The sequence below is a fragment of the Notamacropus eugenii genome, chromosome 2, assembly GCF_028372415.1.
Source record: "Notamacropus eugenii isolate mMacEug1 chromosome 2, mMacEug1.pri_v2, whole genome shotgun sequence".
Classification (NCBI taxonomy): domain Eukaryota; kingdom Metazoa; phylum Chordata; class Mammalia; order Diprotodontia; family Macropodidae; genus Notamacropus; species Notamacropus eugenii.
In genome coordinates, this window is record NC_092873.1 from 435,057,219 (window position 1) to 435,179,114 (window position 121,896).

The following is a 121,896-nucleotide window of genomic DNA, read 5'->3' on the forward strand; positions in this document are numbered from 1 at the left end:
TCTGAAGTCTTCATATTTGTCAATTCTCGTGGTATAATAATGTTCTGTTACATTCATATACACTTTGCTTGGCTGTTCCCAAATAGATAGGCACCTACTGTGTTTCTGTTTTTTGGCTCCTTCAAAAAACATTGTATGAATATTTTGGTAAAAATGGGATTTTTCCCTTTCCCTTCAGCCTCTGTAGGGCATATGACCAACAGCTGTGTCACTGTGGATATGCCATTTGGTTACTCTTCTAGTATAGTTTTAGATTGTTTTCCAGAATAGTTGGACCAATGCACAGCTCTCTGTATATGTGCCTGTCTTTCCCTAGCCCCACATACAGTTAACATTTTTATCTTCGGTCATTTAAAGACTGGGAAGTGAAACTTGGAGCCCTTTTCATTCTCATTTCTCTTATTAGTGATTTGGAGCATTTTTTTCATAGAGCTTTTAATAGTTTGTGGTCCTTCTTAATACTTTCTAGTTAGAGCCTTTGACAATTTATCTATGGGGAAATAGCCTTATAAGTGTGTGTGTGTGTGTGTGTGTGTGTGTGTGTGTATAAAGTATATATCAGTGTTCTTATATATTTGTATTGCTGAAGTCTTCCCAAACACTGAGATTATCCAAATTAATCAAATGTCTCCAAAAATACAGTTGCCTTCTTAGTGAGCTGTTTATAAATGGCAGGGGGCCCAGAAATCTTGTGGAGGCATATGCGCAAATTGTTAAGCCCACTGAACAAATGAAGGCTATCTTTTCCTTATCCTCTGTTGTCCTGGGATCTGGTAGTGCGTGCTTTTCAGACCACTGATTGTCCAAAAACCATTCAGGGCATATTGAATTTGTTGCACGGTTGATTGGTCTGCCTTACTGCTCTTACCCAAGACTATTGTTCATATGCCTCCTAATCTTTCCAGAATTCTTCTGTCATAACACTATACCATACAGACATTGAGTCTCCATGATGATGCTGTTAACTAAGTTTTTTGGGATGGTTTCTTAGGTTATTTATTAATGAATGAAAAGCACTTAATCCGTATTCACCATGTGCCAATCCCTGTGTTAAGAGAATATAAATACCAAATTGAGATAATCCCTGCAACCATAATCAAATCAGTATTACCACTGCTTCGGGAAAGAGAATGTTGATCAATCCCCATGCAGCTCCGCTCACCATCCCTACAATTTGCCAGACCAAAACACCCTTCTCAGGCTACAGCTCCTTTATATGCATTGTCTGCTCTTGACAGAATGTCAATCTGTTACAGACAGGGATGGTTTCAATTTTCTATTTGTGTTCTCAGTTCTTAGCAGAGTGAACTCTCACCAAGTGTTCTTTATTTTGGAAGTGGTTACAGACTGCAATGGGTCTGAAAATATTTTACTCACTACAATGAACTCTTTGGGAAATAGGATGCAAGATATTGGGTAAGGTATTTAGGAAGGAGGATAATGTAACTGATATCCTCATCTGTGAACTAACACAAATTCACATGACCCATTATAATAATAAGAGGAGACAACACATACAGGGGAGTGGTAGCCAGAGAAAGGTGTTTTGGTCTGGGAAGTTATAGGGAAGGTGAGTGGAACTGCAGGGGCATTGATCAACATTCCCTTTCCAGAAGCAATGCTAGTACTGATTTGATTATGGTTGCTAGAGTAAAATTTGTTCTTAGGAAAATTAGAGGGTAGGGATCATATACATGGGTGACATGATGGAGGGAAAGAAGATGGTCCATTGGGACAGTTAGATAGTCTGTGAAACATAGTCTGGTAAAAGTCCATATTTGCCAATGTGTATCAGCCATGTTATCTACTCATTCTTAACATATAACTACAGTGCTTTCTGTTTCATGCCAACCCTTGGTGCCTTGTGTACTTTGGGTCCTTAAAATGTAACCCATGGCTTGGAACTACAACTATCCCTACCCAGAGTGTCCCATTTAATCCTGGAGATTTCTCAGTAACAAATAAATTATGACTTAGCCCTGGGAACATCTGAATTGTCTTGTGTCTTTCTCTTTCTTCATTCCACATCTACCACCTCCATCCTCCAGGCTTCTATAAGCACTCTAGACTAACAAAAGCATTTAAACATTTGATCAATTTTTTGAAAAGCCCTTAGAAAACAAAGGACTCACATCTAAGCCTGGTTAGAAATAGGTATAGTGTATAGGCTGGTGAATGCCTTTTCCTTTCTTCCTCCTTTGCCTAGAGAGGTTCAGTCATCCAGTTCCCCCAAAACTCATGGCACTAACTAGTCAAGTGTCTGCTTCATATTTACCCTTCTCATGGGTAAGGGTCCTACCCATGGGTAAGGGTCTTGGGGCAAGTAGAGTATCAGCTGCCTTTCTCTCTGTGGTCTGCACTCTCATGCTCACCAGCTTTTCTCTTAGAATGTTTGTTTCCTCCCTCCAGTTTTCACTTTCTTTATCCTGGCTTCTAGCCATTGCTACTGCTTCCATCTCAGCATGATCTTACAATAATTGTCCTGGCTCCTGTAGCAATAGAGCTTGTCCCAGGAATTTATCTGGGGCTTGCCTGTAAACCATTTCCACTGGTCCTACCACTTCTGCTGCTGGCTGATGTTCCTTGTGGCTGCACAAATTAGATGCCCCTTCTTTTCCCTCCTACATCATATGAGCCTCCAGCTCCATTCAAGACTTTTAGGGTACGCTGTGGGTTCACTTCCCTAGAATGATCCCTACCAAGAGTTTACTATTAATAATCAGCCACAGGCTCAATCTGCTCACTGAGATGGTAGTGGCTACAAAACATTTCCCCCATAAACTTGGGGTACATTCTCCTACAAATATATGGGGAAGAGAAGCCCCATATGCAGACTACATTGGTGGTAAAGAATACACATAGGGAACATAAGTGTCCAAGGCACTTCAAACATAATGGGTCTTGGTGTCCCTTCTCTTCTTATCATCTTCTCATGTTGTTTCTCCCCTAGTTGCAGGATTTTCACTGGGTAGATTACTCCTGTGGTTCTAATCCTCATCTCCGGCCAATTTCCAAAGGCCAGGAATAATCCTCTCTTTACTCCACAGCTGACTCTCTTCTGCTTTGCCATAGTTCACATGACTTAACTATCTTTCTCTAGCTGGGTACAGTGTCTCCTATTGGTAAAGTAGTGCTATAGCCATTGGGATGAGGGAAAATAGAGAAATCTCCCACCCCATGTTATTCTCTGGTAGAAGCACAAGGAGAAATGGAAAGAGTTATGCCCTCTCAGTCACTTTCCTCATTACTGGCTCTCTTCTTTGCTGCCAAAGATCCCATTAAGCAAAGCTCTGTCTTGATTCCCAATGTCTCCCTAACGAATCTGTTCTACATTTTTAAGGTTGGGGGAGTGGCTTATTCTCAGCTGGCTAAGAGCTAGCTGTTCTTTTATTTCATCAAGGAGAACTTCTTTGCACTTTCTAAAGGGGCAGCAGAGTACAAACACATCTTTGCACTTCTTTAACAAATTAAGTCCTTGTTGCCTCTGTTACCAGACTCCATCTATGTTTTCATCAACTGAACTGGTGAGGAGTAGGGGAAGCAGAATCAATTAATGTGGGACATCTTGAGCAACTCCTCTGACCTCCACCACTTATAAAAAGGGAATTAATGAGGGAGCATAATATATATTAAGTACTTTGTAAATGGGGTGGAAAATAACTGCCAGAAAAATTCAGAGGCAGAAAGAATCTGGAAAGATGTATACCTGGAGCTGGATTTTAAAGAATGAATACGTGAGGTGTGTTTGTTGACTGTGTATGATTATTGTTTATCTTTCATTTTCGAAGAAGACCAATGACATCATGGGTAATGTCTTGACTAGTGCATGAATTAGATTTAAGTGAGGCAAAGTTGCACAAAGTCATCACCTTCACTCTATCTGGAAGAAGATTTGCTGACTATATCCTGAAACACTAGAATTAAAACTATCCATTCATTTATTCAAGAAATATTTATGAAGCTACTGAATATAAAACACTGAATGAAGTATTATGGGGCATGAAGATGAATGAGAACATGATCTCTGCTCTTAGGAAGCTTATAATTGAGAGAAGGAGAGAGAAAATAAGAGAATAAAGACTAGTTTATGAACCTGGGCAACTGGAAGAGTAGTGACACTTTTAACAGAAATAGGTGGGTTTTGGAGGGAAAACTATGCATTCTGTTTTGGACATGTTGAGTCTGAGATTATCTCTGGGACAACCAGCTTGGAAACATCTAATAGGTAGATGGAGACGCTGGACAGAAGGGTAGAGTCTGGATATATGTTTCTAAGTCTAGACCTAACCGAATTCTTTTGCTTATTAATCTTATACTGTGTGACATTGGAGCAATTCATTTAATGCCTTTCTGAACCTCAGTTCCTATCTGTAAAATGAAGAGGTTAGATGACCTCTCAGGTCCCTTTCAGTTCTAAGTTTATAATCCTATAAACTACCACATTTTTATTCATGATGGGTTGATGCCTGACCCAGATGAGTGAAGACCCCACCCCCAAATCCCAATTACTTCCTCCCATAAGAGGAGTGGCAAAGAGATACTAAGCAAGACAACTCTGGTAAAACCTCCTTTCCTGTCTACCTGTGCCCAATCTTGAACTTTCTCTAGTGAGCAATTGTTGTTCAGTCACTTTTTTCAGTCATGTCCTACTCTTCATGACCTCATATGGGGTTTTCTTGGCAAAGATACTGGAGTGGTTTGCTATTTCCTTCTCCAGCTCATTTTACAGATGAGGAAACTGAGGCAAACAGGATGTGACTTGCCTTGGGTCCCGCAGCTAGTAAATGTATGAGGCCAGATTTGAACTTAAGAAGACAAGTCTTTCTGATTTCAGACCTGGCACTCTATCCACTGTGCCATCAGTGTTAACTACAAATAAAAACCCCTCCCTCCCAAACTTTGATGAGCAATATGGATAGGATAAACATAGACTCATCTACTATATCCTGGAATACTAGAATTAGTACTGTCCTTTCATTTTGTTCGTTTTGGAAATATTTATCAAGCACTTATTGTGTACAAAACATTGAGGAAAGTATTGTGGGGCATAAAGATGAATATAAAAATGATCTCTGCTCTCAAGGAGCTTATAATTGAGTGTTGAATTCTGTTTAATATTAAACACCTGCTAGGTGCGGAGCAGTGGTGGAGAGAGAATAAGAACCAGTCTTAGCAGAGGACATAAGAGAATTATACAAACTATTATACTTTCCTGATCCTCCAATTGTTAATGCTTTCCTCAAATTATCTCGCACTTACTTTTCTATGTATTCCTTTCTCCCGAAGTTAGAACACAAGTTTCCTGAGGGTAAGCATTGTTTTATTTTTGGCTTTATACATGAATGCCTTGGACTGTGTTTGGCACACAACGGCTGCTTAACAACTTGTTGTTTGATTTAAGGTAGGTTGCATTAAAATGTCCCATCTTCCTCCTCTAAGAAATGTCATCCTTTAATCTCTTACATCTGGCTTCCCATGTCATTATTCAGCTGAAACAACTGCTTCCAAAGTTATCAGTGACCTCTTAATTGCCAATTTGGATGGTTTTTTCTCCATCCCCTGGGTCCTCTTCTCTTTTCTGTCTGTACACCTTCTCTCTTCATGACCTCATCAGCTCCCTTGGGTTTAATTACCATCTCTATGGAGAGGACTCCTAGATCTATAAAGCCATCCCTAGTCTGTCTCTTGAACTCCAAATATTCCCCCTCCAATTGCATATTGGATATCTCGAACTGGCGATATCTCAGACTCAACATATCTAAAAACAGTTATTGTTCAATCATTTCAGTCATGTCCAACTCTTTGTGACCCCATTTGGGGTCTTCTTGGCAAAGATACTGGAGTAGCTTGCCATTTTCTTCTCCAGCTCATTTTACAGAAGAGGCAACTGAAGCAAACACGGAATAAGGGACTTGGCCAGGGTCACACAGCTAGTGTATGAGGCCATACATAGCTGAACTCAGGAAGATGAGTTCCATGCCCAGTGCTCCATCCACTTCAGGCCCCCTAGCTACCTCAAATAGTGCTCATTTTCTTTTCACTCTAATCCTTCCCCTTTTCCATCCTGGTAGCCCTTTAAGGTTTGCAAAGTGTTTAACCTATATATCTCATGAGATGGATGCTCTTATAATCTCCATTCTACAGAAAACTAAGTCTGAAAATTATTTGCCCAAGGTCACATAGCTGTTATCTGAGGCAGGATTTTAAACCCAGCACTCTGTCATAATACCAGCATTTTCCTGACCCAACTTACTTTAGTCTCATCTTCTCTGAGGCAGTTTCTTGGTCCAGAGTCTTAAAAAGTCCCAGCCCAACTCAAATAGAGACAGAACCCTGGGGGCTGTATATTGGCTTAGAAAACCACAAATTAATATTATTTATGCCACAGTGCATTTAAATTTATTTTGTTAAACATTTCCCCATTGCACTTTAATCTGGTCCAGCTTCCATTCTGGAGTTTGGCTAGTTCCTGGGGGTGGATGGGAGGAGGGAGGCCTCTGAGTTTATCAGACATGTTTCCATGGGGAGGCAGGGAGGCTGGGTCTATCAAAGGGGAAGATAAAGTACCAGTATACTTGCTGTGTTTGGGCAAAGTAATTCTCCCCTGTCACTGACTCACCGATGTCTCATTTCCTCCCAAAATTGAGCTTGAATGGACAAAGTGCTGGCTTTAGAGCTTTATCTACAACATACACTTTCCAACTCTGCTGTCTCACATCCAATCAGTTGAGAAGTCTTGTGGATTCTATTTCCATATCTCTTGACTGCAGCCTCTTCTCTCCACTCAAATGGTGACCACCCTTGTTCAGGCCCTCATTGCCTCTAACCTAGACAACGGCAGAAGTTTCCTGGTTGTTCTCCCTGTCTCAGATTTCTCTCCCCCCTCCAATTCATCCTCTACGCAACTGCCAAAGTGATGTTCTGAAGGACAGTTCACTCTTAAGCTCATTAAACTCTGTGGCTTTCTATTAAAGAAGGAAGTAAACATATCTACAGCACCTACTATGTGCTAGGTATTGTGGTAAATGCTTTACAAATGTGATCTCATAGGCAAGTGCTACTATTATTATCATTTTACATTTGAGGAAACTGAGGAAAACAGACTTGAAGTGGCTTCACACAGCTAGTAAGTGAACTCAGGTCTTCCTGATGCAGGCCCGACTCAATATCCATTGTGCCACCTTGCTTGCTGCCTTGATGACCTCTACAATATGGCTATCCGGAGGGGGTTAAAGTAAGAGGCCTGGAAATGTTTGTGTAATATGCAATTAGCAACCTGTAAAAAGCTTTAAATGCCCAACAGAGGACTCTACATTTGATCCTAAGGGTAGTAGGGAGTCTTATCATTTACTGAATATGGAAGGGAGGGAACAGGGTTAGACTGTGATTTAGGAAAATGGCTTTGGATTAGAGAGAGGAGAGACATAAAGTAGGGAGACCAACCGGGGCTATTGCAAGATTCTAGGTAACAAAGGCGATGGCTGGTGAACGGAAACAAAGCATATGGAACATTTGTTGTGTATTTAGAAATGACAGAATTTGGCAGCTGATGGATGTGTGCGATAACAGAAATGAACCGAGCATGCCACTGAGGTTTTGAGCCTGGGTGACTGGGTGCCCATGAAAAAAAATGAATTTTGTTTTGGACATACTAACTTTGAGATACCTAGGGGACACAAAACATTCCATCTCTAAATTCTGTGCCTTTGCATGGTCTGTTCCCCATGCCAAGAACACAATCCATCCTTACCTTCACCTCTTAAAAGGTAGCTGGGGGCACAGCATGGAGCTTGGAGTTAGGAAGACCTGAATTCAAATCTAGCCTCAGACACTTTCTAGCTGTGTGACCTTGGGCAAGTCTCTTAACCTCTGGGTGCCTTAGTTTACACCTATCTCCCAGAGGCTGTTGGGAGGATCAAATAAGATAGTATTGGTAAAGCACTTAGCACAGTACCTGGCACATAGGAAACACTATGGAAACATTTTTATTTTGTTTAGTCATCTTTGGTTGCATCCAACTCTTTGTGACCTCATTTGGGATCTTCTTGTCAAAAACACTGGAGTGGTTTGCCGTTTCCTTCCCCAGCTCATTTTACAGATGAGGAAACTGAGGCAGAATGAAATGACTTGCTCAGGGTCACACAGCTAGGAAGTATCTGAGGTCAAGTGGTTCTGACTCCAGGCCCAGCACTCTATCCACTGTGCCACCTAGTTGCCCCAATATAAATTATTATTAGAATATTATTGTTAATAATAATGTGTGTGTGTTCGTAGTTCATTGCTGAAGATGACCATGCTATCAGAGAAATGATGACATGACTTGCACTTGACTTTGTTTTGAGTGACGGAGGGCTGTGCAAGTCACCAGCCTCACTTCTCCTCCAGAGCCATCTGAATCCAGTGACCAGATATTCATCAGGATGACTGGAGATGACCCAGGATGAGGCAACTGGGCTTAAGGAACTTGCCCAAGGTCACACAGCTAGTGAGTGTCAAGTGTCTGAGGTGACATTTGAACTCAGGTCCTCCTGACTCCTGCATTGGTGTTCTATCCACTGCACCACCTAGCTGCCCCTTAATGTGGGCAAGCTGGGTAGTACAGTGGATAGAGTGCCAGACCTGGAGTCAGAAAGAGTGATCTTCCTGTGTTCAAATCTGGCCTTAGACACTTATTAGCTATGTGACCCTGGGCAAGTCGCTTAACCCTGTTTGTCTCAGTTTCCTCATCTGGAAACGGCAAATCACTCTAATGATAATGCAATTATTACAGAATCCCCAATTTCCTTCCAAACTCAAATGCCACTCCCTACAGAAGACCTGTCCTGACTCCAAGGCTGCTAGTGCCTCTATCCTCCCGCCAGGAAATTTCCTTGAATTTATGTATATGTTCGTGTTGTCTCCCACTAGAGAATGTTAACTCCCTGATTTATTGTAAGCATGTCAAGGTAGCAAAGGCTGACCACTGAAGATCAGTAGTGGCTTCAAGCGAGGGACAACTTTTATAGGCAATTTTAAGACGATACAGATCAGTCTACTTTAGCAAGGAGGCAGGGCCCTTGGATCTCAGTTCTTTCCCAAGGTAGCAAGAATCTGACAACTTGAAGGTAGCAATATGTGACAGAGAGCAGACAATACACAAAATGCAGGCTCGGGGTCTCCTTCCATTCCAGAGCCTCCCCCAACACAGTTTGATAAGCAGAGACAGGAAAGATGAATCAACACAACTTTCAACACAGGAACAATTTCATTTTTGTCTTTATAGCCAGAGTGCACACCACATAATAGATGTTTGAAAAAAATGTTTGTGGGTAGATTGATTCTATATCATGTCCCACATCTGACTTTATACTATAGTCATATGGGGGATAATATCCCTCAACGTGCTTTTCTCCTCTTTGGAACCCTGGCTTCTTGTGTAGTGCCTTTTCAATGTAGGTGTTCAGCAAATGTTTGCTAAATGAAATTAAATAAGAAATGTACAAACAAAGCACTAGTAGGGTGGAAAAGCACGGGAGATGGCATTCAGGTTTGGGCCTGGCCACATTAGGGAATCTGGGGGAGGTTTCAGAGAAGAAGCTGAACACAGCTTAGGTTTGAAGACTCGGTAGGATTTCAGTAGGAAAAATATCTTGAAAGTTAAGAGAGGCAGATTTAGCACAAATAAAAAGGAACACCTCCTTAATTCACACGGCACATGGTGAGTTTACAAAAATCAATGACCCAAGGGGTGGTATGGACTGAAAATATAAGTAGGAAGGTTTAGATAAATTCATGAGGACTGCATTAATTTATCTAAACCCCCAGTGGCTTTTCATTGCCTATAGGAGAAAATATAACTTCCTTCCCCTGGTATTTAAGGCCCTCCACAATATGCCTCCAACCTACTTTTCCAGCCTTATCCAGATTTATCCTCCTTTTCACACACTCTGCTTCAGATGAACCAGACTAATAATTACTCTCTCTTCTTGCCCTTCTCTCTTCTGCTTATTTGCATCCACACAGGTCATCACATGCCTAGAATTCACTCTTTCCTTTTCTCAGACTGGAAATCCTTTTTTCGATGATGGTCCAGCCCAGTCAGTAACTCCTTGAAGAAGCCAATCTTGGCTCTTTCTGTTTCTTCAAATTTTCTTATGATACTTTGCCCCTTTCCTTTACTTTTATCTCATTTTATTTTGTGGCACACTTATCTTCTGTATATGTGACTGCAGTGGATAGAACACTGGGCCTGGAGTCAGGGAAACTAGAGTGCAAATCCAGCCTCAGACGCTCACTAGCTGTATGATCCTAGGCAAGTTATTTCACCTCTGCCTGCCTCAGTTTCTTCAGCTGTAAAATGGGGAAAATAATAGCACCTACCTCCCAAGGTGGTTGTGAAGATCAAATGAGTTATCTGTTAAATGCTTAGTACAGTTCCTGGCACATGGTAGGGGCTATATGTTTATTCCCTTTCCTTCCCCCTCACTTAGATTATATATAAGCTCATTGAAGGTGTGAAAATGAATACCTTGATTTGCTGCAATTATCCAGGTAACCAGAAGAACTGTATGAGGACTGGCTGTAATTGGCTTGAGATGCCAACAATCCTTTGCAATGACTGAGAGTAAACTTAGCTGGATGTGCAGAAAATCAGCGACTCTGAAGCCAATTGAGCTCAGACCAGCTTGGAAGCAAACCTTGAGCCATTTGGTGGTTCACAGATCTTCGAGAGACAACCCTGTCTTCAAAGACTTTTCCTAACTATAGGTTATGAGACTGGATACATCCTGTTTTATGGTTTTTTGGAGACAATCTTATCTCCAGAGATTCCCCTAACTTTGGTTATGGAGCTTTTGAAATAACCTGTTTTGGGAGACCTCTCCTTATCAAGCCTTGAAGTGTGGACTGCTTATCACCAAGAATGCCTTCTGATTCTGACACCTGGAATTCCTCATTTTCCTTGTTTCCTGGGCCTGTTTGCCTCACATCTGCCCAAATTCCAGCCTTTTCTCCTTCCTTTGTTCAAAAATTGTGTAAATACCTCACTCTTTCCAACTGGGCCTTGAACGTATCAAAATAGACGTTGTACCAGCTTGCAAGTTTCTTCTCAGACAAATAAAGGCATTTATAATCTGTATAAACTGTGATCAGACTCTGGTCCATTCCAGGTCCCCCTTTTGAATCTGGGGTTTCTTCCATTGAACAGTTCATAGGGGTTTGTCTTTAACAAGAGCAGGAAATGTACTCATTGAAATCTTTATCAGCAGGGGCAGCTAGGTGGCACAGTGGATAGAACTTGGGCTCTGGAGTCAGGAGGACCTGAATGCAAATTTGGCCTCAGACACTTACAAACTATGTGACCCTGGATTAAGTCACTTAACCCTGTTTGCCTCGGTTTTCTCATTTGCAAAATGAGCTGAAGAAGGAAATGGCAAACCACTCTAGTATGTTTGCCAAGAAAATCCCATATGGGGTCAGGAAGGGTCTGACTGGACTGAACAACAGTTGTCTGGATAGTTACACTGAAGTCTTTCCTTACCTTAAGCCCAAATTTGTCTCTGTGCAACATCCACCCACTGCTCCAAGTTCTTCCCTTTGAGGCCAAGCAGATTAAATCTACTTCCTCTTCCACATGACAACACTTCAAGGACTTGAAAGCAGCTCTTATTCCCCCCACCCTACTGCACCCCAGGCTACCCCTTCCCTTCCCTTCCCACTCACAGTCTCCTATTCTCCAAGTTACAAAGTAGGTGTAGGTCCATGGACATAAAGTTATGGGTGGGTCCCTTGGAGTCTCCATTGCTTGGTTAGATAGGTTACTTTATAGGCCCCTATATGAAGAGCCCCAATTCCTAACCCTGGCTGAAGTCAGGTCAGAGCAAGCTGAGTCCTTTATCCAGAGAGGAAGTCATTGAATTAAAAGAAATTTGTGGCTGTCTCAGAGACAGATCCTGCAGCTGGCCCAGCTGGGGATTGGCCAGTGTCAATTGGAAGAAAAAGCAACCAACACCCCAAAGCCAGTCAAAGCAATCTGGGGAGAGCTTGGAAGCAAATTTTAATCAGCAGAGTGATGCCAGCGTCCAATAAACTACTAACCACTGCTGGAAAAATGGGCTGCTGAGAATGATTTCCAAACTGTAATAACCTGCTGGTAAATCAAAGCCTCGTGTATGAGGAGTACAATCAAATATACAAAATTGTCCACCGAGGATTTCAACCATCAGGCCTTGCTCGTATGGCCTCGACCTCACCTGGCTAGGGGATGTTAGCTGATTTCCAGACTTTCTATCATTCCAACATTCATTCTACAAGCATTTATTCAGACCTACTATGTTCTGGTCACTGCATCAGGACCAGGTTTTCTGAACAGGTAGGAATAAGTCAAGGGAACCAGGATCTGGGCACTAGTCGAAAAAACTGTAGGTTTGAAATCCAAGAATCTGAGTCAAATTCTAGTCATGATCTGTCAGATGAGGGTTGTTGTTTCGGTTTTTTTCTAGATGACCTCCAAGGGACTTTCTAGCACTAAATTCTTATCCTAAGTCACCATTTGGAGAGTGAACCTCAGTGATGCATTGGGGTTAGGTGGGAAGGAAGATTATCCTCACTGGGGCAAATACTCTCTGTCCCTTGGGTTAGGGTGCTGCTGTTTAGATGGTAGTGAATTATGACATCAAAAGGAAGAGGCAGGAATAGAAGGTAATAAGAAAACCAAAAACATGAGGGGGCAAAAATACATCTCCTGCCTTTGTTAAACCTGGTTGTGGGAGTGGAAGGAAAGGGGATGAGGAGGTGTAGGTGGAAGATGGGCAGGTTGCAGGCCCCTCTGTTGTAAGGGCATCTGCCAACTACCCAAATGGTAAAAGCCCAAGCCGGAGGAAAGGAGCAACATCAGCTTTGTCCTTAAGAGGGAAAAAAAGATACATTCCAGATAATTTCACCATGATGAAAGAGGAAGAACCGCTGAAATAGCAGAGGAAATAAATTAACGCCATCTCAGCTAAAATCACATACAATTAAAACCTGGATCTCAATGTACTTTCCTGTGCAGAGATAGCATCTTGAAAATGACATACATTAGTCATCCGCTTCAGCCACCCTTTTTAATGTGCAGAGAGATCATCTCTGAAATGGGAGGGGGGAGGTGGGGGGGGGGGAAGTGGGGGAGGCTCAGCTCCTAACCCAGGGCACTCAGCTTGGATTTCATCTCCCTGGTGAGTCAGGTCGTTGAACCAAAGGAGCGTGGTCTCACAGAGCTGGAATGAACCTTTAGCAATCACCTTGTCCAACCAAGCCAAGGCCCAGACAGGTCAAGGGAACTCTTTCTACATCACACAGCAGAGCTGGGGCTGGAACTCAGGCAGCCTGTCTCCCAGGGATCTTTCCTCCACATCACATCACTCAACTCACAATTCCTAGTTTTTCCTGGCATGTGTGAATTGTACAGTCATTCGATCCTGGGGTAACCTGTTTGTAAAAGCTCTCTGAAAGTCATCTCATTCCCCCTCTGGCCCCCTTATCCCACTGGTGGATCCCTCCCAGAACCTCCCTTTTGAGGAAGGGTTTCAGTCACATTTCTCCCAGCTCTGCTCCTGACTCCCGGGACTTCACCATGCCCTAGCGTAGTTATGCTCTCTGTCGTCCCCTCTCCCTTACCTTCATTTTAGGGGTGGTCTTCCCTCATTAGAATGTAAGGTCTTTTAGGGCAGCAACTGCCTTTCTTTCTGCTTGAATACATCTTCCCCACAGCTGCCAAACTGACATTCCTGAAGCATAGGCGACATCGCTCCTCGCTATGAGGAACCCTAGCAGCCTCTTCTTTTACATATCATTTTCCTCCATGAGCTCTGTACTTTGATTTCTCCAATCTGCTGTCCCCTAGGTCTGAAGTTCTATTTGCATCTCCATGCCTTTGCACAGGCAGTTCCTCATGCCTGGAATGCCCTCCGTCCTCACTACCATGTCATAGAAACCCTAACCTATTCCTTTTGATTTCATAGTTCCCCACCATCCAGCAGCAGCACTGTAACCCAAGGGACAGAGAGCATTTGCCCTTACGAGGATTCATACTGACCAAGCCTGGAGGGAGACAAGCTACTCCTTCCCATTTCTCCAAGAGGTCGAGGATATAATAATAGCTAGTACCTAGCTGCTCTTCTGCTCTGCACAAGGGGCTACTAGAAAAGATTAAAAATAAAAAGAAGGGAATATACATTTGCAGAATACCTACTATGTGCTACAAACTGTGCCAGGCACTTTTTACAAATATTATCTCATTTGATCCTCACAACAACCCTGCAAAACAAGTGTTATTATTATCCCCATTTTACAGGTGAGGAAGCTAAGGCAAATGGAGTTATGTGACTTGCCCAAGGTCACACAGGTGATAAATGCTTAAGACTGGAATTGAACTCAGGAAGATGAGTCTTCCCGACTCCAGGCCTGGCACTCTGTGCACTATGGCACCACCTCACTTCTCTTCTGCTCTGCATAAGTACCTCAGCCCTTAGATAAGATAGAGCTCCTGGCCTTGAGTCAGGAGTTCAAATTCAACCTCAGACACTTACCAGCTGTGTGAACTTGGGCAAGTTACTTAATCCTGTTTATCTCAGTTTCCCTACCTGTCAAATGAGCTGGAGAAGGAAATGGCAAATCATTCCAGTATCTCCACCATGAAAGGCCCACATGGTACCACTGAGTCAGACGCAACTGGAAATGACTCAAGAACATGCAGAGCATAATGACCAGCTGGTCTCCATTTGCCCTGAGACTGAAATGTGAGGAAATGGTTTTAGATGACAAGAGGAACATTATGGATGACATATGAGGATACACTTCTGAAGCTTTTCATTCCTTGAGGGAATGTCTAAGGATGGTGATAGAATCTCTTTCCCTGTAAGACCATGGTCTAAACCAGGGGTGGGGAACCTGTGACCTTGAGGCCGCATGTAGCCCTCTAGGTCCTTGAGTGCAGCCTTTTGACTGAGTCCAAGTTTTACAGAACAAATCCTTTTATTAAGGGGATCTGGTCTGTGAAGTTTGGATTCAGTCAAAGGACTGAACTTGAGGACCTAGAGGGCCATGTGTGGCCTGGAGACTTCAGGTTCCCCAGCCCTGGTTTAAACCCTTCATTTTACAGATGAGAACACAGAGGCCCAGAAGGGTCAAGTTCACTTAGCTAGTGACTAAGCCCATGCTCCAACTCAGATCTTTGCCCTTTCCACTCTAAGATGCTTCTTCCAACTGTCTGGCAGTTGATTTCCTATTGTTTGTTTATTAGTTCTTGGTTTTTGAGTCTATCTATGCCACCCAGGTTGGAAGTGTAGCATCAGCCAAGTGACCTGATGCTTCTTGGGTGTTCTCATTTTGCTTATGTTTTTCCAAGCACGAGGCATTTATTATATACTCATCTGCTGATAAGGAAACCGGAGCTCAAAGCTGTGAGAGCTGGTCAAGGTAAATAAATGGTGGCGATAATGATAATCACTATGTAGCGCACTAATGTTTGGTCTGTCTTCACAGCCTGAACCTCAGACTGAGCTCTATAGTAGCACTGACCTGCCAAGCCTCTGACCTGAGCTGATTTGCTCCTCCTTGGGCAGCCTGGTGGTCCCTAATTGAGGGGCTCACCATAGCAGTGCAGGCACTCGATCAGCTTGAGCCCTCCTGCAGCCCAGAACTCTTGCCCTTCAGCCTTCTTGTTAGCAAGAATTAGTGGCATCATCCACCTGGCTCACTGAGGTAATTTCTAGGAGCCTATTTCCCTCCCACCCACCTATCTATCTATCTAGAAAAGATGACCTCTGCCCAAGTTGTTTTGTTTAGTTGTTTCTGACTCTCTGTGACCCCATTTGGGGTTTTCTTGGCAAAGATACTGGAGTGGCTTGCCCTTTCCTTCTCATTTTACAGATGAGGAAACTGAGGCAAATAGGGTTAAATAACTGACCCAGAGTCACATAGCAATTAAGTGTCTGAGGCCAGCCTCGAATTCAGGAAGCCCAATTCCCAGACCATTCCTCTATCTACTGCACCACCTAGCTGCCCCAGGAATAGGTGATTCTAAAAATGGAATTGGGCTCCGCCTCACCCACCACCTTTCCCCCTCAGACTCTCTCATTATGGTACCTATTTCAGATGCCTTCTAAGGGAATTCTTAGTCTTACCTAGGCTTCCTATTTTCTCTATTCCTAGAAAGGGAAAGTGTGATAAATATTGACAAAGTTAGAGCCCCAAGGAGGTCACCTGGGTTCAATTGTTTTCATTGAATTCTCCCTTCCCCAACCTACAGAATTAGTGCAGAGCCTAAGACAAGGTCAGACAGAGCCGGAGGGCCCCAATCAATATGTCTGTTTGAACCAGGGAGGTCTTTGGTCCATCATACACTACCCCCTGTGGTGTCTGGTGCCCTACACACTTTGGGGAGGAGGAGAGAAGAAGGAGGCAGACAGAAGAAAGATCGGATTTATTTCTAATCATTTATTCAGTACCTATTGGTAGGGCACTCTGCTAAACTGGTGGGGGATTCAAAGATGTATAAGACAAGGTCATTACCCCTGGGGAGCCTCTGGTCTAAGCACCTACATAGGAAATGAATTCAGAGTGATTCTCATGCAACCTCATGTGTGAAATGAGGATAATAGTTATTGTAAATTAATATAGAATGGCACAGAATTCATAACACTGAAGAGGGAGGGTGGTTTAGAGGGAAAAGGCCTAGATTTGGAATCATGAGCCCTGGCCTCAAATAATTGTCCTGACAATTTCCTCCCTGCAACACCCTGGGTAATTCACAGTTCAGAGGTCTACCGTGTGACCTAACCATCTCATTTTACTACGGAGAAAACTGAGGTTCAGGGAAGTTAAGTGATGTGTCTAAGGCTAGCCAGGTAGTAAGTGTCAGTGGTAGGTTTGAATCCAGGCCCTACGGTACCAAAGTCAGTGTTGTTTCCAGAGTACTTGTCATTCTCATCTCTAAAATGAAAATAATAATATTTGCACTGGCTTCCTCACAAGGTTGTGAGAAAGGTGATATGTAAATGAGACCATTTTTACAGAGGAAATAGGGAGGAGAAATCAGAATTGGGAAGTCAGTTGGAGACAGTTTCCTAAAGGGGGTGAGGGATCACCAAGGTTTAAAAGTAGAGGTTGCTATAGGCAGGTTGTCCAATGAGTTGAGTTCCAATCTGACCTTAGACATTGAATGGGTAGCCCTGGGCAAATCACTTCAACTCTGTCAGCCTCAGTTCCCTCTTCTATAAAATGGGAATAAGAACAGAACCTACCTCTTAGAATTGTTGCAAGATATTTGTAAAACACTTTTCGAGCCTTAATACTACATAAATCCTATAATTGTTATTGCTATTATTATTAAACTTGCGAGAAAATTTGGCATCTGAATCCAAGTCTCAGAAATAGAAAACTTTGTTCCTCCCTCCTTCTGGCTCTAGTACTATGCCACCTAAAAGGAATGATTGAATGTCTTTGAGTCTCAGTATCCTCAATCTAAAAGATGAGGAGGATCATCACTTTCACAAGGCACTTTACAGCAACCCTGTAGGGTTGGGTGTAGAAGTAGTATTAACTCCATTTTACTGATGAGGATTCCTATGCTCAACTAAATAACATACCCAGGGCCTTGTAGCAGGCAAGTGCCAGGACTTGAACCCAGGTCTTCGAACTTTAAATTCAGTGTTCCTTCTTTCATTGCTACAATGCCACACTGCTGCATTCCAGTCACTTCCTGTTCTCTAGTGATGATGTAGCATTGGAAAAGAATTGCAATAGGAGTTAGGAGACTACAGTTTAGTGCAGTGGATACAACATTGGACCTGCAGGAAGGGTTGTATTCAGATCCAGCCTTAGACATTTACCAGCTGTGTGACCCTGGGCAAGTCACTTAACCTCTGCCTGCTTTCGTTTCCTAATCTATGAAATGGGGATAATCATATCACCTCTCCCAGGGCTGTTGTGAGGATCAGATGAGATAATACTTGTAAAGCACTTTACCACCTTAAAACTCTGTATAAATTCTCATTACCAATTATTTACTAATTTCTTTACCTTAGCCAGGTCACTTAACAGCTCTTGGCTCCAGTTTTTCTATCCGTAGATGAGATATAATAGATTCCTGGTGCTCTGAACTCAGTAACAATACTAACAAAACAAAAGCACTTATTGTTTCTGGGACTGTAGCAAAGACTATATTCTAAGTGGGTCAGATGGATTCTGGGTTGGATTTTTTAAAATAATGATAATTAATAGGTCTGCCAATGCTGATAGTACTGACCTCACAAGACTGTCATGAAGGTCATAGGAAATAAAATACGTAAAGTGCTTTGTAAACCTCAAGGCTAAATAAATATCAACAATTATTATTATTGTTAATGCCTCCACTGCCTAAAAGGGGATGAATCACATGGTCTCCTGAGGTCCCTTCCAGCTAAAAATCTGTTTCTGTGAATCCAAAGGATCAAAGCGAAGCTGTGAAGAATTTTATAAATAAGAGCTGTAATAATGGTGGTGGTGATGAGGAGAATCACGATGGGGAGGGGAAAAGTGGGAACTGAGACAATGCAGAATATGATATGACAATATTAGGATGTTTGGATTCCCAGCTTCTTTGTCATGTGAGCAATTTAAATGGGATATATAGAAATGAGTGGAATCTGATTGGAGGAGAAGATGGTCAATAGAGAGGTACCATGGAATGGAAAAATTGATTTGTCATTCTGAAGGTGGGAGAGACGTGTGTGTGTGTGTGTGTGTGTGTGTGTGTGTGTGTGTGTGTGTGTGTGATCCCAGGGATATATATCACTTCAGTAGACAATCTGTGAGAATTAATGAGGTTAGGGAGGGAAAAGTCCTTTGAGTTCTAATGAAAAAAAAAAAAACCTTCCTAGCAACCATCAGGGTGAGAGTATTAGATGTGGGGTCCCTCCAGGAGATGATGGCTTATTGAGGAGGGAGGGCCCAAGCCCACACTCTTCTTCTTCCCTCTTTCAAAATTCATATTAAAGCCCTTCCTTCCCATTTCTATGACTACCATCCTCCTTACTTCCCATCTGGATTACTATAAAATCAACCAACTTGACAATCTTTTATTAAGTGTGAGGCAGGTGCAGAGGGTGAGATAAGACATGGTCCCTGACTTTATTGAGCTTACAGTCTCTTAAGGAGGATGACCCTCTTGTTGTCATTCCAGAAAGTAGCCCCTCTCTGACTCCCCTGGTTCCATTTGCTTTGTGCATAGTAGCTTGTGTGTGCCTCTTCCTAGGCACGGTGTCTCCCTCATCAGAGCGTAAGCTTTCTGAAGAGAGGAAGTGCTTTTGTCTTTCTTTGTATCCTCAGTGCTTGGCACAATGCCAGGTATGTTGTAAGCCTTAATAAATTGCTTGCTTGCTTGTCTATTCACTCTAACATTTCCCTCAGAAATTATGTATCCCTAAGGAACTAATGTGATACATATCATGCAGGCAAATTCTATTGCTGATATGCTTATAATAATTATAGTAATAATAATATATAATAATGACTCATTTTTATAATTTATATATGCTATCATTATTATTATCCCCATTTTACAGATGAAGAAACTGAGGTAGATTAATTGACTTGCCAAGGGTCACATGACTAGTGAGTATCTGGGGCCAGAACTGAATTTGAGTCTTCCTGTCTCCAAATAGAACACTTAGAACATTCTTCAGGTCACACTCATATTATTACTTATGGAACTAATAGCATGTAAGGCACCAACTATGCCTCCTGCCTGGCTTTCATAACTTACATTTATGAAGCAACTTAAGAATTAGAAAACACCTTCCTGGCTCCAACCCCTAAGTTAGGGAGTGCAAGTATTAGTCACATTTTACAGGAGACAAATCTGAAGATCAGACATGCTGAAGTGACTTGCCAAGAGGTTGCACAGTTTTCTGTACCTGGAGAGAGGAAGACTTGGGTTCAAATATTGCCTCCAGTCACTTTAAGCTCTAAATCTATGGTCCTGTGATCCCGAAACCTGATTCATAAATCCAAGATTAATCTGGGATTTGAAGCAAGAGCCATTTCCATAGCTGGTATATATAACCCCAGTATCTCTCTCCTGAGACTTGGACCTAGAGTCCTGAGACTTTTTGGCACAAAGATCGGAGCTTCCTTATTGTCCCAGTAGAAGAATTGGCCCATAGAGGTAGTCTCAGTTCTGCATTGCTGAGCCTGGAGGTTGAACTTTGGGGCAGACAAGTCAATAGCAAGGTCATCCAATCCTAGACTTAATTACCTGAGAGCTTAGAAGAGCACGGTCAATGGAATCTACTTTTTTTCTTTCCCAGCAGAGGGATGTGACTAAATGGCTTTCCAGAATTTCAGGCTATTTGAAAATAGGCCTTTAGCATAGTTTCCTTTTTCTACTGGTTCTTCTTCATTGTCCAATGTCTTCCTATGACATCTGAGGGATGAGGAAGGGTCTTGGAAAATGCTTCATACTTTTATTTCATTCATTCATTCATTCATTCATTCATTCATTCACTCACTCACTCATCAAACATTTACTCAGATCTACTACACTCCTAGCACAATATTTGGTACTTGAGGTGATACAAAAGAAATATAATTCCTGCTGCAGGGGTTTACACATAGCTAAACATATGCAGTACCAGGCAATAGATAATAAGTTGATTAATTCATCCCTTCCCTCCCATTTCTATGACCACCCTCCTCATTACCTCCCATCTGCTCACCTGGATTACTAGAAAATCAATAAATTTCACAATCATTTACTAAGTGCTAGGTAGATTTAGGGGTGAGAGAGTGAAGGGATGAGACAAGGTTTAGATAAGACATGGACCCCTAAATTTTTGAGGCTTACAGCCTAATAAGGAGAATGACCCATTCGTTGCTGGTTAGTCATTTCAGTTGTGTTCAACTCTTCTCAACCCCATTTGGGGTTTTCTTGGCAGAGATCCTGCAGTGGTTGGCCATTGTCTTCTCCAGTTCATTTTACAGATGAGGAAACTGAGACAAACAGGGTTAAGTGACTTGCCCAGGGTCACACAGGTCTGAGGCTGTATCTGAACTCAGGTGTTCCTGATTTCAGGCCAAGTACTATATCTACTGTGCCACCTAACTGCCCTAATTATAACAGGAAACAGTACATATGTGGACCAGAGACATTAAGCACAGAGCCACGAGAAGTAATCAGCTAAAACCACAAGGCAGAGCTTCACGAAGGAATAAACAAACATATGAGTTGTATTTTAAACAACTGAAAGGGATCCAGAAGTTGAAGAAGAGTAGGGAAGGCATACCTCTGGGCCTTTGCTAGGAGAAGTCTGAACAAAGTCAAGGCCTGTGAAGAGGACAGAGCAAAGTTTAGATTGGCAGGAGCATGGTGTGTGCACAGGAATGTCATGTGAAATGAGGTTAGAAAGGTGGTATGTTGCCAGACGGAGGAGGGCTTAGAATGCCAGGGACAGGGAATGCCCTTTCCTGACTAGTGGTGGTAGTGCTGGGATTTGTGGCAGATCATAGAAAGGGATTGGAGCAGTTAGGTGGTGAAGTGGACAAAGCCAAATCAGAAAGGCTCACCTTCCTGAGTTCAAATCCAGTCTCAGACCATTACTAGCTATGTGACCCTGGAAAAGTCACTTCACCCTGTTTGCCTCAGTTTCTTCATCTGTTAAATGAGCTGGAGAAGGAAATGACAAATTAGTCCAATATCTCCACCAAGAAAACTTCAAATGAGCTCACGAAGAGTCGGACATGATGGAAAAATGTCTGAAGAACAACATAGAGAGGGGGATGTTTATTCCTCTGAAATGGCTTCTTTGCTTTACCTGTTTCTACCTGTGGCTCAGATGTGAAAAGATTAGAAATGGGGATGAGAAGGTGTGTGAGTTGCCTTTCTCTTCTAAAACCAGATGCATTTGATTGTAAGTGTGAAGCTAGGGCAGTACAGTGTGAAGGAAAGAATGCCAGGGCTCATCCTGGCTCTTCCACTTGGTATCTGGTATGGATGAAAGGTTACTTCCTAAGTGCAACAATCTGGCCAGATGAATGGCCTAGAAGCATCTGGAAGGGCCTTTAGAGGTCATTTGGTCCAAACTCCACAGTTTTTCAAAGGAGGGAATTGAAGGGAGGTTAAGTGATTTGCTGGGGTGGCTGGGTGGTGCAGTGGATAGATCACTGGTCCTGGAGTCAGGAAGATTCTTCTAGGAAAAGTGGGTGGATGTTGCAGAAAAGGAGTTTAGACTTGAGGTAAGGAAAGACTTCAATGCAACTATTCAAACAATTGTTATTGTTGAGTCCTATAAGACCCATCCTGAAGCTATGTGGGATTTTCTTGGCCAAGATATTGGAGTAGTCTGCCATCTCCTTCTCCAGTGAATTAAGGCTATGAGAGGTTGATGGACTTGCCCAAGGTCACATAGCTAGTTCATTTCTGAGGCCAGAGTCTTACGGAAGCTAGGTGGCACAGAGGATAGAGCGCCAGGCCTGGAGTCAGGAAGACTTATCTTCTTGGGTTCAAATTTGGCCTCAGACACTCATTAGTGGTGTTAACTGAATCTCAGTTAACCCTGTTGGCCTCAGTTTCCTCATCTGTAAAATGAGCTGGAGAAGGAAATGGCAAACCTCTCCAGAATCTCTGCTGAGAAAACTGCAAATGAACACACAGAGAGTAGAACACAACTGAAATGACTGAACAGTAAGTGATTTGTCCAAGGAAGGTGACTTGCCTTAAGGTTAGTAAGGAGCAGGATTTGGATTTCTGACTACTTATCACCTGTGTGACCTTGGATGAGTTGCTTGCCTTCTCATGGCCTCAGTGACCTCATTTGTGAAATGTTGAACTAGATGACTTTTAAGGTCTGGTCCATTTTATCATCCAGACAGACTCCTTCATGGGGGTAGGTCCCTTTCATCAACACCAACATTAGCCAAAAGTGGCTAAAAAGATTCTGAAGGTGGAATCTGAAAATCTGAATTCAGATCCTGGATTCAATACTATATGTATTCAGGAAACTCATCCCCCCCCTCTCTGAGTCTCAGTTTCCTAATCTGTAAAATGAGATAATCTAACTAGTCTCTACCTACCTCAGAGGACTATGGGGGAAGATACTTTTAGAATTTCCAAGGATCTTCTAAGTAATATTGGATGACTACATCAGAGGTCTGTGGGGCTGCTCTGTCCCCCCAAAGCCTCAGAACAGTAGTACGCAACCCCACGTATTTTCACAGGACAAGGCAAGCTCCTGGAAGGCAGAATCCATTCTGCCTCTTTTGTCTTCACATGTCCAGCTCGGAGTCCAGGATAAGCACCTAACAACTGCTTGTTGAGATATTGACTGGCAGCTCCAAAGTCCATCTCCACTCGCTCCTGTGAGTGTGAGTGTGTGTGAATGTGTGTGTGTATGTGTGAGTGTGTGTGCATGTGAGTATATGTGTGTGAGAGAGTGTGTGCATGTGTGTGAATGTGAATGTGTGTGTGCATGCTTGTGAGTGTGTGTGTGTGTATGTGCATGTGTGTGAGTGTGAATGTGTGTGAGTGTGAGTGTGTGAGTGTATGTGTGTGAGTGTATATGTGAATGTGTGTGTGAGTGTGTGTGAGAGTGTGTGTGAATGTGTGTGTGAGTGTGTGTGAGCGTGTGCGTGCATATGTTGAGTGCGTGTGTGTATGAATGTGAATGTGAGTGTGTGTGTGTGTGAGTGTGTTACTGTGTGTGAGTGTGTATGAGTGTGTGAGTGTGTGTTACTGTGCGAGTGCGAGTGTGTGTTACTGTGTGTGAGTGTGAGTGCGAGTGTGTGTTACTGTGTGTGTGAGAGTGTGAGTGAGTGTGAGTGTGTGTTACTGTGTGTGTGTGTGTATGAATGTGTGTGTGTGTGTGTGTGTGTGTGTGTGTGTGTGTGTGTGTGTGTGTGTGTGTGTGTGTGTGTGTCCCGGGCCCCTCTGGCACCGGAGGAGTTAAAATGACAGAGGCGGTGCGGGCGGTGGGTGGTGAAACGCGCAGGCTGGGAGGAGGGGAGCCGGGGCTGGGGAGGTGGAGAACGAGGTGGGGAAGCGGGGGGCGGGGGGCGCGCGGGGAGCGCAGAGGGCCTGCTGCGTGCAATTACAAATGAGCCGCGAGCAGAGCGAGCGAGCCCCAGTCGCTGTCCCGCCTGCCTCCCGAAGAGGACTGCGAAGGAGGAGCGGAGCCCTCGGGTTGGAGAGCTCCGGCAGGAGCGGGAAGCCCCGAGGAGGGCGAGGGCAGCGGGCGGCCGGGACGAGCAGGGGCCGCTGTTCGGCCGTCGCTCCCCCCACCCCGGACCCCGCTCCCGGGCAAACTCGGTCCCCGCGCCGGGGCCGGGGCCACAACCCCGCGTCCTCGTGGCTGGATGCGACGCGGGTGCGGGCGGGGGCGCCGAGCCTGGAGCTGCGGGCTGCGGCCGATGTGCGTGCGTGCCCGTGGCGGGCGGCAGACGGGCGGATGACGGCGCTGCCCCGAGCCGGCGCGGCCGCGTTCCCAGGGTGAGTGTGCCCGGGCTGGGCGCTGCGCTGCCGCCGCCGGCGCCGCTGGGGAGGGCGAGGGCGCGGGTGGGGGGCGGCCGGGGGGCGGCATCCTGCAGCTCCAGCCCGGGCCAGCTGCGGACAAGCGCGGCCGGGGAGCTTTAGGGCAGGATCGCGGGACTTGGATGTGGGGGCTCTGCCCTGCCCCTCCCCCTCGGGATCTGGGCCCCTGCGGACCAGGGTGCTGATGGGCAGCCGGGGACGGTGCTTGGAGGAGGGGGGAGGGGGAGAGGGGACAAGAGGCTGGTGGCAGGAAAGGAATAAAAAGGCAGGCTGCTCGCTGCACAGACACTGACTGGGAGCTGGCGAGGAGATTGCGCCTGTGTGGGGGAGATCTCTTGTTCCCTTGGATTAATTAACCCTCTGGAGGCTGAAGCCTCCACAAACTGTTGCTTGGTTGGAAGGGGACATCTGGACATTGGAAGGCATTAAGGGGAACCTGGGGGATGATGAGGGAGCTTGGAACAGCACAGAAATGGACTACACTGGGAGGTGTCCTTTGGTATTTCAACTCTCCTGGTTCTGAAGTGCCCGTGGAAAGGAGCAAAATGGCCTGTGTAGTGGTGTCTGCCAGTCTGCCCTGTGCTGCCTGGAGAGAGGCTCCTCCTTCAGGCACTGGGGGCAGCCAGAGATGGGAGATAGGGCAGGGGAGAAGGGAAGGGGGTGATGGGTATGGGCTGGGAGAGGCCCTTCTTCTCTGCCAAGGGGCACTTCCTTCGGAGGAGGGCAGAGAGGCCAGATGCCCAACAGCAAAGCTTCACCCCCTGGACCTGGGTTTTCCTGCACCTAGACACTAGGGAAATGGGAAGCAGGCCAGCTACAGGTGGTCCATCTGCCCTATGAGAGAGGGCGTCTTCCGACTTGCTCACTTGGAGGGAGAAGAGCTGACTATTGGGAGAAACCAGAGTCCTACTGGCGCCCACCAGGAGGTTAGAAAGTCCAAGGGACAGGGCCTGAGTATATTGTGACCCCAATTGTTTCCTCTGCCTCTGCTTCTACCCATCCTCCCTGAACCAAAATAAGCAAGGAGACTGTCAGCTGGGCTTTATGCTGTGTTTCTCAGGCTGCCTGCCGCAGCAGCTCCCATCTGTTGGAGCCAACGCAGCTTCTAATTGGGTGGCTGGCAGGGTCGGGAAGGAGTGAGGAGGAGGGGGAAGGGGACCCAAGCACTGCTCTCATTTTCCTGAGATGAATGTGCCCCTTATGCTGTTGGGCACACCTTTCACCTGAGAACCCCAAGAGGTGAGGCCAGTCTAGCAGGGAGCAACCACCTTTTCCCAAAGTGGAGATGGGCAGAATCTCTCACCACCATCATCCTCACTAATCTGTATACACTAAGGCTTCCTCAATTCCTGGGGTCCTATCAGGCTCAGAGTCACCTTTTACCTTCTTACCACCCTCTTGCCTCTCCTTTTCCTGAACTAATGGGCAAAGATCTCCTCTCAGTTCTTTTTGGAAGTTAATACCCACATTGAGGAGGGGGGGTTACATACAGGGCATTGGGGTTCCCTTTGCCTATGGGCAGTACTGTGCCTGTACCAGGAAAAGTCACAAATGAGTAATCTGACCTGCTTTCATGCCCGGGAGGCTTGATCAGTGAAACGATGGAGGGAAAGGAACAGAACTGGGTATGCAAGCCTTAACTGGCAGAATCCAGGGGTGAGGTGGTGGCATCAGACCATCTTACCATCAGGTTCTGGATATTTGCAAGCCCTAGGCTTAGCCCCTGGAAGAAAATTGCTGCTGCTGAAGGGAAAAGGACTTTTCTGTTTCCTGGCTTGGAGGAGGAGACTTTAGCCTAGGTTAGGGTGCCAAGTGAGGTGGGCATCTCGTTTCTTGAAGCTATAATTCTTCTGAGGACAGATGGCAGTTTGGATCTCTGCACCTTAAGTGCTGAGAACGGCTGGGCATTGGGCCCCTGAAAACCTCCATCTCAGCACTTTTTCTACCCCCAAGGACTGAAGAGGACCCCAAATGAATAAGGAAACTCAGGCTACAGCTTAGCTTGTCTCCTAGTCTCTTTTCTTTCTCCCATCTCCATTCTATTCCCTTGTATTTCTCTGTCCCCTTGCCTCTTCCTTCTCTCCCTTTCTCCCTGCCACCTCACTGATTCCTGTCTCTTTCTCTCCCTCTCCCTGAAGCTTTACCTCCTTTATCTCTGTCTCCATCTCTGCTCCAGAGTTCTCTTTCATCCTCTCTTTTCTGCAAACTGCAGTTTGAACCCTATGCAAGCCTTGGAAATGATGCTTCCCCAAACATTCTGACTGTTGGCTTTGTCACCTCCCCTTTGTTAGAAGACCCGCTTGATTGCTGCATTTCCTTGGACTCTTCCTGCCCCATCTCAGTTGCCTATACCCTCAGCCTCTACAACTTGCTTCATTTGAAAAAATCAAAAATAATTCATTGATTTTTCAAATTCATTTTTGCCCCTGTTTCCATCTGCTTTCTTCTCCCAGGCAGTTCCCTGCCAGTATTTGGGCTTTTGGACAATTTCAGTTGTTCCCCTAAAGCTCTTAAGACTCCCAGCAGAGGAAGAGTTGGAAAAAAGATGGAGAATAGTCCTCATTACAGCATCTGGGTTGTTTTCTGACAGTGGACTAATCAGTGCACAGCCTAACAAAAGAACTGTCCTCTCTAGAAGCTTTGCCACTGGGTGACCATGAGCCAGTCTTTTTACCTCTCTTTCCCTCAGTTTCCTCATTTATAAAATCAGGGATGGGGGAGGGATGGGAAAGGGTAGGGTGACACTAGACTGCCCTTTCACTCTGAAGCTCCTTAAAATTACGGACCTACTGTGAGAGCTTTCTGACACAGAACTGAGGAGACAGGAATGAGGTGTTTCAGGTAGCAGTAGGAGGCTTGATCCGGAGGGTGACTTGCCCGGAGGTGGGTGAAGCGTGGGTATAATAAGCACCAGTGCTAATAACCATCCAACCACACCTTCCATCTGAAACTACCTTGACCCTTCCAGCCCTTAGCTATTTCTTTCTCCTCTGAACTCTTGTATTTGCTGTCATTTGGCACTTAGGGAACATGCTGCCTTGTGATGGTTGCTGTTTCCCCTCATTAGTTAACTTGTTTTATCATTTACTTCTTCATGTGTGTGCCTTGCCACCCAGACTTAGCTCTTCAAGGTCAAAGACTGTGTGCTGTTCTGCTCTGTGTCTTCCAGAGCATCCGAGATAGTGATAGAAGCTCAATAAATATTTATTGTAGTGACTAAGTTCTCTCAGCTGCCTAGGAATCAGAGTAGGTTTGTAGAAGGGCTGACACCTGAGCCCTTATAAGGGAGGCAAACAAAGTAGGGAGGAGAGTGGATGAGAGGAACCAGTATTTGCCCCTCTCATGCTAACTTGTAGGTAATATGTACCATTCATTCATTTAACAAATCATGACAAGTGCCTACTGAGTGCAAGATGGTCCCTGTGAATGCAAAGATACATAAGGCATGATCTCTGCCCTCCTAGAGTTTATGGTCTAGTAGGGAAGAGAAGGAAATATAGGTAACTAAATACAGCTATAAGTGGGATAAGTGGGATAGAAGAGGTACAAACAGAATCAGAGAATTTAAGAACTGTTGTGAGACAACAGAAGTTACAGAGATCACTTGGAGAGGCCAATTCCAGTGCGTATGGATGAAGGTTTGCATGCCCAGTTCTGTTCCTCTCCCTTCATCTTATCACTAATCAAGACTCCTGGGCATAACAGTAGGTCAGATTACTCATCTGTGACTTCCTGGTACAGGCATGGTACTGCCCATTGGCAAAAGGAACCCCAGTGCCCTGCATACAGTCCTTCCTCCATGCTGGCATTAACTTCCAGAGGGGCCTGTGGGAGGAGACCTCTGCCCACTAGCTCAGGAAAAGGGGAAGGCACAAGGCCCAAACCTCTGACAAGAAAGTAAAAGGAGAGACTGAGTCTGACACAGGACCACAGGAACCTGATCAGTGAGGATGGTGGTGGTGAGAGATGCTACCCATCTCTTCACTGGGAGTCCACCTAGTCCAGTCCAGATCTGAAAGAAATTTCCACTATAACCTACCTAACAAGTGGTCATCAACTTTGGCTTGAAGACTTCCAAGGATGAGAAAGCTGATCTCCAGAGGCAGCAGCCCATGCCATTTTGGGACAGTACTAATTGTTTTTCCTGACATCAAGTTTAAATATGCTTCACTGCTCCTAGTTTGGCCCTCTGGGGCCAAACAGGATAAGCCTGATCCATCTTACCTTGTAAGGGCCCTTACCTGAAGACAGTTACATCACATCCTTCTCTGAGTCTTCTCCTGGCTAAACACCTCCAGCTCTTTCAATCTGTCCTGACATAGCATAGACTCTTCACCATCCTGGGCAGGGTGGAGAAGGGACTGGACTTGGTTGTTTGGGCTCAGACATGAGGCTTCCAATGCAAGAAAAAATTTCCCCAACAGAAAGAACTCTGTAAAGGTAGAATTGTTTCCTGTCGCAAGAAGTCTTAAATTGGAAGTTGGATATCTGTCAGGGACACCATGTTCAGTCATCTCTGACTCTTCACGATCCAGCTGAGGTTTTCTTGGCAAAGATACTGGAGTGGTTTGCCATTTCCTTCTCCGGCTCATTTTACAGATGAGGAAACTGAGGCAAACGGGGTAAAGTGACTTGCCCAGGGTCACACAGCTAGTAAATGTCTAAGGCTGAATTTGAACTCAGGTCTTCCTCCACTATGCCACCTTACCTGCCTGATTGTTAGTCATAGCTATCATTTCTATGGTGCTTTAAGGCTTGCAAAGCATTTTACAAATATTATCTCATTTTATCTTCACAACAGCCCTGGGAGGTAGGTTTTATTATAATTCCCATTCTACAGAAAACCAATGGCAGGCAGAGGTTAAGCGGCTTGCCCAGGGTCACACAGGTAGTAAGTGTCAGAGGCAGAATTTGAACTTGGGTCTTCTGACTCCAGGTCTGGTGTTGTATTCGTTGTGCAGAAGAGATCCTTGCTCCTGTGCAGATTGTACTAAATGACTTCTAAGGTCCCTTTCTTGTCTGAAAGTCTACGATTCCCTAATTCTGAGATAGAAAAAATAGATAAAGGAATAGAAGCTGAGATAAGGGGCAGGGAAAGAAAAAGAGTAGGGGAGAGGGAAGGTCGAAGAAAGAAGCACCTACTATGTGCCAGGCTATGTGCCTACTTTATGACTGTTATCTTCTTTTGTCCTCATAACAATCCCATGAAGCAGGTGTAATTATTGTCCCCATTTTATAGATGAGGAAGCTGAGGCAGATAGAAGCTAAGTGACTTGCTCAGGATTGAGGAGCTAGTAAGTATCTGAATCCAGATTAGAACTCAGGTCTTCCTGTCTGTGGGCCCAGTGCTCTCTCCATTGTGCCACCACTTCACCTGCCTCTGAAGAAGAGATGAAGAGACCCAAACTGGAGTGGGGGGGGGGGAGGGAGGGAGGAGACAGAGAGAAGGTGAAAGACAAAAAGCTTGTATTTCAGGCAGAATATGACAAGTAAAATAGGTCCCCGGGCCTTCTGAAAGTAGAGATGCTTCCAGTTTGGACTTTATCTCCCCAGCACTTAGTACAGTGTCTGGTAGACAGCAAGTACTTAATAAATGTTTCTTGTTTGGTTCTGTTTTGCTGCCCACCAAGTTCTTCCTTACAGCTTCTTAAGACTGTGGAACATTAACCAAGTGCTCACATCATGTCTCAGTGTGTATAGTATAGGTATGACTTGTTTGCATACATTTGATGATACTACTAACGAATCTTTCCCTTCTTCCATTTCCCCATTAGTAAGATGTGATCTTTGAGCTGTTTTTCCCATGGCAGTGATAGGTTGGCCTGCCATCCATATACTAATGGGCTAATTGGGAGCATGATCTTTGGTCTTGAAACAATTTTTTTCCCTGTGCAAAAAAAAAAAAAATGGCCCCAATAGGGGTGGAAGTTGTGACCTTGGCCTCATTAACATCGTGTTCTAACCAGCTTAAAAAAACAACTAGGCACCGTACCACCCCCAGACATACCATGACCCCTCCCTGTCCACTGACAGCTGATAGTCCAAGAGGGCTCAGCATAGAAGCAGCCCTTTAGAAGGTGACTCTTTGAGTGCGTTGGATTTGGATTTTGAGGTTTTCCTCTCTCTCCTCAGTTTGATAGACTTGAATCAAGTTCCTGGAGGAAGGACAGGTTGAGATTAGTGGAGAGCTAGGTGGTGAAATGGACAGGGTGTCCCAACCTGGAGTCAGGAAGACCAGAGTTCAAATCCAGCTCCAGATACCTACTAACTGTGTGACCCTGGGAAAGTCACTTAACCCAGTTTGCCTTAGTTTCCTCATCTGTAAAATCAGCTGGAGAAGGAAATGGCAAAGAACTCCAAGTCTCTTTGCCAAGAAAACCCTAGATGAGGTCACAAGAGTCAGACAGGACTGAACAACACCAAATATTTCTCAAGTCCTGATTCTCCAATACCATAGTAGTTAAGGCTCTGAGACTCTCCCCATTCTCCCCACTTTGTTCTAAAGCCTAACCGTCCTTGAGACAAATAGGGCCATGTGAAGGCCTCTGTTCTCCCTTCTCCCAGGAGAAAGCCTACCCCTAACAGACTGATGATTGTCTTTCTCCTTCTTTGAGTCCTTTGGAGTGGAAGATGCTGCCATTTCCCTCTGTCACCTAGTCCAGAAGTTTTTGACAAGCTTAGTCGAAAGAAGTTTTCTTTATGTCTTACCCAAGACCCTTTGGGTGCATGTGAGAGATCATTGAGTCATGGAATGTTGGAACTAGAGACCATCTCCTCCAACATCTAACTTTTATGGATGAGGAAACTGAGGCCAAGAGGGAAAGTTACTTGGTCACACAAACCAAAGTCTTCTGTCACCATATTCACAGAGCATGAGACCAAATACAGGAAGAACCCAAATGACTTGGGGATAGATTTGCGAGAGTTGGGGGTCACTTTGGAATCCAGGCTTAACAGAAAACCAGGCTCATTGTCTTGGGGCAAAGAAGTGGAATTTTTCATTTTTACATGTGTCTCAGAAGTCAGATCCTTCAGAAAGAATATTATGGAGAGAAAAGGGCAGAAATTGTTAGGCATCTCGCTTTTCTTTAGGTCCCACAGGAGCAGTAGTTCTGTCTAATCTGAGACTTTCAAGACAAAAAAAAAAAGAGGGCGGGAGGGAGGAGAAAGGAGGAAGAGGGAAGAAAGGCAGCCAACAGGAAAGGTTACGTTTCTTTAAAGTGGCTCTCAAAATGAGCCTTCAGAGGGGAGTGATAAAAGCAAAAAAATTTTGGTCTAAAAGAGCAGAGGATGTAAGGCCCAGGAGGTGAGAATGTTCACAGAAGGGAGATTGGTGGGGAACCAAGCAATCTAATGCCAGAGGGTAGGGGAGTCAGGCCAGGGGATGGGCTCTTCACCTTGCCATCAAGGGTTCCTTGGCCCTTCTGGTGTTTATACACAGAATCTAATCATTAGAAGGCACCTGTGGGTTTGGGTCTCCACAGACCCCTGGGAGATCTTGCCCAGTGCCACCAAGGATAAAAGTCTAGAAACCTAGAACTGCATGTGACCTGAGGTAGCAAGGGGTACAGTGGGTAGAATATTAGACCTGAACTCAGGACTCCCAGCTGACTTCATATCCAGCCTCAGATGCTTGCTAGTTGGGTGACCCTGGGCTTAACCTCTTAACCTCTCTTTGACTCAATTTCCTCAGTTGTAAAATGGGGATAATAATAGCACTTAACCTCCCAAAGTTGTTGTGAGGATCAAATAAGATATTTGTAAAACATTTAGGGTTATACCTGGCATACAGTGGGTGCTTAATAAATGTTTATTCCCTTACCTCTAAATAGGACCATCCCCTCATTCATCTCAGATGTGGTGTTAGAGACTGAGGATTCTTTTGCTCCCCAAGAACTTTGAAACCTTCTTTTAAAATTTTATTTTACTTTTTAATTTAAAAATTCTTTTAAATCAACAAAAATCTGTCTTCTCTTTCTCCCCTACCTCCCACATTAAGAAAGAAAAACAAAACTCATTATGAAAGTGTATAGCTAAACAAAACAAATTGCCATGTTGGCCATGTATAACAAAAATGTGCTCTGACCTTGAAATCTTCTTTGAATTGGAGCTATTTCTTCAATTTATTTCAACATGTTTAAACACTTCCTACATGCCAGGCCCTCTGTTAGGGTTGAGGATTTAAAGACAAAATGCAGAGTAATCCTGCTCACAAAGAACTTATATTCTTCTGAAATTCACAGTCTACCCAATGAGGAAGTGTCCAATCTGAGGATAGCCTACATTCCTCAAACTGATAAAACCTTGACTTCTTTTGTCTTAACACTGTGCATCAGTGCTGTGGGGGATTCAGAGATGTATAAGTCATAGGTCGTATCCTCAAGGGATTTATGAAGTAGAGGGAAAGAGAAAACAGGCACTAGAAATTATGAGAGGTTGAAGCTTGACAATATATAATGATCACATGCTGAACCTGTGTGGTTTAGAGTATCCCCGTTACCAGAGTTCAGAGAAGAGATCAGTGTGAGTTAGAGTATCTGAGGAAGGGGATGGACCTTGAAGGAGGATTCGGAGAGTCAAAGAGCCAGGAGGGTACTCGAGGGTTGGAGGAAAGAACAGGAACAAAGGCTTGAAAGAAAATATGGATATGATCTGTGTTGGGAACAGTGAGGAGACGGGTTCAGTAGAACAGAGGGTCCGTATTGGGGAACCCAGGGAGGTAGAGATCAAATGAGATGATGTATGTAAAGTGCTTTATCAGCAGTATAGGAGTGAGTGGCAGCTGCTGTTTTCATTATTTTTAATGATTAAGGCTGGATAGACAGAAGGGGACTGGACCAGAGAAGGTTTGGAGGCTTTGTTCTGCCCTCCATGGAACTGGAGAATCAGCCATCCACTTTTGTAGAATAACCCTTGGGAGCCCCCTCACACCCGCTCTGCGTTTGTCTTTGCCAGACCAAATGATCCCTGTTCTTTAAACCTCTCTTCCTCAGTCCCATTTTCCAACACTCTAATCATTTCCATAATTCTCCTATAAAACCATCTCTATTGCTGGCTTAATGGGTTGCTATCTCTCTCCCCTTGAGCCAAAGCTCACCTCTCCAGACTCCAGACCTCCAGAGTTCCCCTGGGAAGCATTTTAATGCCAAATATCCAGACTGCTTCTCTCACACTGTCTTCTTTCCTGTAGCTTCCCCAGGGTTCCTCCTTGGTGGTTAAGTCCCAGGGCCAGACAGTTCGATTTAAAATCAACTGGGAATGAATTCACTGAGAATGAATAGACCCCTTCACCCATGAAGGGCAAGCCCCTCCTTTCCCACGGGGCAAGGGCTTGGGGAATCAGTGCTAACTGCTCCACCTCACAGACTTGGGCTGTCCTTGGGGATGAGCTGGGGTGGGTTGGTGGCTCCTTCAGAGACAAGACTGACTTGGCCACCTTCAGCTCTAGGTCAGAGCCCCTAGACTCACAATGGGACTCACTTTCCTTCCTCTGGGCCCAAATGGGTGCAGAGGAGTTGACTGAGCTGAGAGTACATCATAGATTAAGTCTGGGCATCAAGCAGAAGACAGAGTAGATAGGAAGCAAAGGGGTTTATTGTCCCCATAGCTTTTCATAGTGTACAGAAAAAAAAGCCTCATCTTTTCCCCCTGGTCATTTTGCCTCACATAGAGAAAGCAAAGTTAGAAAAAACCAGAGGCATAACCATTGCAGGGCTCTCATCTAATCCAGTCTTTTCTTAAAGACCTTTAGGGTTGGAGAACTCATTAGCGTGGTATAGTACAAAATGCTGGTTTTGGAAACAAATCACCTAGGTTTATATCTTGGATCTATCACTTCATATCTGTGTGACTTTGGGCAAGTCAGTTCATGTCTCTGAGTCTCAGTTTCCTCAACTGTAAAATGAAAAGGTTAGACCCCTGAGGTCCCTTCCAACTCCACATCTATAATCCTGTGACCTCATGAAGCCCCATTCCACTTTTGGTCAGTTCCATTAGATTGGGAACTCCTTGAGGGCAGGGACTATCATTTGCATATTTTTGTGTCCCTAACACTTAGCACATAGTAGGCACTTCATAGATGTTTCTTGATTTACTGATTCTGTTAGGAAGTTTTTCTTATAAGGAGCTGAAAATGTATTTCCTTGTAGCAATCAGTCAATCAGTCGTTATCATCTATTACTTTTCACTCTACCCTCTGGGGCCAAACAGAAGAAGACGTAATTTCTCTAACATGTGATAGTCCTTCATACATTTGGACAGAATGATCATGCTTCACATAAGTCTTCCATTCTCCAGGCTGAATATCCTCATTTATTTCAGCTGATCCATGTATGGATCAGAGAAAGTCCAGAGAAAGGAAGTTACTTTGCCTCAGTTCATATAACTGGAGCTGGGTATAGAACCTAAATCTCCTGTCTTTTCTCACTCAATCCTATTACTTTCCAGGAGAATGGTGCTAGTCTTCAAGACTAGAAGTATGCTGAATGAATCAGTAAATGGATGGATTAAATGAGCATCTACTAAGTGGCACCATTATAAGCTCTGGAAATTCAAATACAAAATTGAGACAGTCCCTGCCCTCAAGGAGCTCGTATTCATATTAGAATTAGAATTTGAATAAGACAACATGTTTTGAAGAGTGAAGGCCAGAGAGAAGAACTTTGGAAGTCACAAGGATGGTGACTAAAGTCAAAAGATAATTGAGTCACATGTCAATCAATCAAGCAGTAAATGTTTATTAAATACCTACTGTGTGCCAGGCACTGTGCTAAGCACAAGGGATATAAAAAGAAGCAAACAACAGTCCCTGACCTCAGTGAGCTCCCAATCTAATGGAGGAGACAGTAAATAAATGTATACGAACAGGCATGTATGCCCTTTCCAGGAACAGCAATATTAATTTGACTGTTGTTCCTAGAGTAAGATGTAGAAATTGGGAGGCAGGGGTGTTAAGAAGAAGGCTGGAGTGCTTTATGTTGAGTCTTGGAGTGCTTAGAAGTGAGGCTCATAGATAAGGAGCACAGGACCCCAGGGTGGGCACTAAAGCGGTCTCATCTGGAGGAAAAGGAGGGGAGAGAAGCAACATTATTGCAAGGGGATAATCATGATGCATGAGAAAAGACTTGTAAAAATACTATTCCCAAACCCCAATCAAATATTATCTTTTCTTCTTCAAACTGAGAGGTATCTTCTCCCAAGCCCCAAATTAGGATTGGTAAAGTCTCTGTGAATTTAGGATGTGGCACAATGGATAGAGTGATGGACTTGGATCGAGGAAGTTCTGAATTCAAATCCTGCCTCTTACAGTTACTAACTGTTTGACCCTAGGTAAGTCACTTAACCTCTCTTGTTTCCTATCTGTGAAAATGGGGATAATAATAGCACCTACTTCACAAGATTGTGAAAATAAAATGAAATTTTATATATATGTACATGTGTGTGTATATGTGTGTGTGTGTGAGTGTGTGTGTATGATATATCCAGTCTTGTTTGTGGGCTGGTGCCAGGTAGAGTGGGCACAGAAGACTCTGTCACCACCTCCCCTTCTGTGTTCTGTGTGTGTATATGTGTGTGTATGTACACAAATATAAATGAATACATATGTAACGTGCTTGAAAACCTTTTAAGGAGCTATGTAAATGTTATTATTATTTCTGACAGTTTGTATTTCAGAATATGTTTTAAACAATGTAGTGTCTCCTTTAGATGACTCTAAAGAGAGTACAGAGAAGTAGGGGCAAAGCATGGAAAGTAAAGGCAGAATCTCTGCTGCATTTATCTGTCAGTTTTATCCATCTATCAATCATTCTCAGACTTTGCTTGGAGGAAAAGAGGATCCAGAGGAAAGAGACATGGTTCTTACGCTGAGGGCATTCATGGTCTGACAGGGAGACAGGAAACTAACTATCTCTCTGTTTCTCTGTCTCTCTCTCACACATGCTCATGCACACACATGCACATATGTGCACACACTGAAAACACAGACAGTCAAAAAAATGAGGTCATGAGATCATAGACTGAGAACTGGCAGAGACCCTCTAGTTCTTTTGCCCATAATCACCTAGCCAGTAAGTGCCTGAGGCAGGATTCAAACCTGGGTCTTCCTTGACTTCAAGTATAGCACTACCCCCTATACTCTCCTTTTCCGGATCATATGAGGCCCCATCTCACCTCTTTACCTCATCCAAAACAATCTAAATCTACATTCTCACCTCCTTGTCAACTCCCCACCCAAGACCCTGGACTTCTGGGTCACCTTCAGGAGGAAAAGAAGAGAAGGAAGTTAAGTTAAGATCATCTCTTCCAATCCAAGTATTTTACAGATAAGTAAACTGAAGCCAGAGGAGGTGAAGTTACTTTCCCAAGGTCACATGGCTAGTTAGTATCAGAGGTGGGAGCAGAACCCAGAACCACTGATTTCTGGTCCAGTGCTCTTTCCAATCTCTTATCTCTCTAAGGTGTGTTATCCTGGTTCCAAGGGGTACAGTTGCTTGGGATGCCCCTAGAGTCCGGTTCTGCTTCTCAGACTTACTGCTCCTCAGTCTTGTCCCATTCTCTCCTCCCATACTCCCACAGAGCCAGACCAATCCTCAAGGCTTCCTTCTGCATTAGCAGTATAGAATGGATTGCATAGATTGACATTATGGAAGCAGCCTCCTCTGAGGCCCCTGCAACAGGAGAGAAGCTGGCACAGTGGCTTCGGGCGGTGTGCCACCTTCCCATCCCCCGCTGGCTCCCAGAGCCTAAGCTGACATTTATCAAGTCTAACAAGCCGATGATGGGCAGAGGCGGGGAAGGAGGAACGACACAGAAGAGGAACGGCGGCAGAATCCCCCTTGCCCATTCTGCCTGGCGCCAGTCCACAGATAAGGCTGGAAGTCTGGTGGTCTCCACTTTATCTTTCCCTTGCAAGGCACCGGAACCTTCCTCAGCTCTAGGTACAGCACACCTGAGTCCGCCGGCCCAGCCTGCCGGGGCTTGCCAGCTCCCAGTGTCGGTCTCCATGGCAACCCCACATTTGCAGCTCCGGTTTCTAATGACTTATTGGCATGTGTGGTGATTTGCAGAGCTTGGCAGGCAGAGCTGGGGAATCAGGGCGGATGGCAGGGGGTGGGAATTGAGGTTTAGGAGAGGGGCAAGGGTAAAAGGAGCTTGCTAGTTCCTTCCCACCCCCTCATCCATCTTCCCATCACCTCCTTATGAACTCCTAAAACAAAGAACTCTTTAACACCTTGACCATGACTTCCCTTGAAATAGCAACAGGAAGGGATAGATAGATAGATAGATAGATAGATAGATAGATAGATAGATAGATAGATAGATAGATAAATGGATGGATGGATAGGCAAGACATTTATTAATTGTTTTTTATGTACCAAGCACTGTGCTACCTTCTGGGGGTAAAAATATGAGGAAACAAGACAGTCTCTACTTTCTAATGGGAGAAGATAATCATGAAGAAGGCTGAAAAGCAGGGGATGGAAAGAGTCCCCAGGGTAGGTGCATAGTGAGGATATTTCAGGAAATTGGAGCTATTTAGACAGAAATGCAGAGCAGAGTCATAAAAGTGCTTTTAGCTAGACTTACTCTTGACCTCCAAGCACCTGAAGCCTTCTCCTCTGCTCCTTGAGTCCTCAGAGGAGGCCATGTCCCTGGTCCAATTCATTCTGCCTTCTGAGGTACCTGGAGGGCATTTACTCCACACTCAAACAGCCACACACTCTCTAGCCTTCACCAGGCTTAAGGAACTGAGCAGAGTTGGGTACAATGAAAATGGAGAGTTGGATAAACCCTGCAAATTATCTGCATTGTATTGCAGTCGTGGGAGGGAAATGGAGGCTGGGTCTTGGAGAAAGGAAGGAGAGGGTAGCAGGCATACCTGACTTTGTTGTAAGGGATACCTTTCTCTGGTAAATACCCAACCTCTGGACTCTTTTCTCCAAGGGCAGCAGGGAGCATGGGAATCATGAACACCATGCTTGTTTTCTTGGATGGGACTTCCCTTCATCCTCTCTGCCTGCCTCTGTGTCTGTTCCCTTCCATATGCAGTCAACCTCTGTTGTCCAAATGGATAACCAGAATAGGTTTGCAAAATGCTTTACATGCATTATTTCATTTAATTCTCCCAATCACCCTGTGAGGTTGGGATTGTTATAATAACTATTATTATTTTACAGTTAAGGAAACAGGCAAGGCTGAGAGATATTAAGTGACTCACCCAGGGTTCTGCAGCTGTCAGAAGTAGGGTTTGAACTCAGATCGGTACTGTATCTAGAAATCGGTGGCAGGGGTCATCACCAATCAATGGATAATGCAAAGAAGGAATAACTATCAATTTCGAGAAGTCAGTGAGGGATTCATTGATCAGGAATTGGCCTTCATTCATTCATTCATTTTTTCCAACAAAGATTTATTGATTATCATCTACGTGCAAGATGTTGTGCTAGGTGCTTTGGCCTTCATTAGAATGTCAGAATTGGCTGGAATTAAAATAGTGGTGCATTGTTGGACATGTAGCAGCTGATAGTGGGAGGAACCTAGAAGGGGGCTAGATGATGAGGATGGAAGGGGGGAAGATGGCACCAGATTACTGCTATACTTTATCCATATATTGATAATAGAGAGCAGAAAATGAGGAAATGTCTTTACTCCCAAAGGGTAAGAAAATCTTTCTAGACAAAGTGCTGAGAAACAATACTAAATAGTGGGGGGAGAATCTTATCTTTGTGGGGGAGCGGGGTGGAAGGGTAGACCTATTCACTCCACAAGTTGTCCCTTCCTCTCCCTTAGACTAGGGCTGAGGTGGGGAGTTTGGGGCTCTGGAGCTGGTGTGGAGGGAGCAGAGAGTTAGATGTCCCAACCTGGCTGGGGATATCATTGTGGGTACTCTGAACTGTCCCTCCCCTTTTTCCAGCAAGGTTCTCCACATTCCCACCTTTCCTCTCCAGGAAAGATTAGAATGCATCCTGTCTGGAAAAGCAGAGCCAACATGCACCAGGAAAGGCAGCAGGGTCCAGGGTCGGGTGCAGTAAGGGAACAACGCTTTTAGGTAGTTTGCTAAGATATGTGACCAATGCTGTCTTCCATCAGAGTGCCCCACTCTTTGGACAGGTACTTAGCCTTAAGCTAAGCTGCCACCTGATGCTCAGGAGAGGAATAAAACAAGAGAGGCCTTCCTGGAGCACACACCTGGACCTCTGAGGACAACTGCAACATGAGAGAGGAGAGAGAGGGGGAGGGAGAGAGCAGGGGCAGATCTGACTATCCTTGCCTGCTAGCAGACAGACATCTGTCCTGGAGCAGAAGGCAGTTATGTTCCCTTGCATAGGAGAGTAAAAGTGGAGACCACCAGACTGCCAGCCTTATCTGTTTATTCTAGCATCACGCTAGGGACCCTCTCCCTCTGCCCTCTCCCAAGATAGCATCACGAAGATTCTAACCCCTTTTACCTTCTTTCTCTTAAACCATCAATCACCTTGGAAACCAAACTGCCCTAGAGAAGATAGAGGTGGTTATGTGTTTGGGGGGTTGGGGAGAAGAATGGAGGTGGATAAGATGATTTAATTTGTAAGGTGCTTAGGTTAAAAAATAGATCTCTAATGAGGAAAGAACTGAAGAACTAGCTTGTCCACTTGGCTGTGATAATGAGCTGGCATAATGCTAGTTGCCATGCTTTTAGAGGAAAAGGGAGATGTAAAGATAGTAGGAATTCTTCCCTAAAGTGCAGGGCTCATCTGGTAACCCCTCTATACACTTCACCGACTCCCTTTTGCCTCTAGGATCAAATAGAAGCTGTTCTGGGTTTTTTTAAAGCCCTTTACAATCTGGCCCCAATCTACATTTCTATAGAAGCCTTTCCTGACCCTCCCCAAACTGCTCCTCCTAAAAAATTACCTTGAATTTATTTTGATTATACATATTTATGTACAGGCTGTCTTTCCAGTAGAATGTAAGTTCCCTGAGAGCAGGAATTGTTTCATTTTTGTCTTTGTTGCCTCTGCACCCAGCCTAGTGCCTGGCGCATAAGTAGACATGTTTGTTAATTATTTCGTTTCCCCCTCTTCTGACCTTTAGTGTTTCTCTTTCCTCTTCTCCCCTTCCCACATCTCCTGATCCTCTAGATATTTCTAGGGGAAATGGCTAGATATTTGATCACGCAGATAAAAGGGATGGTGAGTCTTCCCCTGAAATGTAACTAGGGTGGGGCAATGAGGCATTTGCTCCCGGGTAAGGATTGAGGTGGTTTTAAGAGCACCTTCCTTCTCTGCCTGTCCCCCCACTTTGGGGCATTATTCTGTTTTTTATGAGAGTGCTTCCTCCTCTATCTGCCACTTTGTGATCTTGTGCTGTCTTAGCTTGTGGTTCTTAACCTGCCCCCATGCCCCCTACAACCCAGGTGAGTTATCTGCCCCACCCCCTTCCTAGCCCAGCTATATAAAAATCACTGATTATGGCTCCTGCTGCTCGAGGCAGATATCGCTCAAGAATAGCAGCCCATGTTTATGAAGAAGAGATATTGGAGGTTGGTGAGTATGCACAGTGAGGGGGCACCGTGGGATAGAAAATTCAAAGGAGGAGGTAGTCCAAAATCATTTCTGTTCTGGCCCCAGAAGCCCTACCATTGTGGGATTTGGGGTGCTGTGGGTTGGCCTTCCTCAGTTGGTTTGGTTGAGTCAGCATTTCCCAGAGCCAGGATGTGGCTCCCTCTGGATCCTCCTCAGGGCTAGGCACAGAGTAAGTGTCCAATGATTCTTTTTGATGGATATGCCAGTCTTTGCTAGAGGCCCAGGTGATGCCAAGTGACTTACAATATGAAAGCTGCTGCAGAGAATCTGAGGAAGGAAATAAGGACCATTGATGTTGATATACACATGGGTACATTCTGCTCACAGAGTCAGATTCTATACAGGTCTTATTTATTCCCAAACACAGGCAAGACCCATATGCATCTGGAAGAACTCTCTAGATCACCAGACAGCTAGATGGCACAGTGAAAAGAGTGCTAGACTTGGAGCTACACATGCCTGGGTTTGAATTCTGCCTCAGACAGGCTTTCTGCCCCTGGACATGTTACTTAACCTTTCCCAGCCTCAGTTCCCTCATCTGTAAAATGGGGATAATAATAGCACTTACCTTCCAGGGTTGTTTTGAGGATCAAATGAGATAACACAGTTAAACTGCTTTGCGGACCTGAAAGCACTGTATATAAGGCTAATTATTATTATTAAGTGAAGACACACACATATATTAAGTTAATGGAGCACAGTGCTGTGCAATGAGATGAAAACTTTAAATAACACCTTTATTAAACTTTAAATAACACTTAATATATAATAATAACACTTTTAATAACTAAAAACACCTTAAACTCTATTTTAAACAATAATAAATAACACTTTTAATAAATACTTAAATAACACTTTATAAAACTTTAAATAACTCTTCTCTGAAGAAGGTCATATTGTCATTTAGATGATGAGACTCATATTCAAATAACTATAATACACAATATTAATTAATCAGTGCAGTAGAGAATTAACTCAAAAAATGCAATATGATGTCCAAGGGGAAGGGTGTTACCAAGTAGAGGACTCAAGGAGGAATTGGCATTTGAGTTAGATTTTAAAAACTGGGTTAAATAGGTGAAGATGGAAAAGGAGAGTCCTTGCGCAGAGGTGCAGTCTAGGCACCAAAGTGCAGCTGAGGAAGAGTATGGCCAACTTAACTTACCTCACTGGGGGAGCTATTTCCTCTGCTGCTGCTCTGCCAGGACTCTTCTCATGTGGTTAGCAAATTCCCAACCTGTTTTAATCTTAATTCCGGTGAAACTGAATTCTCAACTGTCAAAAAGTAAAACTTCCCCTTCCACTGTGTGTTCTCTCATTCCTTTCCATTTTTAACTGGACTCCTCTAGTATCCTACCCCAGTTTAGTCTCTTCCTGCCATGTGCCCTCTGGAATTCCTATTTCATAATTAACCAATTTCTCTTCATTTTAGACTCTTCATCTTGTATTCCCTTCTATCTTCTGTCTCGTGAAGAAACATGGCTCTGGCCAGATGAAAGTGCATCCCTGGCCACCCTTTCCAGTACTGGCTGTACCTTATCTCACACTCCCTGACACACCGGTCCTTAAGGAAGATTTCAAATATTCCTGCTCACCATTGCCATTTCCAGATTCTTTTTCTCTATCATCACTCAACAACCTCTACTCCTCTGAGGTTCACTCTATTCAAATTTGTCACCCAATCCAGATCTCTATGACTGTCATCTGTTGTGCTCCACATAATTTTCTTTCTTTCCTCAAAAAATTCATTATTGAACTTATATTTCTTCCTGCCCTTATACATCTTGATGTCCCTTCAAATACTATAATCTCCCAGTTCCTCAGGACACTCGATTCCTGTGTCTACTCTTTGATCCTCACTCATCTACAATCTTGGCCACCGCAAATTGTTCCCCTTTCATAATCAAGAACTCTGAAAATCTTTTATCTCATGATTATTCCATCTCTGCCTTACTCTTCCCACTGTCCATTATCTACCTAATTCCTCTGTCCTTTATATTCACCTAAGTCATAATCCTGTTCTTACTTTTACTTTTTTCTTTCCAACCTTGACTCTTAAATTAACCTTCTTTTCTCTCCTCAAGCCTCCTATTTGATCCCCTTACTTAGTCCTCATTCTGATGACCTTGCCTCTTATTTATTGTGAATATGGAAGCTAATTCCCCTGAATGCCTTCTTTTTTTCTCTCTGTCTTAGAATTTCTTTTCACTGTTCCCATCTCCTCCTTTTGTTTCCTCTAATGAAAAGGTGGCCCTTGTGCTTGTCAAAGTCAACCCCTCTACAAATATCCTTGATCTCTTTCCCACTCAGTTCTCCAGCCCATTGCTCCTCAACCATCACCTTTTGCTAATCTCCAACCTCCCCTATCTACTGGCTCCTTCACTCTCCTTCCTACAAACATGACCAAGTGTCCCCCATTTTGAAAAAATCCTCACTAGACCATACCATTTCCTCATGTTATTGCCCTATATATCTTCTCCCTTTTTCAATCCAGCTCAGAAAATGTTGTCTGTACTCATTACGTCCACTTCCTGTCTCACTCACTCTTCAGTCCTTGGCAGTCTGACTGCTAACTTCATCATTCACCTATAATTGTCCTTTCCCAAGTAACCAATGATCTGTTAACTCCATAATCTGATGGCCTTTTTTCAATCTTCATCCTTCTTTATGTATCTGTAACATTTGACACATTGACTGTCCCCCTAGATACTCTCTCCTCTAGGTTTTCATGATTCTGCTCTGCTGTGGTTCACCACCAACCAATCTGACCTCTCTTCAATAGCCTTTGCTGACTCATCATTCATGATGTCATACCTCCTTGTAGGGTGCCCCAAGCTTCTATCCTGCATGCTCTTCTCTCTCTCCATTTTCCCTCTTGGTGACCTCACCAGTCCAGAATGCTCTCAGTGAATCCAGTCCTTGTTTTTCTCCTGAGCTTCAGGATGGCATCTGCAGTTGTCTATTGCACATTTCAAACTGGATGTCCCATATGTATCTCAAATATAAAATGTTCAAAGCAGACCTAAAATCTATCCCTCTTCCAAAATCTCCTATTTCTTTTGCAAGGACAACCATCCTTCCAGTCACCAAAGTTAACAGTTTTGGTGTAATCCTTATTCTCACTTATCCTAGGTATCTAATCATTTGCTGAATTTAATCATTTCTTCTTGAACAAGACCTCTCACGTACATCCTCCTCCCTCCCTCACACAGCCACTGTGGATGCTCATTAATTCTTTCCTATAGTACTGTGTCTGCCTCCTAATTGGTCTTCCCATTTCAAGTCGGCAATCCATTCTCCATATAGTTGCCAAAGTGATATCCCTAAAGCTCAGATCTGACCATGTTTCTCCATGCCACTCAATAAACTCCACTATTACCCTATTACCTGAGGATCAAATATACCTTTCTCCACTTAATATCAAAAACCCTTCATGATCTGGCTTCAACCTGCCTTTCCAGCCTTCTCATAAGTCTCTGTTGCATAAACCATAGTCCAGACAAACTGGCTTTCTTACTATTATTCATACATACCACTCCATTTCCACTGTCCAGCTTTTGCATTAGCTGTTCCCCATGCCTGGAATGTACTCCTTCCTTATTATTACCTCCTAGAAGTCCAGGCTTTTCAAAATTCAACTCAAATACCATCTTCCTTATGAAGTCTTTCCTGATTACTCCCCCAGCTGTTGGTACCTTCTCTGAAAATTTTTTGTTCAGTGGTTTCAGTGGTGTCTGACTCTTCATGATCCCATTTGGGTTTTCTTGGCAAAGATACTGGAGTGGTTTGCTATTTCCTTCTCCAACTCATTTTCCAGATGAGGAAACTGAGGCAAACAGGATTAAGTGATTTGCCCTCCCCTTTTATCTGTTTTGTATATATCTATATATGTACATGTCTCTTCTGAATAGATTGTAAGTTTCTTGAGGATAAGTACTATTTCCTTCTTTGTCTCTGTATCCTCTAAGCCTTGCATATTACCTAGCACATTTGAGTCCTTACTAAATATTTGTTAATGGATTGTTGAGCAGGAGCTTGTGTAATTGGGCAGGAGAAAGACATGAAGTGCAGCCATACATCGCAATGTGATTTTAGGGACAGTTACCCATTTTGGCAGAAGCATTGACTGTGTTGAGGGAAATTATATGAGAAAAGCCCAGAAAGGTGAGCAGGGTAGTGTCACGTTGAATGGAGCCTTGGATGCCAGGCATTGGAGCTTGAACCTTATTCAGCATAAAATAGTGAGCCACTGAAAAATTTTGAGCAAAAGCCTGACCAGATCTGTGTGTAAGGAAGATTATTTTAGCAGTTATCTGAGGAACAGCTTGGAAGGGGGAGAAAATAAAGGTAGGAATTAAATTCAAATATTAATTTAGTTGAAAAATATTTTTTGCCTTTTTAAATAAAATTTTTGTATCTTTTTCTTTTGTATCACCTACATTTCCAAATGTTTCCCTCTTCCCAATCCTCCCAGAGAGCCATCTTTAATAACAAAGAATAAAAAAGACCCCAAAAATGGCAAAACTAATGAACATTCTGAGAGAATCTGACATATGTAGTGTTACACATTTAGAGCAGCCTGCCCCCCACTTTTGCAAAAAAGTCACATCTCGTCTTTGTAGTCAAACTCGATCATTATAATTTGACTGCCTCAATGAACATTTATCATAAAGACAACCTGTAAAAAGTTCAGCAATCATTCTCTACTAGTGCAGCTGGTGGTGGTAGAAAAATGGGAGCAAGAATGAGTGTGAGGGATGTTGCTGGATTAGAATTTGATAGGACCTGGCAACCAGGAGGGTGTGAGACTTTCAGCAAAGGGAGGAAGCTAAAATCTCAAGGCTTTGGACATGGGAAACTGGGTAAGTGGCAGTACCATGGACAGTAACAACAATAATCATGATAATAACATTTATAATGTGCTTTGCAATTTGCAAAGTCCTGAACAGTGTTGTCATGTCATCCTCACAACCACCCCAGTAGGTAGGTGAAATTATTATCCTAGTTTACAGATGAGGAAGCTGAGACAGACCAAGGTTAAGTGACTTCCAAGGTCACACAGCTAGTAAATGTCTGACACCCGATTTGGTTTCAGGTCTTCCTGACTCCAGGTCCAGCATTCTATTTGGCACACCACCTAGTAAATTCAAGAAGGGGGAGCAGCTATAGGGGGACAAGTAACAAGCTTGGCTTTGGATATTCTGATTTTGAGGTGCCTGAGAGAAGACCAAATAGACATGTCTAGACAGGTCTAGCACTTAATAGTCCTTGAGGGCCAACGTGACCAACATGATCCTCCACCCTTGCCTTCCTCCTTCCATTCTCCCACACAATTCCTTCATTGCGCTAGGCTGGTATGCTTCCTATCACGTGCTTTTGCTCATTCCTTGCCTGGGACGCCAGGTTCCCCTTTCTCTTCACTTAACTATCAAGTCTTTGCTTTTCTTTAAGACCCAAATGACCCTCTTCAAAAATGGACGAACAACAACACCTGAATCAGCTCCTGCCTCTTTCTTCTAAGAGGCATTCTGAGAGTCCCCAACCCAGTGATCACTATTCCTGTAGCCCTTATTAAACATACCACTTCTACTATGGAATTAACATGAACTGCCTTCCATGCATGGTTACCTTTCTATGTGCATGTGCTGAACTAATTCTAAACTCTTTGAGTGTATTTGTACTTCTCTATCTCCCCAATAGCCAGCAATGGGCCTTATAATTCAATTCAGTTCAACAAGAATTCATTATGCATTTCCTATATACAGAACCACTATGCTAGAGATTCAAGGACTTGCCCTCAAGGAGTTTACATCCATCTGAGGAAATCACATGAAAGAATCTAAGTAAAAGAAAATTATTTGAGGACATTAGAGAGCACTAACAACTAAGGAGATGAAGGGCTTCCTATAGGAAGATCATCTGTCCTGAACCTTCAGTTGACTTCAACAAGCATTTATTAAACACCTACTGTGTGCCAGGAACTTTGCTAGGGACTGGAGATACACACAAAAGTGAAATAGACTCTGACTTCAGTTTATAGGAGTAGAAACTTTAGGGGGAAATAAAATGAGTTCCATTTTGGCTAATTTCAATTTGAGATGCCTATAGGACTTCTAGATAAAGATGTTCAATAGTTCAGTGGGGATGAAGAACTGGAGCTTAGGGAAAAGGTGAGGGGTAGATTTGTAGCTTAAGAATTATATGCACAGAGATAATAGAACCCATGGGAGCTGAAGAGATCAGCTAGATGAGAGTGCATGGAGAGAAGAGCCTTGGGTGCTACCTATGGTTAAGGGCAGAACATGACTGTGAAAGAGGGAGAAATAGGCTAATGGCTCAAGGGAATGACATGGTCATGTTCTTTAAGGATAAAAAGAGATTATGGATGTGTTTATAGGTAGCAGGGAGTTAATCAGTAGATAAAAAGAGAATTAAAATAAGGAATAAACAATGATCAAAAGGGCAAACTCTTTGAGGAGATGAGAAATGATAGAAACCAGGGAGCAGGTAGTTGAATTGACCTAGTTAAGGCCAACCCAACCCTTTCCTGAAGGAAAGAGGAGAGAACACAAGATTTTGTTGAAGGATTTGAGGCATAGATTCTGAGGCAAAGAAGCTCCCAATGATTAGTCACTGTTTACTTGGTAAAGTACAGGTGAAACCCTCTGCTGAGGAGAGAGAAGGGATTTCATAGGAGGCTTAGGGAGAGACAGAAGGTTTGGAACATCTGTGATGATTGTGATAGGAAGGCAATCAGGGAAGGCTAAAATGATTGCCCTCCAATAGTGACAGTCCAGTTGAGAAAACATTTGAGGTAGACCCAATTGTCATAACATGACTTTTTCCACAAGTGTCCAGAGTCAGGCAAGCATGAACAAGGAAGACCAGTGATAGAGGTGGAAGGCACAAGAAGCCTTAGACAGCAAGGGACAGTGTATAATTGAACTGGTTAACCACAGTCTAGACTGTGAAGGGAGAAAGGTAAGGGAGAAAGGATGAAGATAGACTGGGAAAGCAAGGAGTAAAATAATTAGGGTCTGTAGAGGACAAAGAATAGGTTTAAGGGAGTAGGGTAGAAGGAAGAGGATAGGAGATTGTAATCAGAGGAATTTCAGGGTTCTTGATCATGAAGGTAGACTCCTTAGGATTGATGGTGAAAGCATGGATAGGACTATCACTAGGGGTGACTACCATAGATTGAAGGTGCAGGAATGGGAGTTGAAGAGGTGAATGAATTAGGATGCCAGGTTTTTGACAGACCTTCAACATTATATTGAAGACCCCAAGTATGAGGGCAGAGTTGGACTACAGAGGAAGACTGTGAGCCATTTAGTTACCAAACTTATTGAGAAGGGAAAGCAATTGACCTTGAGGACGGATGTAGATATCTATAACAATCTGGATAGTTTGAGATAGATAAATAAAAGTGACAATGAGGAACAAAGAGTATGTTTACATCTCTTCCCAGTCTAATGTTGTATATGGTAGGGTGTAGGGAGTGTGGGTCCCATGGTGATAGAAATGGAAGTTTCAGTGATTTTCCTCTCAAATATTGAGGGAGGAGACATTAGTTTGGGCATCTGGATTAGTAAATACCTGGTGATGGACCCTCAGGGACCTGACTAAACTAAACATTTATTTGGTATTGGTGTCTATAATTGACCTCAGAGCCAGGAAGACTTGAGTCCCATCTCTGACATATACTAGTCATGTGACCCTGGGCAGGTCACTTATTGTTCTCAGTGTAAGTCTAGGCAACTCTCTAAAATTATAGGTTGCAGAAAAGGTGCTGACCTACATTGATGAAGAGAGTTTCCCTATCTGGGAGTTCTCTACACCAATAAAATCACAGGTCCAGTCTTTGTCCTTCAATATTAATAATATTAGTAGTAGTAATGATAACTCACATTTACATAGCATTTAAAGTTCTACACAGCACTTTTTTATTTATTAACTTTTTTGTTTATCATGTTTACCAGCATGGCAGTCACCCTTACATCCATATTGGCTTGTAATCATACGTCCTAATCGAAAACAGGAATATTCCCACATCCAAAATATCTCTCCTAATGTCTGTGTCCCCAGTTTTGTCTAGAGAATTGGGAAGCACCGAGGAGAGAGTCCAAATAATGGTTCCCTTCCAATCACAGAATCTCACTTGGCTCTCAACATTTTTAGTGGGAAAACTTCCAATAGCTCTACTAAGTATTCTCCACAGTAAAGCCTCCTGAGACCCAGAGGTACTAGGAATGCAAAGACTGAAAACGATAGAGAAGCAATATGGTATCATGCTGGAACTTGAAGTTAGAAAGATCTGGGTTTAAGTCCTGCTTCAGACATTTGCTGATTATGTGACCCTGGGCCAGTCACTTAACCCTTCTGCCTCAGACAAAAGTTGGAAATACAGTAGAAGTGAATATGTCCTTCAAAGCCCAGCTCATATGCTGCGTCCTCCATGATGCCTCTTTTCCCTTGTCAAAGTGACCACACACCACCACCCCCATACCTCTTCTATACTTAGATGAAAATTTGTGCTGTAGTTATTGTTCTATGCATTGGATTGTCACAATGTAGAGCTGGAAAGGACTTTGGAGACCATCAAGCAAGTCCCACCCCCTCAATTTCAAGTGAAGAAGCAGAGGCCAGACAAGTTAATTGACTTGCTGAGGGTTGCGTAACTAGTAATTATCTGAGGCAGGATTTGAACCTAAGTGTTCTTGATTCCAAAGCCACTGCCTGTAATACTTCACCATGTTCCCCACTGGATTGTAAGCCCCTCATGGTCAGGAACTAAGTCTTGTTTTATCTTTGTATCTTTAACATCTGCATGTAGAAAGAATTTAATGAACCTTTGAACTGAATTCAATATGATAACATGTCCCGACTGCAGTCTTCTTATCCAAAATGCCCAAAGCAATTGATTCTAAATTGATATATGCTTATTTGAATACCATTTACATTTCATTTGCATGGTTTATTTTATCAAAATATATAACAGAAGCCTTTCCAGATCTTCTCCCTTTCCTTCCAAACTCCATCCCAGACTGTGTTGGTCCAATCATGAAAGACAAGGGGCAGATCCATTACCTCTGGGTGGTGGGGAAGGAAGGGATGTCTCAGGAGGATTCATTAAGGGGGATTGGTAGGGGTGTTGGAGGTTCTTCCACTAAAGGTGTTGAGAGCCAAGTGAGATTAATTGACTGGAAAGGGAGCATTCTTTGGACTCTCTCCTAGCACTGTCCAAAGTATGAGAAAATGCAGATACCCACAGAGAAGATTAACCAGGGTCCCAGCCTTGAACCTCTGGATGGCCAATTAGATTAATCAAACAATTATGAGGCACCTACTATGTTCACCATACTAGGTACTAGGAATCCAAAGATCAAAAACAATATGGAAGCGATATGGTATCATATTGGGACTTGTAGTTAGGAAGGTCTGGATTCAAATCCTACCTCAGACACTTATTAGTTGTGTGGCTGTAAGCTGAGGGTGGGGAACCTGTGGCCTCAAGGCCATATGTGGCCCCGAGGTCCTCAAGTGCAGTCCTTTGATAGAATCCAAACTTCACAAAACAAATCCCCTTTATAAAAGGATTTTTTCTGTAAAACTTGGACTCAGTCAAAAGGCTGCACCCAAGGACCTAGAAGGCCACATATGGCCTCGAGGCCACAGATTCCCCACCCTGGCCAAATCACTTAACCTCTGTCTGCTTCAGTTTCTTCATCTGTAGAATGAAGATGCTAGATTTGATGGACCCTAAGTTCCCTGATCTCATGATAATGTGGTCTGTGTTCACCAGAGGAAGCTGTGAGGAATGTACAAATAACTGATACAAGGTAAAATGTGATAAGAACAATGGAAAAATTTATACACAAGGTACTATAAAGAAGATGTGGAAAGGGAGGATAGGAGAAGACTTCCCAGAGGAAGGGAGCACATGGGCGGGGAGCTGGAACATGAGAAGAATTCCAGGAGATAGTACTGAGAAGGAAGCCAGCCAAGGTACGTGGTGCATAGGCAAAAAGCAGGAATGACTAGTATTCCAGTGTGGCTGGACTCCATGCAGAGGCATTATGGGAAACAAGACTGGAAAGGTAACTCCAAGTCTCTAGGACAGTCAGATGAGGGGTCTGTTAATTTATCCTCTAGGTAATAGGGAGCCACTGAAGAGTGATTAGACCTAGAAGGATTATTTTCCTATCTGTGTGAAGGACAAAAGAGAGAAGCTAGAAACAAACTTCGAGAGAGTCCAGATAAAAGGGGATGAAGACTGGAATTGGGCTGGTGGAAGGGGAGAGGGGAGAATGGATATGGAAATAGTGTAGAGGTAAAATAATATTAATATTAGCAATATTAATAACAATAGCTAACTGATATGTATGTATATGTATCATATGTATGTTTATGTGCCATGTGTGTGTTTGTGTGTATTACCTCATTTGATCCTTAAAACAACCTATGAGTTAAGTGCCATTATTATCCCCATTTTACAAATGAAAAATATCAAGATCAATAAAGGTTAATTGACTTGCCCTAAATCACACTTGGCTAGCAGATGTCCAAAGTCTATCTTCCTAACTTTAAATACACTAATCTGTCTTCTGTGACCTCCGGCTGATTGAATGGGGGGAAGAGGGGCATGTTAGAGACAGGACTGGCTTAAAGAGGGGACCTGTGATTTCATTGATAAGAGAAAGAAAATCAAAAGTGACTGGTGAGGCTGCCAGTGATGACACCAGTGGGGACGGGAGGGGGCCCTGGATAGAACTCCCAGAAGGCATTTGTTCACCTGCCTCCTGTCCTGAGGAAACCTGCCCTGGGTGGAGTTTTAAGTCAGTTAATCAGGAAGCTCCCATTGTTTACAGTCTAGCTGGGAAAGGAATAAGTCATTGCATGTAAATATCTGAAAAACAGGCTACAGCGTGATAAAGCCCATGAGAGAGAGATGAGAGACTTAGTTGGGAAAATCAGGGAAGGTCATAGCCCCTGAGGTGGGCCTTGAAGGATGTAAAGATTTCACAGGATCAAAGGCTCAGAGCTGAGGACCTGAGATGTCAGCTAGTCCAACCTTGTCATTTTACAGGTGGAGAAGCTGAGGCCTAGAAAAGTCAAGGGATCTACCCAAACTCACCCAGGTAGCAAGGGGCACTGACTGAATTTGAACTGGGCTTCCCCAATTCCAAAGCCAGGACTCCTTCCCTTTCAACAGATATTCATATGGCATAGACCAAGGGTGGCGAGTCTGTAGCCCCGAGGCCACAAGTGTCCCTGTAGGTCCTCAAGTGCAGCTCTTTGTGTGCTTGAATTCAGTCAGAGGGCCATCCTTGAGGCCCTAGAAGGCTACATGTGTCCTCAAGGCCTCAGGTTTCCCAGCCCTGTCACCCCTGGCATAGTCCCTTCTAGGCTCATCAGAGACAGCATGCAGAAAGGCAGAGTGGGGGGAAGGCAGGACAAGCTGGAAGAAATAGACCAGCAGTTCCTAGGCTGGAGTATGCCTTGCGTCCCCCTCCCCCAAAGAGAAGCATATCAAAGGAATGTGAGAATTATTTTGATGTAGTATTTTTTGTTGATTTATAGTCTTTGCCTAAATTGATTTAGATAGCTTGGTGCTTCCATGAGCGCTTAAAAGGGAATCCAGTTAATCTCTTTATTTTATTTATTTGTGCATATGCATGGTAATTTCTAGAATTTATTTCTTTCCTATTGAATAGGAAAGGTAATGAAGCCAAGTTGGGGGTGGGGGGCACCAGAAAAGGTTGGATACCTTTGCATTAGACAGTGTATCTCCAGGCAGACAGCCCACCTTGAGAACCTCATGAATCACCCTGCTTTCAAGAGCCCTGCAGTAGGGAGGTGTATCATAGCCCACTTGGGCAGGGGTGCCAAGGAGCCAGTCAGAGAGTCCTTCATGACTCGTTCCCAAAGCCACTGTTGAGTCTAGTGCTTATGCTAGAGACAGGTCGAATAGGGTGTGACTCGGGACATCTGCTTTCCGTCTGGGAGGAGAAGCCAAGAACTCTAGGAAATGGAAAAGAGGAGGAAAAGGCCTAGACCTCGGTCTGTGGTAACTTAGGGAACTCTCTCTGGCCATGTAGATCAGGATCTTCAGAAGTTAAAGTCTCAGGAAGGTGCCTAGAGCACTGAGGCATTGGAGGATTCACCCCAAACCACACAGGCAGTTCGCGTCAGGGGCACACCTTGAACCCATGTCTTCTGGTTCCAAGGCCACCGCTATAACCACACAACCTCTGCTTGCTTACCCAAAGAGCTCTCCTTTGCTCTGTTCTTGCTGTCTCTCCCCAGTCTAGTCCCTCCCTCCATTCAGCTACCAGGGTAATTTTTCTAAAGTGTAGATCTGACCTTGTCACTCCCCTGCCCAGGGACCTCCAGTGGCTCCCTATTACCTTCAGATCAAATATAAAGCCTCTTTGAGGTATTTAAAGTTCTTTATAATCTGGCTTCTTCCTAAATGTCCAGTCATCCTATACTTTACTCCCCTCCACGCACACTAAAATTTGCAATATCTCAAATATGATGCTCCAATTCCTACCACCTGGCCTTTGCACTGGTCTTTCCCCTAACATGGACATATTCTGTCACCTCACCTTGGTTTTCCTCCTAGCTTCTTCTAAGGCTCAGCTCAAAGCCCACCTTCTGAGTCTGAGAGAGGTTCCTCCATGTCCTCCCCACCTTCAGCTGCCATTACTTTCTTCCCCTTTTGGATTTATTTACATCTTGTACATATGCATGTGTGTGTATGCACAATATAATAGATTATTTACATTGTGTGTGTCTATATAGCTCAGTGGATAGAATGCCTAGCCTGGAGTCAGAAAGACCTGAGTTCAAATCCGGTCCCAGATACTTGCTGTGTGGCTGGGCACCTTGGTTCCTTTCCCCACTCTGAAATGAGGGTTATTGACATCCCCTTGCACCCAGAGCTGTTTTGAAGGTCAAATAAGATCATGTGTGTAGAGCACCCAGGAAATTCCAAAGCTCTGTATAAATGAGACTTATTCGTTATCTCAGTTGAATTATGTACCTACCCTCTCTCTTAGCTTCTGTTTTCCTGAGGTCCATTTGCCCAGCTCAGCCTCTGGGCCGATTTTAAGTTGCTTCTACAAATCATTTCTCTTACCTCCTTTGTTTCATTCTGTGTCTTTGATTCATCCCCTCTGCCTAGCAAACAGTAGGCACTTACTGAACGTTTGTTCTTTGGTTTATTGATTCCTCCAAACCAGTTGTGTGTCCTTAGACCACTCTCCAGGTCTGCTTCCTCCTCCTATAAAATGGTGGGTTGGGTCTCTGATTTGCTATGACTGTACCTGTTTCCCACCTCAGAGGCAGCACATGGGAGAGGCTAACAGGTCTCTGAACTGGATTTCACTAGAGTCATGGAAGGCTGGATCCAAAAAATGTATATAATTTGTTTGTGTTTTCAAAAGCATCCTGCCTCATTCCCTCTAGCCTGTAGTGAAGACCACAGCCAGACCGGCCGCACCCTCAGCCCAGTCCTGCTTGCTCTCATTCCCTCTTTAAATCAGCAGGTACCCAATGAGTGGCACTGGACGCATCCAGCCTTCTGCTCCCAGTGGAGTCATTAGCCTCTTATCTCTAATTCTGACTCTGCTGGGGAGCCGCTCTGGCAACCTCTGGAGCAGCAGGAGGTACCCACAATCCTGACTAGAAGCCCTAGCTGGGAGGCAAGGACTGGAGGTGAGATCAGGCAGAGCGAGTGATCCTTAATTAGAGAGATGCTGGATTTCTCTGTGCTGATGAGAAGCTCTGATGCTCACCTGGCTGCTGATGTTTTAACCCCTAGCACCACTGGCTCAAATCTCTATTCCAAAGTCGTGATGACCTGAGTGGTTTGTTTGGTGCGAGGACCTGCTGCTGGCATTCACCTGCATGAATTGGCATCACCTCCCTGATGTCATGGTCCTCTTTGAGAAGGAAGGACAAACCACCAATCTCTCCCTGCTCCGTGCTGGAGTCTTCTACCTTTTCTTTCCTCTCCTGCACCTGGTCGGGATGGCACTGTCCACCATGTCTGTATAGCTACTCGTTAAGACTTCAGGAGTTCCTCCCCATCTCTGCTACCTATACACTCTACTCCTTCCTGAAAAGTCAGGTAGTGCCTCTGACATTGCTATGAACATGGACAATGGTCTTAACCATTGACACTAACCGTTAAGTGGCAACGGTCACTTAATCTCCCAATGCCCTAAGCAACTCTCTAGGACTATACATTACCCAGGAAAGCCTAACCTGCCTTGTTAGAAGAGGAGGCTCCTCAGGAGAGCTCCCTCCACCAATGAAATCATAAGTCCCATCAAAAAATATTATGTATTAAAGGGAAGTGAATAAATATTTATTAAGTACCTACTACGTGCCATGTACTTTTTACAAATATCTCATTTAATCTTCACAGCAACTCTGGGATGTAGCTGCTGTTATTATCTCCATTTTACAGGAGAGGAAACTGAGGCAAACAGAGGTTAAATGACTGGCCCAGGATCACACTACTAGTAACTATCTGAAGCTGGATTGGAAGTCCCTACATCATCTAGCTGCCTCTAATATAAAATAGTTATACTAGATGGTAGGTGATGATTTCTCCGGACTCTACTGGACTTTTTTCTAGACACAGGATAGACTTGATCTCTTCTGAGAAAGTGTGGGCCTGTCCCAGAGTTCCTTCTTCCCAACTGTTTCTTCGCTCAGTGCCCTGACCCCCCTGAAGAACAGCATTCTGCACCACTCTGGGACCACCCTGTGCTTCCCAGACACTTGCCACCACCCTTTGCTTCTCTGTCTCTCGATTCCACAAGATTTCAAGATTAAGGGTTCTTTTTCCCCAGGGCTTATCCATAGGGCACATTCAGAAATAATGAAAAGGAATGCAAAAAGATTTCACTGTGAAAAACCCTCCCACCGATAGAGCTGACCACCCTTAAACGTGCAGATCTAAAAGAGGTATGGCTGAAGGTACTCCTCCACATATACCTCCTAGCTGGGCCCATTTGTACACAGACACACACACACACACACACACACACACACACACACACACACACACACACACACACACACACACACACACACACACCAGCCTCAGCCAATCAAAAAGTCCCTAACTTAGGACATACTTTGATTCTCTGCTCATGAATTCACATATGGACAGTTACCAACTATATCCTCCTCTTTGCCACCCAGAGGGGTCAGGGGGCACACCACCCAAATGGATGTCAGTAACTAAACTCAGAAAGTTCAAAGACATCCCTTTCTGAATATTTCTTGTGGGCAGCAGTGAATATCATCTCTGGTTTCCAGTCCCTATGTGCTATTTCCTCCCTGCGTAACCTTGACTTTCAGTTTCCTGATTTTAATGTTGATAGAACTAAGTGGGCTGTAAGCCCCTTCAGGCTCTGAATTCTGTGATCTTTGTGGATTGCTCATGAGTCCGGGCTCAGGCTGTACTAAAGAGCCCAATTTAAGTCACAGAAAAGCAAAAGAGAAGAGAATCACGGCTGACAAGCTTATATACACTGTACCGCATTGGGAGGTATCAAACCTGACAAAAAGATTTGCCACCACCAGCCTGCTCATTTGGGCCTGGCTCTTGCCTCTGGACTGAAGTCGAAGATAATCTGGTAACAGGCAAGCATCACCCCAATCTGACCCCAAAGAGCAGAAGCAGCACCTGTAGGGACAGTGGAACTGAAGGGATCCGCGTCTGTATTTATGTATGTGTATGTGTATGTGTATGTGCAAGGGTGTAATCATGATAGCTAGTACATTGTTACTTCTATATTGTATATAATATTTATATTATAATATATAATATAATATGTATACATCATACAATGTAATATATACATGTAAATTGTATATCATATATTATTTCTTATATTTATATAGTTACATATATATGTATACACACACACACACACACACACACACACACACACACACACAGGGTAGCTAGGTGGCACAGTGGATAGAGTGCCCAGATGGAGTCAGGAGACTCATCTTCCTGAGTTCAAATCTGTCCCCGATACTTAACTGTGTGACCTTGGGCAAGTCCCTTAACCCTGTTTGCCTCAGTTTCCTCATCTGTAAAACGAACTGAAGAAGGAAATAGCAAACCACTTCAATATCCCCACCAAGAAAACCCCAAAGGGGGTCAAGAAGAGTCAGACACGGAAAAACAACTGAACAACACTATTATATAATTACACATTATATTTTAAGTAGTGTTAGACAATTATATAAATAATCATTTAAGATTCGCAAAATGGCCTACAGATATTATTATGTCTTATCCTTATGGCGGCTCTGGGAGTTAGGCGTTGTTATTATCTCCATTTTACGAATAAAGAAAGTGAGTCTGAGGAAGGTCAAGTGACTTGTCCAGAGTCACATAGCTAAGTATCTGAGGCAGGATTTGAACTCGGGTTCTGACTAAGTCCAGCACTCTAGCCAGCGCACCACCTAGCTGCCAGTAGATAATAATGATGGAAAAGAGAGAAAGGAAGATGGGGGAAAAAGGAGTCAGAAAGAGAAAGAAAAAGAAAGAATTGAAAAGACAATGAAAAGCAACATGAATATAAAGTAAGGAAATGAAAGAGGTGAGAGAAAAAGGAGGACAGGAAAGAACGAAAAGGCACAGGATGAGAGAGAAGACAGAATGGAAAAGAAGCCGATGTAGACGATGAGAGAAGGGAAAGAGATGGAAGTGACCAAAGAGGAGAAAATGAAGTAGGAAGGGCAGAGGTAGAGACAGATGGGGAACACGAGCTAAAGAGGTGGTTTAAAAGGGCTGGCCCATGGAAACACAGGGATGGAGAGAGAGTGAGCTCAAGTGTTATGGTAGAATTTGAATTCCAGTAAAAACTATACAGTGAAAGAAGGCTCCTCGTCAAGTAGCTGGAACCTCTCCATCCTTCCCACCGGGGCTCCAGGAGAAGAGACAGCTCGCTGAGCCAGCAGGAAAGGGACATTGGATGCTATCTGCAGCCAAGCTTTTCAAGTTACTTTACAGACATTCATTTATTCAGGGTGGGGGCTAATAGAGAATATTAACTAGCATTTATATAACTCTTTAAGGTGTGCAAAGCACTTTACAAATTCTGTTTCACTTAATCTTCTCAACCATCTTGGGAGGAAGGTGCCATTATCATGCCCATTTTACAAATGAGGAAACTAAGTCAGAGGGAGGTCAAATGACTTGCCTAGGGTCACACAACTGTAAATATCTGATGTAGGAGTTAAGCCCAGGTCTTCCTGATCCCAGGTCCAGCACCCTATCTGTTACACCACCCAGGAGTCTGTGTCTCCAAATCCAAGCTCTCCTTCAAATTGGAAGTCTTAGACTCAGGCAGACCCATACCACTTCTCTAAACGCCTTTCTAATACTTAAATCAGTAAACACAAAGTTGATTTAATGTCAACCTGAACTAAATAGGATTAAGAAGGTAAGTATGCTGTAAAAATAATCCCATGATGCATTCCAAAGCCAAATATAAATGACTTTTGGATTATCCATTATTTGGGATTATCTGCTCCAATGAGAGTTGACATTTTATTGGCTCAAGAGTTCTTTTCCATTCTGCCCTTTCCCAGGGATGCCAAGGAATATTTATGGGCATCTTGAGTTATGAGTCAGTGTCTGAGCTGGAGAATCTAGAGCAGATGTTGGCATACATGGCCAGACCCTTTTCATTCCTTCCCTTTCCTTCTCCTTCCTCTCCCTCACATCAAAAAGTGCCCATAAGAGAAGTTCTCCCTGTATGACAAAAATGATAGTATTGACCTGGGTACACCTTCCTAAAGATACATATTGCAGCTGACCCTTCCTGCCCCATCAGTTCCACTCTCATATGGATGTCATAATAAATTGACCACAGAAGGAGGGAAAGGGAGGGGAGACAGCCAATGCACTGCCCTCCCCCTTTAGATCTCTTGACTTTGGGGAGATGCCAGTGGAACACACAGCTCATCCTCCTCTCCAGCTAGATAACCATCCCAACTCTTTTTTTCTTTCCATTCATTCATTTCTCTGATGATGTCCTTTAGGTCACTCATATATAACACTTTAAAACATGCTTTCTTCCCATTAAACCTTTTCAGGATATAATAATATAACATAATATTATATAATGCAAGTATTGTTATATAATATAGTACAGACATAATATATAATTAGTATCTATAATAATATATAATGCAGTGTATATATAACAATATATAATACAAGTTTTTTATCCCCATTTTCTAGATAAGGAAACTGAGGCTTAGCAAATTTAAGTAACTTACCCTGGGTCACCCAGATCGTAAGTTGGGAGGGCAGGACATGAATGCAGGTCATAAGGGTTAACAGTAAGGTATGCTGGTGACAGTATTTTTGCCACAAATAGGGTTAAGGTTGCCCTCCCCTGGGACCTCTTACTGCCTATTATCAGGGTCTGAATCAACTTTGATGGAGCAATTGTTGATGTTGCAAGCCTGATTTCAACCAGGGAACTGGTTTCCATAGTGACAGAGATACTTCAAAGGGCAAAAGGCAAGGAGTGACTTGAATGATGACAGCGATGGAGAGGGTGGAACGAGAGAGAGAGGGAGAGACAGAGGGGAAAAGAGAGAAAGCATTAGAGGAGGAAAGAGATATTGGAGGGAGGAAGGAGACGGACCAGAAATAGAAAAATGGACAGAGACCAGAGAGGAAAGGATGGGGGAAAGAGATACAGAAAGAAAAACAGATAAAGAAAGACTGAGAGGGAAAGAGATTTAGAAAAAAGGAGAGATAGTGGGGGAATATAGAGGAAGAGACGGGTAGAGAGAAGAGATTAAAAAAGGGAACAAGAAGGGAAAGAAATGTAGAAAAAGAGAAAGAAAAACAGAAATAAAGGGACAGAAAAAACACAGAGAGGGAAAGAGTTCTTGAGGAAGAAGAAAATGTACAGCAAAGGGAGAAGAGGAACGGAGAGAGGAGGGGGAAGAAATGGAAGGGATAAAAAGCAGAGGGGGGAAAGATACAGAAAAAAGCAGAGCAGACAGAGAGAAAGGGGCAGAGGTGGGGTAGCAAAGAGCTATTTAAAAAGGAAGAGGAGTGGAATGGGAAAGAAATACACAACTTTTTTCTTCCTCAGTATTTCTTTTGATCTTAATCACATTCTAACATATGTAAATATTTGCATTTATGACATCTCCCTGTTACTAGATAGTAAATTATTTGAGGTCAAAGACTGTAATTAATTTTTATGTCTCTCAAAGCACAGCTGTAGTATTTTGCATATAGTAAATGGATAATAAATGCATTCATTGAATTAAGGGAATTAGTAGTAGAGACAGAGAGAGTACAGAGAAAGGAGCAAAGGAAGAGAAATGGGAGAAAAGACAAAAAAAACAGAAGAAATTCTGAGATAATGGAATGAAAAGATAGAAAATTAATATCTATTTAGCACCCACTTTGTACATACCATTGTGCCAGGCCCTATTGTATTATTTAGTAAATTTTCAGTCCTTTCTGACTTGTGGTGACCCCCCCCCCTTGGGGTTTTCTTGGCAGAGATACCAGAGTCACTTGCCATTTCTTCTCCAGCTCATTTTACAAATACGGAAACTGAGGGAAACAGGGTGAAGTGACTTGCCCAGGGAACTGAGAAAGATACAAAGTTTAGGTGAGATGTGGGCCATGAGAAACTTACAGACTAGGAATGGGATATCAAATCCATAAATTAGAATTATATAAATTAATATTTAATAAGTGCAAAAGAGTGGCAGAAAGTTGTGAGTTTGCTGGAGATGCAAAGAAACAGAAAAAAAAAACTTCCCAAGAAGCTAGAGAAAAGTTATCACCCTAAAATAACAGAATCTCAGAGTTGGAAGAGACCTCAGAGGACAACATGTAGTCCAGCCTCTCCAGAAGGTGGGTATCCAGCCTGCCCTGGAAGACCTTCTAGTGAGAGCGAACCCCCTACGTAAGCCACAGTTAGACTATCTGGAGGCTTTTCCTTACCTCGAACTCAATGAGTTTCTTAGCAACTTCTGCCCTTTGCTCCTAGCTCTGTCCTGCAGAGTCCAGAAGAATAAACCTCATCCCTCTTCCACATTTATTTATATATTTAAGTTTTGCAAATATTATCTCATTTGGTCGGTCCCCACAACAACCCTGGAAGATAGGGGCTACTATTCCGTAAATAATATAGTTATATAATATGCAATCATTCCTGTTTATGAGGAAGCTGAGAGAAAAGAATTGAGTGATGTACTGAGGGTCACACAGTAATGATAAGGAATAGTAATAATGGCTAGCATTTACATAGCGCTTACTGTGTGCCAGGCCTGTGCTAAGTGCTTTATAAATGTTATCTCATTTTATCCTCACAATAATCTTGGGGAGGGGGGGTAGGTAATAAATAATAATAATATGTCATAAATAATATATGACATTAATAATAATATGTGACAAATAACATATGACATAATTATTACTATGTGTGAGGAAACTGAAGCAGAAAAAGGTGAAGTGATGTGCTTAGGGTCAGCAGATAATAATGATAATCATTAATAATAGCTAGCATTTATATAGCACCTACAGTATACCAGGCACCGTGCCAAGCACTTTATAAATGTTAAATTCATTTTATCCTGGGAGGGAGGTGCTGTGATTATCATCATTTATACATGAGGCAACTAAGGCAAACAAAGGTTAAAATGACTTGCCCAAGGTCACACAGCTAATGTTGGAGGTCAGATTTGGATTCAGGGCATCCTGACTCTAGGCCCAGAGCTCTATCCACTGCCTCAAAGGTGGCACTACTCAGAAAGGAGTGTCGTACTCCAGATGTCTTCTGACCACAGATCCAGGGAGGATCTCTTCTTCTTTCTTCTGAATATCATGCCTGTCCTAATGCAGTCCCAAATTCAGTTGGCTTTGCTGGCTGTCGTATCACACTGTCGAAATGGGCATCATAACGCCACCTGCCTTCAGGGTTGTTGTGAGGATCAAATGAGATACTTGTGAAGCGCTTGGTACAGTGTTGGGCACATAGTAGGTCCCATGTGAATGTTAGTTGTTATTATTATTAAATATGATAATGTATCTAGAGTGCTTTGCAAAACTTAAAAGTATTCTACAAACCTGAGCTGCTTTTAACTCAAACTGAGCTTCCTAGTAGAGAGGGAAAGGGATGAAAGAGGAAGCATTTGAGTCGGGCTTTCAAAAATAGAAACTCAGTGGGAAAGGAGGTGAGGAGGTACATAAGGCGGTGTAATCAAAAAGCCAAAAGGAGAGAAATCCTATACCATGAGCAGAGGGATGAGAAGGATCCAGTTGGGCTGGAACATTATGGACGTGAAGGGCGGTAGGGTGAGATAAAGCTGGCAAGGTCAGATCTGGGAGGGCCTTGAATGCCAGACTGAGGAATTTGAACTTTAGTTGGAAGACAATGTGTGATTTTGCATAGAGGAGTGAGCAGCATGATGAGTTCTGTGCATCCAGAAGATTAGTTTGGCAGCTTTACGGAGGATGGAGGGAGATCCAGAAACAGAGCAGAAGATGGGAAGGAAGAAAGATATCCACACCACAAATGAGCACCATAAAGTGAATGAGAGCTGGAGTGGGGGCCGGAGTGATAAAGATTTTACAACCATTTGCTTGGGCTTCCCAGTGACTGGTGAGCATTGCTCAGCGCCACCCATAAAAGCTTTATCGCACCTAGCACCAGAGCCAGCAGCCTCTGGCCATAGCTGATAAGCCCTGAGAGTTTCTCAAGTGAGTAGGGAAATGCTTCTCACCCACATTACAGCCCACCAGCTCTGATACTCAGACTTGGACTCTCAAAAATATGTGACTCTTTCCTATGCAGCTTCTGTCCAAGGTGTGTATGAGGATATCCATTCTATTATTCTGTACTCTTCAGGACTTATAGGTCAATGAAAAAATGGTGATCAGAGTTAGGGAAAGACATACCAACCTCAGGTTGTCAGGGTTGCTTCCAGCCCATGGTACTGTCCAACCCAATAGGAAATACCAGTCATTGTTGAGTCAAACTGTAATATGGATGGATGACCCAAAAGAGAAGGCAGTCCAGAAGTCAAAGGAAACCCTAGTGTATCTTTTCTATAGAGCTTGTCAAGACTGACTTTCCCATCTTATTCAAAGGTAAATGGAGACTCAGAAAAAGAAGTGATTTATCCAAGAGTACATAGCGAGTTATTGACAGAACCAGAATTAGGATAGAAGTTATCGGTAGTATTATATTTTGGAGACTTCAATTTTAAGAGGACATCAACAAACCAGAATGTAATCAAAAAAGATGGGACCAGGATAGTATGGGGTCAGTCCATCAGTCAGAAAATATTTATGAAGTACTTACTGTATGCCAGGAACTGTGCTAATAACTGGAGATACAAAGAAAGGTAAAAACATAGTGTGGAAACCATGAAATTTTTTCAGTCAATTAACAGTTATATATTAAGCACCTGCCACATCTTGGAGAAGCGGCAACTAAGGGAGAAAGATAGAATCATAAAAATTTAGAGCTGGAAAGAATTTTAAAGATTAAGAATCAGAAATGGGAGTAACAAACCTCTTCAAGTATATAAAGGTCTGCCATGTGTAAAGAGAAAGCAGCTTTCTGCCATGTTGTTCCACAGTGATGAACTAAGACAGATGAGTGGAAATTATGGGGCTCAGTATGTCATAAGCCTGTGATTTTTACCTGAGTGGGAATTCCCATCAGGAGGCAAGAAGATCACAACCTGCCTATAACTTAGTCGTAGAAATTTTCCCTGAGACTCAGAGAGATCACGTAGCTTAAGCGTCAAAGGTCTATTTGATTCCATGTCTAGCACTCAATTCACTGTTCTAGGCTGCCTTAATATAAAGAAACATTTTTCTTTTAATTAGGATTGTCCAACAATGAAACAAAAAATAGAGAGCTTCTCATCACTGGAAGTATTCAAGGAGATGTTGGACATCTATAAATCAGGGATGGTATAGAGAGGATTTACGCATTGGGATTGGGCTCCATGCTATTCCTTACAATTCTGAATTTCTACTTTCTCTATCACATTTAGTTAAAAGGAAGCATTCCCCTTATTTCCTGCTTTGAATAACTAAAGGAAAGTGGAAAGAAGAGCCAAAGGGATTCCAGGAGAGATGGGGAAGAAAGCAAGGTCCTAGTTGTCTTGATCTGTCTTTTTGCAGTTTCCTCTCGGGGATGCTCACTGCCTGGGGGCTCATGGCTGTGTTCCAAAAATGTGGTTTTATAACCTAGGGAAATCAGATGATGCTAAGAGACAAAGACAAAGAGTATGGAAATCCCTTTATCTACCAAAAATCCTTAGCAATTAATTATCATTACCATAAGAATGGGTCAGATTTATAGTCAGCTAAAGAGGATAGAGTGAAAGGACTCTTCCCCCCTCTCTCTTCCCTTCCCCCTTTTATCCTCCACTCACTGATAGCCAGGCTATGTTCTCTTGATAAAAGAACTCTTAAGGTTTAGATTCTGGCCCATTCTACGGTCTCCATCATCACCCATATGCATATCCAGGACCCTGGCTTTTCTGGGTGCTAAAATATCCCTGTTCCTGTTTTTGGGGGCTGTTTGCATCAGCCTCTTCAGTTTTGCTGGAGAATCCTCCAGGTTTGCCCAGAGGTTCATTAGCAGTTTACCAGAGGTTTGTTGGGGGTGCATTAGGTTCTGCAGGAAGTGTGTTAGCTTGCTGGAGGTTGGGAAGGTTGGGAGTTTGGGATTTTTTTGCCTTTTAGCCAGAAGGGCTGAGAGTGAGTGGAGTGTGGCAGTGTTGCTGCGCTGGCTGAGTCAGTGCAGGCTGACCCAGTGCAGGGCTGGCTTTGGAGGCGGACTAGCCCACAGCTGTAATGCCTCTCATTATCCCCTATGCTCCAGTTTGCACAAAAGAAACTCTTTTGTTCCACCAGCAGCTTTCCCACCATTCCTATCACACTTAACCCCTGTTGAGCTGGTAATGGGTCCAATCTTCTATCTAACTTGAGAAAGGAAAAGTTGATAAACACTCCCAGCATCTGCCTACAACATTGGCCTCTATCCCTACCATCGCCTTTCATTTTCTTTTTCCAGGTGCCTGGAGAACCTTTCCTTTCCAGTACTAGGGAGGAAGGTTTGATGCCTCTCAGAACTGCTTGTGATCCCTGTCCCCAAGGATGGGCTTAGGAATTAGCCCCTTCTGAGACTCAAGCCCCTTCCATGCTTAGCCCACCCTGTTCTACTCTCTAGCCAAAACAGATGGTTAGAAACAATTGAGTAGAGGCACCCAGAGGGAAATATGCATCCCGAGGAGCTGGGCACCAACTCAGCTGGCTCAGCGTTGGGGTTCCCTACAAGCCAGGCTCCCACAATTTTCCATTCAACTCCCTTGATGTTATAGCACTCTGTACCTTTTTGAATGATGTATGTACCTAGTGTTCCAGAAGTTGGCATCTCTCCTGAACTTCCAGGGTGGGAGCCTGGTCTCCTGGGGTCACCGTGGCTCTCCAAGCCAGTATCACATGGCAAACTATTCTTTGTTAAATGCCAAACTCACCTTCTGCCAGCTCTTTTCATCTAGAGAGAAGAATTACTTTCCTACCTAAAGGCTGAGAGAAGAGGCTCCTTCCTCTGGTCTAGGGACTGGACCTTTCCCATCTCCTTAACTCCCTACATCACAGATGTCAAAAGGCATTTTAATAATCAGATGTTTTAAAAAGTGGCCTTTGACCTTTTCTATTCATCCCCTTTCCCCTGCCCTCAACTCTGTGTTACCTTTAGGTGGGGCCAAACCTAATGCTCTCTTGGAAATAGACTGGTCAGTGGGGTACAGGATAGAGCAGGTGAGGGGTCAGGGTAAAGGCAAGGGATGTTGGTGATGGGACGGGAAGTGGGAGAGCTCCCCGACCCTCAAATCTGCCTTTTCTCTCAGTTATTCCTCAGGCTAAGCACCTTATGTTCAACGGGATGGTGAAAAGGCCTGCAAGCAACTGACTCTGTAATCCTACCCTCTCCCCTTTCTCAGTTGTCTCACTAATTAAAGATGTCATGAAAAATTTCCCCTGCTGCGCACTGCTTGGGGAGTTGCCAGTATCCCACAGAGGAGAAAAGCAGATGCCTGGGGGATGGAGTGGCACCAGGCACCAAGACACTTGAGGGGCACCCTGCCACCTGAGGCACACCTGGATGCAGGCAGAGGGCAGCTGAAGCAGAGAAGAGGAGGGAGAACGGCATGGAGACAGTAGAATAAGGCACTGGAGGGAGGGGAAGGAGAAGTTTGCACTGAGGAGAGTGGAAAGGATCCAAATTTAAGGGCAAATAAGAATCCTGGAAACATAGTTGTCAATGAACATGGAAACTAAACTTGGGGTCAGGAGACTTGAGTTCACATTCCAGCTGGCACAGTTCCTATTAGTCACCTATTAGCTGACTCAGACTCTTCTGCATCTTAGTTTCCTCATCTGTAAAATGGGATAAAATAATAATTGCACTGCCTATTTTATAGGGTCCTCAGGAAGAGAATGCTTTGTAAAGCTTAAAATGCAGTAGTGATGTTTATTATTTTTTCACCCATTCCCCTGCCTCTGGTCAGGACTGTACCCCCTCAAGCCAGATAAAAAAACCTTGCAAACACAATACACACAGCCACCCCAGGGTCTGTCACCCCTCCTACCAAGCAAATCCTTCAAATCATACTATAGCTTGTTCCTATTCCTGACCTCGGTGAGAATGGGGCATGCTGGGTGATCCAGCAGAGAACGGAAGGAGGGTGTCCACCTACCTTTCTCTCACTCCTCTTATGGCCCCCAGGTATCATCACATCCTCGGGATCTATGATTGATCAGCTTTATTCTGCCCTCTCTTGGGAGGTACTGCATGAGGAGGCCCCAGGTGCCACCTGCAGTGTGGGTCCCTGTTCCTGGCCACTTTGTCTCTGTCTGTCAAGCCCAGCAGCCCATACCAGTCTGGAGTCAACCAAAGATGGTCATGCAGCTGGCTTCTCTACCGGCATCTGAGTTCAGGCCCTGCTAGGCCTAGAGCAGAGAATAAATTGGTGGGCCCCTCCTAGCTTTATTCCTGAGCAGCCACACCTGCCCTAGGGCTAGCCCTGGCCCAGAATCCATGACCCCAAGCTCCATTTTTCCCATCTCTACCTAGAGTACACAGGACCTTTCATATCCTCTGAAGCGCTGACTCGGCGGTACCCAACCTGGGAAGAGAAAGAGTTCAGAGAGAGAAGAAGGAGAAGGAAGTCAGAGGAAGGGAAAGTAGGGAGAGAGGGCAGAAGCTGCCTTTCCTTCTCCAGGTTCAACCAACCCACTTGGGGCTGTCAACAATTAATTTCCCCAATCTTTGAAGCAGATCAGCTTCAGAGGGAAAACAATTAGCCTACTGCAAATTGTAATTGTCATCTCACTTCTGATTTTAATTTGGACTAATGAGGACTAAGTGATTCCATCTCTCTCCTCCCACCTGCCCCTCAGCCCTCACCTGCCCAGGAGTGCTCATCTTTTGCTGCCTGGGGTCGGGCTGGGCCTGACCTTCTTTGGCTTGGAGCTGGTGGGTGGGGCAGGAGAGTTGGCTCACAGCCCCAGGCTGGGCAGGTAGGAGAAGGAGAACTCTAGTACCCGGGGGAGCTGCCCATTTGCAAGGCTTATAAGCAATCAAAGTTTTATTGGATGGAATTGACTGCCAGTTCTATCCTCTGTCACAGCCCGTTACCTCTGCCTGCTTACTCTCTGGGGGCAGAGGCTGGAGTCTGTAGCATAGTCTGTCTCCTTCATTCCAGGGATCTTTTACCCATACCTCCTTTCTCCCTTCCTCCATTCACTCTTCAAATTTCATCCATCCTTTCCCACCTTCTCCCCTCCTCCTTGCCCCCCTTTCACTTGGCAAGGATATTGTTTCTTGTCTTCTGGAAAGGGAAAAATAGAAGCTTAGAGCTGTAGGGGATCTATTCCAATTCTCTCATTTTTACCAATAAATTTTTTGTTTTGTTTTTTACTGAACTTGATAATGATAGTTCACATGTATATGACACTTGGCATTGCATTAATGATAATAATAAATGAATCTGAAGATATATCTTAATGTATCATTATAAATTAGATGTAAATATGTCATATATATTTGTTATATGTTTTATATAACAATAAATATATAAATTATGAAAATATATTATAACCATATAATTATATCTTAATATGCCAGACGCTATATTAAGCACTGAGGATACAAACAGAAAAAGACAAGACAGTCCCTGTCCTCAAGGAGCTCACATTCTAATTGGGGGGGACAGCAGGTAAAAGAAAATTCATCTGCAGGCCAGCTGGGAAAGCCTGGAAGTGCTAAGGGTGCTGCAGGAGGACAGATGGATGGCAAGGCCCAGGAGGCCCTAGGTTCTCTAAGTAGGTCAGATGATGGTGCTGTGGGACAGCAGGGCAGAGAGGCAGGGCATATGGTTAGGCCTGGAGGACCTTGGAAGGTAGTGGCATGACCAGATGGTAAGGGCAGATGGGGGTTCTCCATCTCACTGGAAAGAATAGAGCTGTTGCCTCCCCTGTCTTCCCAGCTGTGTGATAAGTGAAGCAGCCTGGGCAAAGCAGGAAGACAAGAAGAAAGGGCTTCTCCGGTGGTGGTGAGCTTCCCAGGTGGGTCCTGGGACTTCCTGAGGCTAGGGGAATGGGAAAGGAGATTGGGAATTATTTGCTTCTCCTTTCTTCCTGTAGTAGGAATTTATGGTTTTCAAAGCACTTTACAAATATCCTCACAGCAACCCTGTGAGGTAGGGGCTGTCATTATTCCCATTATACAAATGAGGAGACAGGCTGAGCAAAGTTAAATGATTTACCCAGGGTCCCACAGCTAGTGTCTAAGGCAGAATTTGAACTGGAATCTTCGTGACTCCAAGGTCAGCACCAATAGTCTAGAAAGGTGATAGTACGTATAATATTATTCCTATTTTACAGATAAGGAAACCTAGGCTGAGTGAAGTTAAGTGATTTGTCCATAGTACAGGAGAAAGAAGAGTTCCTATTAGTTCAGAGGACCAAAGTTCAAATCCCACCTCTCACACTTTACTACTTGTGTGACCTTGGGCAAGTTAGTAGCCTCCCTGAGACTCAGTTTTCTCATCTATAAAATAGGGTTGGGGGAAGTTAGGATAGATGGCTTCTGAGGTTCCTCCCAACTATAGAGGGATGAGCTTATACATTTACATCTTTCTACCCCTCTACATCATTTCTTGTTTTCAGTAAGGAATTGGGTTTAGTAATAAGACAGGGCATCATTTGGGCACCTTGTTTCAAACCTGCTCCCTCCCACTGTGGAGCAAGTTGTTTTTATTCCACGAGAATTAACTCCCAAAAGTCAGGAGGCAGAGACTGAGGCATGGGAGATAGGCCTCCAGCTTTCTGCCAGTGCTATGGGCTCTGCTTCCAATAGACAGCTAGATCCGAGGGTGTTGAAAGACAGAGTGGTGACAGAGACCTCAGCTCTGCTGGATGTGGGAGGCCTCATGGTATGGGCATCCGACTCTCAGTCAGGAAACCTGTGGTCTAGTCCCAGATTTCTGGTTAATCAGCTTTTGTGACCTTAGGCACTCATTTGAATTTTCTGGATCTCAGGTTCCTCATCTGTAAAATGAAGCCTGTCCCAGAGGCTGGCATCAGAACTAAATGAAAATATGTGTGTGTGTGTATGTGTGTGTGTGTGTACACATGTATACATATATACATGCACACACACAGACATATGTCCTGGTATAAAATGGCTGATAATAATAGTTAACATTTATATAGCGCCTATTATGTGCAAGGCACTATGCTAAGCACTTTCCAATTATTGTCTCATTTGATCCTCACAACAACCCTTGGAGGCAGGTGCTATGATTATTCCCATTTTACAATTAAGGAAACTGAGGCAAACGGCTTAAATGACTTACCATAGTCAGTCACACAGCCAGTAAGTGTCTGAGGCCAGTTTTGAACTCAGATCTTTCTGATTATCAGCCCAGGGCTCACCTGGGCCACCTAGCTATCTCCCTACTTGTGTGTGTGTGTACATGCATACATATGTGTGTGTGTGTATATACAGACATGCACGCATACACACATCAGGTAAGAAAGCACTTTCATTTGCTCCCAGTATCTCTGGCTGCTCTGTGGAGTACAAAGTCCAGTGTCAGTGGAAGAGGTTGTTGGTATTTAGGCCATCTCTGTGTCCCACCATAGTTCTTTTTGGTGAGAATAGATATTTCATTGATATTTACCCAGCAGGGGAGGATGACGTGCCAGGCACCCAGGGGCCTCCCTGAGTCCTCCTCAGCTTGGTGTGCTCATTCGTGATCTCTCTCCTGCCTGTGCCCTTCCCTGACGAGCAGGTGATGCAGCTGGATGTTCCCTGACAAGACTTCCCCCTTTCCTTTCACTTACTATCACCATGGACACAATCGTCTCCTCAAACTGTGTGCTGTTTCCCAGAGAGTAAAAAATACAGCTCGATTTTCCCCTTCCAGCCTAGGGAGGTTATGGGCTAGATCAGCTGCCTTGAAAGACTCTTTATGACCCAGCTTTGCTCCCACTTCTGTTCATTGCACAGAATAGTACTTAATAAATGCTTATCTTCCTGAGTTCCAATCTGGCCTCAGACAAGTCTGTTCATCTCTGTCTGCCTCCATTTCCTCATTTATAAATAGCACCTACCTCAAGATCGGTGTGAGAATTAAATAAGATAACGTAAGATGTCATAAATAACGTAACTAAGGTAACATACAAAGCTTTTGGAAATCTCAAAACTCCATATTCTGTTGCAGTTGTTCAGTGTTCCAACTCTTCATGACCCCATTTGGGGTTTTCTTGGCAGAGATACTGGCATGGTTTGCCATCTTCTTCCCCAGCTCATTTGATAGACAGGGAAACTGAGGCAAACAGGGTAAGTGACTTAACCAGGGTCACACAGCTTGTATATCTGAGGCTGGATTTGAATTTAGGAAGATGAGCCTTCCTGACTCCAGGCCTGGCTCTCTGTCCACCGCACCAGCCAGCTTCCCCACAATGCTAGTGTTATTCTTATCATCTCTGTTTTTGTATAGTTCCCCATCACCACCTTAAGGTTATCTGCTGTGTTCCAGAACCCTTTCTCGTTAGGGTCTCTCGCTAGCTTCATTTGAACATGAAGCTAGTAAAGCCAAGACGGTGAGTTCCCTCCCATTATGGTTTCCCTGTAAGCCAAATAACTTTGTGTCTCTAGACCGCATCTTTAATCCTAGTACAAATCGAGTGCCATGGATTAGGAGAGAGAACCTAGGAGAATGCGGATGGTTGCTCAGAAAAGCTTCTGTCTTTACCACTGGAAAACTATCAGATGAGTGACCTAATGATGGTGGGTCAATGCTTATTTCATCATTTCCATCTGCAAAGTGTAGCACAGCATTCTGTGCTCTGTGAGGTAATAAGGTAGTATTATATTCTTGCTGTTACGGGGTGGGGTTGGGGAGGCAGGGTGGAAAAGTGTTGGGCGCTATGCTAAGCACTGGGAATACGAGGAAAGGAGAAAGATGGAGGGAAGGAAGGAAGGAAGGAAGGAAGGAAGGAAGGAAGGAAGGAAGGAAGGAAGGAAGGAAGGAAGGAAGGAAGGAAAAAGAGAGAAAGGAAAACAGTTTCTATTCTCAAGGTATTTGCAGTCTAATGACGGAGACAGAATGCAAGTCACCATATACAAACATGACATATACACACCTGACTTTGGAGATTATCAACAGAGAGAGGGCACTAGCATTCCAGGGGTTGGCAAAGGCTTCTCACAGAAGGAGGGATTTGAGCTGAGACCTAAAGGAAGCCGGCGGGGACAGCATTCCAGGTATCCCAGACTGCCAGGGAAAACACTCACAATGGGGAGATAGAGTCCTATGGGAAAAACAGCAAGAAAGCCAACATCACTGACTCCAAGAGTACCTGTGGGTGGAGAAGTTGTAAGATGTAAGAAGACTGGAAAGGGAGGCAGGGACCAGGTTATGGAATGCTTTACAAGCCAGAGAATTATGTATTTTATCATAGAAGCAACAGGGAGCCCCTGGAGTTGATTGAATGGGCAGGGGAGAGGGGGGATGACATGGTCAGAACTGCCCTGTAGGAAGTGCTGTGTTGAATATATCCACGTGACATCCACTTTGGAACGTCCAGTAGGCAGTTGGAAATGCAAAACTGGAGGTCAAAGGAGAATGAAGTAATTTGCCTAAGACTACAAGCTAAGAAGTGATGGGAGCCACCCAGGCTGATATATTTCCCATGAGAACACAATAGTCATATCTCAAAACTCACCTTAGAGTGGGGTACGGTGGCCAAGGGGTAAACTGAGTCACAGAATAAATCAAGACAAAACCCAAGAATGGCATTGTGGGTCCTCCTTCCCCTCGAGCCCCTCCTGGATGCTGCTTATACTGAGAGATTTCTTTCCTTTCCAAACTCTGAAGGTTCCAAGATATTCAGGAATTGATCAGCCCTCTTCCCCACTCCATTTACTTCCCCTGTTTCTCCTCTCCCTCCCTATCTCCCAGAAAAGGCCATGTTGTCAGACAGGAACCCTTTAAACAGGTGAGACAAAGGTGACAAATGCTCCTCATTTACATTCTGGTTCTATCGGGTTTTTTAGGCCTTGCGGAATGGCATTTCTATCAAAACATCTCATTTGGAAATGTCAGGTTGGCTTTTGATAAGTCATCCGTCACTCTGATCTTGGCTGACAGACGCCAGTAACAACACAGTGGTATCTAATATACTGTGTAGTGAGTCTTTTACAATTGCAAAGTATTTTGCTTATTCAATGTGGCATGAAATCTTCCCTGAAGGAAGTGGAATGTTAGTCCCACCAGGCCAGGCTTTTCAAGGCCTTTTCTGACTAGCGCCTTGTTTTGCCTTTCCTCCCTGGTGTCAGAGTCTGGCTGGGTTGGTCATTGGCCTCATCCACACTTTCCCATTTCCTGTGTTCAAAGGCCTCAGGCAAGTCACTCTTGAAGATTGGTTCCTGCCCTAACTAGAAGCATAAAAAAGATCCCTGTCTGAGGTTTGGGGTTGGTTCAGCATGAAAGTTCTCACTGTCAGCGTACCATGCCTGTGTCCAGATTCCTTGCCTGGGTCCTGACTCTCTGATGCCTGGAGTCTTTGCCTGCACTTTTGTAATGAATCTAGACTGGAAGGGGCTTCAGTTCCCACAGCTGGCTCTGACTCCATCACTTCAGAGTTCCGCCTTTCTTTTTTTCTGCCCTCCCTTGGCCCTGGAGGTGACAGGGTTATAGTTACAACCAGTTGAAGCATTTGGTGTGGAGAACTTTTTTCTCTAAATTTTGATCAATATAAAGTTGGAGTTTTTTTAAAGGAATTTTTATTTAAAAAAAAAAAACAACTAGTGGAGAGACCTAGGAATTAGAAATGACTTCTCATCCCTGCTTGTCTACTAACTAGCTATGTGACTGCGGGCAAGTCAGCCCCTCTGGGCCTCAGCCAGAAAATTAGAGGGTTTCTGAACATGCCAGCCTTTAAGGTTTGATGACCTAGAAAACAAAATAAACATACAATTCTCACAAAAGCACAGAATGAAATGAATTTTAAAGCCCTCTAGTTTCTGCTTCAAACTAATCATGGGTTGGTTTGACTGATGCCACTTACTGGGCACTCCTGTGCCTGCTTCCTTGCCCTCTTTGCTGTAGCCTAACCCACTCACCCCCAGTCCTTAGGTATTCATCCCCAAGACAACATCCCACCACCACCACAGTAAGAGCACTTGACTTGCAGGTCTGGCCTCATGACTTAGGTGACCCAACTAGAAGTAGAACTGGACTGTTAAAGGCTAATGCCCTTCCTTAAAGAAACAACAGTTATAACTCTCATTCCTGTAAGATTTTCCCAAGAGCCTCCTGAGGCAGATAGTGACAATGTCTCCATTTTATAGCTAAGGAGATTGAGGCTCAAAGTTACCCTCATACAGATAGGAAATGTCAAAGCCAGGGCACCATCCCAGATCTGATATCTTTCCAACATACCATGGTGACTCTAAGTGTTTGGTTTGTTTTTTTTTCAATCACATTTCAATCTCTGTAGCAAAATAGAAGAGCCATTTCAACTCTATCAAATTCGGCATATCGGGGAATTTTTATCCATTGTTATGATAATAATTGATAATATATATCTGGTGCTTAAAGCACTTTACAAATGTGATCTCATTTGATCCTCACAACCCTAGGAGGTGTGTGCGGTTGCTATCCCCATTTTATAGATGAGGAAACTAAGGCTGAGAGAGGTTAAGTGAATCGCTAGTAAAAACAAGCTAGTAAATGTGTAATTTGCACAAGACCTGAATTCAGGTTTTTCTTCCTCAAGTCCAACACGATTCATTGTGCCACCTCACTGGCTGCCCCTGTGAAAGACTAGGGGTCACTGCCCAATCACTACTATCAGGATGGACTCTTTAGATTTGGATTCTGGAGCTTTTTGTGCTCTGATTTTTGGTATCTGCATAATTCCTCAAGCATTGCCTGACCAACTGGGCTCCACGGTGGAAGTGTGCCTGCCCTGCCCCTGCAAATCTGAGTACATATCTCCTGACTTCAGCCTGACAACAAATGGTTCTAAATCACTGCCTTGCTGTAATCTTAGCTGCCCTACTTCTGAGGTCTCGTTTAGGTCCAGCCTGTTCGGTTATCATCCCTTTGTCCTGCACTCTAGTCTCCCAATCAGGTTTTAACTGTGGTTCTATGACCCACTGACACTCAGGGGCCTACTACCTCACAATCTTCTTCTCATCTGGCCTCCCTTCTCCCTTCCTCCTGCTCCCAGGTAGGAGGTATTTGCATGTATCTCCAGTTCTTTCAGGTAGCCAAGGCTGCCTGTGCAAGGGCATGGGGCAAGGACAGTGGTTCCATAGCCACTTCCTGAGATTGCACTCAGACTGCAGAGCTTTGGCTACACAGAGTGGATTAAAAGGAGAAATCCTTTTCTGGGTCCATCTTTACCCTTTCCAGTCCTCTTTCTAAGCTCCCCTAAATCTATTCTTAAACATAGTTTGTGGTGACCTAGAAACTGGATAGTTTGTGGGTGTTCATTAAATAGATAGCAATCAGGTTCTAGAGGCTCCTTTTCTGGAGATTTATTTTAGAAAAGATGTAACAGCTATGAGTGATAGTTTTCCCCTAGAAAGAGGGCCAGACAATCCAATCTCTTGAGGTATCTTCAGTCCTTTATTAGGCTTTGTCTTCATATGAGTTTATTTGCTATTTCTGGCACTGTCACCATATTGTTTTCTTCTAGACATCTCGACTATGACCAAGGCTATTCTCAGAGACCATGGCTTTGATTTGCAATGTGGCTTGACCACACTATGCTATCTCAGGAGAGAGGAGGAGATTGGGAGGAGGAGATTAAAGGAAGGATGAGTTTTCCTAGGATAAGATTGGCTTCAGGGCTGAGCTATCCCTTTAGTTCATTGTCCAAGCCTCCTGCCTTGAACTGAAACCACTCTCTAGCATCTACCCTTCCTGTGTGCATCCCCATCACAGCCCTCTTCCTTCCCATACTTTCTTGTCTTTACTTTCAGAATAATCCTCCTACCTGCCCCCAATCTTACCCTAATGCCTCTCTCAGTGTATTTTGACTCATAGAACTTCATAGTGTTTCTAGGGAATCATATAGAAATACTGGGATCATATGATTTAGAACTTGAAGGAATGTCAGAAAATTAACCCCAAAAGTTAAATGACCTGCTTAGGGTCACACAGGTAGTAAACACAGAGCCAGGGTTCAAATCCAGCTCTCCTTCAATTAGCCATTTCCCAAATGAAGACCATCTACCTTGTTTCCAGGTCTTTGCTACCACAAAAAAAGTACCGCTATAAATATTTTGGTGAATGTATATGGATTTTTTTTATCCCCAATGATCTCTTTGGGTATATGCCTAATATTGAAATCTCTGGGTCAAAGGGTATGGCATTTTAGTCACCTTATTTGTGTTTCCAAATGGTTAATGCTTTTCTAATATTGACAATCTGCATCTTGGCCAATTTGCTGGGTTATTTTGATTTACATTTCTCTTATTTATTAGCAATTAGTAGTGATCTGAAGCATTCTTTTATACGGTTGTTAATAGTTTGTAATTATTTGAGAAATTTCCTGGTATCCTTTGGCCACTTATCTATTAGGGAATGTCTTTTAGTTTTATACATGTCTATGTATATGTGTAGGTGTGGGTGTATGACGGGGTGGGGGAAGGAAAAGAGAGAAAGACATAAATACAGACAACTAACATATGTATGCATATATACGTATATAACTGATATATAACAGATATATACATATATAACAGATATACGTGTGTATAATATATACCTATATATATCTACTCTATATATGAGATGAAAAGGGACAGATAGAGCAGAGGAGGGAAGGAGGGAAGGAAGGTGAGAGAGGGAAAGAGAAATGTATGTATAAATAACTAACAGATATATGAGAGAGAGAAAAAAAGAGGGCAGAGGAGAGAGGGAAGAAGGAAGGGAAGGAGAGAAACATGTATGTCCATACAACTAAGAGATATAGATATATGGGTATAACAGCTATATAATAGATACATATTTATGTATAACATAACAGATGTATACATATAGCAGACATATGTATATGTTTATCTACATATTGTATACGTTGTATGTATGTGTAAGTATATGTATACATGTACCCATGAGTATGCATGGATACCAAACCCTTATTTGAGAAATATGATAAAAAGATTTTTCCCCTATTTGACCACTTACTTCCCTTCTTATCTTTGATGCATTAGTATTCTTAGTAAAAGTTTTTCAATTTTGTGAATCCAAATCACTTATTTTATCATTTGTAATTGTCTTTATTCCTTTTTTGGTTAAAGGACCATATACCTTTATACCTTTTGGTTAAAGGACCATATACCTTTCATTGTGAAAGGTAAGTGATCTGCTTTCTCCTAATTATTTTGTAATATGATCTTTAATGTTCAGATCATATATCCATTTCAAGTTTATTGTGGAATATAGTGTAAGATGTCAGTCTAAGCTTAATTTCTGCTGGACAACTTCATAGTTTTCCCAGCAGAACTTATCAAATAGGGAGTTCTTTCCTAAGTAATTTATATTTTGGGGTTTATAAAACACTAGTATTTCAATCCATTATTTCTGATTTCTCTAGACTGTTCCACTAATGTCCTCAGTTTTTTTAAACCAATATCAAATGATTTTGATGACTGCTGCTTTATAATATAGTTTGAGGTCTGGAAGTGCTATTTCACCATCATTCCTACTTTTTTCATTATTTCCCTTGATATTATCCTAGATTTTTTTCTTCCTCTAAATGAATTTTTTATTAACTTACCAAGTTCTGTAAAGTATTGCTTTGATAATTTAATATAGCATTAAAACTGTAAATTATCTTTGGTAGTATTGTCATTTTTACTATATCAAAATGACCTAACCATGAGCACTGAATATATCTTCAGGTACTGAAGTTATTCTTTTTTTTTTCATTAAAGAGCACTTTGCAATTGAATCTATTGCTTTAGTAGAATGGTCTTCAAATATATTATGTATGTTGTAGCTCTTTTAAATGGACTTTTTCTATCTATTAATACCTCTTGCTTTAGTTATTATTATGCAGAAATGCTTTTGTTTTTTTTCTGAGTTTATTCTGCAACTTTGCTGAAACTGTTATTCCTCTCAAATGGTCTCTTTTCTGAATCCCTAGGGTTTTCTAAGTAAACTACTTTGCCATCAACAAAAGGAAATAGCTTTATTTTCTCTTTGCATTTAGATAAGTTTTCATTTTTCAGTTGCATGAATAAAAATAATATCCATTTTGATTGAGTATTCAATAAATGTTTACCTTTTTTAAATGATTATGAATTTGAAGGTTATCACAGTGATAATGAGAGGCAGCCTGACTTAATGGATAGTGAACTGGCCTAAGAGTTGAGAATACCTGGATTCAAATTCCACCTCTGACACCACTGGCTGTGTGACCCTGGGAATGTTAATTAATCTCTCAGTGTTCTGGGCAACACCTTAAGACCATACATTGCAGACAGGATGCTGACCTCTTCCTTGCCCGGAAGTGCCCCGAATCAATGAAATCATAGTTGTAATCCCTATGGCTACTTCTACCTAAAATGTAGGATGTAGACTCATAGACAGCAAGGACTGTTTTTCTTTTTGTCTTTGAGTATTCGTTACCTTGGATATCCCTCCGGGTCCACTGGTTTAAGGAGCTGAGTTAAGATTTACCTCAATGGGAACCATCTTAGCCTGATTTATGTGAATTGAATTTGGGGTAGGGAGGAAGGGATGTTGAGAGGTTTTAAAGGCAACTCCACCACCTGAGACCTTCTTCACAAGTGAAGAATCGCTGAGACTTCAAACAGTAGCCATTCCAGTAGAGTTCAGACAGAAAGCGTTGTGGGAGAAACAGGAGGGCAGACTTGAGTATGGGTTGAAGTCACCTGGGCTGGCTTCAAGGTGGAGGTAAAATTTCAGATAAGGCTTAAAAGATGAGTAGAATTTGGAAAGACAGTATAGGGATGGGCAAACTCTGACCATTTCTCAAGTCAGTCAAGGTCCCAGGATCTCTTCTCCTTGGGGCTATCATAGCATGGGGGGAAGCAGAGGAGTGGAAGTCACACTATGGCATCAGTTCAGTGTCCTTATTTTAGAGATGAGAAAACCGAGGCCCAAAGAGATCAAATAATTTACCCAGGATCAAACATATAGTGAAGACAAAGCCAGGGACCTCTGACAACAAATCTAGTTTTCTTTCAGCCTCATTATTCTCCCTGCCTATCTACCTCTCTCTTACATTCTCCATTTCAAAGGAAAAACTCCTTCTGTTTGATTTCTTTCCAGCCTCCAGGGTCTTAGAGGAGTTCATTCATCCGACTAGACACTGAGGTCTTCTATACATAAGAGCTGTTAGGTATACAGAAATAAATAAAATGCAGTGCTAACCATCCAGGAATCTGCAGTATAGTAGAGGAGATAAGACAAGTACATCGATAAATATAATACAGAATAAACTGTGCCTTAAGAGAGGCACCAGTCAGCTGCTATGAGAATTCAGAGGTAAGGGAGATCAATTTCAGCTTCCCAGCTGATGGATCCAGGAAAAGTCAATGAAAGAAAGGCTGAGATGGATAGTGAACATTCTAGAGAAAGGAGCAGCGTAGCAGGAGTGAAGGTGTGGATGCCTTAAAGCATAGAACATGTTCATGGAACAGTGATGGAGTACCAAGTTCACATGAAGGAGTAATGTGAAATAATTAAATTTAAAAATCCAGTTCTATTAAACACCTACTATGAGCAAGACATTATCTTAGATACTAAGGATACAGTGATGCGCACACACACACACACATTTGAAAAAGTATTCTCTGAAAGGGTTTACAATCTAATGGGGATGGAGGTGATACATCTAGGGTACAAAAATAACTATGGTACAAGGAATGTTTAATAAGTGCAAAGGACAAGTTCAGACAAAGTTCTGTGAGAAATTTGATGGGGAGGTGTCACTTTCACTGGAGGATGTAAGACAGTGAGAGAGGAGTACCATTGGAGGAGATAGAATCTGAGTTAAGCGTTAAATGAAAGAACCTCAGATGGATAAGAATGGAGGGAAAGAGCAATATGAACATCCCTTCTAGGCAAGTGAGACTGAGAGCAAGGGCACATATAGGCAAGAGCTGGTTGAGAATGGGGGGACCAAGAATGATCCAGTCTGGCTAGAATGTAAATACAGGGGAGTGACAGGTAAGGGTAGAAAGGAGCCAGATATCTAAAGGTCTTATCTTGAATGCCAGGCTAAGCTTCCTTCAAGACCCAGCTAAAATCTTACTTTCTACAGGAAGCCTATTCTAATTCCCCTTAAGGTAGTGCCTTCTCCCTGTTGATTTTTTCCAATTTATTCTGTTTATTGCTTGTTTGTACATCGTTGTTTGCCTCGTCTCCTTTAGCGTGGGAGTTCCTTGAGGGCAGGGACTGTCTTTTGCTGGTCTTTGTATCTTAGCCTTGCTAAGTAGATGCTTAATAAGTGTTTATCAACTAAGACTATATGGATAGACTCTTCAGATCTTGTGAGAATGATTGGCAGGGGGCAGTTGTTGGGACAGTGATAATGCAGTTAGGCTGGTGATTCATCACTATTTCTGGGTTGAAATTACTTCTTCTGGTACAGGACCTTCTTGTAGCCTCCGGCCTCTGCTGATGGGCTCCCCAAATATACCCCCTATCATTGCCTTCACCAGACTGGGCTCCAGGTTCCACAGATCTCCCCAACACAGAAAGAGTAAGCCAGCCTTAATGATAATGACCAATCTCAGGCCAAAAAAAAGAGGATTGGTGAGGTAATAAGGGTGTGGAATGTTACATATCCCATCAGATCACTGAACTGATTTGTTTTTCTTTGTTACTAAAGAAAGCTTACTGGGGTAGAGGAATATATCTGGGATGATGTAAAAGCAAATTTTATCAAAAAAAAAAAAAAAGATTAAGCCAGTCTTGTAGAAAGTTTCCAACCATAGTCAGTTGTACGGGAGAAAGAATAAAGCATAAAGGCTCCTACATTTCCTCTCTGGAGAACCTGGGGGAAGGTTGTAAGTCTCGGCCTGTCTTCTCTACTGGGTGGCTTGTAGCACCTGGAAAAATCAAACCGAGGAAATGTAATTTACATCCAGCCGTACTGTTCTTTTAAAAGCACTTCTATGTTGAAGAGAAGGTTGAGGCCTGAGGCTAAAATTCAGTCTGTAGATTTTTAATATCGTATGTGCATTTCAGTGATCCAGTTTCCTCCTTATCTCCAGAGTAGGTGGATAACTGGGAACTTCTTGGATCTGAACAATTCTGCTCTCCTGAGCTCCATCAGAAACTGCTGTATGTTTTTCCTCTAATTTTGGGGGGCAGATGTAACATGGAAGGTATATATGGTGACCACAACTGCTGTGCCGAGCCAGTGTTCCTTAAGGGCTGCTCCTCAGGGCACTTTTCCCCCCATCACCTCCTGAAATCTGGGCTCCTCTTTGGTGAGAAGCACATGCTTTTCCTAAAAGACCTGCCTAATTACTTGTTTAAACTAGACATCTGGTGTGTAATGACTCCTGGCTGCGAGCAGAGAAAGCCATCAGCCACTGACTGCAGGGGAACCAGCCCTGCTTGACCCTGTCCCTGCTGGTTTTGGCAGGAGAGGGTGGGTAATCCCTTGAGGTAATCGGAGAGAGGAGCTGAGTGAGGGAAAACAGCAGCCTAGAGAATTGATGTGTTGGGAACATCCATCCTGAGCAGCGGCTTCAGTGACCACTCCCAGGTATAGACCCACAGAAGAGAGGGCAGGATAAGCAGAAAAGCCAAGGATGTAGCCGAAGCCCAAAGCAAGGGAGTCAGAATGGCAGGATTGTCCTCCCAGCTTTGTCCCTAACTGCAGCAGCAGCACCACCTGAGATCAGTCATTCAGTCCTGCACCTACTGTTTCTTTTTCTCTTTTAAATTTCTCTTGGTATCTTTCATTTTTACATTACTTTCATTTCCCAATATAGCCCTTTCCTATCCCACTCCCAGAGAACCGTCCCTGAACAAAGAATAAAAGAGAAAGGAAAAAAAAAACAGTTCAGCAAAACTAGCCAGCGCATCAACCTAGTCCAATATTATATCCATTTTTCCACATGCATAGCTCTCCACCTCAGTGAAAAAGGGAAGGGAGGACTTAGAGCTGCGCTCTCCCCAGCTGGGAAAAATCCATATAATTGATTTTTTTAACCTCTTTACTTTTAAATTTTCTTATTCTGAACTTAAACACCAAATAAAAGGAGCATTTCCCATATACCAAATAGAACGGAAAAAGCAGATTATACACGAAACTATGAATCTCTCTAATATATAGCTTGCTTTTCCTTTAAGGATGGAACAAATTCAACATGCAGGTTTCAGAATTGTCTTGATTGTAATTCCTTCAGTTCACTTCAGTGAATTAAAAGAAAAGCTCCAATGACACACCTTTCTTTTCTTTCTCTTTTTTCTTTCTTTTTTGCAGCACTATTCTAGCTTTACTTTTCCCCATTGCCAAAAAATTTGAAAAGGAAAAAGACTCTTGTAACCAACATGTGAAATCAAGCAAAAACAAAAAAAATTTCAAACATCGACAATGATCAAAAATGACTGTGTCTCATTCTGCATCTTGAAAAGTCCAAGCAATCGAAAGGCAGCTTAGAGAGGAAGACCTGTGTTCAAATGCCACCTCAGATGCCATTAAGACAGACCTTAGACAAGTCGTTTAACCTCTCTGTGCCTCAGTTTCCTTATTTGTAAAATGAAGGGGTTGAACATGATGACATGATGTCTCTTCCAGCTCTAAGTTTATGAGCCTCTCATCTCCAGTGCCTCCTGATCTCTGGCATCAGGTTGACCATTCCCCCTGCCTGGAACGGACCTCCCTGGCTTCCTTTACATTTCAACTAAAATCCCATCTTATACAGGCAACCTCTTGCATATCTCCTCTTAATTCCAGCGTCTTCCCTCTATTAATAATCTCCCATTTATCCTGTATGTAGTTTGCTTGTTGTCTCCCTCATTAGATTGTCCCTCGAGGGCAAAGACTGTCTTTTGCCTCTTTTTGTATCCCTACCATTGAGCACAGTGCTTGGCACATAGTAGGCACTCAACATTAACATTTATTGACTGATTGAAAGTAGAGGACCTGTTGTCTTCCCCAGGGCTTTGAGTGCCTGGGAGCTATGGTAGTGTTAAATATTATTATTTTTACCGTAATTAGATGTGAGAACGTTCCCCATGTTGATTCTCTGGGAAAAAGGCTATGGCAATGAGTTGGCATCATCCAAGCCATGCACCCAGAAGAATAAATGTTGGCCAAGTACAGTCTCCATGCTCTTTCTCCTTTAAAATTGGTGCACCCAACTGGGTGTTTAGCATGGCCAGGGAGGTTCTTCTGCCCTCCCTATTCCATACAGCCTCTCCCAGGGGCTCTACTACTCCCTGACTGGTTGGCTCAGTGATCAAATGGGTAGCTAAAGTCCATGAACATCCCTTTCCCCTCCCTGCTGTTTTCACTGTACTGCTCTCAGTAGAGAAGGGGTGGACCAGTTCCCCAGCCCCCTTGAGTTCTGTTTTTGGGTGCTGGCACTTATTTTACGAGAATAGGGCTAACTAAGGCACAAGAGAGTTGTGGGAAGAAAAAAGAGTTAAACATCTCCACCCACCCACCCCATCTTCATTCTCTTTGGCTCTCCTTTGGAAATCCTGAAAGGCTTGTTGGGGGAGGGAGTCCGGGAACATCCTGAGTTAATTTGTTTGCCTTCCCCCCCAGTAGCCTCCTCCCCCCAGCAGTTGGCACTAATCGATTTATCCTGCACTCAGCTCTGCCCCGACTCATAAAGTAGCCCCTGTCAAACCCCTTCCCCATGAAGGTAAACTGGGTTGTTGCCATGGCTACAGCAGCTCAGGCAAAGTCTGTTGGGAGACCAAGAGCCAGAAGTCTGTGGCAGAAGAAGGGAGAAACTGTAGGGGGATCTGGGAGTGGTGGAGGCGGTGACAAGGTGTGTGGAAGGAGAGCATGTGAAGAAACAAAAGGAAGAAACTGGGAGAAAAGAAAAGGATGGGAGAATAACAAGGAAAGGTGAACCATGAATGGAAGGTAGGACAAGAAGAAGGAGAGGAGGGCATAAGGAGAGAAGGAGGGGATAGGGAGAGAAGGGAAAAAGGAGGAGGAAGAAAAGATGTGAGTAGGAAAAAAAGTAATCACAGATACTGGGCTTCAAAGGAACTTGGGGATTATCTCCTCCAGTCCCCAGGGAAGACAGACCCAGAGGAGAGAAGCAACTTGACCATGGTCACACACCTAATAAATAACAGAGCTGAAACTCAAACTCAGATCATCAGACTACAGATTTATTGCACTCCTGCTAGGTATCAGGCATGGGCTTAGCTACCTTGGGGGAATACAGAAAATGAATAAGACCTTCTCCCTGATTTTAAGGCATTTTTCATCTAGTGGAGGAGATAAGATACATAAATATCTGTGATAGAACAAATAGATGGGAAACCACATGTAAAATTGCTTGCTAATACATTTTTAGAGGCAATATGATAGATAGGACTCTTCTTAATTCTAGTACCTTAATTCCAATTCTCCTAATTTCTTTGCCTTCCCTCTGTTAATTATCTCCTGTTTATCGTGTATAAGCTTGCTTTGTATATATTTGTTTGCCTGTCGTTTCTCCCATTAGATTATAAGCTCCTTGAGGGCAGGGACTGCCTTTTGCCCCTTTTTATATACCCCAAGCACTTAAGCACAGTGCCTGTCACATAGAGGTGGTGAACTCTGTCAGGAAGAAATGAGTTCCCAGCTAGTCTCCCTGTGTGACACTGAACAAATGACCTAACTTCTAGCTGCCTCAGTTTCTTCATCTGTAAAATGAAGATAATAATAGCACCTGCCTTCCAGGGTGGTTGTGAGGATCAAATGAGATATCTGTAAAGCACTTTGTAGACCTTGAAGCACTATATAAATGCTAGAGTAATGTTATTATTATTAGTGTTATTTTGGATGAGGACAAATATCAAAAAATACAGTTATCCTTTCCATATCAAGACTTCCCCCAGGGCAGTTTCACTATATGAAATTGAATGGGAATTTTGGGGGACCTTTGCAGAAGCCACAAATGATACCCAAAGGCCAGCAGATTATGCAGAAAAAATTTAAAAACTCAGAAATGCATAAAATATATGTATAATATAATATCATAAATCCACATATTTTACCTTTTAATACCATAATAATTCAGACTTCTCTGGTACAAAGGGAAAGCCAAAAAAATTTAGGCAGATTTTCTAGATCATGAGGACACTGGGCCCCTAGCCCCTGTGATAACTACAGTGCCTACTCTCAAGGATCTTACAATTTACTGGAAGACAAGTTTATATAGATCATTTGAGGAGGGAGAGATACAATGGTGAGCACAAGGAAAGGTCTCTTTAGAAAGAGGAACCTGAGATGAGCCTTGAAGGATGCTCATAGGCACCTTTGTCCAGGTGTAAACCATGTGGATGGTGAAATGTCTGTAAAGGTAGATTTGATCCCTTAAATACCAGGCTTTGGAGTTTTAACTTAAAGTCAATAGGGAGCCCCTGAAGACATTTGAACAGTGTCAATAAGCATTGATTCAACATCGACTATCAGGCCCTGTGCTTAGTGCAGAGGGTACAAAGAAAGCCAAAAGATTGTCCTTGCTCTCCAAGAAGCTCATAGTCTAATGGGGAAGACAACACACAAATGATGTATAGACAAGATACAGACAGCATAAATGGGAGATAATCAATAGAGGGGAAGCATAACATGGTCATTCAGACCTCTTTATTAGGAAAATTATTTTGGCAGCTGTTCAGGAGCTGTGGTTTGGGGAAGGGAAAGCCTGGAAGCAAGGGAGATCCATTAGACAGTCTGTTTTCACTATTCATTTCTTCTTCTCTTTCTATTTCTTTTCTTCATCCTTTCTTTTTCCCTTCTTCTTTCTTTCTTCTTGTCCTCTAGCCCAAGGGAGAATCAATGAGTGTCTGAATTAGGTGTTTGTTGTGGGAGTGCAGAAAAGGGGACAGATGCCTGGGATCTTGTGAAGGTAGAATTGATGAGTCTTGGCCATTTGAGGGGTTAGACCTCAAAGGGCCAGGATTTGAAGATCAGCTCTGCTACTTACTCACTTGTGTGATCTTGAGAATGTCACTTAATCTGGGCTTCAGCTTCCTCATTTGGCAAAGGTAGAAAAGAAGAGGGGAGAAAAAAGGGAAGGCAGCGGGGGAAAGGTCTTCCCTTCCTTCTCTCCCCTTCCCCTTTGGACTGTGAGCACCTTCAAAGCTAAGACTGTTCTTTTGCCTTTCTATGTATCCCCATAGTGTGTCCCATAGTAGGTGCCTAATAAATGCTTGTTACCTTGATTCCACTTAGCGGGGAATTTGGCAAAAGGGTTCGACCCTCTGTGTTCATAATCCTATTCTGGGTTTTCTTATCAATCAGGGAGGATCTCTCTCTGATTTCTGGAGTCCTTGGAGAAGATGCCCTGACTGGGAACTAAAACCAGAGAGAGAACTCCCTTGAGAATAACGCCCATTCTAGCTTTACAGAAGAATACTTCTTCCAGCTGAGTCGCTGAGACTATCCTGCATCCAGAGATCTACATTCTTCCTGGGGACTCCATTCCAATATCCTATGCCCTGATCTTGGGGCAGCAGACAGTCAAGAGCCAGGGATTGTCCCCCTACCACATCCCTCTTCTCCCCCATTACTGAGAGTGGGAGGGAGATCAAGTGAGCAAAAAGAAGGAAAACAGAAGTCCAGCAGCATCTTCTATGCTGTCCCCCACCAAAGCAATTCCTGGGGGGCCCAAACTGCATCATGCAGTGGAATTTAATAAAGTGCCTTTAACTCACAAAGTTTGTCTGCTGCCAGCTCCTTAATTAAATTGCCTAATGCTGCTTTTTGATGGTTGCACAAACTCCTGTGTTTAAAGACCACACTGTTACCATGGCATTTCCCCTTGAGCGGGTTGAGCTTTGATGTGACAGAGCATACAGATGAGGGCGAGGGTGTGAAAGGGAGGCTTGGGGAGGGGAGGGCCAGGGCCTTTGTTTTGTTTTGTCCCACTCCTCCCTCCCCTGCCTGGATCTTCTCCATTTCAAAACCCCCTCCATGAGGCTTAGCACTTGGGACAGGATCCTGGAGATGCCCATTGAGGATGCTACTGGACTTTATTTCTCCTGGTTAGAGGTAGACTAAGCTACAAACATCATGTTCCCCTTGCTGGGTGGATGTTATTGACCTTAGCATTTGACTACAGAGCAAAACTGTTTGCGGGGGAAAGAGGACGCATGAACCTCCCAAAATGGAGGTTGGTTCATTGCTAACATTTCAGAGCCTTAGCGTCTGCCAACACTGTAACCCTTTGACGGTCTCCAATTGGGTCAGAGATGAATCTTAGTTGTCTAAGGACTCTGAGTTTATATCTAGAAAGCGAAGTCATTTCCTAGCTCCTTTCACCAGAGGAAAGTTTTCCTCTCACCGGGAGAGAGCCGTGAGGTGGTTCTATCGACACCTGCAAAGGGGCACTGTGCCTTTAACTCTCCTTTCTCTTCTTTCATTGCATAGAGGAATTACATCTTTAGGTGTGGGATCATGCATTTTTCTCTTTAGATGCCCAAGTATTTTTTTTCTCCTTTTAGTCCGGTAGGAGAATTAATATCATCTCTTCCTTTAAATTCCTCATGGGGAGAGACCCTGAGCCCTATTTCACATTTTGCCCATTCATTTACCAACAGGAGGTCATCATGGAAAATGAAGGGATAACGATGAGCATTATGGTATTAGTGATGGTGAGGAAAGTAATGATAGTCATGCCGTTGAGGCGGCGTAGCTGTACTTGTTGTTCAGTTGTGACCGACTCTATGTGACCCCATTTGGAGTTTTCTTAGCAGAGATACTGGAGTGGGTTGCCATTTCCTTCTCCAGATAATGTTATGGATGAGACAATTGGGACAAACAGAGTGAAGTGACTTACCCAGGTTCACATAGTGAGTGACTGAGACTGAATTTGAACTTAGATCCTCCTAACTCTGCACTCTATCCTCTGTGCCACCTAGTATGATACAATGGAATACATTCTAGATTTAGAGTTAGAAGAGTAGGACTCACATTCTAGCTGTCACTGTCCTCTCCATGGTCTCTGTGTGGTCTTGGGCAAACCTCTTCACTTCTTTCAGGGCCCCAGTTTCCTTATCTGTAAAATGAATGGTTGGACTAGGTCCTTTCCGATTCTACATCTGTGATCATTATGATGATGGTGTAAATGATAATAGTATTGGTGACAGTAATACTGATGATAATAATGGTACTAAGAATTTTATACAGTAATAGTAATTATATATAGTGTAGTATATATGGTAATATAATACATAAAGTAATTATATATAGTAATATATAGTAATAATTACATAGTAATAGTAATATAGTATTATATAGATAGATAGTAGTATAGCAATATAGTATATATGATATAATGTGTAATAAGTATAACATAGTATGGTCATATATAATAATAATTATGGTGATGATAATGACCATGGACCATAGTGACAATATTGAATGTGTTGATAATAAGCAATAATGGTGATGGCAAACTGTAGTGATGGTAACATTTATAGCAATATTGGTGAAGATAATTATGGTAGTGTTGACAGTGATAGCAGTAGTTACAATAATGGTGATGGTCAGTAGTCAATAGTCATCTCTTATTATGTTCCAGGCACTATGCTAAGTGCTGGAGATACAAATAAGAAAAATAAAGATGGTCCTTGCCCTCAAGGAACTTATAGTTTAATAGGAGAAGACAGTACCCAAAAGGGAAGGGAAGGTGCTCTTGTTGTGAGGCAACATGATGTTTGATGTTTGAGGAGATGAAACCAAACAGAGCCACTGCTGGAAAATGGATAGCTCCCTAGAAAATTCCGAGTCCTCTATTAAGGATGGCTTTGGAAGGAATTTGTTGCCCCACCCTTTTAGCCCTTCCTTCAGAGGAGAGAGGCCGATGACGGTGCTAAGAAGATGGTGAGTGTCAAAGTTTGATCAGTCTCCATAATGATGAAATTTCAGGTGAGGAGCTTCATCTTGGGGAAATATGGTATTCATGGAGTTGAAAGCAAGCACATCATCTGATGGAAAATGAAGAGATTAGATGGAAAGTTCTGAGCCTTCTGGAAAGGCTCACTGGCAGTGGTGATGGAAACTGTAAGTCATGCTGGCAGTGATGGTAATAGGGAGGTGGCCACAATGATGGAGGTACGTCAGTGACGGTGACCTTGGGGGTGACAGTAACAGTCATGATGGTGGTGGTGGTAGGAGTGAAGATGGGCAGATGGGTGCTGGCATACTATTTGGCTAATATTAGTATGGCTCTAGAAATTTCAGAAGACATTATAATACTGAACTATGGTGCCTGTGAGGCAAGATACAGGTGTACCCTCTGCCTGAGACTCCCACTGCCCCCACACAGTGTCTAAGTCCAAATCCCCAGGAGATACTGTGAAATCTTCCTGTCCAGGCTGGTGCCCTGTATCACTGCACTCAACTGCCCTACTCCATTTCAATTTCGCAAGACAGAGCCTTGTGTACTAAGTACAAGTGGATCATTAGGAACATTTATTTACGATGAACAGCTCTGGGAACAGGCTGGGCCTGAGATGCCAGCAATCTTACGATCGATGGCGATTTTATTTGCTGCCTACTTTCTGTTCTGTTCCTTTTGTATCCAGGTCTAGGAAAAAGAAGACAGAGGGAACATCTCTGGCTCCCCACCCTGATGTGATCCTAGGCAGTGTTGAATTAGACCAGCTGCTAAAAAGCTCCACCACTACATTTAGCACGTAGCAGGACTCCTACCCTCTGAATTGGGAGAATGGAAGGAAATAGGAACTTGAGGTGGGGGTCAGACACTGGGTGTTGCTGAAAAGGAGTGTTCGGGGTGTCAGATTCTCTTCTCCTGCACTATGAACAGTTTCAGGTACAAGGGAAGGCTATCCCTCCTAGGAAAAGCCGAAGCTGTCCCTGGTCTCCCAACCAGAGTCACTCACTCCTACTGGGGATCTGAAGAGTTTAGGAATTTTACTCTTAAGATATAACTCAGCAGGATGCATTGAAATGAAAAAACAGCTAAAGCAATGAGTCCAGAACTCACATCCCATACACTGAGTCTCTTGTGTTGTTATTTAGTTAATTAGTCATGTCTGACTCTTCATGACCCCAGCTGAGGTTTTCTTGGCAAAGAAACTGGAGTGGTTTGCCATTTCCTTCTCCAGCTTATTTTATAGACGAGGAAACCGAGGCAGACAGGGTGAAGTTACTTGTCCAGGGTCACATAGCAAATAAGTGAGGTCAGATTTGAACCTAAGCCCTCGTGACTTCAGAGCTGGCATCCTATCCACTGTACCACCTAGCTGCAAAAAGGTACCCAGAATTCACATCCCATACCCTGAACCTCCTTCTTAATGTATAGAGATAGAGGTAGGATTTTTTCCTCATGTTGTCCACATGAACTCCAAGGATCCATATGCCAATTCCCACACTTACAGATGAGACTGTGGTCCCAAAGCAAGGCTACATCTCCCTCTAAAGGTTTTAAGGGTCCCCATGAGGAGTCAGGGCTATCTTTCTCTAGTGCCATTGGCTTGAGCCCCCACTGGTGTGCTTCCCCCCAAGATTATCAGTTGAGAGTCCATTTAGTCAGCCAGCCTAAAGTAGCTTTTAAAAGAGTATTTACTAAGGTAACACAGTAAGAATGATTGGCACCAAACACCCCGCCCCTCCCCAAGTCTTTGTCACATTTTCCTACAGGGGCTTTAAGCACTTAGTTTAAAGCCTATGACTGATTAACCTCCAGAGAGAGACATTCTCACCTAATTAAGGTTAAAATGGGCTGGCTTCCCACCTTACCCTAATGCCACAAAGTACTTTACTAGCAACTAAGGGGAAAAGGAGAGATAAAACTGTTGACACTTAATTGATGTATCTAACAAGGGAATCCGGGAGGGAAGCTACTGTTTCCTCTTTGTCTTTGTCCCTCTGGCACAGTGCTTTGTGCCTTGTGAGTGTTTCCTAAATGTATGCTTGATGTGAATGGAATGGAATTTCTTACCTAGTCTGTACTCTGTAGCCCTGATTCATAGGGCCAAAGGATCTGTAGAGTTGGAAGAAATCTTAGAAATCCTTCAGTCCAGCTGCCTTATCTTATAAAAGAGAAAGCCAAGATTCAGGGAGGTTAAATGACCTACCTACCCAAGGTCACAAAGATAGTAGCAAAGCCAAAGTTCACTCTCTATATAAGCAAAGCTTGGGAGCTCTTCACTTAGAACTATCATGCAACTGATGCTCAGGTCTGGTCTCTGCATGTGGTCAGTTACCATGTTTTCCTCAGGCAAGGACTCAGCATCTAAGCATCCCTGCCTGGGCTTCCACCCCAATTCTGCTTTTCTTTTCTACTTCAAAGCAGAAACCAAATCAGGCACCTTTCCTGGCTGGGGATAATTCTTTACATGTAAAGATGACAGTGGCTCATAGAAGGGTCCCATCTTTGTAAAACTGTGATATATGCCTATTAGAGAGTAAGTCTGAAGTTCAGCTATGAGGTTTAACGGCCTTCCTGCCACTAAATGTGTGGTGATCTTTAAAATGTGTGAAAGTGCTTTGAAAACTGGAGAAACTCAAACTTGTTTTAACTGACGCCTAAGCAAAACAGGAGGTGTTTTTGGTTTTTTTTTAATTTTTAAAATTTTTTTAGGAGGCAGCTAGGTGGCTCAGTGGGTAGAGTGCTGAGTCTGGAGTCAGGAAGGCTTTAGTCCAGATCTGGCCTCAGACACTTACTAGTTGTATGATCTTGGGCAAGTTACTTAACCTCTGTTTGCCTCAGTTTCCTTATCTGTAAAATGAGCTAGAAAAGGAAATTACAAACTACTCCATTATCTTTGCCAAGAAAACCCCATGGATAGTATGGTCCAAGGAGTCAGGGAGAGTCAGACATGACTGAACAACAAGCAAAACAGAATTAGGAAAGAAAGAGGATATAAAGCAGGGATTCTTGGCTATTTTTGTGTCGTGACTCTCTTGGGAAGCCGGATGAAGCCTGTGGACCCCTTCTCAGATTGATATTTCGAAAACACATAAAATAAAATACAGAGAACTACAAAAGAAACTAATTATGTTGAAGAAATTACAGATTTTTTTTAAAGAACAAAGTCATGGTGTAAAAGTATGATTGTCTTGGCTCTGTGTCTTACTTGCTTTGTGAGGCACAACAACCTCTGAGCCTCAGTTTCCTCATTTGTAAAAGAGAAAATAATATACTGCATGTAAAATAATGATAATGATTTATAATAAATGTAAAAATAATGATAAAATAATGCACTGTATTGTCTCCTCCACTAAAATATAAATTTTTTGAAAAGTAGGGGCTATTTAGTTCTTTGTCATTGTAGCCTCATGTAGTGCCTGGTACATAGTAGATCCTTAATAAATACTTGTGTATTGACTGACGCTTAAAAGGGAGTTATAGAAGGGAGAATAGAATGACACAATCCACATAAAGTGCTTTGTCACTGATGTAGATAGGAGTTATTATTACGAAGCCTGAAGTGGAAACAAGGCTTAGTTATTCCCTATTCTCTCCTGTCGGGAGCCCTAACAGTGAAGGGAATAGGACAAGTGAGAAGCAAAAAATAACTATTGATAATAGTAGTGTCCTGGATTTGTTTAGCTAACTAACAGCCTGGCATAGTGGGTAGAAAAGTGGCTTCAGCGTTTTAGTCCCATCTCTGACACATGCTGACTTCGTGAGCCTGAACAAATCACCAGGCAGCTTCAAAGACTATAAATTGAAGAGCCTGTACCCATCTGCTTTGATAGGGATCTGTTAAAAAGTATTTGAGTTTTCCTGAACTTCACGTATATAATATTTATAATCCATAGCTCAGAATCAAAATCCTAAATTCACATGAACTAGGTTCATCAGAGAGCCTCTGACAAATTTCTTTGGCTTGTACCCCCCACCCATGGTTTCTCCTCAGAAACATCAGAATGTGGTTTGTGTCTTTCTAAAGGCCCTTTTGGAGGCAGATAGTTGGCTTAGTGAATATAGTGCTGGGCATGGAATCAGAAAGACCTGAGTTCAAATCTAGCCTCAGACACCCACTATCTGTGTGACCTTGGGCAAGTCACTTAAATCCTGTTTGCCTTAACCCACTGGAGAAGGAAATGGCAAATCACTCCAGTATGTTTGCCAAGAAAACCCTATGCAGGGGTCACAAAGAATCAGACACAACTGAACAAAAAGCTCATTAAATGTAGGGTAGGTCTTACTTATTCTGCATGTGAGCCTGTAAAGAGTTAAAGAAAATTCCTTTGCCTCTCTGATAGAATTTTGTCTTCCCTAGAGATATTGTCCTCCAGACTTTTACTAAGAAGGAAAGAATTAGAGGTCACTAGAGTCAAAGAGCCTTACCCTCTAGTAGGTCCCAGCACCCATGGGGACCTACACAGCACTCATGACGAAGTCTTTACAAAGGAATGGTTCCAGGTTGCTCATGACTCCCTGCTGTGCTGATCTCTCTTCCCTTTCCTGTCTCCATCTGGCAACAGCATTCTTTTTCTGCATCTCCATCTGGTGATGGCTCATGTTCCCTCCTTCCTCTCTCTCTCTCTCTCTCTCTCTCTCTCTCTCTCTCTCTCTCTCTCTCTCTCTCTCTCTCTCTCCTATTTCTCCTGCTCTCTCCTATTTCTCCTGAACTTGTTGGTAGCTTCTCCTTTGAGAAAAGCGTTATTCTCTTTCCTTCTTATCTGTTTCCATGTGGCACTGGTTCCTCAATGTGCATGGTTCCCTGGGGTTTGTTTGATTACCTGGAGTAGGTGAATGGCTGCACAGGCTTCTTTTTAGGGAAAGGAGGCCTGTCTGTGTATAACTCTTTTGACATCTCCAATCAATGTATCGATCCTCCTTGTTGCTGCAATTCCAAAGCTGGGAATTTCAGTCAATGTTAGAATAAAGAACCACATGAAGGGGGCATCCAGGGCACAGGTCAAAGCCAGGTCATACATTGTCCTAGAGCTCATACCTTATCATGGACAAAAGGGAGGGGCTTACCTTGTTCCTCCTGTGACACACCTGATTGTACCCACCCTCTACACCTTAATTGATCTTCATCCAAAGGGAGGCAGACAGGCATCATTAACCCCAACTGCTAGATGAGGGCATGACAAGGTGAAATGACTTGCCTAAAGTGACACAAGGAATTAATTGTCAGAGTTGGAACTATAGTCTACATCTCTTGGCTCTCTTTCAACCACTGCTTCCTCCAGCCTATTTTATGACCTGTAAATTAATTTCACTTTTGTTGACTTCAACTCCCAGATTTGACCCAGGTGTGAGACACCAGCCTCTCTAGTCCAGGGTAGAGGAGGGAGTCCTTGTAACAGTAACAACAGAAATAATGATAGTAGCTAGCACTTACATAGAATTTTGAAGTTTACCAAGTACAGTACATATGTTAATTAATTTGTAAAATTATAATAAGTATAGAGACAATAGAAGATTCACTTGGGGTTGTTTTTCCCAAATGGTTACAACTATGAGACCAGCGTCAAGAAAGACAGTTGTTTTTGTCATCTTATTCCCAGACAGTAAGAATCATTAAAGTTGGCTCTTAATTAGTTTAATTTTGAGGCTTCTAAATATTGATTTAACCTACACTCCTTTATACTCACTGTAGCCACTGAATTATGCTGTTTGGCTCATATTGATCACAAATGAAAATATTTCCATCCTTAACTGAACTCAGCAGGGCTAGGTCCAGAGTATTCACTCTGCTGGGTGGGGAGTGGGGGTCAATTCTGGAAGGACTAGACAAATTGAGTTAGGACTCAGTGACCCTGCCTGCTCAGAATCCCTTCCAGTTTTGAAAGATGCCTCTACATAGGGGAAGAGGTCACCGATCCAGGGGAAAGGTAGAGGTGGTCTTGGCAGTCCTGAATATTCCTGAGGACTGGATCAAGGGCTGAGTTACATAGAAGAGGAGCTGGGGGAGGGGATGGCAAAGACTGAACTAGGGAAGGGCTAGGACGAAGGAGAGTGGACTGGGCTGCCAAGAATGGGGGACTAGGAATGGGTTGAACCAACTGGCCAGTATTGGGCTGGGCTGGCTTAGCCTGGCCTGGGTTGACAGACTGTGCTCACTGCAGTAAGGGGGGGGGGGGGGGGGTGGGAACCCACAGGCCTCAGCTGCAACCATTTATCTCTCCCGGCCGGCCCTGGAGACAGCTGACAGAGGGAGAAGGCAGCGAACTAGGCACAGAGACGGAGCCTTCTTCCGCCTTCCGCCTCGTGATTTATCTCTGGGCTTCATCTGGCAAACCTGCTGATGAAATGAGTCTTCTTTTCTCTCCACCTCATCAATTTTCATTCTGATTTCATTTTCCCTTTCCGTTAAGAGAGGTTTTGCCTTTCTCCTTGTTTAACTGCTCTGCCTCCTGTCTCCTCTGCTGTCCTGCTGCTGAGCTACTTTCTTAATTGCTCCAGGAAATCCATCCCTGCTTACCTTCTCCTCTGTGCCTTAATCTCCTCAGTTTCCCCACTCTTGGTGGTGCCTCTGTTTAATGAGTAAACAACTTCCATTTTTCTGGCTACCTATAGTTTAATGCCTCCAAACATTTGGAACCAAAGAGAAAAGGTATGAAATTGGAGAAGGAGGAAGAGGAGGAGGAAGAGAAAATTAGGATATTGCCTTCCAGACAAGTGTGTCTAAGTGGTTGAGGTGGTGGTAGAAGATGCTGTTGGGCAGTAGGAGAGGAGAAAAGTGTCATTGTCACTTGGCCCCTGAGAGCCACAGTGTGCCTGAAGCTTCAGCTGTGCCTGCTTCTTCCCCTTTTCCAGCATGATCCCAGAAGCTACAACCAAGCACAAATCCCTCCTTATTTTGTAGTCATTCCTTTTAGTATCACAGGTAACCATTTACTGGCATTGAACTTGGGAATCAGAGAGCCTGGGTTCAAATCTTAGTTCTGTTATTTACCTGTGTGACCCTTACCAAATCATTTTCCCTCTTTTTGCCTCAGTTTCCCTATCTGTAAAACAAGAGAGTTGAACTCAATAAATTCTAAAGCAAGAGTTCTTAATCTGGGGACCATGAACTTGATTTTAAGAAATGTTTTGATGATTGTATTTCAGTGTAACTGGTTTCTTTTGTAAACCTGTGCATTTTATTTTATGCATTCAAAAATATTGTTCTGAGATAAGCTTCATGTTAGGTTTTACCACACTGCCAAAGGTCTCCATGACACAGAAATGATCAAGGCCCCCTACTTTTAGATGTCTTCCATCTCTGAATACCATGATGGCATACTGAACACCCAGCCCACTAGAACTTCTGCTGATTTTTCCATCTCCCCATGGCATTGCTGTATGCAGGGCAGGTAGCTCATGCTTAGAGCTTCAGGGTGAAGCTCCCCAAGGGTCAGTGAGTGGGTGGGAACCTAAACCTTTTCCATTTCACCCAAAGGAGAGAGCAGCTGTGGCCTGAGCCCTTAATGGTAGAATTGGGAGTATGGAGACTCCCTCGCCCAGCCATCTCATTATACAGATGAGGAAGCTGAGACCCATAAAAGTGAGGTCACACTCAAGGTCACAGAAGCAGTAAGTAACAGAGCTGAGATTCAAGTCCATGTCAGGGAGTGAGCCAGTCAACAAGCCTTTATTAAGTGCCTACTGTGTGCCAGGAACCATGCTAAAGATACAAAGAAAAGCAGAGGACAATCGCTATCTTCACACAGCTCATAGTTTAATGTCCTGCAGCTTCAAACCCAGTGTGCTTCCCAATACACTGTCCTGCCTGCTTTTCTGACCAGTTCTTCTGCAGTGGAAGACTTGGAACATGGCCCTTTTTCACAAAGAATCTTGGCCCAGACCCAGGCCCAAACCTGTGGTTTCTGCCCTTTTTTCTAAATCTGAGATATTATCAGAAAATGCCACTGGCGAGGAGAGGCAGTAGGACCTGGGACAGCTCTCTCTTCTCTAAATCAAGCAGGCAAGTTCCCCTACTCCTGCAGCCCCCAATTGGCGCAGTATTATCAGACAGAAAATGACTTTGTGTGCTACCTATGGGCACCTTCTGCTCCTAATTAAGAAATAATGAGGCAGGCTCGGGGCCAGACAGTATACCTGCTATGCAAGCAGGCCAAGGGTCCCCCGCATAAGGATATTTGAGTAGAGGGACAGGCCCTACCACTCCCTTTCACTCCCTTAGCAGGGCTCAGTATCTCTTGAGTAGGGGGCAATGCTTAAAAACCACTGGGCCCTCTTGTGTCCGAGGCCTAAATGAAGTAGGGTAGGGAGGAAAAGGGAAATGGGATATTTTCCCAAGGGCCTTGCTCTCTCTAAGGCTCTCAGCGTTGCTTCGAATGTTACTACCATTAAATATCAGATTGATTTTGGGTGTCCTTGGGACTTGATTCTGTGCTCCACCTGGGAGAGAAGAGCTCCTTGAAGCAAGAGATTGAGCCCCTTGGCATCTCCTCCCTCCTAGGGTACCCCCAAGAGTCTTTTCAATTCGTTGACAATTTAACCAATGTTAATCAAAAGCCTACTAGGTATAAGCCATTGGGCTGGGTTCTAGGATGAAAGATGAAAACAACACAGTCATTACCTGAAGGAACTTATATTCTTCTGGGAGGATATATGTGTACATAGGCATAAACAGAAAACCTAAATATGGGAATATAGCATTTCAAGAGAACTAACAACTCTGAGGACATCAAGGGATAAAGACATAACACCTAGGCTTCTGAGCTAGGTCTCTGAGAAAGCTATGGATTCCCTTAGGCCAAGGTAGGGAACATGCAGCCTCGAGGCCACATGTGGCCCTCTAGGTCCTCAAGTACATCCTTTGACTATTGGATTCACTTGAGGACTTAGAGGGCCCCATGTGGCCTCAAGGCCTCAGGTTCCCCACCCCTGCCCCAGACAGAGGGGAAGAGGGGGCTCATTCTAGACATACAAGACAGAGAGGACTGTAACGGAGAACTCATGAATGATGAGGAACAGGAAGTTAAGATTGGAAAGGTAAGTATGCTCACATTATGGAAGGCTTTAACTGCCAGACTGAGGATTTGGATTTTATTCTAGAAGCAATGGGAGCAGCTAACTATTTCTGAGTAAGGCTGTAACATGGTCAGATGTGTGCTTTAAGATAATCCATTTGACAGCTGGGTGGAAGATGGATTGAAGAAAGGAAGGAGACTAGAACCAGGGAGCCCAATTAGAAGGGTATTGCAATAGTCCAGGCTCAAGGTAATGAGGACTTCAGCTAGGATAGAGGCTTTGTGAGCTGATAGAATGGTTACCACAGCAAGAGCCATCTTTTACATTTCTCAAAGATCAAAGCCTGAAGAGGTTCCTAGAGTCTTCCTGGGGAGCCCTATGCTGCAAATACCAGCTTCTCTAGAGACACTCCCCATTCTCTGCTCCTGTCCCTTTTCCCTATCCCCAGAATATAGTGTCTTTAGCCTAGCTTCCAGGGATTCTGCTGTTTAAAAAGGAAGATCTAGGGTGGAGAGGAAAAGGAGGAACCCTGCATACTCCCCTGCTCACCCAAGGAGAGTCACTAGACTTTTTAGAAAGGGCTCTGTGAGATCAAAAATCTAAGATCATAGAACATCAAGGTTTGAGCAGCTGCCAGAAGGGTAGTTTATCCACCCACTATCTGTAAGCATGAAGGCACCTAACCTACCACAGACCACTAGGCAGCTGACCTCTTCAGAACTACCTGAAAACTAACCCAAGTCAGGACTGAGGGACTGAGCTGAAACACACAAAGGAATTTTCCCATCCCCAAGACACTGGAACTAAGCCAGCCAAAATCGCTAAGATGGGTTGTTGGAGATCCTCATTAATGTAGCCCAGGGTTGGCATGAGTCTGTTGAACTAATTGATTTTAAAGTCCCCAAGTCTAGCCCGGGATTCTGGAGATCCCTCAGTCCAGGACAGGAAGACTATATCTAGGTATCCTTGTTATAAGGTGTGATGAAAAGGGAAAAAATGTGGGTGAGAGATTAAGGGTTCATAAATCATAACATTTCCAAACTGGAAAGGGCCTGAGATATCACCCGATCCAGCTCCCTATTTTATCTGTCAAGGGGGAACAAGAATACCCACAATCCTACCTCACAGGGCTCCTATTAGGAAAGCATTTTACAAACCTTTAAAAAAAAAAAAGCTGTAGAAATGTATGGGGATTTTTGGGGGGGGGGTGGGTTTTTTGGGGGTTTTTTTGTATTTTGAATGTCCTATCTTAGCTCCAGGACCATGCTGTTCTCCCTTCCACTTCAGTCACCTTTATGGGGTTTTACATTTTATTTTAGACCCCCAGCTCCCTCTGGGAATTCTTTCTGTATCTCTTTTTTTTTCTTGCATTTGGCCTAAGTATCTCTCCATGCATGCATGTCACCTGCCCACTTCTGCTGGTGGGCATTTGTTCTTCTCCAGCTTGAACATTATCCGAGGATCTGAGTTCAAATCCTACTGGACTTGGAGTCAAGGAGTCTTGGGTTCAAATTCTGCTTTGGATATGTACTAATTAGGTGGTTCAGTGGATAGAGTGCCAGGCTTGGAATCAAGAAGACTCATCTTCCTGAGTTCAAATCTGGCTTCGGGCACTTACTAGATGCATGACTCTGGGCAAGTCACTTAACCCTGTTAGCTTCAGTTGCTTCATCTGTAAAATGAGTGGGAGAAAAAAATGACAAGGCACTCCAGCATCTTGGCCAAGAAAACCCCAAATGAGGTCAGGAAGAGTTGCACACATCTGAACAACAACAAAACTGTGTGACCTAGAGCACACTTAACTTCCCTGTGCCTTTGTTTACTTTATCTGTAAAATGAAGGTAATAATAATAGCACTTATCTCACAGGGCTATTGTGAGGATCAAATGAGAGAGATCATGTATTTAATGCACTTTGGAAACCTTAAAGTGCTATATGACTGAGCTTATCAATTAATCTTTCCAGACTTTTCTTCCCTCATCTATAAAATGAAAGGATTAGACTTGTCTCTATGGCCGTCATTAAATCCTGTGAATCCGTGGGCAAGAAGACTGGGGAGGAAATGACTTCCCCAAAGTCACAGAGTTACTGACAAAGCCCAGGACCAGAATTTAGGGTTCTTGGTCCCCAATCATGCGTTCTTCTGCTATAGCATAGAGGTGAGGGGGAAAGAGGGATGTGGTGGTTTCCTTAAGAAAATGAAATTAGCAAGAAGAACATTATAGCTCTTAGAGCTGGGTGGGTGGTCCCACTCCCTCCTACCACCAGGGCCTCTTCCCCTGCCCCCTATTTCCCTTCTCTCTCCTACCTTAGCCTTATCTGCTGGCAAAGTAGCTGGAGTTTATCAATGCCGCACTCAATTATATTGCCCATCTGTCTCCGCAGCTCGTAGGGACCTGGCACAGACACAGCCAGGGCCAAGTGATCCATCACTGCCCAAGGCTCTGCCTGTCCAAACCAGACCCTCAGCACAGCCCAGGCACAGGCTGAGGCCACAGGGAAGGGGGGGGAGGGGCACCAAACCTAGGCAGCTCACAAGAGATGTTCCTGCCTTGTTAAAGGGCAACCTCTTAACCGGTGAAAGGAATGAGGGTGTGGGGGAAAGGAGAAAGTGGAAGGCACTGTTCTTAATAGCTTCTGTGAAGTTTTTCCAAGGGAGTTGTTTCAGTCTGGGGGAGGAAATAATAACAAGAGACAATCTGATTAATTTTTATTATTAATAATAACTTACACTTATGTAGCACTTTGATTTTTTTACAAAACACTTGCCATATATTATCTCATTTGATCCTAACGAGTGCCCTTTGAGGTATGTAAGTATCCACTTTCCAAGGTAAGTGGGAGAGGTGAGATTTGAACCCAGTCCTTCCTGACTCTAAGTCTATCTCATTCCATCCAGCGCAACACATTGCCTCGTAATAATTTGTCTTTATAGATATGCAGTTTCATATGCAATCGTCTTGTGTTCCTACTATGCTATGGAAATGCTTGTTTTATTTCATAAATCTAAAATAAAATAAATAAAATTTTTAAAAATAATTTGCATTTATAAATGCTTTTAGGTTTACAAAGTTCTTTCTTTATTAAAAGGCCTTGGAGGTAAGTAACCAAAGTTTTGGTACTTGGTATCCCCATTTTACAGATAAGGAAACCAAAGCTCATCAGAATCAAGTGTCAGAGTGGAGATTACAACCCAGGTCTCCTGACTGTAAACTGTCTTATTATTGTTGTTATTTTTATCCATAGCTAGCATATATATAATATTTTAAGATTTACAAAGTATTTTACATGTTATCTCCTTTATTCTTGCAATAGTTGTGATTATTATCCCCATTTTACAGACAAAGAAACAGGCTGAAAGAGGTGAAGTGACTTGACCAGAATCATACAGCTAATAAATGTTGGAGGCAGGATTTGAACTCAGGTCTGCCCAACTCCATGTCCATACTCGATTTGCTACACCCCCCAGCTGCCTTCCTGCACAGCCTCAGCCACATGAAGTATGGCTCCCAGCCTCCAAGAATTTACAGTCTAACTCAGGAGGGAGACAGCACTTAGATATAGTGAAATAGCTCTAGTCCTGACCCTTTATCCACCTCTGGAGCATTAGATAAGTAACATAACCATCCTTGTGCTGCTCAGCTGAGGCTAGTGGGTGAGTGGGCTTGTTTTCGAGACACCAAGCAAACATCTATGATGAGTGGGGTGGTCTGGGCACAACTCCAGAAGGAACTTCAGCAGCTTGGAATTGAGGGGGAGGGTTTATCTGGACATTCATTTCCTGGGCCTCAGGATCAAAGGTGCACCACTGCTGGTGAGTCATTCTTCCATGAGGTCAATGGAGCCAGTGATCCCAGAAGCCCAAAAGGTGGCCCTAGATTACTGACTCCATCCTGCAGTGGCCATCCCCATGCTGAGCCCACTGAAAGGAAGGGGAGAGGGGGGACAGCGAGGAGAGGAGAAAGGCACAGAGGGAATAGTAAATGGTAGGAGTGCTGTGATGCCCAGAATGGGGGAGGACAAATTAAAACCTGTAGAAGATTTCTAATTAGTCTTTTAATAAATTAAGGGTTTCCCCCCCTCCTTTATTTGTAGTTGAGTTTCTGAGATATGCTATATAGAACCATGACAGTGGCTGGTTGTGAGAACAGAGAAGACTACAGAGGCTTAGTCAGTAAGTATCATTAAATGTCTACTATGTGCCAGGCACTATCCTATGCACTTGGAATTTGAAGAAAGACCCCAAAACAAATAAACAAAACAAAGCTGGGAGGGGAGTCCGAAAGCCTCTGATAAAAAAAATGCAGATCACATTGATCAAGCAATCAAAAATCATTTACTAAGTATTTACCGTGTATCAGACATTGTACTAAAATGCTAGAGATACAAAGAAATAAAACAACAAAACCCTGCTCTTAAGGGGGTGCAACTAGATGGCACAGTAGAGAGAATACCTGGCTGGAGTCAGGAAAACCTGAGTTCAGATCCAGCCTCAGATACTTACTAGCAGTGTGACCCTAGGCAAGTCACTTAACCCTGTTTCCTCAGTTTCCTTATCTGTAAAACGAGCTGAAGAAGGAAGTGGCAAACCAGTCCAGTATTTTTGCCAAGAAAACCCCAAAAAGAGTCATGAAGAGTTGGATATGACTGAACAACAAGAAAGTTTCATATTATTCACATTTTAATGGGAGTTTGAGGACAACATGTCAATAACTTGGTACTTGTGCTTGGCAGAGAGAAGACTGAACCAGAAGCCAGAAGAGCAGGGTTCTAGCACTATCAGCTATGTGACCTTAGGCTCTGGGTCTCAGTTTGCTTTATAAAATAGGGCATTGGACTCAATGATCTCTTAGGTCCCTTTGAGCTTTGGCAAGCCTCCAGAAATATGTCTTGCTTAGTAGTGGGGAAAGTGAGGGTTGGAGCTGATTCCTTTATCGTCATCATTAACAAGTATTTATTGATCACCTCTATTTGTTGATCACTGTATCACCAACAAGCATTTATTAAGCACCTATCATGTACCAGGCACAGTACTAAGCACTGAGAAGACAAAGAAAGGCAAAAGATAGTCCATACCTTTAAGAAGCTCATGTTCTAGCAGGGGAGATAAGATGAGAAAATTATACACAAACAAGATCTCTACAGGAAAAAATGGGAGATAATTGGCAGAGAGAAGGTGCTAACCTTAAGGAGGACAGGGAAAGGCTTCTTTAAGAAGGTAGGATTTTATCTGAGACTTGAAGGAAGCTGGGAGGAGGAGATGAGGAGGGAGAAAACTCCAGGGACAGCCAGTAAAAATACAGGAAATGTGCAAGGAACAACCAAGAGACCAGTTCTCTGAGTGGGAAAAGTATGTGGAGAGGAGTAGAGTGTAGAAGACTGGAAAAGAAGGAAGGAGCCAGGTTAGGAAGGACTTTGATTCTGAGGCAATAGGGAACCAATGAAATTTATCAACTAGGGAGATGACATAAGGTCACACAGTCAACAAGTATCTGAGGCTGGATTTGAACTCAGGTCTTCCTGACTTCAGCCCTGCTGTTCTATCCACTGAGCCTGTCTCCTTGCCCAGTTTATTCAGCAGCTATGCAAATTCACAGGTTACTCTTGGACTTAAAGAAATCTGGCAGCTGGCCTAATGAATATCATTGAATCAAGCAGCAAAGAGACCTATTGAGAGGTACTGTGTGATGGATGTTGTAGGGAAATCAGAAGTGAATAAGACAGGCCCCAATTCACATGGGTCTTACAGTCTAATGAGGGACTGCAGCAAACCTTCCCTCTTAATTCCAGTGCCTTCTCTCCGTTAATTTTTTCCTATTTATCCTATGTATAGGATATATTTGGATATAGGATATATATTGTATATATTTGTTTACTGATTGTCTCCGTCATTAAATTAGAAACCCCTCAAGGGTAGGATTGTCTTTTGCCTCTTCTTGTATCCCCAGCACTTAGCACAGTGCCTGGCACATAGCAGGTCCTTAAGGTTTATCGATGATGCTGATGAATATAACAGTGATACACATCTGTTCCTCAAAGTAGAACTTCTGAGGGAGAAAGCCCCCTGGTCATGGTGAGGGCCCTGAAATGGGCGTCAAAAGACCTGGGTTCAACCACCACCTTAGACACTTAGCCATTATGGGAGGCCAGATGAGTCTTTAACCTGTTCCTCAGTTTCCTCACCTGTAAAATGAGTGGGCTGGACTTGATGATCGCCACCCCTATATCTATGATCCTATGATACTTCAGAGTTTGGAGAAGGGAAGGGTCACTTTGGACTTAGGGTTGGGGGTGGTTGGGAAAGGACTCAATATGCAGTTACAAATCCCCTTGGGTTTGTTTTCTGTGTCTTGGAGGGGGTGGGTATCATTCTTCATATCATCAGCTAGCATTTATTATGTGGTGGCACTCTGCTAAGTGCTGGGGATATAAAGAAAGGCAGAAGCAATCCTTGCCCTCAAATAGCTCACAGTCTAAGTGTTTGCTAATGAAATTGAGCCAGGGAGAGAGGGAACAGAGGAAGAAGTAGATCTATAGAAACCTGGCTGTAGGGAAAAGGGATATCTCCTGCCTCTCTCACTTCCTCTTCTTTCTCATGGATGAAGCATCCTTCCAGCTTCCAGTGGAGCCAGGGATGGGACCATTAGGTTAGAGCAGTGGGAGATTCCTAAAGATGGGGTTCCGAGAATGAAAACTGAGGAGGGAGGAAGGGAGCCTGGACTTAGGCCAGAGCTGTCTGGATGAAACCTTCCTTGGTCTCTATTTCAGAAATCCTAAAGAAAGAGTAGATAGAGTAGGTAAGGTAAGGTAAGGGGGAACTGTGCAGGGAAAGTTGAAAGGCTGGGCTCCCTTTGGATATGGCTGCTTTACTTCATGTAGGCAATCCTTACTTCTCTTCTTTAGAGGTCAAGCACACACCAGCAAAGAGCTGGACGCTATGGTTAGGCTGATGAGGAAGGCTCCCATGCTCTGCTTGTGTTGGGGTTCTCAGGGAACAGCCAGTGGGGCCCGAGTGATTAACAAAGGAATGTTGCTGGCTGCTTCCCATCACCACTCACATCCAGCCTCTGCTAAGTCCACGTCTTCTTTCTCTGGCTCCCTGAGAAATTGCATCTTCCTTCAGGTTGCAGTTTTTTACTACTGCCAATCTAGGCCAAGTTCCATTTAAGAGCTAATCGAAGGAAGCTACCAGGGAGGGAAGGATGAAGTGGAAAGTGTGAAAGCCAGAAGGTTTTCACTGAGCTGGGCACTGAGTAGCTGCTCAATAAGTACTTGTTGATTAAGTAACTAATTAATTAATTGATGCTTCATTGATCGTCAGAGTTGGACTGGATATCTCTAAGGTCCATTCAGCTCTAAATCTATGATCTTGAGAGGAGGAGAAGGAAAGGACACATGGAGGGAAAATAACTTTTGTTAACAGAACAGGAGAGACATCATAATATAAAGGAGAAAACACTTCTGACTTAGGGTCAGAAGATTCAGGTTCAAATACAAGTCACCACAGTTGACCAGAGGCATGATCTTTGACAAACCAAATAATCCTCTTTAATTAACCCTTGGTGTTTTCTTCTGTAAAATATAAAATAACACCTGTATTACCTAACTTCCAGGCTTGTAGTAGGCATCAAATAACATGTGGCATGTGAAAAATGGCTTACAGTTTCAAGCGTTAAATATACCTAAGCAATTATTATCCTTAAAATTTGTCCTGCTACCTTGGGCTCTTGGATCCTTCCTGAAGACAAAGCCCTCCCTTTATTCCTCTTATAGGAAGAAATAGAAAGCAATTATATACAGTCCAAGGTCTCCTAAATATGTTCCTGGGTCCAGGAAACCTAGTTTACTGCAGGCATTGGAATATTATGAAGCTACAGACCGCCTATAGATAGACAAGCAACACTCTAACTCAGAAATTGGCAGAGGAGAAAGCCCATCACATGAGGAGTCAGGAGACCTGGCTTGACCTCTCTGAGTTGCCAGTTCCTAACTTTGTAACCTGAGGCAAGTTGCTTCACATCCCCCAGCCCCTCATCTATAAAACGATGGCTTTGGATTAGCTGTGAGGTCTTCTAGAATCAGAAGGGATTCCAGAAGTAATCTCACTAAACTTTGAAATTGAGTGAATTGACTTGGAAGGCTCTCAGTATTGGTGGCTTTAAATAAATAGTGGATGACCACTACTCCAGGATGCTGTAGAGGCACTCATGTTTCTGGCATGAGTTGGACTAGGTAGCCTCTGAGGAACTTTCCAGCTCCAGGATTCTATGAAAATGAAAGCAAAAATTCTACTACTTCACCAACTTATTGTCAGGATCTATAAAATGTAAGGACACCTTACATTTTACACAGTAAATAAAGCACTAGACCTAGAGTCAGGGAGACCTGAGCAGATCTGGCCTTGGTCACTTCCCAGCTGTGTGTGACCCTGGGAAAGTCACTTGACTCTGTTGTCCTGAGTTTCCTCATCGTGAGCTGGAGAAGGAAATGGCAAACCACCCCCGTATCTTTGCCAATAAAACCCCAAATGGGGTCATGAAAAGTCAGGCACAACTGAGTAGCAATAATAGCATTTCCAGAATGTAAACTTCTTGAGGGCAGGGACCATTTCGGCTTTTTATTCCCAGGACCTAGCACAGTGCCTGGCACATGGTAGGCACTTCATCGATGCTTTTTGCATAATCGATTGATTGAGGTTCCAATGAGATGCTTCAGATCAAGCTTTTTAACCAGAAAAATGAAATTTAATGTGCATCATTACTGTTCTCTAGGATTCAGAGCTAAGGGTCAGAAAGTCATCTCTTGTTTAGGCAATAATGTTTAACCCCTTAGCTAGGGGAGGTGTTGCATGAAGGTACCACAGAGCATCTGCATGCAGAGCCTGTCCCCAGGTTTTTGAGCAGAATACTGGTACGATTTGATAAGCTGTTTCTGCCCAGGAGAACTGGCTAAGGTCTGATTTCTCAACCGCATTCCACTCCTGTTTCCTTACCTCCCAGAGAACCCAGAAGAGCCAGGCTAAAATCAACAATAAAAATAATTACAGCTAATCTTCATGTACCACAAAGTGCTGGTAGTATTTACAAATATTATCTCATTATGATCCTCATAACCCTGTGAGGTGAATGTTATCCTTATCCCCATTTTACAGGAGAAGAAACTGAGCCTGGGAAAGTGCAAAAGTCACATAGTTAGTAAATGTCTGAGACAGAATTTGAACTCAGGTCATCCTGACTCAAAGTCCAGCGCTCTGGCCACTGACTGCATCACCTAACTGCCCCAAGATCAGGGTTTCTTAACATTTTTTAATGTCATAGTCCTTCTTGGCAGTCTGGTGACATCTGTGGTCCCCTATACATTGTTGCCTAATTGAAATTTCAATTAGAGGTGAACAAAAATAATGATATAATTTTTCCTGTCCAAATTCACAGACCCCTTGAGGTAGGTGGACCTAAACCTAGAATTTGAACTCAGAACAAATTCGATGAGTATTTACCACACACACACACACACACACACACACACACACACACACCCCACCTTGTGTTTGGCCAGTCCTGTTCCCAGTTCCCACCTTGCACCTCTCCTCTCACTCCCCCTAGCTCTTACCCTTCTTTCCCTGTTACTTGTTAGGGAACTTTGCATTTCCCTTTCCATCAACACTAAGACAACCCTGGTACAATGAGCCAATTGCCAGCCTATAGCTGGGATACAACCAAAATGTGACAGGAACAGAACTTCTCTGGGCAAAGTCTTAGGGGCATCAACTTTAAAGCAACCTTCTCTCAACTCCAGGCACAATTGCAGCTTGCTGGGGCCCCTCGTATCTCTGAAGCCTTCTACTCTACATAGCTGGGTGGCATGTCTTTCCCTTAGCCAGCAGGCTAGGGTGAGAGAGGGGAAGGGATTCTGGGATGGGCATCCCACTCCCTGAAATACCATCTGTAGGATGTTTGTAGGCCATTGTGGGAAGCAATTCTTGCCTGGAATGCTTTCCCCTCTCATCTCTACCTCTCCTAGTACTTCAAGGTGTGGCTCAGGTTTTCCATGCTCCTTAAAGCTCTCCCTGAGGAGAGCCAGAAGCAAGACTCTTAAATGGCTTTCTATCACCGGTAGGATCAACTACAAATGTCTTAACCCACCACTTAAAGCCTTTCACAGTCTGGCATCCGCCTTCCTCTGCTGCCTTAGTCTGTATTACTCCTCTTCAAGTAATATATGTGAAACACGTCATGAACCTTAAACCCCTCTATAAATCACGCCTGAACTATGCCTCGGTGGGTTTTTTAAGTCTTCTCACCAGCAAGGCATTTCACAAGCTCCTCATCCCTGTCCAGGGTTCTGACAACCTTCCTTGTCAGGAAGCTTTGGCATTCCCCTGGTCTTCTCCCTACCTGAAACAAAATCAAGACTGTTTGAGCTGGAAGAAACATTAGACCAGAGTTTTCAGACATGCAATCCACAGTACTCCTGAGTGCTGCCAAATCAGATTAAAATGTAATTGGAAATATTTAACGAAATATATAAAAATACCATAAAACCCAAAATAATGGGAATGTGTGGTTTTCTGAGTCAATATGGGGCCCATAGGGACCCCTTAAGTATGATCTAGTGGCCCCTGTTTCTATTTGAATTCGACATCAGGGCATTTGAGGACAAACCAGTGACTCTTGATGTGATCTAAGGACTGGATTTCAAGCTGGAAAAAATGTTAGAGATAATCTAGTCAAACCTCATCCAAGGAGAAGGAAACAGACTGAGAGAAGGAAAGGGAACTGTCTAAGATCATACCAATACAAAGGTAATATGTAGCTGAAGCAGTAGATGTGGAGTTAGAAGGTCTGGATTCAAATCCTGCCTCTGACATTGACTATGTGACCTTGAATAAATCACGTAACCTCCTAGAGTCCATTTCTCCAAATGTGAGTTGGACTAAACATCACTAGGGTCTTTCTTAGCTCTACATCTGTGATCCAGTGAGGCTGCAGATTTAGGATTGAAACTCAGAACCTCTGATTCTAAATCCATCATTCTTGCCACTCTAAAAAGATGCCCCCTCCGTCTTCTCCCAAGTCTGGAAGGAATTGAAGGTGCCTGAGTCTCCATTCCCTAAATGTCCTTGGCACATAAGTGTGCACTTGAGTAGACATGCCTGGTTTCGAGTTCATGTTTATTTACTCCAAATATATTCATATACAAACCTACATAAAACCTCTGCTCATTTTAAATTGAAGTTGTTGTGTTTTTTCCCCACCTACAGAAATAGCTGCAGAAGGAGGAGGAAGGTTGAAATGGGGGAAAGGGTGTCACCCTAAGAAAACATGCCCCTTATCTGTGATGATAGTGATGAAAGTGAAAAGTCACCTCCCTGCTAAAACCACCTCTGACCAGCTGATCTGGGCTGAGGGGTTGATTTCCTGAGGGTTCTAAGCTCTAAGATGGACATTCCCCCACCTCCTATGGGGAGATGATGGTAGGTGGCCCCCCATGTCTCTGCAGGAACCAAACCACCTCATATGGGAGCATGCAGCTGTGATCTCTCAGAATGGTCCTAGAATTTAGATCTGAAAGACACTTTGGAGAGCAGATACAGAGCTCCAGGTACTGGCTAAGAAAAGTAGTGGGAGGGGAAAGACAGGAAAGGGTCATAGTAGAAGTCTCCAGGTAGCCAGGAGCACAGGCAGAAGGAGGGTCTTGGGCATGGACCTGTGAGATTATCAGAGCAGGCATGACATGGAAGTGGAAAGAACTCTGAAAGGAAGCAATGTGATATTTATGGATAGGGAACTAGCCTTGCCACTGACGTGTACTGACCAATGCCCCCCTCCCAAATGATCTTGGATTTAACTGCTTTGTACATGTTTGCATTTACTCACTTAATATTTATGCCATCTATATTTATATGTGTACTTATCTCCCCCATTAGAATTGAGCTCTTTGCAAGTACAGACTGGGGTTCTTAAACAAGAATCATTCTTGATAGTTGTATCTAGTACCTTGCACGTAGTAGGCACTTAGTAAATGCTTCTTGATTGTGTGATTGATTGTTAATGTGATTGTGGGAGAATCACTTCCCCTCTCATTCGAGGTAACTTTAAGACTCCAAGTTACGAACAGGTGCTGTTCTTTATTGGTGCAAGTTTTTTATCAGGAGTTCCCTATATTGATGAAGGCATGGGAAGGACCATGTACAAAAAGCACTGGGCTTGAGTCCAATTTCAGCTACTGTGTGATGTTGGATTGACTACTTAAGCTTTTTCATCTGTTGTTGAGTCATCTTAGTAGTGTCTGACTCTTGGTAACCCCATTTGTGATTTTCTTGGCAAAGATACTGGAGTGGTTTGCCATTTCTTTCTCCAGCTCATTTTATAGATGAGGAAATTGAGGCAAATAGGGTTAAGTGACTTGCCCAGAATCACACAGTCAGTAAATGAATCTCATCTAATCTTCTTACCTTTTCATCTGTAAAAATGTTCTTTGGGGTTGTGTGAGCAACAAATGAGTTCCTATATGTGAAAGGGCTGAAATGGGACTATTATTTTAAAGGGGAGGAAACTGAGGCAGGAGGAAGTTCTTTGGTTTGCCCAAGGTCACAAATCTGGTAAGTCACTGGAGTTTGAATTAGATTCCAGGTCCCCTGACTCCTGCATCAATGCTTGGAGCCCAAATCACCTGCTCTTGGACTCTGTTTCCTCTCAGGGCTCTGTCACAATCCCCACCTAGGAGAATTGAGTTTAGAGTAGAAGGAAAAGATGTCATGGGAAAATGCCCTCTAAAGCCCTAGGTTTGACCCTAGATCTGCCACTTGGTAACTTTTGTGACCTTGGCCAAGTTATTTCCTTTCTCTGAGTCTCAGTTTCTTTCTCTGTAAGATAAGTTGAACTAGAGGATTTCTAAGATCTCTTCCAGCTTTATATTTGTATCATATACATATACATGTATATATATATGTGTGTGTATATGTATGTATATAGATGCATATATATGCTTTCCATGTACATGTTCTTAGAATAGGAATTCCTTGAGAACCCACACTATTTTTCCTTTTTCTTGGTATCCCCAGCATTTAGCACAGTATCCAGCACATAGTAAACACTTAAATAGTAACCCTTTAAATACTAACACTTTATAGATTAGGAAGTGAGGGTCAAAGGAGTTTAAGGGACCTACTCACATACTATATAGTGTAATTGGGTTTCGAACTCATGTCTCCTGACTCAAAACCCAATGCTCTTTTCAATTCCATTATACTGACCCCAAAGGAGGATTTCAAAGCAAACCAGAACTTTGACGCATCCTGAAGATTACTTGCCTGGGCCAGCCCCAATTTACTCATATTGTGAGACTGTCAGATCAGGCCCCAGAAAGGGAAGCACAGATCCTGCTCATTCTCTGTTATCCTTGGCTCTAAGGCAGCCTCCCTTGGAGGACAAGACATCGTCTAGGGAACCAGGGGGAAACTTATCCTGTTTCAACTTTTCTAAGTCAGAGCAAAATAACACTAACCTAAATCCTTGAAGCACTTCCCTTGCTGGGAATATGTCCAACCTACTCCAGGAGAATGGGGGTGCCATGTGTCACCTTAGTATCTGCAGGACACATAGACAGATAAAGAGTTTCTCAAGAATATCAGGGTTTCATTCAGGGGAATGGACCTTCCCCTTCCCCCCAAAGGATGCTTGCTTCTGTACCCTGGGAACTTTGGGGAAAATAATATGGGATCCTGCTGAATCCACAACTCCAAGGCCACTTGGATCCACTTTCAGAGCCAACCTTGGGACCGCATCCAAATCCTACCAGTTTAATAGATCCTGCCTATGAAAGGCCTAAAACCTTGATAAATAACCACCTTCTACTACCATCTCCTAAATCATGACTGCCATCATGAATGCCTGGTGTCTCCACATATCCATCACTCCTCCCATCTCAGATCACACCAACAACTGTGAGTTTGCAATAATATTTACAAGGGAAGAGAAAAGTTTGCTAGCCTATACAAAATGATATAAAGAGTTACAAATCCCAGAGTCTCAAACAAGGACGTCCTACCTTTTCCAAGTTAGACTTATTTCAACTTTATCCCATGCTAAGCCCCTACCAAACAAATGGTATTAATCAGGTGCTTATTAGAAGTCAGCATAAACAGTTCAATTCCACCAATGTGGAGAATGATGGAGGGGAAGAATAAACACTAAGTGCATAATAAGTACATAATTCACAGCCAGATATCATAGGGGCTTTAAATGTCCGGCTGAAGAGCTTGTATTTTACCCTAGGGGCAATAGGAAAACATGGGTGTTTCCTGAGTAGGGGAGTGACATGGCTAGATTTGTGTTTTAGGAAGAGTCCAGCTGTCATGTTCCATGAGTCTATAAATGGTGAATTCAGAGATGGAAGGAGCACAGTGTCTCAGTGGACATCCCCTCTCTCAGCTAGGTAAAGGTCTTCTCCATGCACTTCCATGGGCTTGGAGGTCACTCAAGGAGACTTCCCTTCTCAAGAATCCATGAAAAGCAGTGGGAACAGTCACTGAATTCGAGGTCAAAAGCCCTGGGTTTGAATTTTGGCTTTGCTACTTGTTGCCCTGTGACTTTGAGTTGAGTCCTTAACTATCTGGGTCTCAGTTTCTTCATAAGTAAAAATGAAGGTATTAGACTAGAAGCAGCATGACCCACAGAAAATAATTCTAGATTTGGAATGACCAAGAATGAAATTCAAATTTCAGCTCTGTCTCCCTATTATCTGAGTGACATTGGAGAAGTTGCAATACCTTCCTAGGCCTAGATGATAGACTGGATAGATCACTGGACCTGGGGTCAGGAAGATGTGTTCCAGTCTGGCCTCAGACACTTAATAGCTTTGTGACCCTGAACAAGTCACTTTAACCTGCCTCAGTTTCCCCATCTGTAAAATGGGGGTGATCATAATAGCACCTACCTGCTTCAGGGTTATTGTGAGGGTCAAATGAGATATTTGTAAAGCACTTTGCAAACCTTAAATTATAACAATAATTATAATTAAGCAAAATGAAGGAGTTCTGCCTACATGACCTAAAGGGACTGTTCCCCCTCTAGACCTGTGGTCCTGTACCTGGATTCTCCCTAAGGTCCCTTCCAGCTCTAAACCTCACGATTTTAACCTAGTACTGACATTCAGCCCCCTCCCCAGGAGCTCCCTCCAAGCTGGAGTGTTGGGACCTCAGGGTCTCTGCACAATTCAGCATGGGAGAGAAATCTGACCAGAAGAAGAAACTGCTTGTCTTCATTTTCCTGCTCTCCCGGGAACGTGGGGATAATTGTCATGACAGCATCAATGGTAACAACAACCCAGCTTCTCCCCCTCATCACTTCTCCCAGAGAAGTTCACAGAATTCAGACTCGGCTTTCCACTTGCATCCTACCCGTAGTTCTAGAGCAAAGCTAGGGAGCTTCCTTGGCGGGATGAGGATTCCTAGCTCTGGGCCCCGCTACGGCCCGTGGGCCAGTGGGGAAGAATGAGAATGACCGAAGAAATAGCTCCCGCTTCCACACCTTCCTTCTAATAACACTTTCCTTCTCTTTCAGGGATGGCCAGGAGGCAGTGATGAATGAACTGGAGCCGGGTCAGAGGAAGACAAGGAACAATAACTTCCCTCGGTGAAGGACGCCACACCCGCCCACCCACACTGCTTATCCCAGAGTAGCATGATCTCCTCCAGAGGAAGGTCCCCTGGCCCACCCATGGGCCACTGATCAGGCCGTTAGTTACCTGCTTTAGAAAGCAGAAGAGGAAGGAGCGTCAGCGCAGAAGCCGGCAGGCTTCCTCCCTGAAGTCCCAACATGTGGCTCGTCCTGGTTTACCTGTTACTGGCCTGGGTAGCAGGGGCTGCTGCTGCTGTGCCTGTGGTGCCCTGGAGGGTACCATGCCCACCACAGTGCGCCTGCCAGATCCGGCCCTGGTATACACCCCGCTCCGTGTACCGGGAGGCTACCACAGTGGACTGCAATGACCTATTCTTATCCTCCGTGCCCCCAGGACTGCCCAGTGGCACTCAGACCCTCCTCCTGCAGAGTAACAACATTGCTCGGGTGGAGCAGAGTGACCTTGACTATCTGGCCAACCTGACGGAGCTTGATTTGTCCCAAAACAGCTTCTCCGATGCCCGTGACTTTGGCCTTCGTGCCCTGCCCCAGCTACTGAGCCTTCACCTGGAGGAGAACCAGCTGACTCAACTGGAGGACAACAGCTTCATGGGCTTAGCAAACCTTCAAGAGCTTTATCTCAACCACAACCAGCTCCGCAGAATCTCTCCTGGAGCCTTCGCGGGGCTGGGCAACCTCCTGCGACTCCACCTCAACTCCAACCTGCTGCAGGCTGTCGACAGTCGGTGGTTCCAGGTACTGCCAAGCCTAGAGGTCCTCATGATCGGGGGCAACAAGGTGGATGCTATCTTGGACATGAATTTCCGGCCTCTGGCCAACCTGCGCAGCCTGGTACTGGCGGGCATGAACTTGCAGGAGATCTCCGACTATGCCCTGGAGGGTCTGCGGAGCCTGGAGAGCCTTTCTTTCTATGACAACAAACTGGCCCGGGTGCCTAAGAGGGCGCTGGAGCATGTGCCTGGGCTCAAGTTCCTGGACCTGAATAAGAACCCACTGCAGAGGGTGGGGCCAGGTGACTTCACCAACATGTTGCACCTCAAAGAGCTCGGGCTGAACAACATGGAGGAGCTGGTCTCCATAGACAAATTTGCCCTGGTCAACCTCCCCGAGCTCACCAAGCTGGACATCACCAATAACCCCCGGCTTTCCTTTGTCCACCCCCGCGCCTTCCGCCACCTGCCCCAGATGGAAACCCTCATGCTCAACAACAATGCCCTTAGTGCCTTGCACCAGCAGACAGTGGAGTCCCTGCCCAATCTGCAGGAAATCGGTCTCCACGGCAACCCCATCCGCTGTGACTGTGTCATCCGCTGGGCTAACACCACGGACACCCACGTGCGCTTCATCGAGCCGCAGTCCACTTTGTGTGCTGAGCCGCCCGATCTCCAGCACTGCCCTGTCCGCGACGTGCCGTTCCGGGAGATGACCAACCATTGCCTGCCCCTCATCTCTCCCCGGAGCTTTCCCCCGAGCCTTCAGGTGGCCAGTGGGGGGAACCTGGCCCTCCACTGCCGGGCCCTGGCTGAGCCAGAGCCTGAAATATACTGGGTGACTCCAGCCGGGGTGCGGCTCACTGCTGCCGGGACTGGTGGAAGGTATCGGGTATACCCGGAGGGAACACTGGAGATCCGAGAGGTTACTGAAGGTGAGGCTGGGCTCTATACCTGTGTGGCCCAGAACCTGATGGGGGCTGACACCAAATCGGTCAGCCTGGCTGTTGGCAGCTCCCTCCCCAGAGGCAGTGACCAGGAGCGGGAGCTGGAACTGAGGGTTCAGGAAGTCTACCCGTACCATATTCTGCTTCGCTGGGAGCCCCTCCCCAACACCATCTCCACCAACCTCACCTGGTCCAGCTCCTCTTCCCTCCGAGGGCCAGGAACCACCGCCCTTGCCCGCCTGCCTGGGGGTACCCACAGCTACAATATCACCCGCCTCCTCCAAGCCACTGAGTACTGGGCCTGCCTGCAGCTGGCCTTTGCTGATGCTCACACCCAGGTGGCCTGCATCTGGGCTAGGACTAAGGAAGCCAGCCCCCACCATGGGACCCTGGGGAGCCATCTAGGGGTTCTTGCCACCTTGGGGCTCATGGCCCTATTGCTATCTGCTGGGCTGGCCATTCACTGCGGCCTTTGCCCTACTAAACCAAGTGGGCGGGTGGAGGAAAAACCTCTCCTCTCATCCTGGGCTCCTTGGGGCCGGAGCACCCCTTCTGTTCGAGTGGTATCACCTCCCTTTGTCAAGCATTGGAATCCAGGGAGGGAGCCCACAAAACTTGCAGAAGGGGAGATGGTTGCACCAGTAATACTCCATGATTCCTGAAGTTCATCTTATTCTTGGGGGTAGAGGAATAACTAAGACTATTTTTTACCAAAAGGGAAGAGGCCTGGACCAGAGATCCCACTGTAAAGGTGACACAGACCCACACCCTTATGGCATGGCAGCTGGACATGGACGGTCTGGACCCCTTCCGTCTCCTGCCCCTCAAAACACTGCCACCGGTCCTCTGCGGGACCTCCCTGCTGCCTTTATGAGGACACTTCCCAGGAGCAGGAAGTGCTCTGGCTATTAACCTTTCCCCCCAACCCCATCCCAGCCTGTTACCCCATTTATCTGGGAACCCCTTTAGACTCAGTTCGCATCTGGGGCCCTTGGTCCTATCCCATGCCCTCGAGGGAGCCTACCCTTTCTTTTCTCCTCTGTGTACAGTTTCACTTGCCTGCTGTTCTCCCTCCTAGCCCTAGCTAGGGCTAGTATCCCCTTTTGCCCCCATGGAGCTCTCTCTGAAGGGGAAGGGAATGCCTTGCATCTTGGGGACATGTAGAGTGCACTGTGGGGGACCCTTATCCCCCAGATGCCAGTGGGACTAGGTCACTCTGGAGCTGACTCTGTAAACAGCTCTGTACCTTTGTGGAGAAACATGACACTTTCTCCCATTTCTCCAGTTCACTCTCTTCTTCTGATTCGACAAGGGGAGGAAGAAGGGAAGGAAGGAAGAAAGGAAAAAAGTATGAGGAGAGAAAAAAGAATGGGAGGGAGGAGGAAGGAAAAAAGAAAGAAGAGAGGAGAAAGAAAGGAGAGAGAAAATCCTTTGTGTATAGCTAGATAATTCCCTGTTCAGAAATCACCTCTTCAAAACCAGGACAGAGAAGGCTGAGATGAGACAGGGAGGAAGGAATGGAAATAGAAGGATTGGTTTTTCATTTCAGTTTCCCAAATTTGATACTCTGAACACCTCTGTTCACCTACCCGTAAACCCTGCTAGATCTCTGGAAATGTACAAGTGCTTTTAGCTCCTGGGGGACAGTACAGGGAGAGGGAAAGCCTGACCCAAGAAGAGAGGGGGAGAGAAAACAAAGAGAGACAGAGATGGGGTAAGAGACAGATAGGGAGACAGAGGAAATTTCCATCATTAAACATCGTCACCCCTTCTTCTCTGATAAGCAATTAACATTGCAAATGCAACATCCCACTGCATGGGAAGCATTTCCCAGCCTGTTCCTAATTAAGCCAACCTGAGAGCCCAGAAGAGACTGGCAAACTGTAAAACAATCAGCAGTTTGGCTCTGGGAGGGGCAGGGGTAGCTGGTGGGATGGGAGGTTGGGCCAGAGGAAGGATGTGGGATGAGGAAATGGCTGCGATTATCTTTCCGTTCAGTTTCTTGTATTGTTTGTAATGAGCCCAACTTGCTTCTTGGTATTTTTATTTATCTGATTGACTTCTTAGGACCAAATGTGAACAGGAACATTTGTTGATAACCCACTGTTTTAATAGCAGTGTCAATAAAGCAGGGGAAGGGGGCTGCCATAGACCCCAGTGAAAAGACCATGTCAGGGTGGGAGGCAGTTGTGAATATTACTTCTCTCCCCAGGTGGGGTAAAGGAGGCCTTGGGGTAAAGGTGTTCTTGAGCCTGAAAGGAAAAAATACTGAAATTGAATCTCTCCAGATATCTGCGGTTTCCAGCATGGGAAAATTTCTCATAAACAGGCCTTCCAGCCCATTGGGTAACCCAGGGAGGGCAAATAGGCTACTGTACAGGGCCTGGGACCCCTACTGTTCCTTTCCTCCTGTCTTAACCCTACATACACTGAGTTTCAGAAAGCTCTCGATCGTCCTCTGGAGAAGTTCCCTTCTCCTTTCCCTTCTCATGCTCTCTGTTACTGAAAGTACAACAAACTGGGGACCATCAGTGCTGAGAAAAAGGATTGGGGACAAGGTAGGCACTGACAGGGAACATGTTTGAGGCTCCCCCTCTGAACCTGAGGGGCTGTCCCTGCACCCTTGCACAGGAGTACAGATCACTGACTGCTCTGCTTCCTTGGGACATCAATCTTTTTTAAATTGTTTTTCACAGAACTTCCACAGAATGGAAGGACATCTAGCACTAAGACCATTCAGGGCTGGGAAAAAGATTGAATCAGTCCTACTCACTTTTTCCTAAGGGGAGAGGGAAGGAGGAACAAAGCAGAGATTTCCCATAACATGGGGAGGTAGAACCAGAGACTCCCATCACCCCCTTTTCCCTCCCAACCAAGCAATTATCTCATGGTTACTAAATGCTATGAAGAATCAATAAGCCATTCCTCTGAAGCCATAGAGTCCTTAAAACCCACTCACCTAGTCCCAACACTGTCCCAAAACCTCATGGCCAGTCTAGGATTGGTGAAGAAACCAATCAGGTACAAATTAGAGAACCTAAGATTTACAAGGCCAATCTGCTCTGTAGTTGAACCAGGTAACAGAGCATTAGAATGAGTTCATGAAGTCCTGGGTCCCCAAAAACTAAGCACTGGTTCTTCCATTGCTGTTTTCTCTCCATTCTCCCCTCCCCCAGGCCATAAGAAGATGGGCACCTGAAGAAAACGGAATCTAACCCTAGCAGATGGAGTTCCAGGTATTCTAGTCTCTAAGGATCCTGGTTTTTTTCTTCCATCTTGCTACTTGGGGATGAGGAAAAGATAAAAATATGGCAAACAAATAAACATTCTGAAAATTACTCATCCATCCTACCTTCCAAAAAACAAAGTTTTAAGTGATTCAGCCATTCTCTCAACCATTGCCCATGGGTAAACAGCCGCCTTAGAGAAGGGAGTTGGGGTCAGTATAAGAATGGCTATAAATCCCATTTATCTTTCATAGACCAAAAGATGGGAACTCAGAACACCAACCAAGGTGCCACATCTATTGGGGAAAGAAAGGGTGAAAGGCAGATTGGTTTTCCCTATTGTTCATAGTCTGCCTCTTTTCTCTGAATGATTGATGAAGTGACCTTTTCCACTGGCTGCCTTTCCCAAGGTGCTCAGTAAGGAAAGTTTGGGTTGGGATACTCCTTTTTTTATGGAAGTAGGGATGGAATATCCAGGGTCCTGGAGAAGCGATGCTGAGGAAGGTCTGTTTGCATTTCATCAACTTATCTCTACCTGTTTTCTAGCTGTCTGAGACAGTAGAGCTAGGAGCCAAGTTTCTCAGTCCTATTTTATTCTATCACCAGCCAAAGAAACTGGAGGAATCACTCCATCTTATCTCTGGCTACCAAACTACCTGTCTACCATTAGAAGCCTAATTTTGCTATAAAGGCTTAGGCTCTGGAAGAGGTATTTTTCCAGAAAGGGCTGCTGCCTCCTCATTAAGGGAGTAGCCACTAATTGGAGTTCTTCTGGGATCAACCCACTACCACCACCCCATCAGCCACTCTGTCCTCAGGGACCAAAGAGAGAGAGACTATAAACCAGTAAGAAGAAAGGAAAATGCCCAGTGTCAGTCCAGAGCCATACTAGAAGTGTAAGGAACAGAATTCAAATGAAGCCTTTCACTGTGATTAGAGGTTGGGAATGAGGGGATGGGAAAGGGTACTGCTTAGATAAGGACCTCTCTACTCTTCCATCTCCATCATCTCCTTCCAGCTGCAACCCTCCAGCCCCTCCTACTACATCACTGCCAATATCTGTGTGATAATAACTCACAGAAATACTGTGAGATGGGAAGTACCAATATTAGCCCTATTTCCTCATCTGTTTTATAGATGAGGAAACGGAAGCTAAGTGACTTGACCAAAATCACACAACTGAGCTCAAGCTCAGGTCTTCTGACATTTTCATGCACTTTGCCACATTTTGTCCAGCTCAGTACCTATGTGAGGTACTGAAGGAGACATTAAATCTGTGGAGGGATGGAGCTCCTTACCTCTAGGCAATTTCTCACTTCAGTTCTCAGAAGCCCGTCACCAATTTCTCTAGTCTACAGTGTATTGGAACTATTACCTTTCAGAGTAGATGGCTTTCCAAGAACCAAAGTTTCACCTCCCTCTCACTTCCCAGCATAGTTTTGAGACTATTATCTGGTCTGTCAGAATCTGAAATTTGAAGCACCAACCCAGAGAACACAACCACAGACTGATCTTATCCACATATGAACCAGAGACAAGTAGTCTTGTGAGGAGGAAGGGGACAACTTGAACCTAGAGAGAAAGCTCCCAAAACGGGGTGTCAGCGTTTAATATCATCATTGAACTTGGAGCAAGAAGAGACCTCAAGAGTGAGGACATGGATGAGCACCAACACAGGCAGAAGGAAAAGAAAGGGAAGGAAATGAGTCAGCATTTATAGAGTGCCTACTATGTGCCAGATATTGTGCTAAGTGACCCAAAAGGCCCCCAGACCTTGGCCCTGAGTCACTGGGAGGGAATTTCGAATTAAAGTACATTAAGGAAAAGGGAGAACATCCCAGTAGGCTGGCTCCAATCACAACACAGAGGTCATGACTATATTTATCCTTTCCATATCACAACCTTCCCCATCGTGTTTTAGATATATCATGATGGGTCAGCATAAGAAATTAAATGGAAATTTGGGGAAAGTTTTGCAGAAGCCATAGATGACACACAAAGGCCAGCAGACAACACAGAGAAAGTTTAGAAACTCAGAAATGCATAAAATATATGTATAGTATTGTATAATATCAATATATTTTATCATTTAACACCATAAACATACCCAAATTTTACACTAAGATGCTGTAAACACCCCATAAAAGAAAAAGAAAAATTCAGACTTCTCCTATGGTACGAAGCAAAGGCCAAGCATTTTTACAAGGATTTTCCAAGTCAAGGGGGTGCTGTGCCCCAACCCCTGTGATGTCAAAAGGATAATTGATTTGTGTGTGGTGACAAGAACTACCCAAGGACTCCTCCAGAGAGCAACATCTATCTGAAGCCCTAAGCATTCTGCATATAGTGAATCGATTAGTGAAGGGCCACTCTCTTTGCATCTAGATTCAAAAGAGATAATTCCAATACTTCATGGGATCATAGACCTAGAGTTGAAAGAGATCTAAGATGTCCAACACCCCCTTCATTTTACAGACAAGGAAATAGGCTTAAAGAAGTTAAGTCATACAAAGACACAAATAATCAGTAACAAAGTCAACCTAGGTCCTCTGATTTCAAAACCCAGCATGTTGTCCACCAAACCAAGCTGCCTCTTTTCAGAAAATCATTATAAAGAATTCCTCTACCAGTGCAGATGATCTGTGTACCAATGCTCCATGCCTTAGTAACTAATCTTCATGAATTACCATGGCCAAAATGTTGATTACCTATTGGTCAGCCTTCTAGTAATGAACTTAGCTAGTCTGAGCTGCAGACCTTGATGAGACATCTTGGAGTTTACTTGCTTTGCTTCTGAGAACCTGGGAGTTCTTTCCATGCCACAATGAACTGTTAGAGATGGATCTAAGCAGAGAATTTTTCTAAAACTAGGGGTAGGATGGGAGGAATAAAACAGTCTCAGAGTTTTCATCTGCAATATTAATGTCCAGCCAGTCCTGGAAATGTTATCCCATTAGTCTCTTCAAATCCCCACCCCAACTAGTTCCCTTGCAGCTCTTAGCACCCCTCACTGACCACATCAGAGTCCACTCAACAAGTTGACATCAAGTACCAACCGTGTGCCCAGCATTGTGCTAGTTGCTGTGAGGGATAAAAAGAGAGGACATGCTCTTTCTTGATCTCTGAGAATTTATCACTCCACTTCTTTTGGAGACCTCTTGCCTGCCACATCCTTGTTTTTCAGCAGATTATTGGTCCATCCACAGGGAATGTGCTGCTAGGAGATGCATCTTCAAACTGATGCTTCTCTCCCCCTTTGCCAAGTACACAGCATCGTGGATGACACCTTCATCTTTGCTTCATGGCCTTCAGTTCCCAAACACCATCTGCCAGAATCTATTTTAAGCACCTAATAAAACTGTTTTGGAATCAATCCTGGGGTGTGCCACCCTTTATTACCCTTAGGGTATGAGCACCTGGGGCCCCAGAAGGAATTCCTCTCTGATCCAAAAAAGAAGAGAAAGAAAGATAGTCTTTGGTCTGAGCTTCCCAGGGACCTCTGACTATGGATAACACCAATCAGAGGTATAAAAGGGCAGGACACACAGACTTGGGGTTCGTTTCTAGGGCCTTCTATG

The 121,896-nt window shown here is 43.8% G+C and overlaps 1 protein-coding gene and 1 long non-coding RNA gene across 3 annotated transcripts; one reads left to right on the forward strand and one right to left on the reverse strand.

Annotated features, from left to right (window-relative positions):
* Window positions 1-24,045: 24,045 nt before the first annotated feature.
* On the forward strand, window positions 24,046-121,691 carry LRRN2 (leucine rich repeat neuronal 2). Of its 2 annotated transcripts, none has more exons than XM_072648079.1 (2): window positions 24,046-24,478; window positions 113,357-121,691. In XM_072648079.1, exon 2 carries the CDS (start codon window positions 113,612-113,614, stop codon window positions 115,751-115,753), a length of 2,142 nt encoding a protein of 713 aa, XP_072504180.1. In that variant the 5' UTR covers window positions 24,046-24,478; window positions 113,357-113,611; the 3' UTR covers window positions 115,754-121,691. The 2 variants fall into 2 exon arrangements, with proteins under 2 accessions (XP_072504180.1, XP_072504181.1); XM_072648080.1 differs by lacking the exon at window positions 24,046-24,478 and adding an exon at window positions 83,102-83,806.
* Window positions 40,997-67,161, reverse strand: LOC140529429 (uncharacterized). The gene is made up of 2 exons (XR_011975545.1): window positions 66,889-67,161; window positions 40,997-41,352 (listed from the first exon to the last, which is right to left on the reverse strand). It is a non-coding gene; the product is annotated as an uncharacterized lncRNA (long non-coding RNA).
* Window positions 121,692-121,896: the final 205 nt, after the last annotated feature.

Bases quoted from the DNA above. Each gene is read 5' to 3' on its own strand.
- LRRN2 (XM_072648079.1), top strand. From the start codon at position 113,612: ATGTGGCTCGTCCTGGTTTACCTGTTACTGGCCTGGGTAGCAGGGGCT.